We start from the raw sequence: 144,179 nt of genomic DNA on the forward strand, positions 1-144,179 counted from the left end.
AACAGAAAGTCTCTAAAAATATAATTCTAGCATAGAATAGAATAGAATGTATAAAGCATGTTCTTTTTAAACCCATAATCTTTATAAAATATCTACAAAGAAAACATCTGATTCTGAATCATTGAATGACGAATCAATAAAAAGTATGTATGTGTATTCAAGGATAATACTTGATTTTTTTAAGGTTATGTATGCCTTGAACCAATTATTTCTATCAAAGTATGATAAAATATGGTGAACATACAATCAGGGAAACTGAAACATTTTTACCACCTTTGTTGTTGAATTTTGTACCTAAGTTTGGGATCATTAAGTTTTCTAATAATTTACTAGTCCAAAACCTCCACTTTATGTAAATATTTTTATCACATGCTTATTTGTAACTTCCTATGAAGCTAATTGTATGTAGTATTATAGTTTTAAAAACAATGTATTTTATTTTTAAACTGAAAAAAAAATCTTAATGTGATAATTGGCAATTTTTCTAGCAATATCCGTATTTTCTAGATGATTATAAGAAAAAAAATGGGAATATTTCGATTAAATAGTGATCTAACAAAACAGACATACATTCTGTAGTACTTTCTTCTATTTCTTTCTCTTCACTCAGTCACTGTTTAATTCTTGAAACTTGACAGGTGCATTCATGCAAATGATTAATTATAATTTCCAAGATATTTTTCATATTTACACATTTACTGGATATTATCCCTCAGAAACATTGTTTCCCTTTCTAAAATAGAGCGAAATGCTTATTTTCACTCGTTTCTGATCAGCCGTCCCTTGAAGGAGTTATCGTTCGAGTTATCTCCCTTTGGTCGGTCGTCAATTTTGGACATGTTGAATTGACACACGGCCGGTTTACTTGGCGAGTTTTGAAAGCAATAGGCATTCCATGTTCAGGAGGTATCATCCTTTTTAAGGAAAACTCGTTACCATTCAATGTGTCATTTCAATTTGCATTTATTTACTGACAAGTGTCACTGCCGCGGCACTTTTTTTTCAACTGTGCCAATCAAAATATCTAGGAAATTCTAAATTTTCATTCTTAAAAGAATAACGTAGTGAAAGTTTGAAACCTTCCGTATCAAATGATATATTTGGTTAATATTGGAAGAAACTTTAAATGTATTTACGCTGACGTTTTTGTGGCGTCTTTTTTTTAATCGAAAATCACGTGACCTTGATTATAAAACCGAAGCCATGATGAAATTTGCTGTCCGGCTGGTGCAGTTTTATTTTTATACTAATCAATCAATGGTTATGGATTGAATTACCTTAATTGAACTGTAAGATAGGTTCACATTTTATTTAATCATATAGTTACAGTAGGAAACCAGTGTCTTCCTCCTATTTCCACTTTTTAAAAATCGCTATTCCTTCTATTCCCACCTGCAAATAACAATAGATGTTTTGACAAATAATTTGTTTTTATAACAATCAAGATTAATTAAAAATTCACCTAAGATTTACCTGTATTTTTTAAAAGAAAACATATCTCTTACACTGTTTAAGTATAATATTATTTAAGAAAAAAATTAATACAATGTTTATTTATAATATGTTTTTCTTCTTCATAGAAATACAGAAAAATAAACAATAAGTCAGATAAATAGAAGTATGATTAAAAAAAAACCATTGAATTTGTAAATTTGTAATATTGTCATCCGAACAAATAAATCGATGATAGATAGTATCATAACAAGCTTTCCCATCTTGCAAGAATTCTATGTACAACAAACGCAAGAAGAACATACCAGTTTTACCAAGAACTGTTAATGAAATCAACATAGATGGTATTTGAGCACGTACTACCATACAAGGAAGACAACAAAATTCATGAACTAGTACGCCGCTGATCTTCCACTTGTACCTACTGCTGAGGTCGAATATGTGTGGTTTAATGCCCTTACCGACATAGATCAGATTGATACTAACATCAACTACACGCCCATTACAGACTATGAAACAACATACTGGGTCGAACAGAACAGTCACCTTTGGGACCATTACACAACAAAGGGACCGATGACTACAAAACATCTAGAGAGATGGCACAGCAAGCTAAAGAAACATGTCCAGCACCCATATCCAAACATCTTTCAACTCATAAAACTACTGGAACATGAGGAAGCTTTTTATGCCCTGACCATAATCCAATATGCACCCGTAGGGAAGTGAGTGGCCAAAAACGAAAGTATGTCGAATTTAACAAAAGATTAGAAGAGCTTAAAGTTATACACGGCAACCAGGAAGTCACAACAGTACAGTTTGGTGATGCAGCCTCCCACCTTCTTCACGTTGAATGGATTAATTTTTTTTAATAGACTTATAGACAGTGAATTTCTAATGTGTGTGCTACGATGTATGATTTGTTTTAGTGCTGTTAGCATGTAGTGTTTGTTTCACATTATAGTTCTTGCTTGAATATAATGTTAATTTTTTGCTATAAAATAAATAGAATAATTTACTTAAATTTGTTTCCATTTCTTTCATATTTGTTTTAATTAAAAACACAGAATTCATACACATACAAAAAAAAACTATTATCTATCCCCCCAAAAAAAACACTTCTCAATTAAAAGCGGATTAAAAAATGTTTATACAGTATAATTCTTTGTTTGCACAAGTTTTCCCCCTATTCCCACATGAAATTTTAACTTTTCTTACCAGATTTATAAAAAGTGGGAATAGGAGGAATGAACCGGGAAATCTAGTGACAAATTATCACCTCCCCTGTAAATATTGAAAACTAGATCTTTTTTTAAAGTTTGTCCCGTTTTAGCAAAGACACTATTAATTACATTAAAATTACAAGAAAAAGTTCTGGAAATTAGTAACAATAAATATAAATTGAAATAAAAATATCCATTTATGGTTATCATTTACCTCCTTGAATAGCAAACGACGAGTACAGCAGGCTATAGAGGCTTGATGTAAAATTGGTTTAAAAAGTTGTTATGCGAAAACATTCCTGGAGTACCAACTTCAATTTATTCTAATACTGGTTGTACACCTCTTTGAAACATGCTTATTATCCATATATATATATATTTGTTAAAATATATTTTTCACTTTTTTGGTCTTTTGGAAAATGTTGTTTGATTTACATGCACACGTATAAAAATTGCGGTTTTTATCCAACGCAATCATAGGTTTGAACGTTGTTTTCAATTTAAACTTGTTTATATTTTTTCGTTTGGACTTGTAATATATTTTCTTTTGGTTTATATGATCCGTTCATCCTATTTCGACTCTTTAAAATTCAAGAATCTATCCTAAATTGAGGTAAATTATATGGCCTTCCAAATACTGTTCGATCCCTAACATCACTGAAGAGACATTAATTGTCGAAATCCGGATATGGTGTACAAATGTTTGCACCTCATGTTTGCGGTATACCATCCTCTCCGCAACTTTATTGTTTTCTGTTTGGTATTTTATTAATAATTAAGATCCATTTTACATCTCGTGATCAATTTATTTGGCAATCGTCAATGGCAGTCAGCAGGGTTTAAGAACATCAGTTGTTCGACCTGTTAGTCAAATGCGAGTTAATAAAATATATTTTTCACTTTTTTGGTCTTTTGGAAAATGTTGTTTGTGCTGTATTTAGACCCCTCTACCAAGAAATTTGTTTTACATGCACACGTATAAAAATTGCGAAAAAATTGCGGTTTTTATCCAACGCAATCATAGGTTTGAACGTTGTTTTCCATTTAGACTTGTTTATATTTTTTCGTTTTGGTTTGTATTATATTTTCCTGCGGGTTTCTATGATTCGTTCATCCTATTTCGACTCTTTAAAATTCAAAAGTCTATCCTAAATTGACGTAAATTATATGGCCTTACAAATACCGTTTCGATCCCTAACATCACTGAAGAGACATTAATTGTCGAAATCCGGATATGGTGTACAAATTTTTGCACCTTATGTTTGCGGTATACCATCTTCTCCGCAAGTTTATTGTTTTCTGTTTGGTATTTAATTAATAATTAAGATCCATGTTACATCTCGTGATCAATTTATTTGGCAATCGTCAATGGCAGTCAGCAGGGTTAAAGAACATCAGTTGTTCGACCTGTTAGTCAAATGCGATTTGTTAAAATATATTTTTCACTTTTTTGGTCTTTTGGAAAATGTTGTTTGTGCTGTATTTAGACCCCTCTACCAAGAAATTTGTTTTGTATGCACACGTATAAAATTTGCGGTTTTTATTCAACGCAATCATTGGTTTGAACGTTGTTTTCAATTTAGACTTGTTTATATATATGACTTTCTCTGATCTAGCTGAAAAAATCTCAAAGAAATAGATTGATATGCAGCAAAGATTAACACTTTTGAAATTAAGTTACTAAGCAAATTCAAACGGACCTTATTCTGATGTAAACATTGAATGTGAATAGATCGAGAAGACCGCAAATACATGTACAAAAATCGACACGACCTTTTCTTAAAATTGTAAAAACTATAGTTAAAAGAAACCTACTGCATAAAAATATTTATCTTTATTTTTTTAACCTGCACAAACAGGCTTTTAAAATGTTATATTCACGAAAAGACAATATTTCTATATTGAATGACAAGAGCAGACAAGTGTACTCGAAAACTTAGAGTATATTTTGGGAAATTGTAACATTGGGAACACTCGGAAAATTGGTGACCCGAAAGATCTTTGGATTTTGTATGTACATGTTTTTTCCAGGTATTTTATCAATATGCAGCAAAGATTAACAATTTTGATTTCAGTTTAACAAGCTTCTAATGCAATTATCTCGATAAATATTGAATATAAACCATCGTGTATTAGCATGCATATTTCGAATAAAACATTTTAGCAAACAATTTATTTAAAATGTACAATTGTATTTTAGAAATAACTTTTGATCAGTATCGTCATAGACATTGCTTCTTCATTGATTTTCTCGATTCTATCATAAGAAGAGTGAATTTTCTCGTTCACTAAATTTCCTACTGGTTAAAGGGGCTGTCAAATTTATGTTCACCCATTTGACTCAAATTCTAATATTTGATTTATAACATACTAAAACGTATATGCAAATTACAAAAAGTCAAAAATTAACAATTAACAATACATGGACTCGATAATATGTCTCATCATTTCGTGTGTATGCTTGTCTAAACACCATTTAAATAACCATCGATATGACCTCCGAAGATCACATAACCCGTTATAAGCATAAATATAAATATTGATAGATAGCGACCACGTGCAATTGGATTTTCTAGATCTGTTTGATTTCATATTGTAGGATACAAATTATGTTTAACATCGTTTTTACTTGTATAAAAAGGATTTTTGTGGATCGAATCAGTCAACCAAATGGTTCATCCTTGTTTCACTTTCAATGTTGACATTCTTTTCCTTTTAATAGCTGAATACATGCTTAACCCATCTCCAGAAGAGGGGTTACATTTAAGGTCACATGAATACGGGTTCAATGAGGTCGAATTAGTCACTTGCAAGTGCATAATTCATCAGCTATGTTTCTTGGCTTATGCCCTTTTAAAAACATTTTTTTTCTTTTCTTACATACACATACATATAGATTAAAATAACCGCAATAAAGGCGTCTGCATATTAACTGAATTTGAAAATACGGTTGTCAATATTATAGACACGATTTAAATCATCATTTGAAGTCTATTGTTCTTGGTTTCCTTAACTGAACAAATTCGTTCATACCGTGTTTAAAAGTGCTGTTTTTTTAGTATAACGTCTGTTTAGTTTCATATCTTGATCTTTTCTTCGATATTGACACAGATGAACGACTTCAAACTAGAATATGAGACTAACGTGATGATTTCAACTTTTCAATTGTCAATTTCTAATTTCTCAGCAGTAAAATACCATCTGAACCATTTCTTAGTTGATACGTAACGCTCGTGAATTTTCACACTATATTCACATCGTTAACAAGGGTGTTCTCCTTACAAAAAAACTGCTCAAACAGAGTTATGAGGAAGAGTTACTAAAATCGACACTACAGAAATATTACTGTCGCCATCAAGAATTAGTTTACCGATACGATGTGTGGGTGTCTCGACTCGCTTGCGACATGCTTTTGCGGTCTAAGACTTTTAGATACAAGTATGGTTGTTTGATCAGTAGTTTTGCTGATTGTCTCCTGTTCCCAGTTATATGTTGATTGGGTGTGGTTTTGCATGGCGGGTAATACATGCATAGTAGGGAGTTAAGGTCCGCCAACTGATGTTTCGATAACAGCAAAATCCGGGTAAGTTGTTAATTTTACAAAACATAAAATGCATTTGAATTTTATTTATCTAGGTCTTGCCATGCCTTAAAGCTTTCCTAGTTGTACACATTTGTCTGGGAACAATAAAAAAAGGACAAAATGACCAGTTTTTTAAAGTTTAGTACCCTGTTTTCTATTACGTATAGTGAGCTACAAAAGGCACCAGTCTAACATAATGTGTCACAATTTAAACGACAGAGATAAATTTATCACCATGTTATCGAAGACTTAACTGTCAACCAATAAAAGGTTAGTTTATGAATGTTTGAAACCGATGTAAAATACAGGATTTTCACAAAAGAACATGTTTTTTCTTATAGATAATGTAATATTATGTACCAGCTGCTCAAATATTGAAAATATACAAACAGGTCAATTTTCACTATTTAGATACAAAATTTGAAAAATAAGGAATACAAAATGTCGTTGTATTTCTAATATAACATGTATGAATGTCAATTTGTACGAAAAAATACACCAGACTTCACAAGAATTCAACTATCAGTCGTTTTTCTGAGATGTACGTTTTAAGAATATCGAGAAATATATAAGATGCTGTCAAAACATTGTAATACAGAAATGACAGAAGGCCTATGTCTTCTGCTTTAATTTCGGCTGATCTAGTGTATGCGTCCATTGCAGTGATAACATTTGCAAAACAAAAACTGTTAGCCCCTCTTGCTGCCAGAGGGACACATGCGTCCAAATAGACTGTGCCCGAGGAACACATATGTCCATATCCCTATTCATTTGTTCGTAATTTAATGTACCCCGAAAAACCCTTTGTGAATCGGCCTCTCGAGGTAAACAATCTCTTTTTTGCACACAAAAAGCTCTTTGATAATTCTGTTCTTCGCATTTAATAAATAACTCCATAGCTTTTATACCTTTATTCTATGGTCATCTGATCTTCATATCACCACAAATGGTTAAGCTCTGTCACTTGTTAAACATTGATAAATGTCCAATTCCCCGCAAAGATATTTTTTCTTTACATACTTAGTATAAGATTTGAGTACCTCAATTTAAGACGCATTAAGGATACTGGCCCAGATAAGGTATTGTAGTCTTCCTCCATAGCAAAAACAATCGGTCCAGATGTGTAATGAAATAAGCAATTCATTGTCTACTTTCGTTTAAATGAAGAAAATATGTAACTTTATTTTTTATTTCGACAGTTTTTTCAATTACGTATAAACAGAATATTTTTTAATTGGTTCCAAAAAATTGTTCACACCATATAAGGGTAAATGTCTCAACTAGAAAAATGGCATGACCAGTGTTTATTTCTTTGTTTTATTATACAATGTTAAAGAAAGAAAAAAGTACGGTGACACCCTTTATGATTTTCTAAAATCATTTTATAAGATTTATCTTCTCGTATTAAATTTCAAAATCTTGTCTTTTCATTTTTTATTTAAAAAAAAAAATCATCATATGTTATTTCATAATTATGTCATTAAAAATTCTTTCTGTTCATTTTAAGTGCTTTTCCCGTGTGCAATTTTTATAATCTGTAGCTTAAAAACAAGCCCTTGTTACCCATTTTATAATGTTTCGGCAAATAATCTTACGTTTTTACCACCATAATACCTATGGAAATTATTGGTTCAAACAGACCATGTAAAAACTCTTGATAGGACAGGTAAGACATTGCATATTATATCCACTAAAATATGTATGCCTTATATTTTGGAGTGAACTAAAGAAAGAACTATGTCATGCTGGTAAAAAACCATAAATGATACATCTTTATTTTGTCAAGTCTTCGTCCTGTTTTATCAGAATTTGAATAATAAATTACTTCAAAATATAGACAAATATCCGTTCCGATGATGAAATAAAAACATTTTTGCATTCGCAATAAGATATCGAAAAGAATTGCTCATATTTCATTTGAATGATATCGTACAACTTTGAATTTATATGAATAATTAAAAAAAAAAATGTGTACGGATCTATTTATTTATATTCGCATCACATTTTTTAGTGCTATGTTAGAGATTAGAGTTCGTTAGCAACTGTAGAAACTATGCATAAAATTAGAAAAAGAAAATTTATATAATAACCCTACAAAAAATTTATAACGCAGAACTCTTTTTTTTTTTATTAACCAATAAGCAAGTAAAGACTGGTTTAAGCAACTATTATCTATAACAAACCTAGGTTAGATTAAACTAAAGCTGACAACTATCATTCAGTAAACTAGTGTTCAGATTATAGAGTTAAATTATAAATTAAACAATAATTGGTCATGTTTTATTAGTATTTCAAGCCCGAGGCGAAGCCGAAGTTTTATGTTCATAAATGTTCATAAATGTTCATAAAATATGACCAAGTATTGTCTGACCAATTAAGAACATATTCATGCGTCCGATTGTCATTACAAAATTATACTTTCTCATTGTAATTATCAAAGTTATTTAATTTTAATATGAGTTCACTGTAAGTGTAAACAGTATTTAATGGTCATTTCAAGAGATGGAATGAAATAGCACCGAATAAGTATTGTGAGGACAAAAGAGATAAATTGTTCAAAAGTGGAGATTTTTCTGCTTCAGGTAAAATGTAATCCTTATATTTAAAAAAAAAACACACAATGCTATTTATGGTTCGCTGAATCTCGACCCATAAAATATAAAAAAGAAAATGTGGTATGATTGCCAATGAGACAACTCTTCACAAAAGACCAAATGACACAGAAATTAGCAACTATAGGTCTCCGTACGGCCTTCAACAATGAGCAAAGCCCATACCGCGTAGTCAGCTATATAAGGCCCCGAAATGACAAATGTAAAACAATTCAAACGAGAAAACTAACGGCCTAATTTATGTACAAAAAAAAATGAACGAAAAACAAATATGTAACACATCAACAAACGACAACCACTGAATTACAGGCTCATGACTTGGGACAGGCACATACAAAAGCATGTTTTGTAATTAGTAAGAAGACAAGTGTAATCAATCATTAAAATCTAAAATTTTGAAAAGTCAAATAATTCAGAGGTATCTCCCCTATAAATTTGCTAAAAATAGTGTTTTTCTTTTACTATGCCTATATTCAAACTTCATCATCTTGTTGATAGTTCTTACTCCAATGCCGTGCCACTCCACGTTTGAATTTTTTTTAGGTCTAATTTGTGCCTTTGATCATTTTTTGATTGCAAGTGGTTGTGGAGGCGGTGGAAAATTGAATGATCTAGTATTAATGTGTGTAAATGCATAACTAAATATTTTTTTTTACGAAATTGAATGTCATCAATTTTCTGTATGTTCTTCCTTCCGCAGCTTTTCCAGAAGAGGCTGAATATTAAGGCATGTCCTCGAAGTAGCGCCCCCCATATCAATTATAAAAATTTCGAAAATTTCAATTTAAGATTAATACCTATCTACTTCACTATTTTCTACATATTGCTATCATTTATCACCAAGATAAAAAAAAAAAACACTACCTTGTACGCCATACAAATAAAACATAAGAGTTTTCAATGTACCCTAAAGCCACCTATGTTGCACATAAGTGGATATACATCAGCTTTTTGAAAATTGCATATTTTAGTAATAATGATGAAACTAAATCAATAAATTTTAAAATTGCGAACGTTCGAACATCATTCCTTTTAATTGATGAATGTATATATTCTTTTCTTCAAAAATTCCGTTTGATTTTAATATCAACAGTCATTGTTTCTTAAAAAAAACATTGACTCAAAGGTCTTGAATGATATTAAGATGAAACATTAATTTACTTACACCTTTGCCACCTTTTAGGCAAACAACAGTTCTCAAGATTTTTTTCTTTAGGTCTTTTCCTAAAGAAATTGCCTAAGGGGATTGTACACTTCAGGGGTAAATTCAGATGACGAAAGGATGACTGTTCCTGTTGCAGTTTTCGTGTTCCTCATGGAAAGTAATAATCCAGTGATGAGTCGCAATCGGTGATGTTATAAACAAGAAAAAGAGAACAGGTGGAACACATTAGTGGTCATCTATACAGATAGATTATACTGTGGATTCATTTATTTTCGTTGATACCAATTTCGTGGATTGAGGAAAACTTGCACTTTCGTAGGTATTTAATTCCGTGGTTATGCTGAAGTCTGCATATATTCCTATAGCCATTTATAATCTGTTGACAATTTAAATTCATGGTTCCCCTGTACCCACGAAATATGCGAAAATTGGTATCTAACGCATAATAATAGATCAACAGTATAACGGTTTATTACTTTATAATTACTCCCGAAAAATAGTAAAATAAGTAACTTCAAGTTTGCTGTACATATCGCTTTGTTCAATATCTTCTATGTGAATAACAATGACATTAAAGGACACGAGTTAAACTGCACTAGATGCACATTTCTATAAATAAAGAATTTTTATTTACATGTACGCTTAAGGCTACAATATTTACAAAATAATTCAAACTTAATGCCAACGTTAAAGATATAATATAACCGAACAAGGGCAAAAGAATAGCATCCATCCTCCCCCAATGAAAACTTTCCTAAAGTTCAAAGGAATTTGTAAGTTTTATCACTACTAATTTTATTAAACACTATTTATAATGTTATGGGATTTTCGTAGTACTCAGCTACTTGGGAGGTGATACATCGTGGACTTGCGGTCACCAACCCATGTTTTATCCAGTTTTTGAATTATTATTTAAGTATTTTAATTTAAATTCATTAGTTACATTTGACAGAATGTCCTTCGTTTAGTTAAAATTGCACAAATTAACTCCTTCCTTTATTAATATCTGAATACATTAATGATGATCTTTCCTCTGGTCATCAGAAAAAACATACCCATCCTTTTAAGATTGATATTACACGCAGACAGTCACAAAACTGACGCTCCAGCAAAAGTAAAATGTTGGACCGATGTTCATTTATTTCTGAGATAATCAATTTCACAAGCACTTATCCCATGTAAATAATAGAATCTATTTTTTTTTTATCGTGTATTTGCCAAATATGACTGCATTTACACCACAAATGTCACTTTGAGTAAAGACAAACTTGTGCACCCGGAGAAGTTTTAAAAGCATGGTTGGACCTAATAAATAAAATTTAAATTGATTTGAAGTCTAAAAAAGTTAAAAACTGAACCGGATTTTGCTCTTTATTTTTAATTCCTGCAGAAGGTGCCAAAATAAACTAAGTTTGGAAAGAGGTTTGAGAAGCTCCCTTGATATAATAAATGATGTGAACTGTGTGGATTTACAAGAACAATAGAGGGAAAGAGTTATCTGCACAGCAATAGGTCATTGACACTGTGTGGACCGTATCAAATGAAACTCAGGCGTTTATTTATTTTGCTATCTTCTGTAGACTGGGGGATAAAATGCACATCAAAATGCAGGTAAGTTTTCTGAAAGATAAAATGTAGATAACTTTTGTATAACTAGGTCCAGCCATTCCTTGAAACTTTCCTAGTTGCATCGTTTTGTCTGTACTCAGAGTAGAATGTGTGGTGATAACACGACCATATTTGTTAATTCCATTTGATGAAATTTAAGTTTCATCGGATGGCTATGAAAAATAATGTTGTGTTTACACAATAAAATTTATCCCGAGTACAGACATACAAGTTTACCTGAAAAAGTTTGCATGCATGACAGAAGCTAGATAAACAAATTTTAAAAGCATTTCAATTTTCAGAAAAATTAAAAGTTACCTTGATTTACAGATACCTTTTTTTCGTTCACACAGGAGGCGAAAAAATAACAAACACATGAATTTCATTTAATACAATCCATACAGTTTAAACCACCTATTGTTGTGCTTATATAAGGTAAAATAACAAATATACCGAAATCCAAGGAAAATTCAAAACGGAAAGTCCCTTATCAAATTGCAAAATCAAAATCACAAACACTTCAAACGAATGAAAAACAACTTTCATATTCCTGAAACTGATATGTTGTCAATCTACTATCCATGTCAATTTAAAATAAAACACTAATCTTGTTACATAAAGGATCAGCTGAAAGAGTTTTCCATTCTTAGATTGTGTTGGTACCTTTCGCATAATCAGAATAGCCAAATTTATCTAAGGTCAACAAACTTTTGAAATTATTTAAAATTTAGGATTATATTGCCCTCTAGCAAAGCTCTGATTCCTTGCCTGATTTTGGCTATATAGTTTGTCGTTTTTGGTTATAAGCTCTTCCTTTCTTTAATAAATTTTGGATTTTCAAATGTTTTGGATTCGAGTATCAATGAAGAGACATTGATTGTCGAAATGCGCATCTAGTACAGTAACATTGGTACCGTTAATGTTATTTCTACACTGGGTCGATACCTCTGCTGGTGGACGGTGAGTCCACGAGGGTATCACCAGCTTAGTAGTCAGTACTTAGGTAGTGGCATAAAAATACAGATATTGTGTTTGATACCTCTGATTGTGGACGGTGAGTCCACGAGGGTATCACCAGCTTAGTAGTCAGTACTTAGGTAGTGGCATAAAAATACAGATATTGTGTTTGATACCTCTGATTGTGGACGGTGAGTCCACGAGGGTATCACCAGCTTAGTAGTCAGTACTTAGGTAGTGGCATAAAAATACAGATATTGTGTTTGATACCTCTGATTGTGTACGGTGACTCCACGAGGGTATCACCAGCTTAGTAGTCAGTACTTAGGTAGTGGCATAAAAATACAGATATTGTGTTTGATACCTCTGATTGTGGACGGTGAGTCCACGAGGGTATCACCAGCCTAGTAGTCAGTACTTAGGTAGTGGCATAAAAATACAGATATTGTGTTTGATACCTCTGATTGTGGACGGTGAGTCCACGAGGGTATCACCAGCTTAGTAGTCAGTACTTAGGTAGTGGCATAAAAATACAGATATTGTGTTATTCAAATTTGCTGTTACAAAATGTTTGAATTAATTAGAAATTAAAGAATATATCTCCCTCATGCAAAGCTCTAATTCCTTGCCCGGTTTTGACTAATATGTTGTCCTCGTTGGTTATAACCTCTTCATTTCTTTAATAAGTTTTGGATTTTCAAATATTTTTGCCTCGAGTATAACTGAAGAGACAGTTTTTGTCAAAATACGTATCTGGTGCAGTAAAATTGGTACCTTTAGTGTTATAATTACAACTGAGTCGATACCTCTGCTGGTGGACTGTTCGTCCTGGAGGGTTTCACCAGACCAGTAATCAGTACTTCGTTAGTGGCATGAAAATACGGATATTATTTTTTTTTTAAATTTGCTGTTACAAAAGAAATGAAATGATATAACACTAAGGAATATATCTCCCTCATGCAAAGCTCTAATTCCTTGCCCGGTTTTGGCTAAACCTTTTGTCCTTTTTGGTTATAAATTCTTGTGAAAAGTGAAACGGACAAACTGATTAGTTATGATTTTTTTTAGTTCCTTGACTGTCTATTGAAGAACTTATTCATATCTTATAGTGCGCTATAAGAAGCAACAGTATAATTAAATGTGTCAAAATACAAACGAGAGTGCCAAATTATAACTTAAAAATAAACCCTGTTTTCAAAAATTAAAATGTCCGTTAATTAAAATATTTAAGGTCATAATATGAATGTTTCATGGTGACCTTCAAAATACTAGGATTTTCACAAATAACACCTATTGCTTATAGATAATGTAATATTATGCAGCAGCTGCTAAAATTATGAAAATGTACAAACAGGTCAATTTGCTCTTTTTGTTCAGATCCGAATTTGAAAAATAAGGAAAACAAAATGTATGAATGTCAAATTGCATGAACAATACAACAGACTTTACAAGGATTCAAGTATAAGTGATTTTTCTTAAATGTACGTTTTAAAAATAGCGAGACGAAAATAAGATGCTGGCAAAAACAATATAACATTTACAAATCAAAAACTTTTAACCCTCTTGCTGCGGAGGGACACATGTGTCCATATCTTTATTTACCAAGCACATTTTTATTACTGTATATGTTTCCAATATAACACCAATTGAATGATTGATTGTTGGTTGCTTAATGCTCAGTGGCAAATATTTCATGCATGTTCAGGACGATATAACACCGATGATTCTAAACTGTCTTCTTTTTGTCAAAGGGTCTCAAATATAACATCATCAAGGTGACATCGAAATCCACTACTTACTGGGGGTCATCGTAGATGCTCCACAAGGGGAGGCAAATCCTTGTCAATCGAATCGAATGGACCATTGAAAGCACGTAGTTTTTCTTAATATCAACAGGTGGTTATCAAATTTTGCTTCGGAAGATGTCGCTAACCAAAGTGAACTTATTTATATTAAAGACAATTCATAGCTTTCTTTCCACACAATTTTAGTTTTGGATTCAAAAGTCCTTCCTATATATTTTAAGGAAAAATATTTAAAAATTGGCAAAATCTGTTAAAATTGTGTTTTTTAGGCTTTATTCGGGTTTTTATATTTAGAAATAAGACATTATAATTTAAACCTATACACACATTGGGCTGTGATACCGTGAATTGAAGTAAAGAATGAAAGACTTTTTTAATATGGCCCTGTTGTGAAATAAATTCAGGGAAATTAGTCCTACCTCTTTTGCTCTTTTAACTGTCTTTAATTTGATCATGAAGAAGTTTTTGTCTCAGTTTCGTAAAATTCCATGAAAGGTTTATGTAGAAATATTTTATAACCATAGACTAAAATTAAATGTTGCCGACGACAACAGTATGTAGGATCGTTATGTTTCGCTTCCGCGACTTTCGTTGCAGACTCAACAAAAATGACACGAACTTGCATACAGAGGGATTTCTATGACGTTCTTCAATAAAATAAGCATTGATCTTCACTTTTTTCAGCAATTATTTAAGAAATAAGCTAACAAGTATTCCAGTAATGAGCTTTATAATTTACATGAACAAAATCATTGTTTTTCCATGCCGAATACTGTTTACTTTTTATGCATAGTGGTTTTCATTAACGGTCCATGTAGGTATACCTCTTTAAAATTTCAATCACCAAGACTATAGGTACTTGAATGTAAGCCTGAAAATTGCATAAATTAACAATGAATATATTTAGTTTTTTATAAGTTTTAATGCCATATTTGATTTGATTTGATTTTTGGTGTTTTAACGCCACTTTTAAGCACCGCTTTTGGCCTATTTCGTGGCGGCCAGTTTTTATTGGTGGAGGAAGCCGGAGTGCTTGGAGAAAATCACCGACCGTCGATAGGAAAACTGACAATCCTAGTCAATTAAGATTGGAGTCGAGTGTACCCACACGAGCGGGGTACACTCACAACCTCAGTGTTGACTGGCTAGTGATTACAGTAGTAACTACATAGACCACTCGGCCACCGAGGCCCCTTAATGCCATATTAAAACACCATTTAACTGCTAGTAGTCTGTTGTTATTTATGTATTATTGTCATTTTGTTTATTTTCTTTGGTTTCATCTTCTGACATCAGACTCGCACTTCTCTTGAACTGAATTTTAATGTGCGTATTGTTATGCGTTTACTTTCCTACATTGGCTAGAGGTATAGGGGGAGGGTTGAGATCTCATAAACATGTTTAACCCCGCCGCATTTTTGCGCCTGTCCCAAGTCAGGAGCCTCTAGCCTTTGTTAGTCTTGTATTATTTAATTTTAGTTTCTTGTGTACAATTTGGAGTTTAGTATGGCGTTCATTATCACTGAACTAGTATATATATTTGTTTAGGGGCCAGCTGAAGGACGCCTCCGGGTGCGGGAATTTCTCGCTGCATTGAAGACCTGTTGGTGACCTTCTGCTGTTGTCTGTTCTATGGTCGGGTTGTTGTCTCTTTGACACATTCCCCATTTCCATTCTCAATTTTATTTAGAATTAAGAAAGAGAAATACATAGACTTTTTGATCAAAATCCAAGATAAACAGTCAAACAGTAAAAGACAATAGTTTATCATGACTGTATATATATATGATCAAAGGAGAGGCAAAAGACAAATACCAAAGAGTTATTCAAACTTACAAGTCGATGAAAAACTAAGAACGTCATGCAAAAACAAAAAAAACGAAAAAATACCAAAAGACAAACAAAAGTATAAAAACATACAATAGAGAAAACTAAAGACTGAGCAACACGAAACCGCGCAAAACAGTCTTAAAATGTTTAAAGATAGAGTTAGACAGGTCGTTTTTGTCTGTATTTTACCAGCTTCTTTCGTATGGGAAGAATGCAAATGGCAACATAATAAGTTATAAACATTGTGTCGACACCTTTCATCTTGCTAAAAGACAAAGAATAATATGTATAAATTTGCAAAGTTTTCTATGGAATTTACTGCAGCTGCAAAATTTTTTATGGGATCTAAATTTTGAAAAATGTGTGAACATTTAAGAACTGGAAAATCTAACCGACCTTTACTTGATGTATAACACATAAAACAAATAAGACAGACTCGTGCAGCTTTTGTTTTGTGAACTTAAAGGAAACTGTAAATTATTTTGCTCTCATTATAATATAGGTGCGTATCTTATAGAGTTTTCTATAATCGTGTCTTAGTAGGAAAAGGAAAGGGTAACGGTATTGAAAGTTTATCAAATAAAAAGAAATCAGCATAAAAAGTCGATAATAACCGTTTTGAAATTTCTCAGCTCACTAATTATTTCCATGTGAATTTAAAAGGTCATTGGTAAAAGATAACAACTATACCATACTTCATGCAAGTACCACTCCCTTTTTGAATATAATTGACTATATTTTCTAAATTCTAATGAAAGCTTGATTAAATTTTGGTTTGTTTATCTAATGAATGCGAGTATTATTTATTTTTTTTAACAAAAGAATGGATATGTAAAATATATACAATGCACATATGTATATCAGAAAGAAAGTTCTTCAAATGCAGCAAATTAGTATAAAATACTGATCCTCGACAAAAAATCAGGGTGTTATTTAAAATATAATAAATTATAGAAATAATCTAGAGGGTTTTTAATTAATATATACTTTTTGGATTTCTCTTTGCTATTTCTATTTCATCTGCTACGAAGGGTTACTTCCAAACACAAATGTTTAAGAGAGCTCATTTTCTGGGATTCCCGTTCTATAAATAAATAGCGATTGTTAAACGATTGGAAATTCAAACGATTCGTTTTCGTTTACCTAATGAAACGCACGTCAACGTTATTGCAATGCAGTAGTTACAGTTGCGCCAAATAAATCCTAAGGCTTTATATTATACCTAGTTTTACCATTTATTAACATTTAAAACCTTTTGAGAATAGAGGTCTACATTTTATACATTGCAATTCAAGATCGCTCCTTCCGAAAATATTGGAATTGCGGAATATTGCTATGCGAACTAAGGCAGCAGTTATGTCAGTTACAGAAACATGGCTTGACGAATCAATCACAAGTGCTGAAATCTTCATCGATGGCTGTTGTGTGGTAAGATCAGATAGATGCAGAAATGGAGGTGGTGTGTACAGGTTTGTTCGAAAAGACCTGGCATTTTTACCTATACTCAATCTTCATTCTGACGATGTTGATAATCTATACTACTAAAGGAAGAGACCGATTTCATTGAGCCGCAACTCCTCTAAAACCATACAAAGTCGGAAATATTTGTGATATGACGTATAAATGTAGTGTTTTGTATTTCCTAAATTTGTCTTTGAAACAATCTTTTTTCCACAGAAAATGCCAATTTTTGAGATAATATCCAAATTTGGAGACCGTTATCGATCCGTGTCTTATACGCTTTCGTGCATGCTCAGTCGACGTACTGCCCGCGAAATTCAAGTGAAAGTAAGAAGAAAGGATAGAAAATAGGACAGTTAGGCCTATAAGGATCCTGGATTGTATGGTAAGTGCATCATTTTGCTAAATTAAACGACAGACATCCATCCTTTTTACTCAGGTGCAGAACTGTCCAAAAATGAAATGGGCGTTGAACGTGTCGAAGTGATCCTCCCCCCTTTTTATGTGTAAACACAGGCACCCGACGTCCGGACATCTACCCCCTTTTTATGTGTAAACACAGGCACCCTTTACACTCTTTGTTTCAACACTTGCCAAACTGCACCGCGATTTCGCGGGCATCTTCTAGTAATTTCTTAAATTTGTTTGAAGTATTAAATAAAATAAATCATGGATTTGGACTGTTTGTTTTAGGTGATATAAACATTTGCTTAATAAATAAAATGTCTTTCTTATGTGGAAACTATACCAATATGTTAAATTTGGTTAATCTAAAACAGCTTATAAAAGAGCCAACTAGAACAACATATACTATTAGAACATTAATTGACCATATTGTAATTTGTGAAGAAAATGTTAGTCAGTCAAGAGTCTTAAATATTTATTTGAGTGGTCATTTCCTTATATACTGTGCAAGGAAAATTGAAAAAAAAAAGTTTATTTAGAAACTAAATGCAGCTAATTGGTCAAAATTATATATATGTAAATATATAAATTTGGCTTGGGGTATATTTAGAGATATGTTTATATCAGTTCTAGATGAGGTAGCATAAATAAGAGAAGTAAAGGTTAAAAAAACACACAGAACTCTGGATTACATCAGATATTTTGGAACTAATAAAAAATCGAGACCATTTATTATGCATGTATAAAAAAAACTGGTAGCAAACATTTTTTCTCAGAATTTTTCAAATATAGAAACACAACACAAAGAGTTGTCAAAGAAGCAAGATCTACATATTTTGAGAACAAGATTGAAGAAAATAAAAATAGTCCAAAAAGTCTTTGAAAGCAGTTCATCAAAAATTTGGGCAAAGCAGAAAGAAAAGAGCAATATAGTTTCTAATATAGAAAATGAAAATAACATTGATCCAAATGCAGTGGCAAATCATTTTAACATATTTTTGACTAATGTGGCTGCCTCTCTGGTTTCATAATTACCATCAGCTTCAATGGTTTTTGATGATAGTACACACATTTGTAAGATTTTTTATTGAAAAGTGTATTTAAGTAATACTTACTTCGAAATTAAAACCTATGAGTGAAGAATTTGTTTTTAAAGAGTTAGAACGTTTAAATCCATGTAAGAGTACCGGTTTCGATGGTATTCCTCCGCGGTTCATAAGAGATGGTGCATGTATTTAAAACAAAACCTGTAAAATATTTAGTTAATCTGTCTATCGTCAGTGGTATTGTCTCAGATGACATGAAAAAAGCTAGAGTATAAAAAGAACAGCAGACTAGAGGTTGGATATTATAGGCTTCTTATCATTTTCGTTATCGTATCTAAAATTCTCGAGAAATCGATTTATTCTCAGTTTGAAAATTATTTAGTTAAAAAAGATTTGTTATATAGCTTTCAGTCTAGCTTTAGGTCTACGGTGACATGTTTAATTCATTTACTTGATCATATTAAAAACATTGTCATCTATTGTGCTCTACACTGGTACATGTATGATAACGTTAGATCTATAAAAAGCTTTTGATACAGTTGACCATTCTATAGTTTATGTAACAAACTACAAACAATGAGTGTAAAGTGTAAAATCCATAGAATGGTTAAAATCTTATTTGACAGAGAGAAAGCAGAAAGTAAATGTAAATGGCTTTGAATCTAATTTTCAAACAGTTACATGTGGATTACCTCAAGGTAGTATTTTGGGTCCACTTTAATTTTTTGTATTATGTAAATGATATGTCTATTAGTATAAGTTCCGATTGTAAATTATTATTATATGCTGATGATAGCACAATTTTATTTTCACGTGAGAACCCGGGGGTAATATCTGAAAAACTTGGAAAGGGACCCCAGTCTTGCAGTCAACTGTTAATTGATAACAAATTATCCCTTCATCTGGGCAAAACTGAAAGTATTTTGTTTGGTTCTAAACGCAAACTTGAAAAGGTTGAAAATTTTCAAGTCAGCTGCAATAACCATATTATTCCAGCTCAAGATTGTGTAAAATACTTGGGCCTAAACATATACAGATATTTGTCTAGGGAAATTATTGTCAGTAATATTTTACAAAAAGTGAATGCAAGACTGAAGTTCCTTTATATACATGGTCGATGTCTATCAGAAAACTCTAGAAAAACTATATATAGCAATGCCATTTGGATTATGCATTTTCAGCGTGGTATTCTTGTTTGTGTAAAAAGTTTGAAAACTAGTTAAAAAATATTTCAAAACTTCAAAATAAATCTGGTAGATTTATTAAAGATATGGGAAATAGAACTTCTGTAAACTTTAATGTACTAAATAGCATTGGTTTTTTTAATGTAGAAAAATAGAGTCAAATAACTAAGACTCAACCATGTATATAAAATATTCCAAAACAAAACCCCTTACTACATGCAAGGAAATTTAACTAAGATGAAAGATTGATATAATTATTCAACAAGATCTAGTGAATATAATTTTTTAAACCACCTATAAAAGGGCAGCAGGCTTTAACATTTAATTATAATGCTATAAAGGATTGGAATGTGTTGCCAAATGAATTAAAGAGCAACAAATATTTTGAATCTTACTAATCTGGTGTTAAAGATTTTCTGTCAAAAAAGGAAAGCAACGATTTTAATAGCAAACTTTTATTTTATTGAATATTCAAAGTCATCGTAAATTATAATTTTAACATAATTAACATAAAACCTGCCAAAGTCATGATTTCTTATATAACTATATTCAATATGTTTAAAAATGTAACATAAAGGAACCCTATTGGAAATAATTATATATATAAGCCGTATGGCTTTCATGGGCAATCCTGATTAGGTATCATCAATTGTTTTATGATTTTAGTATGTAAACTTGTCTGCTATTGTTTTATACTACTTTTGTGATGTTTTATGATGTTATTTGATCAAATAAATCTATCTATCTATCTTTATCGCACCTCTGATAAATTATGACGTTATGATTTGTTTAACGCCGTCACGTGGTGACCCCTATGAATCCTTATCGCACCGCGGGTAAATTATCACGTTGTCATTGGTTTAACGCCGTCACGTGGTGACCCCTATGGATCCGTAGGGGGTTAGTAAATTTCATAGGGGGTTCATGACGTCACGTCTACTGTTAATGGTGACGTCATCTATTGATGTTGTTGTGTTGCATGGTTTATTTTTCTACAAAAAGCAGCAGAAAAAGTCCTACGTGCGATAAATTCGTTATACGGTTCACTACTGACCCCCTACGGACCATAGAGGGTGAATAAAAGTCATAGGAGATTCGGCCTTCGGCCTCACCCCCTATGGATTTTACTAACCCTCTATGGATCCGTAGGGGGTCAGTAGCGAACCATATAACTTATAGTATGTGGTCAGTAGATTTCATATGGGGTTCATGACGTCACGTTTACTATTAATGGTGACGCAATCTATTGATGTTATTGAATTTCGTTGTTTTTTTTTTCTACAAAACGGGACAGGAAAAGTCCCGTGTGCGATAAATTCGTTATACTGTTCACTACTGACCTTCTACGGACCATAGAGGGTAAGTAAAAGTCATAGGGGATTCGGCCTTCGGTCTCACCCTTATGAATTTTACTAATCCTCTATGGATCCGTAGTGAGTCAGTAGCAAACCATATAACTTATAATATCTCTGTCGTGATTTTTGCCAAAACGTAGATACCTTTTTCACTGAGACTCGTAATCTTTTGTGCGCTTTATTAAATGCGGTTGGTTATTCTTAATCTCCGGGTGTTAAACTAGTTAAGCTTGTGTGAGGTGCTAATTACACCCGGGTCATTAATAATATAAGATTGCTTTGTAATTTTTTTTTTTTTTTTTATTATTCCGATTGTTTATCTTCGGTATCCAGGGCTTATTACATCTCAGTAGACATGTTTGATTCCTTCATATAACACAACATCCGAGCAAACCTGGTTACGTCTTTTAGTAACCTTAAAAGGTTAATCTCACATAACAGTATTTACTAATCATTTCAAGTCACCTTAATTCTGTTCTTTCAACCTAATTATTTCCTCACAGAAATACACATAAAAGTTCTCTGTGAATTGTTAATCCTCAGAAAAAAAGTAAAAAAAACAAAAGCTAAATTTTATTGTTCATTTGTGTAGTTGAATCAGACGTGCAATACTTTAAAAGTGGCAACAATTTGATTGTCAAGAAGGAGGCAACATTCGAAATTCAATTCCATTTAGGTTCCATCTTTTTAGATCGTCTTCAAACTAGGCTACCGTCGATAAAAAAAAACACAGAAGGACTACGTTCCAGTTAGAATGTATCTAAAGAACGATTTCAACAAACAAAAACGACAACATGGAACGACAAGTGGCTAAAGGCGGTAAATACGGAAGTTTAAGATAATTTGAAATAGTATAAATTAAGGCATATTCCAGTTTTGTAAAATAAAATAAACGTTTAGTTATGAAGGTTTTCTGATTTATATGTAGAGTCAATTTTTAGCAAAGGTCAAAATCTAGAACGTCAAATTGAACTTTGACCTTGAGCCTAATTTCAAGGTCATAGGTCAGTGATCTCATATCGAAAGACCCCAATCCATTCACTTGTATGGTTGAGGAGTTTTACTGATTTCAAATATATAAAGGGAGAGAACTCCTACATGTATAAAGGGTCACCAAAACATTGCTCCATGTCGTAAACAATTATTTGGCAAAAGAATCTCATTATTAACTGTTACGGTTTCTTTGGAATAAAGATAACAAGCAAAATCAAAATTAAGAACAAGACCTTGACCTTTGACCTTGACCTCAATTTCCTCCAAATGGACCAAGGACTTAATATTAAAAGACTTTAGGTATCTATGACTTGTGGTGTATGAATTTTTAAATTTGAAAAGGGAAATAACTCCCATAAGATGTCATAGGATTACTTCGGTATAACATAACCAAAACATCCTTAAGACTATACGAACAATTTGGAAAAAAATGTGTCGACATCTTTTACGGTTTCAGAGAAATATAGATAGCAAGAAAAGGGGTTGTGGGGAGATAACTCCTATAAGAAAAAGTATTTGGTCACGCAGGGTGAATGGGGAAATCGTAATCACTGTACAATATCATGGGTCAAAAATCCTTTCGATATGTCAAGTAACAAAAAAAATCTCAGACGGCAGAAGATAAAAAAATAATCAGAACAAAATCAAAAGGTCTTTCCACTTTTCGTAATTACTGATGTTTTTCTTTATTTTGTTTAGACAAACAATAATATTATTAACAACGAATTATGTTTATTATTAATGGATATATCAATACAAAGATGTGTTTATATAAAATAACTATCTCTTGCTTTCTGTTCTCTAATAACCAACGTTATTCAGTAAAAAAATCCTGAAATTATAAAAAAAATGCAGTCGACGGAAATTTAAGTCAATAGTACGAAAGCCTATAAGGGTCACACAAAAAAATATCTATCTCGTAATTACGCGATAATTATCTCGTAATTACGCGATAGTTTTCTCGTAATTACGAGATATTTATACGAGATAAATAATTTTTTTTTGTGACCCTAATAGGCTTTCGTAGAGTAGAGTTAAACTTCGAGTTAATATTTAGAGTTGGACTTCGAGTTTGAATATAAAGGTCAGAGTTTAAATTTGTTTTTAAATAATAATGACAATGTTTGTGCAATGATATATTTTTTTTAACTTCTTCTTGTATTTGATGCTAGTTTGCCTGAATTGTACGTTTTTTTTTTATAAAATTTTATTATACCACTCATCGAGATTAATTTAGGATTAAACACATTTGTTTTTAGAAGTTATTTATTATGTGTGGTCCGATTAACTCAAAAACTTAATAAAAAGTCTGCTTGATGTCAAGTTCTTGATTCAGCGAACCAGTTTACATATCAGTAACCTCTTTAAAATATTTTTAGTCGTTACAATTCTCAACCCAAACATTTGGGTTTTTTTCTCTTAAACTTTGAACCCAAGGATTTCATTCACATATCTGGCGAATAAATATATATCACAGTTAAATCGACATAGTATTTTCATAGGTTGCGAAAGTAGGTTCGGCAACATGGTCAAATGAAGTGTAAACCAAGGAAAACAGTTCTAAAGGACCAATCACAGTCAAGTATTTGTAAATATGCAAATTATATAAGATTTAAAATGGTGTGGCTAATATCTCAAAATGCTATCAAATCTTGTTACATATTTATGTGTCCGTCCTATGCTAGGAACCTCATCAGTTGCTAATTAAGGATGTTCGTTCCTCTTGTTTTTGAATTTTTGCCAGATATTCGGAATCCTCTGGTTTTATCCATTTAGTGCCATTTTGCCCACTAACCCCTACTTTTCTTTCAATAATTTGATTACATATAGTTTAAAATGTCATCCTTGAAAATATTATAAAATCCTTGTTATTTTTTCATCGTTTTTGAAAGAAAAAAAGGTGTCAATGTTAAATGTATGAAAAATCTAGAGAGAACTATTTCCCGCCAAATTTTCAATTGCTTATATCTCGACAACAAGCACACGGACCATTCAATTTTATCTGCTTATTTACTTTCTTTATTTATATACTATTAATTTATAACAGTCTTTTTAAAAGCTTGTTATTTTGAAACAGAGTAGCGAACATCCTTAAAGGATTTGGTGTTGATGCAGATGTTTTATTGTTTTCTTTTTTTCTTTCAGATTTGTTTTAGATTCTGGAGGAGTTTTGAATTTTGTAAAAAGATCTATCTATTGATATAAACTGTATGTTGACCTCTTGTAGCGGTTCGGATGCTTATGTTGTTAGATTGCTGTCTCGGTGACGTATACCCCTAATTTCAATTCATTCGTTTTAAAATCAGCTATAGATTTTAATCCGATCTCTTTCTTATGTATTGACTCACATCTAAATGCAAATTCGAAGTCAAACTTAACACTTAACCCTAACTCGATCTCTTGTAAATTCGCCGTACCCACTTACTGACCATCAAGAATTCATTTACCTAAAGTTTTCGTATAGATGAGTTCAATCTTGTTTATATTCTATACAAAACCATCATTATTTTCTTTCTTTCAGGTAACATTAGCGATGGCGCTTTTTCAATAAATGAAAAATAGAATATTGAAATATTGAAATATTCCAAAATTAGACGTTCAGTTGGAGTGGATAAAACACAAACTTCACCATTATTTTGACTCTCTCGGGCATTTACATCTTTGTTGTGGCGGGACATCCTTCAAAGCCTGTTCAATATGTTTTCCACAACCTGGGAAAAAACTGCAATTCGATAAAAGCAAACAGAAAAAAAAACAACAAAAACAAAGTCGGAGAATATGCTATCACAAAATAATTACTAAAATATGAGGAATTACACATGTACAATAAACGCTATAAAAATAAAATTGACTAAAGCACATTTGGTTATAAGCTCTTCCTTTCTTTAATAAATTTTGGATTTTCAAATGTTTTGGATTCGAGTATCAATGAAGAGACATTGATTGTCGAAATGCGCATCTAGTACAGTAACATTGGTACCGTTAATGTTATTTCTACACTGGGTCGATACCTCTGATTGTGGACGGTGACTCCACGAGGGTATCAGGAGCTTAGTAGTCAGTACTTAGGTAGTGGCATAAAAATACAGATATTGTGTTTGATACCTCTGATTGTGGACGGTGAGTCCACGAGGGTATCACCAGCTTAGTAGTCAGTACTTGGTGTAACACCACTAATTCGGCCCGGCCAAAAAGCACATACCAGAAAGTAGTACATATTTAACACAAAATAGTTCCTACGCATGAGTGTAACTTTCAAAATATGTAGAATATTTAGGTATTGTTGGTATCAAATGAAAGCTGAATGACTTGTGATCATTGTAGAACAGTCTTTGACTTATAATTTTGAATATTAAAAAAACTGCACTAAATTTTATAAAGAGGGTACTTTTTGCCTGTATGTCAGATCTGAAGTACCTGTTTTGGTACATCCGAAGTTCCGGGAACCAGTTCTTTCTTATATGCCATTAAAGGTATGTTGATTTTTCCAGTACAAGACACCATAAAGTGTTGCTTTGACATGCAATGATTGCCACTTTATTTGAACTTGAAACAAAAGAGCTGTGTCTGCTTGAAATTGAGGAATTTAACATAGAAAGCAATGGGGCCATGAATTAGTGGTGTACTTCCTATTACAGAGAATCATCAGAAATTCAATTTTTAGAAGTTGTACCTATTCCAATGAAAATAAGTCATATTTGATGTAAGTAAACATGTTTAATCATCTTTTTTGGATGAACAATTCTGTTTATGGGAAATTTCAGCTCTTAAATTGACATAATCAGGTATTTTAGCCTTTTATGGTCACACAACATGCATGCAGTTAAGACTTGACTCCAAATTCTTATTTTTGCATTATTTGGGATTGCAATCAATCAAACATGTATATAATGACTTGTTTATGGTAAAAAAAAATAGCTCTTGGTCAAATAATCCTATGATTTTTCAAGTTTTATTGGTTTTCTTATGATAGCCTTTTACAATCTAGGCAATTGGTATATACTCATATAAGAATTCCAAAATCTCACTGTACATGCAATTTTGAACCAGTTTAGCAAGTTATCCAGCTGCAAAATATATAAATTGCTCTTTATAATCTGTGTTGTACCACAGAAGTATGGTTTATACCAAAAATGTCCCTTTTCCAATTTGAAGAAAAAAGGGGGGACAATTTTCTCAATTATGTCTTAGGTTTGGTCTAATATATTTTTATTAAATGAACAAACTCTGGTGAAATATGAATATTGGTAAGCACATTGTTTCCTAACAGAAATTATTTAATACAACAATGATATTGAGAATAAAATAAGTATATTGGCCATTTATAATATTCATATGCAGTTTTCTTTGAATAACCTATATGTTACTACCAGTCCAATTTGAGCTTAAAATTAGTAAAATAGTATTTGGACTTAAGATTTATGTGTTTTTTATTGCTTGAAATAGATCATAGAATGAAATAAAGTGATGCTGAAGTCAGTATAGAAAGTTTAGTTCTGTTATAGGTGTAACACCACTAATTCGGCCCGGCCAGAAAGCACATACCAGAAAGTAGTACATATTTAACACAAAATAGTTCCTACGCATGAGTGTAACTTTCAAAATATGTAGAATATTTAGGTATTGTTGGTATCAAATGAAAGCTGAATGACTTGTGATCATTGTAGAACAGTCTTTGACTTATAATTTTGAATATTAAAAAAACTGCACTAAATTTTATAAAGAGGGTACTTTTTGCCTGTATGTCAGATCTGAAGTACCTGTTTTGGTACATCCGAAGTTCCGGGAACCAGTTCTTTCTTATATGCCATTAAAGGTATGTTGATTTTTCCAGTACAAGACACCATAAAGTGTTGCTTTGACATGCAATGATTGCCACTTTATTTGAACTTGAAACAAAAGAGCTGTGTCTGCTTGAAATTGAGGAATTTAACATAGAAAGCAATGGGGCCATGAATTAGTGGTGTACTTCCACTTAGGTAGTGGCATAAAAATACAGATATTGTGTTTGATACCTCTGATTGTGGACGGTGAGTCCACGAGGGTATCACCAGCTTAGTAGTCAGTACTTAGGTAGTGGCATAAACATACAGATATTGTGTTTGATACCTCTGATTGTGGACGGTGAGTCCACGAGGGTATCACCAGCTTAGTAGTCAGTACTTAGGTAGTGGCATAAAAATACAGATATTGTGTTTGATACCTCTGATTGTGTACGGTGACTCCACGAGGGTATCACCAGCTTAGTAGTCAGTACTTAGGTAGTGGCATAAAAATACAGATATTGTGTTTGATACCTCTGATTGTGGACGGTGAGTCCACGAGGGTATCACCAGCTTAGTAGTCAGTACTTAGGTAGTGGCATAAAAATACAGATATTGTGTTTGATACCTCTGATTGTGGACGGTGACTCTACGAGGGTATCACCAGCTTAGTAGTCAGTACTTAGGTAGTGGCATAAAAATACAGATATTGTGTTATTCAAATTTGCTATTACAAAATTTTTGAAATAATTAGAAATTAAAGAATATATCTCCCTCATGCAAAGCTCTAATTCCTTGCCCGGTTTTGACTAATATGTTGTCCTCGTTGGTTATGACCTCTTCATTTCTTTAATAAGTTTTGGATTTTCAAATATTTTTGCTGAACTGAAGAGACAGTGTTTGTCAAAATACGTATCTGGTGCAGTAAAATTGGTACCTTTAGTGTTATAATTACAACTGGTTCGATACCTCTGCTGGTGGACTGTTCGTCCTGGAGGGTTTCACCAGACCAGTAATCAGTACTTCGTTAGTGGCATGAAAATACGGATATTATTTTTTTTTAAATTTGCTGTTACAAAATAAATGAAATGATATAACACTAAGGAATATATCTCCCTCATGCAAAGCTCTAATTCCTTGCCCGGTTTTGGCTAAACCTTTTGTCCTTTTTGGTTATAAATTCTTGTGAAAAGTGAAACGGACAAACTGATTAGTTATGATTTTTTTTAGTTCTTTGACTGTCTATTGAAGAACTTATTCATATCGTATAGTTCGCTATAAGAAGCAACAGTATAATAAAATGTGTCAAAATACAAACGAGAGTGCCAAATTATAACTTAAAAATAAACCCTGTTTTCAAAGATTAAAATGTCCGTTAATTAAAATATTTAAGGTCAGAATATGAATGTTTGATGGTGACCTTCAAAATACTAGGATTTTCAGAAATAACACCTATTGCTTATAGATAATGTAATATTATGCAGCAGCTGCTAAAATTATGAAAATGTACAAACAGGTCAATTTGCTCTTTTTGTTCAGATCCGAATTTGAAAAATTAGGAAAACAAAATGTATGAATGTCAATTTGCATGAACAATACAACAGACTTTACAAGGATTCAAGTATCAGTCGTTTTTCTTAAATGTACGTTTTAAAAATAGCGAGACGAAAATAAGATGCTGGCAAAAACAATATAACATTTACAAATCAAAACTTTTAACCCTCTTGCTGCGGAGGGACACATGTGTCCATATCTTTATTTACCAAGCACATTTTTATTACTGTATATGTTTCCAATATAACATCAATTGAATGATTGATTGTTGGTTGCTTAATGCTCAGTGGCAAATATTTCATGCATGTTCAGGACGATATAACACCGATGATTCTAAACTGTCTTCTTTTTGTCAAAGGGTCTCCAATATAACATCATCAAGGTGACATCGAAATCCACTACTAACTGGGGGTCATCGTAGATGCTCCACAAGGGGTGGCAAATCCTTGTCAATCGAATCGAATGGACCATTGAAAGCACGTAGTTTTTCTTAATATCAAAAGTGTTGTACACTAAAAAAATAATCTATTATTATAATATGCTTCATTAGAAAAATAAAGATACGTTATTTAATAGCCAGTCAAGGAACTAGTGAAAAGGACAAAATGATTAGTTGTGGAATTTTAGTTCACTGGCTTACTACGGCGGTATTTATTCGTGCCGTAGAAGTGAGCTATGCATGGCCCCAGTATAGCAAAATGTGATACATGTAAAATTCAAACGATAGAGGCAAATTACAACTTATAAATAAACTATGTTGTCGACATCTAAAATATCAATCACTAAAAGGTTAGTATATGAATGTTTGATGTCGACTTTCAAAATAGGAAGATTTTCACAAATAACATCTTTTCTAATAGATAATGTAATATTATACACCAGCTGATAAAAGTATGAAAATATACAAACAGGTCAACTTTGCTTATTTTATATATAAAAATATGGAATAAAAAATGTAGTTGACTTTTTGCAATATGTATGAATGTTAAAATCTATGAAAAATACAATAAGACCTAATGTGTATCTAACTATCAGTTATTTGTCAGAATTGTACGTTTAAAAAATAGCTATTAATATATAAAAAAATTAAAAAACAACACGTTATAAATGTCATGCGTCCGAAGCGCTTTTCTTGATTTATCTTCATCAGGAACGCTCAAAGCCGAATATTTGAAAGACAAGGATGTATAAGAACTGAAACATTTGAAGAGCTATATGACCAAAAAGGACCTTTAAAAAGTTGCAAAATTCATCTAAGGTCAACTTTGCCTGATGGAGTTGTAACCTTAGTTTCTTTATAATTTCAAAATTTATAAACGGACAATTATAGAAAGGTTTGTTATAAATCATAACAGTACCGAAGTACTGACTACTGAGCTGATGGTATGCTCGGGGACTGATAGTCCACCAGTGGAGGTATCGTCCCAGTGCTGAAAAAAATGAAAAACACGTTATCAATTTCATGCGTCCGAAGCGCTTTTATGGATTTACCTTCATCAGGACGCTCAAAGCCGAATATTTGAAAGCCAATGATGTATAAGAACTACTGAAACATGGCAGATTGTTGCCATGGTTACACCAAAAAGAGATTATGTTTCACCATTTTAACTATTGGAAATCAAATCTATGGAAGATGCTGTTTCCATACATATGCACATACATAACACAAACATTAAGCCTTATTTGTTAGAAAGCAAGGGAAAGAGGGTGGTTAAAAATTATGAGTGTCAATTTTAAGTTTTTTTTTCCTTACTGTGTATTGCTACCTATGGCTGACTCACTCACATAGTTATAAATGTCCAATTTAAGATAAGCTTCCTATGGCCCTGTGATAACAGTTTGGGTAGCAAATGTAGTACTTAGATAACAAATTTATTTCGTATGAAAAAAAATGAAAACATCATTTTATATATTTAATGCGTCCGAAGTTTTTATGGGGATTTACTTTCATCAAGAACGCTCAATGCCAAATATTTGAAAGCCAATCATGTAAAAGAACCGAAACAGTTGAAGAGCTATATGACCTAAAAGGACATGAGAAAAACTTCTTTTACTCATTTTTATGACGGGATGTAAAATTAACAAATTATTATAAAGAATTTCAACTACACATTTTTACATACTGGGGAATAAAAAAATCAAAGATACCAGGCTGCCGTTTCATAAAACAATGATCGTTTGCTAACGTTTGATCGTTAACCAAACGTATCGCAATAATTCTGTTTCATAAAACATTCGTTCTCTGCGATTATCTCACATTGCGTGTGATTTTCAAACGCTATGTGTGTGTCGTCTGACCTGTGGCAAACCTATCGCAACTCTAAGGACGGTTATCGCCTTGCACATATTGGGAAAAGTTAGACAATAAGTATTTAAGGAAGAGTAAGTTTGTCGAACCAGAACGAATATTACTAACAACTTGGATGATCTAAAGCTTATATCTATTCCTTTGCATCAGGTTGTAACTACCTTTGAGGCATCATTGCTAAGAAGAGGTTTATGTCTGATATAGGGGACACGCAATAAGTAGATAATACAATAACAAAAACCGTATGTCCTTATGTAATATCTACCATAACATAGTAAGTATCTTACCTGTGTTGAATAAGATGTTATCTTTTTGGGGGAATAAAGAACAAAACTTTGAAGCAGCTGGGTAGGCCCACGTACTCAAATCGTGGGATATTTTATCACAATCATCAGACACATTTGTACATCTCGGTGAAAATACTTATTTCAAATTATCAGTATGAACATGTACATAAAATAATATATTGTTTTCATCATTATTTGTTGTTGACTCTTGTCGACACAACATTTATGTGTCTTCTTTCACGTCCGCACTTTAGTAGGGAGTGTTTATCCAGGATTTGGAACTTTTCTCCGGTTTTATAGTAAGTATAGGATCTTATGATCTAGACAAACATTGACCCGTTTAACAATGACAAAACAAAATATTAATACCATGTAAATTAAAGATACCAGGCTGTCGTTTTATAAAACAATGATTGTTTGCTAACGTTTGATCGTTAACCAAACTTATCGCAATAATTCTGTTTCATAAAACAATCGTTATCTGCGATTATCTCACATTGCGTGTGATTTTCAAACGCTATGTGTGTGTAGTCTGACCTGTAGCAAACTTATCGCAACTCTTAGGACGGTTATCGCCTTGCACATATTAGGAAAAGTTAGACAATGAGTATTTGGGGAAAAGAATGTTTTTCGAACCAGAACGAATATTACTAACAACTTGGATAATCTAAAGCTTATATCTATTCCTTTGCGTCAGGTTGTAACTACCATTGAGGCATCATTGCTAAGGAGAGGTTTATGTCTGATATAGGGGACACGCAATAAGTAGATAATACAATAACAAAAACCGTATGTCCTTATGTAATATCTACCATAACATATTAAGTATCTAACCTGTGTTGAACAAGATGTTATCTTTTATGGGGGAATAAAGAACAAAACTTGAAGCAGCTGGGTAGGCCTACGCACTCAAATCGTGGGATATTTTATCACAATCATCAGACACATTTGTACATCTCGGTGAAAATAATTATTTCAAATTATCAGTATGAACATGTACTTTAAACAATATATTGTTTTCATAATTATTTGTTGTTGACTGTTGTCGACACTACATTTATGTGTCTTCTTTCACGTCCGCACTTTAGTAGGGAGTGCTTGTTTGTTTTATCCAGGATTCGGAACTTTCCCCCGGTTTAATAGTAATAATTACCAGTTTTTAAGATCTGTAATTGGAGTTATACTTTGAATAAATGCATTTTCCTTATTATTCTTATTAAAATATGTTTGTCTGCTTGTTGTATGAATACAGTGTACTCACACCGTACAACCGACCCGTTCCATTTCTTAAAAAACACGGATACGATCACGCACTGCTGTATAAATAAAGGCAACAGTAGTATACTACTGTTCAATAATCAAAAAACGATTCAACTGAAACAAACCCGGGTCACAAACCAAACCGAGGGAAACACATCAACTATAAGAGGAAAACAACGGAACAACATAAACACTGAACTACTACAAAAACAAACGCCAATATAAATAGAAACGGACTATTTGATAACAACTGCCATATTCCTGCCTTGGTACAGGACATTTTTAGAAAAAATCGTATACTTAGGGAGGATGTCAGGAAGTCAGTATGTAAAACACTTTATTTTCGACTAATTAAAAATCATTTAATTGATCATAGTACTGTTTTACATTTTTAGAATAAACGGACTGAAGTAGCGATTCAATGTTATATTTTCTTGTTTACATTGTCAAATATTCGTAAAGGCTTCTGTGGCACCACGTGTCTCGCCGACGATTGCTTCTGTCATAGTAAAAGTGTAATGTTGACTGCCAAAAACACGGTCCATTTATCAGTAAAATACGAAAAAAAAAATAAAAATAAAGCTTTTTTTGTTTGGATGCTTTTTCTTGATAATGATGACGCTCCTGTCTAAGTTTCGTAACATTCGGGGATGGTCTAACAAAGTTTTTTTTTATTTCCAAAAATGTTTCATCCGACTGTATGTAGGTGATAAATGCAAAACAAAAATGTATCATTAAAAACCTGAAAATTAAAAAAATATATATTTTCAAATTTTGACGAAAAAAATATTTCAAAAGAAGGTAGGGCCAATTACATCTGTATTTGTTTGACTCACAGGGTCAAAATATAAAAGTATCTAATCCAACTGAACACTGTATATGCAATTATTTACATTTTTTGAAAAAAAAATGGAAAGGTCAATTTATTATATACTTAAAATAGTTTACCAATTTAACATTTGTATATTTCCATCAAATCCAAATGCTATGTTGCGCTACATGACGCTGTTTAAATCACTTTGATATAAAATTTGAATTCAACAGGTGGTTATCAAATTTTGCTTCGGAAGATGTCGCTAACCAAAGTTAACTTATTTATATTAAAGACAATTCATAGCTTTCTTTCGACACAATTTTAGTTTTGGATTCAAAAGTCCTTCCTATATATTTTAAGGAATAATATTTAAAATTTGCCAAAATCTGTTAAAATTGTGTTTTTAGGCTTTATTCGGGCTTTTATATTTAGAAATAAGACATTATAATTTAAAACTATACACACATTGGGCTGTGATACCGTGAATTGAAGTAAAGAATGAAAGACTTTTTTTAATATGGCCCTGTTGTGAAATAAATTCAGGGAAATTAGTCCTACCTCTTTTGCTCTTTTAACTGTCTTTAATTTGATCATGAAGAAGTTTTTGTCTCAGTTTTGTAAAATTCCATGAAAGATTTATGTAGAAATATTTTATAACCATAGACTAAAACTAAATGTTAACGACGACAACAGTATGTAGGATCGTTATGTTTCGCTTCCGCGACATTCGTTGCAGACTCAACAAAAATGACACGAACTTGCATACAGATGGATTTCTATGACGTTCTTCAATAAAATAAGCATTGATCTTCACTTTTTTCAGCAATTAGTTAAGAAATAAGCTAACAAGTATTCCAGTAATGAGCTTTATAATTAAGATGAACAAAATCATTGTTTTTCCATGCCGAATACTGTTTACTTTTGATGCATAGTGGTTTTCATTGACGGTCCATGTAGGTATACCTTTTTAAAATTTCAATTTTTAACGCCACTTTTAAACACCGGTTTTGGGCTATTTCTTGGCGGCCAGTTTTTATTGGTGGAGGAAGCCGGAGTGCCCGGAGAAAACCACCGACCTTCGATAGGAAAACTGACAATCCTAGTCAATTAAGATTGGAGTCGAGTGCACCCACACGAGCGGGGTTCGAACTCACAACCTCAGTGTTGACTGGCTAGTGATTACAGTAGTAACTACTTAGACCATTCGGGCACCGAGGCCCCTTAATGCCATATTAAAACACCATTTAGAATTAAGAAAGAGAAATACATAGACTTTTTGATCAAAATCCAAGATAAACAGTCAAACAGTGAAAGACAATAGTTTATCATGACTGTATATATATGATCAAAGGAGAGGCAAAAGACAAATACGAAAGAGTTATTCAAACTTACAAGTCGATGAAAAACTAAGAACGTCATGCAAAAACAAAAAAACGAAAAAATACCAAAAGACACACAAAAGTATAAAAACACACAATAGAGAAAACTTAAGACTGAACAACACGAAACCGCGCAAAACGGTCTTAAAATGTTTAAAGATAGAGTTAGATAGATCGTTTTTGACTGTATTTTACCAGCTTCTTTTGTATGGGAAGAATGCAAATGGCAACATAATAAGTTATAAACATTGTGTCGACACCTTTCATCTTGCTAAAAGACAAAGAATAATATGTATAAATTTGCAAAGTTTTCTATAGAATTTACTGCAGCTGCAAAATTTGTTATGGGATCTAAATTTTGAAAAATATGTGAACATTTAAGAACTGGAAAATCTAACCGACCTTTACTTGATATATAACACATAAAACAAATAAGACAGAGTCGTGCAGCTTTTGTTTTGTGATCTTAAAGGAAACTGTAAATTATTTTGCTCTCATTATATTATAGGTGCGTATCTTATAGAGTTTTCTATAATCGTGTCTTAGTAGGAAAAGGAAAGGGTAACGGTATTGAAAGTTTATCAAATAAAAAGAAATCAGCATAAAAATTCGATAATAACCGTTTTGAAATTTCTCAGCTCACTAATTATTTCCATGTGAATTTTAAAGGTCATTGGTAAAAGATAACAACTATACCACACTTTATGCGAGTACCACTCCCCTTTTGAATATAATTGACTATATTTTCTAAATTCTAATGAAAGCTTGATTAAATTTTGGTTTGTTTATCTAATGAATGCGAGTATTAATTATTTTTTTTAACAAAAGAATGGATATGTAAAATATATACAATGTACATATGTATATCAGAAAGAAAGTTCTTCAAATGCAGCAAATTAGTATAAAATACTGATCCTCGAAAAAAAAATCAGGGTGTTATTTAAAGTATAATAAATTATAGAAATAATCTAGAGGGTTTTTAATTAATATATACTTTTTGGATTTCTCTTTGCTATTTCTATTTCATCTGCTACGAAGGGTTACTTCCAAACACAAATGTTTAAGAGAGCTCATTTTCTGGGATTCCCGTTCTATAAATAAATAGCGATTGTTAAACGATCGGAAATTCAAACGATTCGTTTTCGTTTACATAATGAAACGCACGTCAACGTTATTGCAATGCAGTAGTTACAGTTGCGCCAAATAAATCCTAAGGCTTTATATTATACCTAGATTTACAATTTATTAACATTTAAAACCTTTTGAGAATAGAGGTCTACATTTTATACATTGCTATTCAAGATCGCTCCTTCCGAAAATATCGGAATTGCGGAATATTGCTATGCGAACTAAGGCAGCAGTTATGTCAGTTACAGAAACATGGCTTGACGAATCAATCACAAGTGCTGAAATCTTCATCGATGGCTGTTGTGTGGTAAGATCAGATATATACAGAAATGGAGGTGGTGTGTGCAGGTTTGTTCGAAAAGACCTGGCATTTTTACCTATACCCAATCTTCATTCTGACGATGTTGATAATCTAAACTACTAAAGGAAGAGACCGATTTCATTGAGCCGCAACTCCTCTGAAACCATACAAAGTCGGAAATATTTGTGATATGACGTATAAATGTAGTGTTTTGTATTTCCTAAATTTGTCTTTGAAACAATCTTTTTTCCACAGAAAATGCCAATTTTTGAGAAAATATCCAAATTCGGAGACCGTTATCGATCCGTGTCTTATACGCTTTCGTGCATGCTCAGTCGACGTACTGCCCGCGAAATTCAGGTGAAAGTAAGAAGAAAGGATAGAAAATAGGACAGTTAGGCCTATAAGGATCCTGGATTGTATGGTAAGTGCATCATTTTGCTAAATTAAACGACAGACATCCATCCTTTTTACTCAGGTGCAGAACTGTTCAAAAATGAAATGGGCGTTGAACGTGTCGAAGTGATCCTCCCCCCTTTTTATGTGTAAACACAGGCACCCGATGTCCGGACATCTACCCCCTTTTTATGTGTAAACACAGGCACCCTTTACACTCTTTGTTTCAACACTTGCCAAACTGCACCGCGATTTCGCGGGCATCTACTAGTAATTTCTTAAATTTGTTTGAAGTATTAAATAAAATAAATCATGGATTTGGACTGTTTGTTTTAGTTGATATAAACATTTGCTTAATAAATAAAATGACTTTCTTATGTGGAAACTATACCAATATGTTAAATTTGGTTAATCTAAAACAGCTTATAAAAGAGCCAACTAGAACAACATATACTATTAGAACATTAATTGACCATATTGTAATTTGTGAAGAAAATGTTAGTCAGTCAAGAGTCTTAAATATTTATTTGAGTGGTCATTTCCTTATATACTGTACAAGGAAAATTGATAAAAAAAAAAGTTTATTGAGAAACTAAATGCAGCTAATTGGTCAAAATTATATATATGTAAATGTATAAATTTGGCTTGGGGTATATTTAGAGATATGTTTATATCAGTTCTAGATGAGGTAGCATAAATAAGAGAAGTAAAGGTTAAAAAAACACACAGAACCCTGGATTACATCAGATATTTTGGAACTAATAAAAAATCGAGACCATTTATTATGCATGTATAAAAAAAAAACTGGTAGCAAACATTTTTTCTCAGAATTGTGCAAATAAAGAAACAAAACACAAAGAGTTGTCAAAGAAGCAAGATCTACATATTTTGAGAACAAGATTGAACAAAAATAAAAATAGTCCAAAAAGTCTTTGAAAGCAGTTCATCAAAAATTTGGGCTATAGTTCAAAGCAGAAAGAAAAGAGCAATATAGTTTCTAATATAGAAAATGAAAATAACATTGATCCAAATGCAGTGGCGAATCATTTTAACATATTTTTGACTAATGTGGCTGCCTCTCTGGTTTCATAATTACCATCAGCTCCAATGGTTTTTGATGATAGTACACACATTTGTAAGATTTTTTATTGAAAAGTGTATTTAAGTAATACTTACTTCGAAATTAAAACCTATGAGTGAAGAATTTGTTTTTAAAGAGTTAGAACGTTTAAATCCATGTAAGAGTACCGGTTTAGATGGTATTCCTCCGCGGTTCATAAGAGATGGTGCATGTATTTAATACAAAACCTGTAAAATATTTAGTTAATCTGTCTATCGTCAGTGGTATTGTCTCAGATGACATGAAAAAAGCTAGATTATAAAAAGAACAGCAGACTAGAGGTTGGATATTATAGGCTTCTTAGCATTTTCGTTATCGTATTGTAATAACTGGAACAAATAACATTTAATAATTTTTACAACCTGGAATTTACCATGCCAAAAGAAGAAAGAAATCAACTACAGATGGATATAAACTTTATTTGGTGATAACCTGCAACAGAAAATATCATTGACTTTATGAACATTCATTTGAACTGCACATATTGTAACATTTGTATCTTTTAACTTTTTCCATTTTGTTTGGCAAGTGCCCCCTTCCACTTGTTTACCAAACTCGTTTTACTTGATAACATATTTTTTAAAGATCGTAAGGTGTCTGGCATAAATATTCATATACCTGAAATTATATTTCAACCCATTATAAGTCCTGAAAGTGTCTAAGTAAGGAAATATTTAAGATTTTACTATCGGTCAAAACCATGTTTCTCGTTTCTCTGTGAAGAGCCATTTTACTGATCATGTGACCGCAGTAGGAAATATTTTTGTCGTTGTATCGTTATACCATAAATATCAAAAGTAGTTTTTAAGAGTAAGAAATAAGGCATTGTATTAATAATTTTATTAAAGTTTCAATGTTTATACTTGTAAAAGAATAGTTTATAGGAATTATATTGTTGACCAGTTTACCGCTGGAATTTAATATAAGTACTCCCGGCGTCTGCTAGTACTACGCACTGCTAGAACTTGGAAACAAGTCTAGTTACAAATATTTAAGCTTCTAACTATAAAGTTTAATAAAGGAAAAGTTAAAACTAAGTCCCATCCCTTTGATAATTAATGGACAGGCATTTTAATGTCCATTTTGTATATTATTTCTTAATGTGCAGGTTTTCCTGTAAAGCCCCTATTTTGTCGGACATTTTTCTGTCAGTCCTGACAGGGTTCTCATTGGCCCTCAGGGATCCCTGGCTAGATCCCTTATTTTCGATTGGCTTTCAGGGATCTCAAAAGAGTATAAATAGGGCTCTGCTCAGTGAAATGGCGGATAACTTGTTAGCTCAAGCCTAACTAGTAAGCTTAACCATCTTCTTGAAAGTTAGCATTACCAGACCAATTTCAAACAGAAAAGCCAAGCAGGTTAATATACTTTAATTCATTATGATAAGATGAAGTATTTTTAAGGGAAAGTAATGTAGCGGCAGTTATCCCCCACCACACTGAGTGACCTAAATGTCCCGAAAATGATTACTAACTAAGGCGTCTGCACTTGTGTATATATATATAGATGTAAATAAATATAATATACGTTAGAACTTTATTTTACAACCCAACTATGGAGTATAATGAGTGTATTGCCTGGCATCCATTCGTCTTCGGAGGTAGGAAATCCAAGATGCAGATGCAGTATATTCCGGACGAGAGCATAATGGGCCCTAAAAATTTGTCAACAGACCCTTCCACAATTACTCGGCCTGTGGCGGCGGTTTGTTACACTGGTGTCAGAAGTGGGATGTCAATTTTTCCAGACATCCCGTGATCGTACCCATAGCCAATTCGGGATTATTTTAGCTTCGACGTGTGGTGGAATATGTAAATAATAAATTTGTAAATAACGTTTCCAGTTAATTTTTATCGTACTTTGCGTTGTTCCGTTACCGTTGTATTTATAAATTAAAGTTAAGGCGGACGTTTCAACGACCGTATTTTAACCCTGTATGTAATCAGTTTTATAAAACAAACACAAAATAATGTTTGTTATCTTTTTGATAAAGCAGCAGCAGAAATGTCAGACTTTGAATGTGATGATAATGAGACGCCCCAATTATTAAAACCTCGAGAGGAATCTCCCGACCGAGAAATCATGTTCAGACGGAACCTAGGGCCGAGTGGCAGCGGTACCACCGGGGACGACGACGAAGCAGGTCAAGGTGACGTACCGATAAGAGACGAATACCGAGGCGTTGGCAAGAATTTTTACCGTAAAGAATACCCACTTGTACCAAACCAGAGAGATTTCCCAGACAGAAACCCAAATATCCGTGGCAACAATCCAGATTTTGACAACCAGATACCGGTAGGATTTCCAAGAGGAAATATAAGTGGAACTACCATTAAACCAGAGCCCTACAATGGAAAGGACAGTTGGGAAGAATATATTTCACACTTTGAAAACTGTGCAGACCTTGGAAGATGGAAAGAATCTGAAAAAGTTCTTTTGCTTGCTGCTAGCCTACGGGGACCAGCTAGGACATTCTATATAAGCCTTACCAGTACTGAGAAAAAATCCTATTGTTTATTAGTCAGAACCCTTGAGCAAAGATTTGGAAATGCCAGACATCAGAATAGATGGCTTTCAAGATTTGAAACTAGAACCAGACAACCTCAAGAGCCCATTGCAAATTTTGGAGATGACTTACGCCAAATGGCCCAAAAAGCATACAGTAACCTATATACAAGGGCCCAAAAAGTCCTTGCCCTTAACCAATTGTTTAAAAATATTTCCCTGGAGATGAAATATCGTTGTATAGATAAAGATTGTCGTTCAGTTACTGAAGCAGTAGACCTAATAGAGAGATATGAGGCTCTCTTGGGGATCCTAATGATAGAAAAAGGGGAAATATAAGACAAGTTTCAGACACTAAGACTTACCTAAACACCCAAGATACTGACATACCAGTCCAAAGCAAAGAAAATGAATCAATCCTACAGCAACTTATTAACAGAATAGATAGACTAGAACATGGTTCAAACAGTAGCCAGACCCCTCAAAGAGGCCCAAGAACTTGTTTTACCTGCAACTCTCCTGACCACTTTTATAGGAATTGCCCCTTGTACAAGAGACAAGCTGGACCAAATCAAGCCTCCCCACCAAACTCAAACTGGGCGAAAAACAGTCCTAGTTATCAAGGACAAAGAAGTGGAAATAACCAACAGAACCAGGGAAACGGTTACCCGTCAGCTCACCAGACCGGGGCCAGACGGAGATAGAAGGGTCTGACATGGATAGAGAGAGTAATGCTGAATTTAATGACAGAGTAATACAAGTAGGAAAACATTTAGACCAATGGGACAATGGATTGTATACAAATGGTACAATTTCTGGATATAAGCTAGATTTTCTGATAGATACTGGTTCTACAGTATCTCTTATATCAAACCAAGTTCATAAAGATATTTCCCAGTCCAGTCAAGATGTAAATCAGGAATACCTATCAAATGGTATCAAAACCAATAGTTTTAATTTCCCCAATATTGAAAAACCAAAGGATGCCTACAGTCTTCAAAACGTAAATGGGACCAATTTAACTACATATGGAATGGTAAATCTGGAGTTTTCCTTAAGAGATGACATCTTCAATTTATTGTATGTGATATCACACCTGATGCCATTTTAGGACAAGACTTCCTACTTAAACATGTGAAAAAGATTGACTACAGATCTCATATACTCCAAACAGAAAATTCAGATATTAAATGTTGGGTAGGGGGAGAATTTAGAATGACCTGTCGTGTCTTAGCCAGAGATACTGTTGTTGTACCATCAAAATCTAGTATAACCTTACCTGTTAATGTACCTAACAAGGAGCATGTTACTAGCATAGCTATAATAGAACCCTGTAATCTTTTATACGAAGAGAAAAATATCTCTGTAGTTAGTGGTATAATAAATTCTAACGATGATTACCCGTTCGTCCAAGTGGTTAATTACAGTGATTCAGATGTTAAGCTTTATCCTAACACCATGCTTGGTACTTGTGAATCTGTAGTAGCCTTACCTGATTTTAGACAAGACAGATGTGCAGGCGTTAACATAATTCCAAGCAGGCAATTAGAAAATGATGAAAATGGGGTACCAGAGCACCTCCAAGACCTTTTGACAAGAAGTGGCACACATTTGACACCCATAGAAAAGACGACTCTTGCAGAACTCCTGAATAAATTCTAAGATGTATTCTCAAGGTCCCCAGAAGACATTGGAAGAACTGATAAAATTAAACACAGCATTGATACTGGAGATGCTCGTCCTGTTAGAGTACCACCCAGGAGACTACCAATTGGTAAGAGAGAAATAGAAAGGACAGAAGTTTCAAAAATGTTAGAACGTGGTATTATTGAGCCCTCAAACAGACCCTGGAGTGCACCTCTTGTCTTAATAACAAAGCCGGATCTAACTACAAGAGTATGTGTGGACTTCAGATCCCTAAATCACTTATCCAGAGTCGATTCTTACCCGGTAGGACGAGTAGATGACTGTTTGGAGGCTTTATCCAACTCTAAACTGTATAATTTAATGGACTTAAATTCAGGATTTTGGCAAGTGGAGCTTTTGGAATCCGACAGAGAGAAAACAGCTTTTTCCACCAGTCAGGGCCTGTACCAATTCACGGTAATGCCATTTGGGTTGTGTAACAGCCCAAGTACCTTTCAGCGTTTAATGGAAGATGTCCTCAGGGGTCTCCAATGGAAGGAATGTTTAGTTTATATGGACGACATCATAGTACCTGGATCAACATTTGAAGAATGTGTCAAGCGACTTGACCATGTTTTTGAACGCCTTTTAGAGGCCAATCTAAAACTCAAGCTCTCAAAATGTAGTTTTTTCCAAAAGAAAGCAAAATTCCTAGGTCACATTGTATCAGAAGAAGGTATAAGCACTGATCCAGGAAAGGTAGAATCTGTTAAAAACTGGCCAGTTCCCAAAACTGTCAAGCAAGTTCGCAGTTTCCTAGGCCTAGCATCATATTACAGACGATTTGTGGAAGGATTTGCCAAAATAGCCCGCCCATTAAACAAATTACGTGAGAAAGGGGTAAAATTGACCTGGACGGACGAGTGTAATGGCTCGTTTCAGACCCTGAAAGTGGCACTTACAACGTCACCCATTCTTGCTTATCCTGTACCAGGCCAAACTTTTATTTTAGATACTGATGCCAGTCAACAAGCTGTTGGTGCTGTACTTTCACAAGAACATGAAGGAAAGGAGCATGTGATAGCTTACATGAGTAAAGCTTTATCAAGGCCTGAACAATCTTACTGTGTAACTAGAAAAGAACTCCTTGCAGTCATTTCAGCTTTAAAACATTTCCATTCATATCTATACGGTCAAAATGTACTTTTAAGAACAGACAATGCCGCAGTTAGTTGGATGAAAAAATTAAAGAAACCTACAGGACAGACTGCAAGATGGCTCCAGGAGCTAGGTACCTATGATCTGAATGTTATTCACCGCCCTGGCCTGAAACATACCAATGCAGATGCCCTATCCAGAGTGCCTTGTACATCCTGTCTAAACCAACAGACCCAGAATGATGTGCAAAATATTGAAGAAGACAGCAAAGAGACAGCAATCCCACAATGCACCCAACTTAATCAAATCAGAGCTGTAACAAGATCCAGACAGGTTAATTCAAGTGCAGGATTAATGAAAATTAAAGACCTGATGATAGATGGTTGGGACCAAACCACACTGAGAAAATCACAATTAGATGACCATGAGATATCTGAAATTTTAATGAGAATAGAAGACAAAAAGCGCCCAGAGTGGAACGAAATCTCCAATCAATCCGCAGTTATTAAAACCTTATGGAGACAATGGGATCGACTGGAAATACATCAAGGTCTTCTTTACAGGAAATGGATCGAAAATGAGACAGAAGAATTTCTGCAACTAATCGTACCAACATCAAAAAGACAGGAAGTTATCAGATATGTTCATGATATCCCAACAGGAGGTCACTTAGGCATAGATAAAACCTTAGATATAATTCAGAAAACTTTTTATTGGCCCTTTAATGAAACACACCATTGTCGAATACATAAAACGATGTGACAACTGTGCAGCCCAAAAGCAACTACAAGCAAGAAAGGCCCCTATGGGAAAATTCCTCACTGGTGAACCCATGGAGCGAGTTGCCATGGATATACTTGGTCCTCTCCCAATGTCTAAAAACAACAATAGATTTGTACTAGTTCTATCAGATCTATTCACTAAGTGGACAGAAGCATATCCTCTCCCAGACCAAGAAGCAAAAACAGTGGCCCAGGCCCTAACCAATGAATTTATAAGTAGATTTGGAACACCTCTCCAACTATACTCAGACCAAGGTCGGAATTTTGAGTCAAAACTTTTAAAAGAAGTATGCACCCTGTTACAAATAGCGACCAGTATGAGGCCACAAGCAAATGGGTCTGTGGAAAGATTTAATCGCACATTAGTATCCATGGTTAAAATGTATTGCCAAGAACATCAAGACTGTTGGGATGAGTTTATACCCCAGTTGCTGATGGCGTACCGGTCATCAAAACATGCAAGCACAGGTGTAACACCAAATAAAATGATGTTAGGAAGGGAGATAACTCTTCCAGTCCAAGCCTTTATCCCAGAACCAGAAATAGAAAATGAAAACAAAGTTAAAACCCATGAATATGTAGAATTACTCCAAAGTTCCCTTATCAAAGCCCATGACCTTGCAAGAAAACACCTTAAAGGAAGTCAGGAATATCAGAAAAAATATTATGACCAAAGTGCCAAGAAAAGAGAATTAATTGTAGGACAACCTGTATGGCTACACGACCCAACCAGGAAACCTGGCGTTTGTTCAAAGTTATTGCCTAAATGGAAAGGACCCTTCATAGTTTTGAAAAAAATTGATGATCTGATATATATGGTGAAAAAGTCACCACGGCAACCAGCAAAAGTTTACCACATAGACCGGCTAATACCGTACAAGGGCAGAAACCCACCAACCTGGTACAAGGATAAAGTAGAAAAAAATTATGAGAAATGAAACTTGTAGTAATTGGCAGAAGATTTGACACATATGTATATACTGTTTATTGTTAATGTTGTATTATGAAGAGAGACAGGAAGAGTTACTGGTGACGATGCGCACTTGCCAGTAAATGTTTTTATTATAGATACTGTGACGTTTACTCATTGGATACATGTGGATAATCTTTTATTTTTAGAGTGGAATTATGGGATTGGCCATCCTAGGAATTCCGCTAAATATCTTATGTTATATTTAATAATCCTGAAGGGATGAGAGAGATGAAGAAGAGAAGTCCTGTCCAGTCAGCAGAGAGACTGCTGATGATGCATATAATCAGTTTACCAATGCCATATATAAAGATAGCCCTATTGTAATCCTTGTACCAGTGTTGAAATGTGACAAAAGAAATAAAGTTATATCACTTGTTTACCTGAATTAGTTTTGTGTGTATAAAAGGCCTGTCCTGTCCAAGCCTCCTTTTTAGCCAGGTACTCAGTGTGGATATACTGCCAGTATCCTTTACCTTAGCAATACCTTTGTGTACAAATATTTAGATGTATAATATATACCTGTATCATTTACCAGTTCCCAATGAGAAGTAGCTGAAGTGCTATATTATACATATTAAACAGAAAAAAAACAAAAAAAAACAAACAAAACGAAAACCCTGATGTTAAACCATCCTATTACCAGGATTCCAGTTGTTCCAGCCATTTATTTTCCATGATTTATATTTGTAATGAATATAAGAAAAACATTGGTGTACAGTTAAGGGGAGATAATTGAAAAAAAAAAAAAAAAAAAAATTTTAATTGCTACCACATAGAAACCACTAAGTATACCAGCCACAGAAGTTGCTAAGAGAGACCAGTACCAAAATATCAAACCATGATTGCATACCTAAAGAAAAATAACCATACCTAGCCATAAGAGAGACTGTATAAGAAGATATTTATGTATATATCTATAACCAATTGAAAACTTTAACTTCATAAGTTGACACAAGAACCAAGAAATAGATATCTTACTGTTCCATGCTAAAATAAAATACCATGTTAACACCCTAACTTACCATCCAGTTCAAATCTATATCTTTCAGAATGAGACCGCTGAACCTAGACGAATGTTGGATTTGTCAGCAACAATTTCCTGACCTGAAGACCTTAAAAAGACATTTAGCCAGTAAGGGAACACATGGAGGCCGCCTATCTGTTGTTTGTCTGTGGTGCTTCTCATATGAGAAGAGGTTCTCAAGGATCAGTGACCTGAAGTGCCACATGGATGAGAAACACCCAGATATAGGACCAAAGTTAGAGACAAACTTCATGTCAGAGGCAAATGGATACTGGTTCAGTGTATTCCCAGAGGACTACAGGAGATTGGTCACCAAAAGGAAGTTCTACTGCAGTCCAGGCACGGAGCAATGTCACCAGTTGGTTGGGGAAATGCAAATCCATTCGTAGATTGAGACAGAGCTGGGTAGAGGATTGGGCAAGCCATCCAAGAGATTTGGATATGGTGGGAACACCTAGACAGGGAATCAGGGAACCATCTGTGGAGTCAGCAGTAAGTGAGTGGGAGCAAGATGAGCCCACCATAAGCTTGGAAGATGACGCATCCATGGAAGAGTATGACCCACTGTTGCCATCAGTCCTCACACTCCACAGCATTCAGATGAACGCAGATGGACCCCTGATTGCCCTCTTCATGGTAAGATCCACAGAGATGATAAGGTACCGGATAGAGATCGACCCAGTAATAAGAATGGTGGAGAAGTATTACGCTGCATTAAAGAGGAAAGCCAATACCATCAGGCCAACCGACATCTCCACCATGTCCCAAAGCGGATCACCAGTTTATGGAGAGAATTTTTAAATCAAGCAACAGATGTGTGCTGACACACTAAACCTATCTCCTGCCTTGATAACGAGGATCGAAAGACGACCAGACATCTTCTCCTCCACACCAAAATCATCAGTCACCAAAACCAAACCCACCATGGCTCCAAACAACTCTCCACTTCCTATAGTACCAACCAACCAGTCTCTATCTTTAACATCCTCATCATCAGAGCCAACATCATCTGCATCCAAGCCTCCATCATCTGCATCTAAGCCAACCTCTTCTACCACCAAACCATCAGCTTTGATAACCAAACCATCATCTTTGATAACCAAACCATCAGCTTCAATAACCAAACCATCATCTTTGACAACCAAACCATCAGCTTCAACAACCAAACCATCAGCTTTGATAACCAAACCATCATCTTTGACAACCAAACCATCATCTTTGACAACCAAGCCCACATCATCCGCATCCGAGCCATCATATTCATCATCCAGGTCAGAATCTTCAACCAACAAGCCTTCAACAACTAATGTTCATCACAAAGATACACCAAGACTTCCAGTGGTCCCGCCACCTTCAACAGATTTGACAGCCGCAGAGGAAACCCCTACCCAGAAGAAGGCCAGGGAGATCCTAACCCTGGGTTCCATGCCAGCCATACCACCTGCCAGAAGGGATTGGAAATCAACATCCATTAAAATACCAACTGGGACAACATACTTGGAGTGGCCACCCAGGGATTGGGAAACCCTAACACCAGACCGTAAGCTGTTGGCCTGGGAATTTGCAGCTTCCCAGTTGGAGTATCGGATATCGTTGGAATAACGGATTTGTTAGATAAATACAATTTCATGTCCCTTCTTGGCACAAAAGAACAGAAAATAAAAGGCAAAGAAAATCTAGTAAGGAAATGTAGGTATTACAATTATGAAATCCTCAGAACAATCGTCAATAAAGACAAACCTGAATTCCAAGGCATAGTAGACCAGATGTACACCACAAGGGACTTAAGGAACACGTCAACTGACAAAATTATTGATATTTGCAACCGTAGCAAAATTCCGTTACGCCTATTGTAAAAATAACATACTACCTTTACAATAGCAGATAGACATTAAATTATCATGTCACTGGAGAAAACCTTAAATCACAGTGGAAGTCATATATATTTTTTTGTTTCTAAATAATGTGTCAAACACTAACTGTATATCTAAAATTCAGGAGAATTTCCGTTTCTAAGGAGGGGATAGTGTAATAACTGGAACAAATAACATTTAATAATTTTTACAACCTGGAATTTACCATGCCAAAAGAAGAAAGAAATCAACTACAGATGGATATAAACTTTATTTGGTGATAACCTGCAACAGAAAATATTATTGACTTTATGAACATTAATTTGAACTGCACATATTGTAACATTTGTATCTTTTAACTTTTTCCATTTTGTTTGGCAAGTGCCCCCTTCCACTTGTTTACCAAACTCGTTTTACTTGATAACATATTTTTTAAAGATCGTAAGGTGTCTGGCATAAATATTCATATACCTGAAATTATATTTCAACCCATTATAAGTCCTGAAAGTGTCTAAGTAAGGAAATATTTAAGTTTTTACTATCGGTCAAAACCATGTTTCTCGTTTCTCTGTGAAGAGCCATTTTACTGATCATGTGACCGCAGTAGGAAATATTTTTGTCGTTGTATCGTTATACCATAAATATCAAAAGTAGTCTTTAAGAGTAAGAAATAAGGCATTGTATTAATAATTTTATTAAAGCTTCAATGTTTATACCTGTAAAAGAATAGTTTATAGGAATTATATTGTTGACCAGTTTACCGCTGGAATTTAATATAAGTACTCCCGGCGTCTGCTAGTACTACGCACTGCTAGAACTTGGAAACAAGTCTAGTTACAAATATTTAAGCTTCTAACTATAAAGTTTAATAAAGGAAAAGTTAAAACTAAGTCCCATCCCTTTGATAATTAATGGACAGGCATTTTAATGTCCATTTTGTATATTATTTCTTAATGTGCAGGTTTTCCTGTAAAGCCCCTATTTTGTCGGAAATTTTCCTGTCAGTCCTGACAGGGTTCTCATTGGCCCTCAGGGATCCCTGGCTAGATCCCTTATTTTCGATTGGCTTTCAGGGATCTCAAAAGAGTATAAATAGGGCTCTGCTCAGTGAAATGGCGGATAACTTGTTAGCTCAAGCCTAACTAGTAAGCTTAACCATCTTCTTGAAAGTTATCATTACCAGACCAATTCCAAACAGAAAAGCCAAGCAGGTTAATATACTTTAATTCATTATGATAAGATGAAGTATTTTTAAGGGAAAGTAATGTAGCGGCAGTTATCCCCCACCACACTGAGTGACCTAAATGTCCCGAAAATGATTACTAACTAAGGCGTCTGCATTTGTGTATATATATATAGATGTAAATAAATAAAATATACGTTAGAACTTTATTTTACAACCCAACTATGGAGTATAATGAGTGTATTGCCTGGCATCCATTCGTCTTCGGAGGTAGGAAATCCAAGATGCAGATGCAGTATATTCCGGACGAGAGCATTATGGGCCCTAAAAATTTGTCAACAGACCCTTCCACAATTACTCGGCCTGTGGCGGCGGTTTGTTACAGTATCTAAAATTCTCGAGAAATCGATTTATTCTCAGTTTGAATATTATTTAGTTAAAAAAGATTTGTTATATAGCTTTCAGTCTAGCTTTAGGTCTACGGTGACATGTTTAATTCATTTACTTGATCATATTAAAAACATTGTCATCTATTGTGCTCTACACTGGTACATGTATGATAACGTTAGATCTATAAAAAGCTTTTGATACAGTTGACCATTCTATAGTTTATGTAACAAACTACAAACAATGAGTGTAAAGTGTAAAATCCATAGAATGGTTAAAATCTTATTTGACAGAGAGAAAGCAGAAAGTAAATGTAAATGGCTTTGAATCTAATTTTCAAACAGTTACATGAGGAGTACCTCAAGGTAGTATTTTGGGTCCACTTTAATTTTTTGTATTATGTAAATGATATGTCTATTAGTATAAGTTCCGATTGTAAATTATTATTATATGCTGATGATAGCACAATTTTATTTTCACGTGAGAACCCGGGGGTAATATCTGAAAAACTTGGAAAGGGACCCCAGTCTTGCAGTCAACTGTTAATTGATAACAAATTATCCCTTCATCTGGGCAAAACTGAAAGTATTTTGTTTGGTTCAAAACGCTAACTTGAAAAGGTTGAAAGTGTTCAAGTCAGCTGCAATAACCATAGTATTCCAGCTCAAGATTGTGTAAAATACTTGGGCCTAAACATAGACAGATATTTGTCTAGGGAAATTATTGTCAGTAATATTTTACAAAAACTGAATGCAAGACTGAAGTTTCTTGATATACATGGTCGATGTCTATCAGAAAACTCTAGAAAAACTATATATAGCAATGCCATTTGGATTATGCATTTTCAGCGTGGTATTCTTGTTTGTGTAAAAAGTTTGAAAACTAGTTAAAAAAAAATATTTCAAAACTTCAAAATAAATCTGTTACATTTATTAAAGATATGGGAAATAGAACTTCTGTAAACTTTAATGTACTAAATAGCATTGGTTTTTTTAATGTAGAAAAATAGAGTCAAATACCTAAGACTCAACCATGTATATAAAATATTCCAAAACAAAACCCCTTACTACATGCAAGGAAATTTAACTAAGATGAAAGATTGATATAATTATTCAACAAGATCTAGTGAATATAATTTTTAATACCACCTATAAAAGGGCAGCAGGCTTTAACATTTAATTATAATGCTATAAAGGATTGGAATGTGTTGCCAAATGAATTAAAGAGCAACAAATATATTGAATCTTACTAATCTGGTGTTAAAGATTTTCTGTCAAAAAAGGAAAGCAACGATTTTAATAGCAAACTTTTATTTTATTGAATAGTCAAAGTCATCGTAAATTATAATTTTAACATAATTAACATAAAACCTGCCAAAGTCATGATTTCTTATATAACTATATTCAATATGTTTAAAAATGTAACATAAAGGAACCCTATTGGAAATAATTATATATATAAGCCGTATGGCTTTCATGGGCAATCCTGATTAGGTATCATCAATTGTTTTATGATTTTAGTATGTAAACTTGTCTGCTATTGTTTTATACTACTTTTGTGATGTTTTATGATGTTATTTGATCAAATAAATCTATCTATCTATCTTTATCGCACCTCTGATAAATTATGACGTTATGATTTGTTTAACGCCGTCACGTGGTGACCCCTATGAATCCTTATCGCACCGCGGGTAAATTATCACGTTGTCATTGGTTTAACGCCGTCACGTGGTGACCCCCTATGGATCCGTAGGGGGTTAGTTAATTTCATAGGGGGTTCATGACGTAACGTCTACTGTTAATGGTGACGTCATCTATTGATGTTGTTGTGTTGCATGGTTATTTTTCTACAAAAAGCAGCTGAAAAAGTCCTGCGTGCGATAAATTCGTTATACGGTTCACTACTGACCCCCTACGGACCATAGAGGGTGAATAAAATTCATAGGAGATTCGGCCTTCGGCCTCACCCCCTATGGATTTTACTAACCCTCTATGGATCCGTAGGGGGTCAGTAGCGAACCATATAACTTATAGTATGTGGTCAGTAGATTTCAAATGGGGTTCATGACGTCATGTTTACTATTAATGGTGACGCAATCTATTGATGTTATTGAATTTCGTTGTTTTTTTTTCTACAAAACGGGACAGGAAAAGTCCCGTGTGCGATAAATTCGTTATACTGTTCACTACTGACCCTCTACGGACCATAGAGGGTTAGTAAAATTCATAGGGGATTCGGCCTTCGGTCTCACCCTTATGAATTTTACTAATCCTCTATGGATCCGTAGTGAGTCAGTAGCAAACCATATAACTTATAATATCTCTGTCGTGATTTTTGCCAAAACGTAGATACCTTTTTCACTGAGACTCGTAATCTTTTGTGCGCTTTATTAAATGCGGTTGGTTATTCTTAATCTCCGGGTGTTAAACTAGTTAAGCTTGTGTGAGGTGCTAATTACACCCGGGTAATTAATAATATAAGATTGCTTTGTAATTTTTTTTTTTTTTTATTATTCCGATTGTTTATCTTCGGTATCCAGGGCTTATTACATCTCAGTAGCAATGTTTGATTCCGTCATATAACACAACATCCGAGCAAACCTGGTTACGTCTTTTAGTAACCTTAAATGGTTAATCTCACATAACTGTATTTACTAATCATTTCAAGTCACCTTAATTCTGTTCTTTCAACCTAATTATTTCCTCACAGAAATACACATAAAAGTTCTCTGTGAATTGTTAATCCTCAGAAAAAAAGTCAAAAAAACAAAAGCTAAATTCTATTGTTCATTTGTGTAGTTGAATCAGACGTGCAATACTTAAAAGTGGCAACAATTTGGTTGTCAAGAAGGAGGCAACATTCGAAATTCAATTCCATTTAGGTTCCATCTTTTTAGATCGTCTTCAAACTAGGCTACCGTCGATAAAAAAAAACACAGAAGGACTATGTTCCAGTTAGAATGTATCTAAAGAACAATCTCAACAAACAAAAACGAAAACATGGAACGACAAGTGGCTAAAGGCGGTAAATACGGAAGTTTAAGATAATTTGAAATAGTATAAATTAAGGCATATTCCAGTTTTGTAAAATAAAATAAACGTTTAGTTATGAAGGTTTTCTGATTTATATGTAGAGTCAATTTTTAGCAAAGGTCAAAATCTAGAACGTCAAATTGAACTTTGACCTTGAGCCTAATTTGAAGGTCATAGGTCAGTGATCTCATATCGAAAGACCCCAATCCATTCACTTGTATGGTTGAGGCGTTTTACTGATTTCAAATATATAAAGGGAGAGAACTCCTACATGTATAAAAGGTCACAAAAACATTGCTCCATGTCGTAAACAATTATTTGGCAAAAGAATCTCATTATTAACTGTTACGGTTTCTTTGGAATAAAGATAACAAGCAAAATCAAAATTAAGAACAAGACCTTGACCTTTGACCTTGACCTCAATTTCCTCCAAATGGACCAAGGACTTAATATCAAAAGACTTTAGGTATCTATGACTTGTGGTGTATGAATTTATTCAACATATCACCTTTTTAAATTTGAAAAGGGAAATAACTCCCATAAGATGTCATAGGAATACTTCGGTATAACATAACCAAAACATCCTTAAGACTATACGAACAATTTGGAAAAAAATGTGTCGACATCTTTTACGGTTTCAGAGAAATATAGATAGCAAGAAAAGGGGTTGTGGGGAGATAACTCCTATAAGAAAAAGTGTTTGGTCACGCAAGGTGAATGGGGAAATCGTAATCACTGTACAATATCATGGGTCAAAAATCCTTTCGATATGTCAAGTAACAAAAAAAATCTCAGACGGCAGAAGATAAAAAAATAATCAGAACAAAATCAAAAGGTCTTTCCACTTTTCGTAATTACTGATGTTTTTCTTCATTTTGTTTAGACAAACAATAATATTATTAACAACGAATTATGTTTATTATTAATGAATATATCAATACAAAGATGTGTTTATATAAAATAACTATCTCTTGCTTTCTGTTCTCTAATTACCAACGTTATTCAGTAAAAAAATCCTGAAATTATAAAAAAAAAATGCAGTCGACGGAAATTTAAGTCAATAGTACGAAAGCCTATAAGGGTCACACAAAAAAATATTTATCTCGTAATTACGCGATAGTTTTCTCGTAATTACGAGATATTTATACGAGATAAATAAATTTTTTTGTGACCCTAATAGGCTTTCGTACAGTAGAGTTAAACTTCGAGTTAATATTTAGAGTTGGACTTCGAGTTTGAATATAAAGGTCAGAGTTCAAATTTGTTTTAAAATAATAATGACAATGTTTGTGCAATGATATTTTTTTTTTAACTTCTTCTTGTATTTGATGCTAGTTTGCCTGAATTGTACGTTTTTTTTCATAAAATTTTATTATACCACTCATCGAGATTAATTTAGGATTAAACACATTTGTTTTTAGAAGTTATTTATTATGTGTGGTCCGATTATCTCAAAAACTTAATAAAAAGTCTGCTTGATGTCAAGTTCTTGATTCAACGAACCAGTTTACATATCAGTAACCTCTTTAAAATATGTTTAGTCGTTACAATTCTCAACCCAAACATTGGGTTTTTTTCTCTTAAACTTTGAACCCAAGAATTTCATTCACATATCTGGCGAATAAATATATATCACAATTAAATCGACATAGTATTTTCATAGGTTGCGAAAGTAGGTTCGGCAACATGGTCAAACGAAGTGTAAACCAAGAAAAACAATTCTAAAAGACCAATCACAGTCAAGTATTTGTAAATATGCAAATTATATAAGATTTAAAATGGTGTGGCTAATATCTCAAAATGCTATCAAATCTTGTTACATATGTGTCCGTCCTATGCTAGGAACCTCATCAGTTGCTAATTAAGGATGTTCGTTCCTCTTGTTTTTGAATTTTTGCCAGATATTCGGAATCCTCTGGTTTTATCCATTTAATGCCATTTTGCCCACTAACCCCTACTTTTCTTTCAATAATTTGATTACATATAGTTTAAAATGTCATCCTTGAAAATATTATAAAATCCTTGTTATTTTTTCATCGTTTTTGAAAGAAAAAAAGGTGTCAATGTTAAATGTATGAAAAATCTAGAGAGAACTATTTCCCGCCAAATTTTCAATTGCTTATATCTCGACAACAAGCACACGGACCATTCAATTTTATCTGCTTATTTACTTTCTTTATTTATAAACTATTAATTTATAACAGTCTTTTAAAAAGCTTGTTATTTTGAAACAGAGTAGCGAACATCCTTAAAGCATTTGGTGTTGATGCAGATGTTTTATTGTTTTCTTTTTTTCTTTCAGATTTGTTTTTAGATTCTGGAGGAGTTTTGAATTTTGTAAAAAGATCTATCTATTGATATAAACTGTATGTTGACCTCTTGTAGCGGTTCGGATGCTTATGTTGTTAGATTGCTGTCTCGGTGACGTATACCCCTAATTTCAATTCATTCGTTTTAAAATCAGCTATAGATTTTAATCCGATCTCTTTCTTATGTATTGACTCACATCTAAATGCAAATTCGAAGTCAAACTTAACACTTAACCCTAACTTGATCTCTTGTAAATTCGCCGTACCCACTTACTGACCATCAAGAATGCATTTACCTAAAGTTTCCGTATAGATGAGTTCAATCTTGTTTATATTCTATACAAAACAATCATTATTTTCTTTCTTTCAGGTAACATTAGCGATGGCGCTTTTTCAATAAATGAAAAATAGAATATTGAAATATTCCAAAATTAGACGTTCAGTTGGAGTGGATAAAACACAAACTTCACCATTATTTTGACTCTCTCGGGCATTTACATCTTTGTTCTGGCGGAACATCATTCAAAGCCTGTTCAATATGTTTTGCACAACCTGGGAAAAAACTGCAATTCGATAAAAGGAAACAGAAAAAAAAACAACAAAAACAAAGACGGAGAATATGCTATCACAAAATAATTACTTAAATATGAGGAATTACACATGTACAATAAACGCTATAAAAATAAAATTGACTAAAGCACATTTGGTTATAAGCTCTTCCTTTTTTTAATAAATTTTGGATTTTCAAATGTTTTGGATTCGAGTATCAATGAAGAGACATTGATTGTCGAAATGCGCATCTAGTACAGTAACATTGGTACCGTTAATGTTATTTCTACACTGGGTCGATACCTCTGATTGTTGACGGTGACTCCACGAGGGTATCAGGAGCTTAGTAGTCAGTACTTAGGTAGTGGCATAAAAATACAGATATTGTGTTTGATACCTCTGATTGTGGACGGTGAGTCCACGAGGGTATCACCAGCTTAGTAGTCAGTACTTAGGTAGTGGCATAAAAATACAGATATTGTGTTTGATACCTCTGATTGTGTACGGTGACTCCACGAGGGTATCACCAGCTTAGTAGTCAGTACTTAGGTAGTGGCATAAAAATACAGATATTGTGTTTGATACCTCTGATTGTGGACGGTCAGTCCACGAGGGTATCACCAGCTTAGTAGTCAGTACTTAGGTAGTGGCATAAAAATACAGATATTGTGTTTGATACCTCTGATTGTGTACGGTGACTCCACGAGGGTATCACCAGCTTAGTAGTCAGTACTTAGGTAGTGGCATAAAAATACAGATATTGTGTTTGATACCTCTGATTGTGGACGGTGAGTCCACGAGGGTATCACCAGCTTAGTAGTCAGTACTTAGGTAGTGGCATAAAAATACAGATATTGTGTTTGATACCTCTGATTGTGTACGGTGACTCCACGAGGGTATCACCAGCTTAGTAGTCAGTACTTAGGTAGTGGCATAAAAATACATATATTGTGTTTGATACCTCTGATTGTGGACGGTCAGTCCACGAGGGTATCACCAGCTTAGTAGTCAGTACTTAGGTAGTGGCATAAAAATACAGATATTGTGTTTGATACCTCTGATTATGGACGGTGACTCCACGAGGGTATCACCAGCTTAGTAGTCAGTACTTAGGTAGTGGCATAAAAATACAGATATTGTGTTATTCAAATTTGCTATTACAAAATGTTTGAATTAATTAGAAATTAAAGAATATATCTCCCTCATGCAAAGCTCTAATTCCTTGCCCGGTTTTGACTAATATGTTGTCCTCGTTGGTTATAACCTCTTCATTTCTTTAATAAGTTTTGGATTTTCAAATATCTTTGCCTCGAGTATAACTTAAGAGAGAGTTTTTTTTAAAATACGTATCTGGTGCAGTAAAATTGATACCTTTAGTGTTATAATTACAACTGGGTCGATACCTCTGCTGGTGGACTGTTCGTCCTGGAGGGTTTCACCAGACCAGTAATCAGTACTTCGTTAGTGGCATGCAAATACGGATATTATTTTTTTTTAAATTTGCTGTTACAAAAAAAATGAAATGATATAACACTAAGGAATATATCTCCCTCATGCAAAGCTCTAATTCCTTGCCCGGTTTTGGCTAAACCTTTTGTCCTTTTTGGTTATAAATTCTTGTGAAAAGTGAAACGGACAAACTGATTAGTTAAGATTTTTTTTAGTTCCTTGACTGTCTATTGAAGAACTTATTCATATCGTATAGTGCGCTATAAGAAGCAACAGTATAATAAAATGTGTCAAAATACAAACGAGAGTGCCAAATTATAACTTAAAAATAAACCCTGTTTTCAAACATATAAATGTCCGTTAATTAAAATATTTAAGGTCAGAATATGAATGTTTGATGGTGACCTTCAAAATACTAGGATTTTCACAAATAACATCTATTGCTTATAGATAATGTAATATTATGCAGCAGCTGCTAAAGTTATGAAAATGTACAAACAGGTCAATTTGCTCTTTTTGCTCAGATCCGAATTTGAAAAATAAGGAAAACAAAATGTATGAATGTCAAATTGCATGAACAATACAACAGACTTTACAAGGATTCAAGTATCAGTCGTTTTTCTTAAATGTACGTTTTAAAAAAAGCGAGACCAAAATAAGATGCTGGCAAAAACAATATAACATTTACATTTCAAAAATTTTTAATCCTCTTGCTGCGGAGGGACACATGTGTCCATATCTTTATTTACCAAGCACATTTTTATTACTGTATATGTTTCCAATATAACACCAATTGAATGATTGATTGTTGGTTGCTTAATGCTCAGTGGCAAATATTTCATGCATGTTCAGGACGATATAACACCGATGATTCTAAACTGTCTTCTTTTTGTCAAAGGGTCTCCAATATAACATCATCAAGGTGACATCGAACTCCACTACTTACTGGGGGTCATCGTAGATGCTCCACAAGGGGAAGCAAATCCTTGTCAATCGAATCGAATGGACCATTGAAAGCACGTAGTTTTTCTTAATATCAAAAGTGTTGTACACTAAAAAAATAATCTTTTATTATAATATGCTTTATTAGAAAAATAAAGATACGCTATTTAATAGCCAGTCAAGGAACAAGTGAAAAGGACAAAATGATTAGTTGTGGAATTTTAGTTCACTGGCTTATGAATTTCGAACAGCGGTATACTACTGTTGCCTTTATTTACTACGGCGATATTATTCGTGCCGTAGAAGTGAGCTATGCATGGCCCCAGTGTAGCAAAATGTGATACATGTACAATTCAAACGATAGACTCTGAGGTAAATTACAACTTATAAATAAACTATGTTATCGACACCTAAAATATCAATCAATAAAAGGTTACTATATGAATGTTTGAATGTTCGACTTTCAAATTAGCAAGATTTTCACAAATAACACATCTTTTCTAATAGATAATGTAATATTATACACCAGCTGATAAAAGTATGAAAATATACAAACAGGTCAACTTTGCTTATTTTATATATAAAAATATGGAATAAAAAATGTAGTTGACTTTTTGCAATATGTACATGATGTATGAATGTTAAATTTTATGAAAAATACAAAAAGACCTAATGTGTATCTAACTATCAGTTATTTGTCTGAATTGTACGTTTAAAAAATAGCGATTAATATATAAAAAAAAATTTTTAAAAAACAACACGTTATAAATGTCATGCGTCCGAAGCGCTTATCTTGATTTATCTTCATCAAGAACGCTCAAGGCCGAACATTTGAAAGCCAATAATGTATAAGAACTGAAACATTTAAAGAGCTATATGACCAAAAAGGACCTTTAAAAAGTTGCAAAATTCATCTAAGGTCAACTTTGTCTGATAGAGTTGAAACCTTTAACAAATTTTATTTCGTATGAAAAAAAATGAAAACATCATTTTATATTTTTAATGCGTCCGAAGTTTTTATGGATTTACTTTCATCAAGAACGCTCAAAGCAAATATTTGAAAGCCAATCAAACAGTTGAAGAGCTATATGACCTAAAAGGACATGAAAAAAAAACTTCTTTTACTCATTTTTATGACGGGATGTAAAATTAACAAATTATTATAAAGAATTTCAACTACATTTTTTTACATACTGGGGAATAAAAACAATCAAAGATACCAGGCTGCCGTTTCATAAAACATTGATCGTTTGCTAACGTTTGATGGTTAACAAAACGTATCGCAATAATTCTGTTTCATAAAACAATCGTTCTCTGCGATAATCTCGCATTGCGTGTGATTTTCAAACGATATGTGTGTGTAGTCTGACCTGTAGCAAACCTATCGCAACTCTAAGGACGGTTATCGCCTTGCACATATTGGGAAAAGTTAGACAATGAGTATTTAGGGAAAAGAAAGTTTTTTGAACCAGAACGAATATTACTAACAACTTGGATGATCTAAAGCTTATATCTATTCCTTTGCATCAGGTTGTAACTACCTTTGAGGCATCATTGCTAAGGAGAGGTTTATGTCTGATATAGGGGACACGCAATAAGTAGATAATACAATAACAAAAACCGTATGTCCTTATGTAATATCTACCATAACATATTAAGTATCTAACCTGTGTTGAACAAGATGTTATCTATTGGGGGGAATAAAGAACAAAACTTGAAGCAGCTGGGTAGGCCTACGCACTCAAATCGTGGGATATTTTATCACAATCATCAGACACATTTGTACATCTCGGTGAAAATAATTATTTCAAATTACCAGTATGAACATGTACTTTAAACAATATATTGTTTTCATCATTATTTGTTGTTGACTTTTGTCGACACTACATTTATGTGTCTCCTTTCACGTCCGCACTTTAGTAGGGAGTGCTTGTTTGTTTTATCCAGGATTCGGAACTTTACTCCGGTTTAATAGTAATTATTACCAGTCTGTAAGATCTGTAATTGGAGTTATACTTTGAATACATGCATTTTCCTTATTATTCTTATTAAAATATGTTTGTATGCTTGTTGTATGAATACAGTGTACTCACACCGTTCAACCGACCCGTTCCATTTCTTTAAAAAACACGGATACGATCACGCACTGCTGTATAAATAAAGGCAACAGTAGTATACTACTGTTCAATAATCAAAAAACGATTTAACTGAAACAAATCCGGGTCACAAACCAAAACCGAGGGAAACACATCAACTATAAGAAGAAAACAACGGAACAACATAATCACTGAACTACTACAAAAACAAACGCCAATATAAATCGAAACGGACTATTTGATAACAACTGCCATATTCCTGACTTGGTACAGGACATTTTAAGAAAAAATCGTATACTTGGGGAGGATATCAGGAAGTCAGTATGTAAAACATTTTATTTTCGACTAATTAAAATTGATCATAGTACTGTTTTACATTTTTAGAATAAACGGACTGAAGTAGCGATTCAATGTTATATTTTCTTGTTTACATTGTCAAATATTCGTAAAGGCTTCTGTGGCACCACGTGTCTCGCCTTCTCGAATTTTGCTTCGGAAGATGTCGCTAACCAAAGTGAACTTATTTATATTAAAGACAATTCATAGCTTTCTTTCCACACAATTTTTGTTTTGGATTCAAAAGTCCTTCCTATATATTTTAAGGAAAAATATTTAAAATTTGGCATAATCTGTTAAAATTGTGTTTTTAAGGGCTTTTATATTTAGAAATAAGACATTATAATTTAAAACTATACTCACATTGGGCTGTGATACCGTGAATTGAAGTAAAGAATGAAAGACTTTTTTAATATGGCCCTGTTGTGAAATAAACTCAGGGAAATTAGTCCTACCTCTTTTGCTCTTTTAACTGTCTTTAATTTGATCATAAAGAAGTTTTTGTCTCAGTTTCGTAAAATTCCATGAAAGGTTTATGTAGAAATATTTTATAACCATAGACTAAAACTAAATGTTGCCGACGACAACAGTATGTAGGATCGTTATGTTTCGCTTCCGCGACTTTCGTTGCAGACTCAACAAAAATGACACGAACTTGCATACAGAGGGATTTCTATGACGTTCTTCAATAAAATAAGCATTGATCTTCACTTTTTTCAGCAATTAGTTAAAAAATAAGCTAACAAGTATTCCAGTAATGAGCTTTATAATTTACATGAACAAAATCATTGTTTTTCCATGCCGAATACTGTTTACTTTTTATGCATAGTGGTTTTCATTGACGGTCCATGTAGGTATACCTCTTTAAAATTTCAATCACCAAGACTATAGGTACTTGAATGTAAGCCTGAAAATTGCATAAACTAACAATGAATATATTGTTTTAGTTTTTTATAAGTTTTAATGCCATATTTGATTTGATTTGATTTTTGGTGTTTTAACGCCACTTTTAAGCACCGTTTTTGGGCTATTTCGTGGCGGCCAGTTTTTATTGGTGGAGGAAGCCGGAGTGCCCGGAGAAAACCACCGACCGTCGATAGGAAAACTGACAATCCTAGTCAATTAAGATTGGAGTCGAGTGTACCCACACGAGCGGGGTACACTCACAACCTCAGTGTTGACTGGCTAGTGATTACAGTAGTAACTACTTAGACCACTCGGCCACCGAGGCCCCTTAATGCCATATTAAAACACCATTTAGTATTAAGAATGAGAAATACATAGACTTTTTGATCAAAATCCAAGATAAACAGTCAAACAGTGAAAGACAATAGTTTATCATGACTGTATATATATGATCAAAGGAGAGGCAAAAGACAAATACCAAAGAGTTATTCAAACTTACAAGTCGATGAAAAACTAAGAACGTCATGCAAAACAATAGAGAAAACTAAAGACTGAGCAACACGAAACCGCGCAAAACGGTCTTAAAATGTTTAAAGATAGAGTTAGACAGATCGTTTTTGACTGTATTTTACCAGCTTCTTTCGTATGGGAAGAATGCAAATGGCAACATAATAAGTTATAAACATTGTGTCGACACCTTTCATCTTGCTAAAAGACAAAGAATAATATGTATAAATTTGAAAAGTTTTCTATGGAATTCACTACTGCAAAATTCTTTATGGGATCTAAATTTTGAAAATTGTGTGAACATTTAAGAACTGGAAAATCTAACCGACCTTTACTTGATATATAACACATAAAACAAATAAGACAGACTCGTGCAGTTTTTGTTTTGTGAACTTAAAGGAAACTGTAAATTATTTTGCTCTCATTATATTATAGGTGCGTATCTTATAGAGTTTTCTATTACCATGTCTTAGTAGGAAAAAGAAAGGGTAACGGTATTGAAAGTTTATCAAATAAAAAGAAATCAGCATAAAAAGTCGATAATAACCGTTTTGAAATTTCTCAGCTCACTAATTATTTCCATGTGAATTTTAAAGGTCATTGGTAAAAGATAACAACTATACCACACTTCATGCGAGTACCACTCCCCTTTTGAATATAATTGACTATATTTTCTAAATTCTAATGAAAGCTTGATTAAATGTTGGTTTGTTTATCTATCTAATGTATGCGAGTTTTACTTAGTTTTTATAACAAAATAATGGATATGTAAAATATATACATATGTATATCAGAAAGAAAGTTCTTCAAATGCAGCAAATTAGTTTAAAATACTGATCCTCGACAAAAAATCAGGGTGTTATTTAAAGTATAATGAATTATATATATAATCTAGAGGGTTTTTAATTGATGTATACTTTTTGGATTTCTCTTTGCTATTTCTATTTCATCTGCTACGAAACGGTTACTTCCAAACACAAATTGTTAAGAGATCTCATTTTCCGGAATTCCCGTTCTATAAATAAATAGCGATTGTTAAACGATTGGAAATTCAAACGATTCGTTTTCGTTTACTTAATGAAACGCACGTCAACGTTATTGCAATGCAGTAGTTACAGTTGCACGCTTTGATAATTCTACGTTCATCGTTAATAACGATTGTTTTATGAAACGGGAAACGGGAGTCAGGCTTATAATTTTGTGCGCCAGACGTGCGTTTCGTCTACCTAAGAATCATCAGTGACGCTCGAATCAAAACAGTTGGAAGGCCAACTCAAATACGAAGTTTAAGAACATGAAAAATCTAAAATTCAAAAAGAGTTGGGCCAAATAAATCCTAAGGTTTTATATTATACCTAGATTTACCATTTATTAACATTTAAAACCTTTTGAGAATAAAGGTCTACATTTTATACATTGCAATTCAAGATCGCTCCTTCCGAAAATATCCGAATTGCGGAATATTGCTATGCGAACTAAGGCAGCAGTTATGTCAGTTACAGAAACATGGCTTGACGAATCAATCACAAGTGCTGAAATCTTCATCGATGGCTGTTGTGTGGTAAGATCAGATAGATGCAGAAATGGAGGTGGTGTGTGCATGTTTGTTCGAAAAGACCTGGCATTTTCACCTATACCCAATCTTCATTCTGACGATGTTGATAATCTATACTTCTAAAGGAAGAGACCGATTTCATTGAGCCGCAACTCCTCTGAAACCATACAAAGTCGGAAATATTTGTGATATGACGTAAAAAGGTAGTGTTTTGTATTTCCTAAATTTGTCTTTGAAACAATCTTTTTTCCACAGAAAATGCCAATTTTTGAGAAAATATCCAAATTCGGAGACCGTTATCGATCCGTGTCTTATACGCTTTCGTGCATGCTCAGTCGACGTACTGCCCGCGAAATTCAAGTGAAAGTAAGAAGAAAGGATAGAAAATAGGACAGTTAGGCCTATAATGATCCTGGATTGTATGGTAAGTGCATCATTTTGCTAAATTAAACGACAGACATCCATCCTTTTTACTCAGGTGCAGAACTGTCCAAAAATGAAATGGGCGTTGAACGTGTCGAAGTGATCCTCCCCCCTTTTTATGTGTCAACACAGGCACCCGACGTCCGGACCCCTACCCCCTTTTTATGTGTAAACACAGGCACCCTTGACACTCTTTGTTTCAACACTTGCCAAACTGCACCGTGATTTCGCGGGCATCTTCTAGTAATTTCTTAAATTTGTTTGAAGTATTAAATAAAATAAATCATGGATTTGGACTGTTTGTTTTAGGTGATATAAACATTTGCTTAATAAATAAAATGTCTTTCTTATGTGGAAACTATACCAATATGTTAAATTTGGTTAATCTAAAACAGCTTATAAAAGAGCCAACTAGAACAACATATACTATTAGAACATTAATTGACCATATTGTAATTTGTGAAGAAAATGTTAGTCAGTCAAGAGTCTTAAATATTTATTTGAGTGGTCATTTCCTTATATACTGTACAAGGAAAATTGGTAAAAAAAAAGTTTATTGAGAAACTAAATACAGCTAATTGGTCAAAATTATATATATGTAGATATATAAATTTGGCTTGGGGTATATTTAGAGATATGTTTATATCAGTTCTAGATGAGGTAGCACCAATAAGAGAATTAAGGGTAAAAAAAACAAGGTAGCACCAATGAGAGAATTAAGGGTTAAAAAAACAAGGTAGCACCAAAAGAGAATTAAAGGTTAAAAAAACAAGGTAGCACCAATAAGAGAATTAAGGGTTAAAAAACACACACAGAACCCTGGATTACATCAGATAGTTTGGAAAAATCGAGACCATTTATTTAACATGTATAAAAAATCTGGAAGCAAACATTTTTTCTCAGAAATATGCAAATATAGAAACAAAACAAAGAGTTGTTAAAGAAGCAAGATCTACATATTTTGAGAACAAGATTAAAGAAAATAAAAATAGTCCAAAAAGTCTTTGAATTTCAAAGCAGTTCATTAAATATTTGGGCTATAGTTCAAAGCAGAAAGAAAAGAGCATCTAACCTGTGTTGAACAAGATGTTATCTATTGGGGGGAATAAAGAACAAAACTTGAAGCAGCTGGGTAGGCCTACGCACTCAAATCGTGGGATATTTTATCACAATCATCAGACACATTTGTACATCTCGGTGAAAATAATTATTTCAAATTACCAGTATGAACATGTACTTTAAACAATATATTGTTTTCATCATTATTTGTTGTTGACTTTTGTCGACACTACACTTATGTGTCTCCTTTCACGTCCGCACTTTAGTAGGGAGTGCTTGTTTGTTTTATCCAGGATTCGGAACTTTCCTCCGGTTTAATAGTAATTATTACCAGTCTGTAAGATCTGTAATTGGAGTTATACTTTGAATACATGCATTTTCCTTATTATTCTTATTAAAATATGTTTGTATGCTTGTTGTATGAATACAGTGTACTCACACCGTTCAACCGACCCGTTCCATTTCTTAAAAAAACACGGATACGATCACGCACTGCTGTATAAATAAAGGCAACAGTAGTATACTACTGTTCAATAATCAAAAAACGATTTAACTGAAACAAATCCGGGTCACAAACCAAAACCGAGGGAAACACATCAACTATAAGAGGAAAACAACGGAACAACATAATCACTGAACTACTACAAAAACAAACGCCAATATAAATAGAAACGGACTATTTGATAACAACTGCCATATTCCTGACTTGGTACAGGACATTTTAAGAAAAAATCGTATACTTGGGGAGGATATCAGGAAGTCAGTATGTAAAACATTTTATTTTCGACTAATTAAAATTGATCATAGTACTGTTTTACATTTTTAGAATAAACGGACTGAAGTAGCGATTCAATGTTATATTTTCTTGTTTACATTGTCAAATATTCGTAAAGGCTTCTGTGGCACCACGTGTCTCGCCGACGATTGCTTCTGTCATAGTAAAAGTGTAATGTTGACTGCCAAAAACACGGTCCATTTATCAGTAAAATACGAAAATAAATTAAAATAAAGCTTTTTTGTTTAGATGCTATTTCTTGATAATGATGACGCTCCTGTCTAAGTTTCGTAACATTCGGGGATGGTCTAACAAAGTCTTTTTATTTCCAAAAATGTTTCATCCGACTGTATGTAAGTGATAAATGCAAAACAAAAATGTATCATTAAAAACCTGAAAATTAAAAAAATATATATTTTCAAATTTTGACGAAAAAAATATTTCAAAAGAAGGTAGGGCCAATTACATCTGTATTTGTTTGACTCACAGGGTCAAAATATAAAAGTATCTAATCCAACTGAACACTGTATATGCAATTATTTACATTTTTTGAAAAAAAAAAGAGGTCAATTTATTATATACTTAAAATATTTTACCAATTTAACATTTGTATATTTCCATCAAATCCAAATGCTATGTTGCGCTACATGACGCTGTTTAAATCACTTTGATATTAAATTTGAATTCAACAGGTGGTTATCAAATTTTGCTTCGGAAGATGTCGCTAACCAAAGTGAACTTATTTATATTAAAGACAATTCATAGCTTTCTTTCCACACAATTTTTGTTTTGGATTCAAAAGTCCTTCCTATATATTTTAAGGAAAAATATTTAAAATTTGGCAAAATCTGTTAAAATTGTGTTTTTAAGGCTTTATTCGGGCTTTTATATTTAGAAATAAGACATTATAATTTAAAACTATACTCACATTGGGCTGTGATACCGTGAATTGAAGTAAAGAATGAAAGACTTTTTTAATATGGCCCTGTTGTGAAATAAATTCAGGGAAATTAGTCCTACCTCTTTTGCTCTTTTAACTGTCTTTAATTTGATCATGAAGAAGTTTTTGTCTCAGTTTTGTAAAATTCCATGAAAGGTTTATGTAGAAATATTTTATAACCATAGACTAAAACTAAATGTTGCCGACGACAACAGTATGTAGGCTCGTTATGTTTCGCTTCCGCGACTTTCGTTGCAGACTCAACAAAAATGACACGAACTTGCATACAGAGGGATTTCTATGACGTTCTTCAATAAAATAAGCATTGATCTTCACTTTTTTCAGTAATTAGTTAAAAAATGAGCTAACAAGTATTCCAGTAATGAGCTTTATAATTTACATGAACAAAATCATTGTTTTTCCATGCCGAATACTGTTTACTTTTTATGCATAGTGGTTTTCATTGACGGTCCATGTAGGTATACCTCTTTAAAATTTCAATCACCAAGACTATAGGTACTTGAATGTAAGCCTGAAAATTGCATAAACTAACAATGAATATATTGTTTTAGTTTTTTATAAGTTTTAATGCCATATTTGATTTGATTTGATTTTTGGTGTTTTAACGCCACTTTTAAACATCGCTTTTGGGCTATTTCTTGGCGGCCAGTTTTTATTGGTGGAGGAAGCCGGAGTGCCCGGAGAATACCACCGACCTTCGATAGGAAAACTGACAATCCTAGTCTTAAGATTAAGATTGGAGTCGAGTGCACCCACACGAGCGGGGTTCGAACTCACAACCTCAGTGTTGACTGGCTAGTGACTACAGTAGTAACTACTTAGACCACTCGGCCACCGAGGCCCCTTAATGCCATATTAACACACCATTTAGAATTAAGAAAGAGAAATACATAGACTTTTTGATCAAAATCCAAGATAAACAGTCAAACAGTGAAAAACAATAGTTTTATCATGACTGTATATATATGATCAAAGGAGAGGCAAAAGACAAATTCCAAAGAGTTATTCAAACTTACAAGTCGATGAAAAACTAAGAACGTCATGCAAAACAAAAAAAACGAAAAAATACCAAAAGACAAACAAAAGTATAAAAACACACAATAGAGAAAACTTAAGACTGAGCAACACGAAACCGCGCAAAACGGTCTTAAAATGTTTAAAGATAGAGTTAGACAGGTCGTTTTTGTCTGTATTTTACCAGCTTCTTTCGTATGGGAAGAATGCAAATGGCAACATGATAAGTTATAAACATTGTGTCGACACCTTTCTTCTTGCTAAAAGACAAAGAATAATATGTATAAATTTGCAAAGTTTTCTATGGAATTTACTGCAGCTGCAAAAATTTTTATGGGATCTAAATTTTGAAAAATGTGTGAACATTTAAGAACTGGAAAATCTAACCGACCTTTACTTGATATATAACACATAAAACAAATAAGACAGACTCGTGCAGCTTTTGTTTTGTGAACTTAAAGGAAACTGTAAATTATTTTGATCTCATTATATTATAGGTGCGTATCTTATAGAGTTTTCTATAATCGTGTCTTAGTAGGAAAAGGAAAGGGTAACGGTATTGAAAGTTTATCAAATAAAAAGAAATCAGCATAAAAAGTCGATAATAACCGTTTTGAAATTTCTCAGCTCACTAATTATTTCCATGTGAATTTAAAAGGTCATTGGTAAAAGATAACAACTATACCATACTTCATGCAAGTACCACTCCCTTTTTGAATATAATTGACTATATTTTCTAAATTCTAATGAAAGCTTGATTAAATTTTGGTTTGTTTATCTAATGAATGCGAGTATTAATTATTTTTTTTAACAAAAGAATGGATATGTAAAATATATACAATGTACATATGTATATCAGAAAGAAAGTTCTTCAAATGCAGCAAATTATATTTTGGAACTAATAAAAAATCGAGACCATTTATTACGCATGTATAAAAAAAACTGGTAGCAAACATTTTTTCTCAGAATTTTGCAAATATGGAAACACAACACAAAGAGTTGTCAAAGAAGCAAGATCTACACATTTTGAGAACAAGATTGAAGAAAATAAAAATAGTCCAAAAAGTCTTTGAAAGCAGTTCATCAAAAATTTGGGCTATAGTTCAAAGCAGAAAGAAAAGAGCAATATAGTTTCTAATATAGAAAATGAAAATAACATTGATTCAAATGCAGTGGTAAATCATTTTAACATATTTTTTACTAATGTGGCTGCCTCTCTGGATTCATAATTACCATCAGCTCCAATGGTTTTTGATGATAGTACACACATTTGTAAGATTTTTTATTGAAAAGTGTATTTAAGTAATACTTACTTCGAAATTAAAACCTATGAGTGAAGAATTTGTTTTTAAAGAGTTAGAACGTTTAAATCCATGTAAGAGTACCGGTTTAGATGGTATTCCTCCGCAGTTCATAAGAGATGGTGTATTTAAAACAAAACCTGTAAAATATTTAGTTAATCTGTCTATCGTCAGTGGTATTGTCTCAGATGACATGAAAAAAGCTAGATTATAAAAAGAACAGCAGACTAGAGGTTGGATATTATAGGCTTCTTAGCATTTTCGTTATCGTATCTAAAATTCTCGAGAAATCGATTTATTCTCAGTTTGAAAATTATTTAGTTAAAAAAGATTTGTTATATAGCTTTCAGTCTAGCTTTAGGTCTACGGTGACATGTTTAATTCATTTACTTGATCATATTAAAAACATTGTCATCTATTGTGCTCTACACTGGTGCATGTATGATAACGTTAGATCTATAAAAAGCTTTTGATACAGTTGACCATTCTATAGTTTATGTAACAAACTACAAACAATGAGTGTAAAGTGTAAAATCCATAGAATGGTTAAAATCTTATTTGACAGAGAGAAAGCAGAAAGTAAATGTAAATGGCTTTGAATCTAATTTTCAAACAGTTACATGTGGAGTACCTCAAGGTAGTATTTTGGGTCCACTTTAATTTTTTGTATTATGTAAATGATATGTCTATAAGTATAAGTTCCGATTGTAAATTATTATTATATGCTGATGATAGCACAATTTTATTTTCACGTGAGAACCCGGGGGTAATATCTGAAAAACTTGGAAAGGGACCCCAGTCTTGCAGTCAACTGTTAATTGATAACAAATTATCCCTTCATCTGGGCAAAACTGAAAGTATTTTGTTTGGTTCAAAACGCAAACTTGAAAAGGTTGAAAATTTTCAAGTCAGCTGCAATAAACATATTATTCCAGCTCAAGATTGTGTAAAATACTTGGGCCTAAACATAGACAGATATTTGTCTAGGGGAATTATTGTCAGTAATATTTTACAAAAAGTGAATGCAAGACTGAAGTTCCTTTATATACATGGTCGATGTCTATCAGAAAACTCTAGAAAAACTATATATAGCAATGCCATTTGGATTATGCATTTTCAGCGTGGTATTCTTGTTTGTGTAAAAAGTTTGAAAACTAGTTAAAAAATATTTCAAAACTTCAAAATAAATCTGTTAGATTTATTAAAGATATGGGAAATAGAACTTCTGTAAACTTTAATGTACTAAATAGCATTGGTTGTATGAATGTAGAAAAATAGAGTCAAATAACTAAGACTCAACCATGTATATAAAATATTCCAAAACAAAACCCCTTACTACATGCAAGGAAATTTAACTAAGATGAAAGATTGTTCAATTCTTGAACTGAATTTTAATGTGCGTATTGTTATGCGTTTACTTTTCTACATTGGCTAGAGGTATAGGGGGAGGGTTGAGATCTCATAAACATGTTTAACCCCGCCGCATTTTTGCGCCTGTCCCAAGTCAGGAGCCTCTAGCCTTTGTCAGTCTTGTATTATTTAATTTTAGTTTCTTGTGTACAATTTGGAGTTTAGTATGGCGTTCATTATCACTGAACTAGTATATATATTTGTTTAGGGGCCAGCTGAAGGACGCCTCCGGGTGCGGGAATTTCTCGCTGCATTGAAGACCTGTTGGTGACCTTCTGCTGTTGTCTGTTCTATGGTTTGGTTGTTGTCTCTTTGACACATTCCCCATTTCCATTCTCAATTTTATTATAATTATTCAACAAGATCTAGTGAATATAATTTTTTATACCACCTATAAAAGGGCACCAGGCTTTAACATTTTATTATAATGCTATAAAGGATTGGAATGTGTTGCCAAATGAATTAAAGAGCAACAAATATTTTGAATCTTACTAATCTGGTGTTAAAGATTTTCTGTCAAAAAAGGAAAGCAACGATTTTAATAGCAAATTTTTATTTTATTGAATAGTCAAAGTCATCGTAAATTATAATTTTAACATAATTAACATAAAACCTGCCAAAGTCATGATTTCTTATATAACTATATTCAATATGTTTAAAAATGTAACATAAAGGAACCCTATTGGAAATAAGTATATATATAAGCCGTATGGCTTTCATGGGCAATCCTGATTAGGTATCATCAATTGTTTTATGATTTTAGTATTTTAACTTGTCTGCTATTGTTTTATACTACTTTTGTGATGTTTTATGATGTTATTTGATCAAATAAATCTATCTATCTATCTTTATCGCACCTCTGATAAATTATGACGTTATGATTGGTTTAACGCCGTCACGTGGTGACCCCTATGAATCCGTATGTGGTCAGTAGATTTCATATGGGGTTCATGACGTCACGTTTACTATTAATGGTGACGCAATCTATTGATGTTATTGAATTTCGTTGTTTTTTTTCTTCTACAAAACGGGACATGAAAAGTCCCGTGTACGATAAATTCGTTATACTGTTCACTACTGACCCTCTACGGACCATAGAGGGTTAGTAAAATTCATAGGGGATTCGGCCTTCGGTCTCACCCTGATGAATTTTACTAATCCTCTATGGATCCGTAGTGAGTCAGTAGCAAACCATATAACTTATAATATCTCTGTCGTGATTTTTGCCAAAACGTAGATACCTTTTTCACTGAGACTCGTAATCTTTTGTGCGCTTTATTAAATGCGGTTGGTTATTCTTAATCCCCGGGTGTTAAACTAGTTAAGCTTGTGTGAGGTGCTAATTACACCCGGGTAATAAATAATATAAGATTGCTTTGTAATTTTTTTTTTTTTTTTTTTTATTATTCCGATTGTTTATCTTCGGTATCCAGGGCTTATTACATCTCAGTAGAAATGTTTGATTCCGTCATATAACACAACATCCGAGCAAACCTGGTTACGTCTTTTGGTAACCTTAAATGGTTAATCTCACATAACAGTATTTACTAATCATTTCAAGTCACCTTAATTCTGTTCTTTCAACCTAATTATTTCCTCACAGAAATACACATAAAAGTTCTCTGTGAATTGTTAATCCTCAGAAAAAAAGTCAAAAAAACAAAAGCTAAATTTTATTGTTCATTTGTGTAGTTGAATCAGACGTGCAATACTTTAAAAGTGGCAACAATTTGATTGTCAAGAAGGAGGCAACATTCGAAATTCAATTCCATTTAGGTTCCATCTTTTTAGATCGTCTTCAAACTAGGCTACCGTCGATAAAAAAAACACAGAAGGACTACCTTCCAGTTAGAATGTATCTAAAGAACAATCTCAACAAACAAAAACGAAAACATGGAACGACAAGTGGCTAAAGGCGGTTAAAACGGAAGTTTAAGATAATTTGAAAAAAGTATAAATTAAGGCATATTCCAGTTGTGTAAAATAAAATAAACGTTTAGTTATGAAGGTTTTTGATTTATATGTAGAGTCAATTTTAGCAAAGGTCAAAATCTAGAACGTCAAATTGACCTTTGACCTTGAGCCTAATTTCAAGGTCATAGGTCAGTGATCTCATATCGATATTCCCCAAACCATTCACTTGTATGATTGAGGAGTTTTACTGATTTTAAATATATAAAGGGAGAAAACTCCTATAAAGGGTCACCAAAACATTGCTCCATGTCGTAAACAATTATTTGGCAAAAGCATCTCATCATTAACTGTTACGGTTTCTTCGGAATAAAGATAACAAGCAAAATCAAAATTAAGAACATGACCTTGACCTTTTACCTTGACTTCAATTTCCTCCAAATGGACCAAGGACTTCATATCAAAACACTTTAGGTATCTATGACTTGTGGTGTATGAATTTATTCAACATATCACCTTTGTCAATTTGAAAAGGGAAATAACTCCAATAAGATGTCATAGGATTACTTCGGTGTAACATAACCAAAACATCCTTAAGACTATACGAACAATTTGGAAAAAAATGTGTCGACATCTTTTACGGTTTCAGAGAAATAAAGATAACAAGAAAAGGGATTGTGGGGAGATAACTCCTATAAGAAAAAGTGTTTGGTCACGCAGGGTGAATGGGGAAATCGTAATCATTGTACAATATCATGGGTCAAAAATCCGTTCGATATGTCAAGTAGCAAAAAAATCTCAGACGGCAGAAGATAAAAAAATAATCAGAACAAAATCAAAAGGTCTTTCCACTTCTCGTAATTACTGATGTTTTTTTTTCATTTTGTTTAGATAAACAATAATATTATTAACAACGAAGTATGTTTATTATTAATGGATATATGAATAAAAAGACGTGTTTATATAAAATAACTATCTCTTGCTTTCTGTTCTCTAATAACCAATGTCATTCATTAAAAAAATCCTGAAATTATAAAAAAAAAAATGCAGTCGACGGAAATTTAAGTCAATAGAGTTAAACTTCGAGTTAAACTTTCGAGTTGGACTTCGAGTTTGAATATAAAGGTCAGAGTTCAAATTTGTTTTCAAATAATAATGACAATGTTTGTGCAATGATATATTTTTTTGAACTTCTTCTTCTTGTATTTAACGCTAGTTTGCCTGAATTGTACGTTTTTTTATAAACTTTTATTATACTACTCATCGAGATTAATTTAGGATTAAACACATTTGTTTTTTGAAGTTATTTATTATGTGTGGTCCGATTAACTCAAAAACTTAATGAAAGTCTGCTTGATGTCAAGTTCTTGATTCAGCGAACCAGTTTACATATCAGTAACCTCTTTAAAATATGTTTAGTCGTTACAATTCTCAACCCAAACATTTGGTTTTTTTTTCTCTTAAACTTTGAACCCAGGATTTCATTCACATACCTGGCGAATAAATATATATCACAGTTAAATCGACATAATGTTTTCATAGGTTGCGAAAGTAGTTTCGGCAACATGGTCGAACGAAGTGTAAACCAAGGAAAACAATTCGAAAGGACCAATCACATTCAAGTATTTGTAAATATGCAAATAATATAAGATTTAAAATGGTGTGGCTGATATCTCAAAATGCTATCAAATCTTGTTACGTATGTATGTGTCCGTCCGATGCTAGGAACATCATCAGTTGCTAATTAAAGCATTTGGTGTTGATGCAGATTTTTTATTGTTTTCTTTTTTTCTTTCAGATTTGTTTTAAGATTCTGAAGCAGTTTTGAATTTTGTAAAAAGATCTATCTATTGATATAAACTGTATGTTGACCTCTTGTTGCTGTTCGGATGTTTATGTTGTTAGATTGCTGTCTCGGTGACGTATACCTTTAATTTAAATTCAATCAGCTATAGATTTTAATCCGATCTCTTTCTTATGTATTGACTTAGATCTAAATGCAAATTCGAAGTCAAACTTAACACTTAACCCTAACCCGATCTCTTGTAAATTATTCGCCGTACCCAATTGCTGACCATCAAGAATGCATTTACCTAAAGTTTTCGTATAGATGAGTTCAATCTTGTTTATATTCTATACAAAACCCTCATTATTTTCTTTCTTTCAGGTAACATTAGCGATGGGGCTTTTTCAATAAATGAAAAATAGAATATTGAAATATTCCAAAATTAGACGTTTAGTTGGAGCAGATAAAACACAAACCTCACCATTATTTTGACTCTCTCGGGCATTTACATCTTTGTTCTGGCGGCACATCCTTCAAAGCCTGTTCAATATGTTTTCCACAACCTGGGAAAAAAATGCAATTTGATAAAAGCAAACAGAAAAAAAAAACAACAAAAACAAAGTCGGAAAATATGCTATTGGCTTTGAACTAGCTGTCAGTAACTGCGAGTACTTTCAGATCTGTACTTAGTTTCTTTTTGTTGTTGTGATGTACAAGTACCCGGCCAAGTCCACTCTGTGTTTTTGTTAGATGTATTTCTATTTGTATCCATCTGATGAGTTAATCCTTTTTCAACTGATTTTTATAGTTCGTTCTTATGTTGTACCGTAACACCACTGTCCAAGGTTAGGGGGAGGGTTGGGATCCCGCTAACATGTTTATTCCCGCCACATTCTGTATGTATGTGCCTATCCCAAGTCAGGAGCCTGTAATTCAGTGGTTGTCGTTTGTTGGTGTGTTACATATTTGTTTTTCGTTCATTTCGGGGCCTTTTATAGCTGACTATGCGATATGGGCTTTGCTCATTGTTGAAGGCCGTACGGGACCTATAGTTGTTAATTTTTGTGTCATTTGGTCTCTTGTGAAGAGTTGTCTCATTGGCAATCATACCACATCTTCTTTTTTTATATCACAAAATAATTACTTAAATATGAGGAATTACACTTGTACAATAAATGCTATAAAAATAAAGTTGGCTAAAGCACATTTAGTATAAAGCGTGAGCGCTTCATACAAAAACTTGTGCGCATGATCAACACTTTTACACCCCAAAAAATTACAAAAAGGAGCATTTAATTTTCATAATTACATTTGTATATATGCTACAACCATGAATAAAATGAATAATTCGAGCGTTTAGGTTTTTCATGCATTGTTGTGACGTAGTCATTGGAAGCACATGCAGTCATGAATATTGAATAATATTTTGAGAAATAAAAAAAAAAACAAATTTGGAATGCCTTGCGATTGTTGTCAGCCAATCAAAAAGGTCTTTCAACTGATTTTATAGTTTGTTATAGTGTTGTGTTGTTATCGCTGTCCTAGGTTCGGGAAGGGGTTCCGCCTCCACAAACTTATTTAACCCCGCCTCTTTCTGTATGTTCCTGTCCCAAGTCAGGAGCCTTTAATTTAGTAGTTGCCTTTTGTTGCTGTAAATCATATTTGTTTTTTCTTTTGAATTGATTTGTACATAAATCAGGACCTTGGTTTTCTCGTTTGAAACGTTATACAGTTGTCATTTCGGGCCGTTTATAGCTTGTTATGCCGTATGGGTTTTTGCTCATTGTTGAAGGCCGTACGGTGATCTATAGTTTCTAACCTTTTACGCCATTTGATCTCTGGTTTATGGTTGTCCTACAGGCCATCATGCCACATCTTATTTTTACCCCCTATCAAAGTTATCGTAATTATGAGATATCATCAAAAAAACAGTTGAAAGTCAAATGTGTTCAATTATAAGAGTTGATATATTGAAGATACCTTTTTAAAAAACTCAAATGAATAACTTAAGGTTTGTTTAGAATGCATTACAATAAGAATATCTGTTGCAGTAATGTACTACATGAAGAGTTATCTGCGTCGAAGGGAATTTGACTGTCGCATGTACATGTATTCGGTAAAACTCTATAAAAATCTCGAAATGGAAAAAGAACTCGTCAAGGTTTCTATTTATATACAATATTCTGCTGCTTTCTTTGTCGACAACAGTGGCTGATGTTAGTCTTATAATTTGAGAACTGATTAAAATCATTATAATTTAGAAATACACTAAAAGGATAATAGGAATATCAAAAATTATTGGACATTACAGCAGACCACTCGAACCAGCGCAACACTTAAATTTTGCCGTTATTTTGAGAGCTGTATGTTGATGTTTAATTTTGAAAATAACGGATTCTTGTCACTTTAGAAAACCTCGGAACAAAATTCGTGCTCACTATAGTATATTCATATGTAAATAAGAGAAATATCCAAAACTGATGAAGAATTACACACGGCATTGTTTCAATTTTTTTTTAAAACAGACTACAAATGTAGAGTCTTCAATCAATATTCGTTGTTTTATACATTTAATTTACATTGTATTTACCTGACCATGTAGGCTTGTTGCATTTTTCGCAGGTTACTTTGGAACACATTTTTCCCTTCACTCTCAGCAATAACTATTGACGTTGTCAATGGTTTTAATTGTTGATTGCTTGTTGATAACGTCCGGTTGTCAAGGATGCGCTGCACAGCTTCACTCCAGACAAAAGTAGCCGTCATGGCATGCAGGCTTGAATATGTGCCAATTTGAAAGTTTGGTTTTTTTTTTGTAATTTTGAAAAAAAATTCTCGATTTTTAGCAATATTGTTTTATTGAATTATTTCGACAACTTTTTTATTTTTTGGAAATTTTTGAAAAAAAAATGTTATCCCCGGGTGAACTGGGTAGGATGTTATCTACACCAGGTAATTAACCAATCAGATTGCAAGATTCTTTATCATAAGAAATAACATGGTTGATATATTAGTTGTGATTGGCTTTGAATTAGCTTTCAGTAACTGCGAGTACTCTTATTTCGGTGTATTGCGTTTATTGTTTTTATGTTATTCGTTTTGTATCTCGTACCGATCTTTTGGATTAAGCCAATTGCAACTGATTTTTACCGTTTGTTCTTATGTTGTGCTGTTACACCACTGTACCAGGTTAAGGGAGGATTGAGCACTCACAAACATGTTTAATCCCGCCATATTCTTTTTGTGCCTGTCCCAAGTCAGGAGCGTGTAGTTCAGTGGTATTCGTTGATTCATGTCTGTCATATTTGTCTTTCGTAAATTGTTTTGTTATAAATTAGGCCGTTTTTATGTAGGGGCCTTTTATAGCCGACTATAAAGAATGGGTTTTTTCATTGTTGAAGGCCGTACGGTTGCCTATGGTTGCTTACATCTACTTCATTTGAACGCAGGTGGATAGTTATCTCATTGGCAATCATACCACATGTCTTTTTTTTTAAATTGAACATGTATTTGTGCACGCGTGTAATCCTTATCAATAGTATCTTTAAAATATATTGAAAGTTGTAATTTGTATTAACTTAATAAAATATTAATAATTCAGGTACATGTATCTTTAGTGTATTTAGTTTATCCCCCCCCCCCCCCCCGTTTTCCCTTCCCCCCAAAAAAAATAACAAAAATAAAAACTACAGCAACCAACTAAATACATTTTAGTGTAAACTATATTTAATTATGAATTAAATACATCTTATAAAATATAACTTCACATTGTAGCAAATAGGATTCAGAAACAAGCAACAAGTGCTTATATTAATCTTATGACTTAAAACACAAATTTGTGTGTGGAGATTATTTTAGGATGAAAATTTCAATTAATTTGTTGGTAATCTATTATATAAAAAAAAGAAGATTTAGTATGATTGCCAATGAAACAACTCCCCACGAGACCAAATGACACAGAAGTTAACAACTATAGATCTGCATACGGCCTTCAAAAATGAGCAAAACCTATACCGTATAGTCAGCTATAATGAAAGGCCCCGAAATGACAAATGTAAAACAATTAAAACGAGAAAACTAACGGCCTGATTTAACCTACATACAGTTTTGGCTGAAAGTGTCTGTGACGAAGAACTTATATTTACAGATTTTCGAGAATACAAAAATATATATGTTGTTCTCATTATAAATCTGAAAGTAAAACTTTTAAAACAAAACTTCGACATAAATTGTCTTGTGAGTTGAAAGCAGTATCATTTCACGTGAAATCAATTACCCGGTGTATCACACGATATAGCTGAAATACTATGGAACGCCATGACTGTCTTCTGATGTTGATTGTTAAATATGTTCGGTGCTTTATGCATTACGTTCAGTAGTATTTATATTTTGTTCAGAAGTTTTCATATTATGTTCAGTAGTTTTGACATTTTGTTCAGTAGTTTTGACATTATGTTCGGTGCTTTGGTTATTATGTTCAGTAGTTTCATTATTATATGCAGTGGTATTTAAATTATGTTTGGTACTTCTGACGTTATATTCAGTGCATTTTTCATTATGTTCAGTACCATCGACATTATGTTCAGTAGATTCAATATTATTTGCAGTACATTATGTATTACCTTCAGTGGTCCCGGTTTCTTTATATTCGGTGGATTATTCATTATGTTCAGTAAAAGCATCAGTATTATACTCGGGTCAATGAACTATATGTTCAGTAGTTGTATCATTATGATGATGCAGTGAAAGTTGGGAAATCAATAACGGAAATTTTCAGAAAAAACGAACGCGGATATTTTCGACGGACGTTTTCTTCATGGACACTTTAACGGGATCAGGAATGAAAATGGAAGAAATGGAAGCAGTATTAAATTGGTTTGGTTTACGTTGACACGTTGGCAATTTTCACAAGGAAAAAGAAATACTCCTGACTTAATGTGTAAGATGTCATGATTGATTGATTGATTGTTGTTTTCTGAACGTACAGTGGCAAATATTCACGCATACTTATGACGGAGAGAAGAATATTTAACAAGAAATAAGAAGTTGCATGCGTTGTCGATGATACACCATGACCATAGAGAGAAAGACAAACAGCAAAAAATAAAATATAAAAACATATTCTGTAGCTTTTGTATTCCTAGTAGGTAACCCTTTTTGTTGGTTGGTTGTAGCATATTAATCTCATGCACCGACTTTTAAGAGACCACGAAAAATCTCCTTGTAGATACTCCTATAGTATTCTGCATCCTACCCCGCTAATAGGCGCTTAAATATCAGATATTTATTTGAAATAACCCAAGATAAATGAGGTAGTGGATGAGGTTTACAGAATAGAGAAAGTTGATTCATAAATATGACCATATCAATGAAAATTCATGGTAACACGGATTAGCCTCGAACCTGTATCTGGATATTGTCAATCTATTCCTCTTCATTCTGGCTATCTTTGGTGGATCTAGAGACTAAATCCAGAAATATGTTTTTAAACGCTCTGTTCAAGTACAGATAGTAAGTTATTGGTTTGGGTAGTTTCTAGTCTCTTATTAAACAAAATGGGTCATGTTTTGTGCATTACTTTAAAATAATAACCATAACTGTACAGAAATGGTGAAAATTTGCACACAATTAAAGTTTTGCACTTTGTATTTTGATATCCATTACCTGTCTAATAGACAGTCTATGGTAATCATATTTACACTTAGACCTAGTTAGTTTTTGTGTATACAGCTTGAATTTGGAAGATTAAAAATCTTAATAAATGATTTTAAAATGACAATCATACTGATACTCAATGTTCATTGTTTGTAGCACTTTGTACAATATTTCATTCTATACCCTTGCATACCAGCATAAATTTCAATGTAGCTCTTTGAATGTATGAAATTTATGACTAGTTGTTTTCTGTTTTTTTTTTTTTTGCTATTGCAGAGCTTTTTGCTGTCATTTTTGTCTGAACTCTATCACGAACTGTTTTATCATTGTTGTAATAATTTCTGACACAATGCAGGAGAAGAATGTAAGATTATCTTTGTCTGCAATAGTGGACGAAATAGTACGTCAAGATTTGTTAACTCGTGCAAGATCTTGATTTTCGATGAAAATATCGAATGTACATAATTTGTATGGTAACATCAAATAACCAGTTCTGATTACTAACAGTTCAACATTTCATTCCATATCAATAATAAATTCGGTATGCAGAAAAAAGTTTAGTTATTCTGTTAATCATTTAATTCTGTAATCATTTTTTTTTTTACCTTTTTCCAAAGTTTTAAACATTTTTTTTAAAGCACTCCTTTATTCTCTATTCTTTATTTTTTGCCCACCTTCTCTTTTTTGGGGGTAGGGGCATTATTCTCTATTCTGTAAACCTCATCCACAACCTCATATATCTTAGGTTATTTCAAATAAATATCTGATATTTAAAGAAGGAGATTGTTGGTGGTCTCTTAAAAGTCGGTAAGTCGGTGCATGAGATTAGTATGCTACAACCAACCATCATAAAGGGTTACCTTCTAGGAATACAAAAACCATAGAATATGTTTTTATATTAATTTTTTTGGCTGTTTGTCTTTTTGTCGTCTCTCTATGGTCATAGTGTATCAACGACAACACATGCAACTTCTTATCTTTTGTTTAAAAATTCTTCTCTCCGTCATAAATATGCGTGAAATATTTGCCACTATACGTTCAGAAAACAACAATCAATCAATCATGACATCTTACAAATTAAGTCAGGAGTATTTTTTTCCTTGTGAAAATTGCCAACGTAGGAACGTAAACCAAACCAATTTAATACTGCTTCCATTTCTTCCATTTTCATTCTATCCCGTAAAAGTGTCCATGAAGAAAACGTCCGTCAAAAATGTCCGCGTTCGTTTTTTTCCGACAATTTCCGTTATTGATTTCCCAATTTTTAATGAATCATCATAATGATACAACTACTGAACATATAGTTCATTGAACCGAGTATAATACTGATGCTTTTACTGAACATAATGAATAATCCCCGAATATAAAGAAACCGGGACCACTGAAGGTAATACATAATGTACTGCAAATAATATTGAATCTACTGAACATAATGTCGAATACTGAACATAATGAAAAATGCACTGAATATAACGTTAGAAGTACCAAACATAATTTAAATACCACTGCATATAATAATGAAACTACTGAACATAATAACCAAAGTACCGAACATAATGTCAAAACTACTGAACATAATGTCAAAACTACTGAACATAATATGAAAACTACTGAACAAAATATAAATATTACTAAACATAATGCATTAAGCACCGAACATATTAAACAATCAACATCAGAAGACAGTCATGGCGTTCCATAAAATACACATTAAGATCAGAAGATGTCGATTTCAAAGTAGATAGCTCGTAAAATATTCACTATTGTACATATAATTATGGGATAATAATTTATTGTTAAACATTTGTTCAATCATCCATATTGCAAGATATGTGGTCAAGTGCTTTCAAATGAATCAAATTTGAGACTTTTTTTAAAGAATAATCCTCTGCATGAAGAAAATGAACAATGCGAAAAATTGTGTTTATAGATTCATTAGGTAGGCGAAGCTAATAATTCTATAATCTTAGGTTGCTTTCTTAATTACGACATGCGTTGTTTTCATACGGATTAGGTTGTTTGTTGTTTTATACGAAATGAAAGCATAACGAAACCCAATGATTCGTCTTTCAGCCAAAAATATACTTAATTGAATAGTAATTGTCATGATTGTTGAATTCAAAAAATGAGATGTAAAGAAAAACCAGAAAGATGTAAAGTAAAAAAAAAATAATTTCAAGAAAAACTTTCGTTGTTTTATTTTGATAATTTCTAATAACATGTAATTCTTGGAGATAAAATCTATTTTTCACTACATTTGTAATTTTATAAAATACATAATCGATATTTTTCCTTTAGTCCGTTATCTAAACCCATAGTTATACGAAGTCGTCTACTTAGATAAGAAGAAATTAATCTTCATGTATCGAAAGAAACTTATAAATAAGAATCGTACCTGTTGACCAAATTTTAAGATTGCAAAAATATAGTGCTGACCGATAAGCATAATAGATAAGAGGAATAAATGGAAAGTGATTGTGACTGCAATGTCTACATATTTATTTGCAGCTTTTTGTTTATGCACAGCAATTATTTTATTGGGTAAGATTGTAGATGTACATGTATAATACAAATAAACACAATCAATAGATAATATATACAGTTAGGAGTTAAAAAATCTGATTTTGAAGGTCTAGTATACTTAATAGACAAATTAGTTAAACTATTAAAGTTGGACGTTGTCTGCTCAAAAGTAAAATATCCTGTAGAGTTACAGTTTTACTGTGAAAAGTCGGTTTTCTAGAATTTCATGTTTTGTATCTGTCAACGTCATCCTTCAAAGAAACATAAAATAATATACAATTACTGTCTTTTGATGAGGTAAATGTGTGGTTTTATTGACTTTTGAAAAACTGATATTCACTGAGGCCAATGGCCGAAGTGAATGTCACTAGGTTTTTCAAAAGTCAATTAAACCACGTATTTACCGAAACAAAAGACAGTAATTGTTTTATTCCATGTTCCGAGAGAGAAAAATATGTTTAAAATAACAGTTATTTACCAAAACCAACTAAACGTCAAACATTGTATCGTTATTATACACGTAAAAGCACGCGACGTTTTGCGCGGTGAATATACTTTTTCCGCAGGTGAATATGCTTATTTATTCAAAATCCCATTCATATAGAAAAACCTACTAAAGTTCTATCAATATGGAATAACAATTATTATTTTGATATATTATATATTATGATAAAGGTAATAACTGATTCTGGAGAAAAATGATGCAACTGTACAGTATAATTGAAATGTTTATTTGAAATTGATTCGCATTTATTTAATTGAGAGAAACTATTTTAGGAAATGTGAATGCTGAATGTCCATATGGATGGCATCATTATGGACTATCATGTTATTTCTTTAGCACTGACAATTATAATTGGCTAAATGCTCAAGTAAGTGTTCCTATTTTATTTGCAGTCATTTACATTTTACTTCTATCTATATTCCGTATATCAGATTAGAAATGAGTAAGAAATTTAAAAGTTTTCAACTCCCTCAGGCAAAGTTGACCTAAGTTGGACATGGCTTTCATTTTTAGTCTTTTTTTGGGTTATATACTTATAGCTCTTCAGCTGTTTCGGTTCTTATACATGTTATACATCCTTGGCTTTCAAATATTCGATTTTGAGCCTTCTTGATGAAGTTAATCCAGAAAAGCGCGTCGGACGCATGAAATTTATTAATTGTTGTTTTCGATTTTTTTTAAACAAGGAAGTAAATAACGACACGTACATAATTAAGAAACCGAGTGACGTCAAGTGTGCTCGCTACCACAGGAAGCTAGCTCCTTTAGCAACAACACATTACTGCTGGTTGAATACGGCAACTCAACAAAAAAAATCAGAAAGAACACTCGTAACGGATTTCCTAGAGTCTCTCAATAAATTAAACTAATTGACAGTATCATTCTAAAGAGACAAGCAAGCACGAAACATCTGAAAGATTTACACACATAATTACTTATATTAGCTACTTATGGACAGTTACACTCATCAATACCGATCATGTTGTGTATAGACTTGTAGTGTAACATTTTTTCATTAAAATTTGAGACGAGGGACTTAAAATGTAGGGTGTTTAACAGCAGAGTAAGATCACATGTAAAAGCATTATCTCCATATTATACTTATACAGCATATTTCTGTTTTCACTAATAGAAAAACAAAGGATATGGGGTAGCCATCAATGACACAAAATCAGTACATGCACAGCAAAAATAAAACCGCAAAAAGCAAAGACACAGCACTTTTATTGCTGTTCTTCATCTCAAAGTCACTATGCGACCTTCAAAACAGAGAAAAAAAAACCTCTCACCTTAATGCAAGTTTAAGACGGCTCATAGCACCGGCTTGAGCGGAATTCTTTGCAAAAATTTCGGATAGACTTTATAAGATGTAACACCACCAAATCGGGCCCGGTCGAAAAAAAGAAAATACTGGAAGTAGTACGTATTTAAAACAAAATAGTTCCTACGCATAGATGTAAATATCAAACTATGTAGAATATATTTTGGTAATTTAGGTATCAAATGAAAGTTGAAGGACAGGTGATCTTTGTAGAAAACATTTTGACTGATAATTTTAATTCTCTAGATATTTTTCTTTGCATATGTCTTACTGACAACCAAAGTTTCGAAAGAGTGTTTTTTGTTTTTTTTTTGTTTGTTAAAATGAATGCCAATTTAAAATAAATACTATTATTTTTAATACTTAAATCAAATGAAAGTCTACTCCCATAATACTGGTTGAAATTTTCATAATTCAAAACATTATAAAACCCTTAAAAAAATTCAGGAAATCAATTGTATTCAATTGGTAAAAAATACAGAAAACCTTTCGTATTATCAAACTAAAAAAAAAAGAAACCAATGAAGTTAATGAAACAATTCAAATTCTCAAACCCTAGATCGTTAAATCTGCCGAGGTGTGCCGAATGGAAACAATTCGTAGAAAATGTAACGACGCTCGATGAATTGTTTACCCAAAGAAGAAGCAGCATGCATGGCTTTATTTTATGTACTGTTAGAAGATTCTAAATCTTTAATGATCGTTATATTAATTTGCAATATACATGTTTATCAAAAATGTTTTGTTCACAGAACAGCTGTCGTGGACATGATGCGCGACTTGCTGAAGTTGATAATAAAGAGCAGTCGGATTACCTAATGTTGATGGCCAGAACATTAGGAAAAGGTAAATATTCCAATAGAATATTGACCCTTATTGGTTAGTTAATATGTCATGCATAATCAGATCAGGACGAGAACGAGTTAACAAAAAATCGAAAAGAAGGTTGTTTGGTTGATCAAGACGAACAGCGGGAATTTTGACTGGCACTGGAAAATTAGGACACGTTGGATAGTGACAGTTTGGCCTTGCAACAGGCCAATTACGAACCCCTAAAAAGTTCGTTAGAAGGAATCTCTTGCAGAAAACGTGGCTCTATACAAGATACATTGAATTAAACGTCACCCTTCTGACAGGATGTGTCTGCGTATTTATACAGAATGCAAAGCCAAACGGATAAGTTTTACTGGCAGATTGGAGTCCATTGATGAGCATTTATATTTGTGTATGTCTAAACTCCAGTCAAGGCTTGGCATTGTGATTATGGTAAAGTAGAATAAGAAAGAACAAAAAATATTTAACCACTTTCATACTGATGGTTTATGTTTTTTTAATGTGTAATTTTGTTAAAATAGCGTTTCCAGTACAATCCGTCAGTACTAGATATATTAAAACAAATTTATCATATTAATAACTATACGGTATAGTTGACATTCTCTTAGACAACCAATGGAAACTGAACGTGAATATTATTTTTTATCTTTCAAATAAACATTTCGAATTCGTTGGAAATAAATCAATATTTGATCAAGAAGTACACGTGTAGTAAAGAAAACAAATTGTAAGAACCTAGTATAGTATGCTTGATTACGAAGCCGCCATACCAGTAATTTTTGCCAACAAAATTTTTCTGAAATGAATATTTATGAGTATTATACAATCCTGATTTGGTTGCATGTAAATCTATCTCGTGTATCTAGAGTGTAGATATACACATATATGTTTAATAGTGATTTAATTTTGCATTCTTCATGTTTAAGTACTCTTTTGTCTTTTCATTTTAGTGATTTATTTGGTTATTCTACATTTCAGATCTTTAGAGAAAATCAGCGTATAAGAAAACATTTATTTCATTAAAAATTTGAACCTAAAATGCTGGTTTCTTACTTCTTGCATTATGGGAATTGTAATTGTAATGAAAAAAATAACATTATTTATAATTCAGATTAAATATATTCAAATTTGTCTAAAAGGTTTTTATTTACTATTAACGGTAAACGCACATTTTGTCATAACTGTGACTTTTATAGCTTACCATACGAAATGGGTTTAACTAAAATAAATACATGTAATTGTCGAAGGTCGTGAGGTGAACTGTAATTGTTCATATCTTTATACTTAAATATTTAATGTTTGATTGTCTTATTGGCAATAATACCATATTTAATAGAAAAGAAAGGATATGGGGTATCCATCTATGACTCAAAATCAGTAAATGCACAGCAAACACAAAAATCAAAGGAACAGCGCTTTTATTGCTGTTCTTCATCTCAAAGTCACAATGAGGAGTGAGGCCTTCATCACGGAGCAAAAACTCTCACCTCATTTGCAAGTTTAAGACGGCCCCTAGCACCAGTTTGAGAGGAAATCTTTGCAAAATGACGATCACGCCACAACTGTGAATTGAAGAACAAAGCCATGGAGTAATACCAATAGAATTAATCTGGCAAAGAAATCAAACATTTACTGTTATTATTTAGCCCGACAATCACCCCTACGTGTGCAAAGACAATACAAACATTTAGATCGCCACGGGGCACATCGAGATATATGTTAGATAACTTGGAAGGAAATAACGTATGTAACGGGCAAAAAATTCGGTTAGACTTTGTAAGATGTAACACCACCAATTCGGGCAATACCGTAAATTAACTACCTATTCAAAACAAAATAGTTCCCAAGCATAGGTGTAGATATCAAACTATGTAGAATATATATCGGCAATTTAGGTATCAAATGAAACACTAATTAAAAACTGGTGATCCTTGTAGAACACCTTTTGGCTGATAACTTTGAATAACGAAACATTTATGAATAAAATCTAGAAAGGAGGTATGTTGCCTGTTTCTCAGATATGAATTGCCTGTTTTGAATATCCAAAGTTTTATTTTCGACTTACATGTATGAGTTTGGATATCCCTTTGGTATATTTCGCCTCTCTTTTTCGTTAACCAATACGCTCTGATATGTAAATAATGGTATATTCACTACATATTTTTATGTTTTTTACATTTACAAATTCTATTGAAGTATTCCATTTTAAAATACATCTATATTGCAGATCATAATTACTGGTTAGGTGGAAGAGACGATGTCGTTGAAGGTACATGGATGTGGTCATCCACAGATGAATTTTTCACATATACAGATTGGTACCCAGAACAACCGAATAACTACTTAGGAAATCAGGATTGTTTACACATGCACGCTGCTTTTAATATGAAATGGCAGGATGAATCTTGTACCACTCCAGACAGATACATATGTGAAAAAATGTAAGTTAATAATCAGGTTGTTTTGAAGTATAGAATGAGAACCTATGACGTAATGTTAGGTAAATTTTGTCGATTTCTAAAAAAATCATTTAATCTATATAAAAGAATTACATTTAGATATTTAGATTTTTCATCTCATGAAATCACAAGTTGGTTGCCCGATACGATTACTGTATGTTGCTCTCTAGATGTCGTTTGTTATTATTGTCGTTAGGTTGCTGTCTCATTGACTTATATCGAACTTTTTTTTTCGTACTTTTAATACTACATTTTAGTTTAATAATTGGCATACATAGACTATTCTATATATTAAAATAAGATAGGAAATGGCTAGAACCCTCGACTTTGGCTATACTTTTTGTCCTATTTGGTTCTATCAGGTCTTCAATTTGTATACGACCGTTTACGGAACGTATTATGGTATACCGTTGTCCGTCCGTCTGTCTGTCCGTCCGTCGTCAACATGTCGGACAATTATCTCAAAAACGATTTGCATGAAACTTTGGTGAATTAATATCTATTGAAGTGAGCTCCCTTTCGATTTTTATAAATTTTAGATTTTACATTTCCGAGTTATGGGGTGTTATTCAATAAAAAACGGTGATTTTCCAGTTTTCGGACAATGATTCAAAAATGCTTTGAGCAGTTTCCATGAAATTTTGGTGAAATGTTTATATCTAATAACGTGAGCTCCCTTTCGATTTTTATAAATTTTAAATTTTACGTTTCTTAGTTATGGGGCTTTATTCATTAAAAAGGGGGATTTTCCAGTTTTCGGACAATAAGTCAAAAGTGCTTTGAGCAGTTTTCATGAAACTTTGGTGACTGGTTTATATTTATCAAAATAACCTCCCTTTAGTTTTTTTTATAAATTTCTGATATGACATTGAGTAGTTATGGAACTTTATTCTTTGAATAATATACGGGCGTATCATGCGTTCAAGGCGCAGCTCTTTATTGAATAAGTTTTGGATTTCAAATATTTTTGCCTCGAGCTTCACTGAAGAGATATTAATTGTCGAAATACGCATCTGGTGCAGTAAAATTGGTACCGTTAATGTTATTGCTTACATCACTAGGTCAACCGTAAAACAGACCAGTCTGGAGAACTTCAAAAAGTGCAAGATTTCCAGAAATACCAATAAATATTTCCATAATATAATTCGCATATTTTATATTTACCTATTAATATTATAACACTTTCTTTTGTTTTAATTTTTTAGATATCCTGAAAGTACAACTAGTTCTCCAATAATAGGATAATGACATCTAATTACAATTCAAATGAGTCAATAAAATAGAGAACTAACTAACTGGTTGCACACTATACATAAACAATTTCAGTACTTTGGAGAGTGTAGTATGATGCTTGAAAAGTTTATATACTTTACTGGCATGATCTATAAAAAAAACATTTCTTAAATAGTCCGTTTTTAAATTTTTAAATTATAAAGAAATTAAGTTTCAACTCCTTCGAGCAAAGTTGATTTAAGATGGATTTGGCTGTTCATTAATGTCTTTTTTGGTCATATAGCTCTATTGGTCCTTGTTCATCTTTGGCTTTCAAATATTCGTCTTTGAGCGTTCCTAATGGAGGTGAATCCAGAAAAGCCCTTCGGATGCATGAAATTTATAACGTGTTGTTTTCATTTTTAAAGTTCTATAGAGGTCATTTTGTGTTCATGCTCACATGTTCTTGATTTGTATTTGTCGTCGCAAACTTTAGCCATCAAGCAGCTATGTAACTAATGAAGATTTCCAGAAATAGTTTGCTTTGCATTTGATTGCAATCAATAGTGTCACCACGTTTTGGTCGAATGCGTCAATGAAATAGAAAATCAATTATAGGTTACACACTACACGCTGTACTGATTCGGTTAAAACGTTTTTGTTGAGTCTGAGTAAAATATCAAAACACTATTTACTTTGAAGCAAAATATGAAAAACATTACCTAATTATTCATACGCAAAATTGTGTTGACCTCTTAAATGACCGAAATGACCTTTCAAGAATACTCCATGAAATAATGATAGGAACAAATATGAGAAAGGAATTCAAATTTGAAATTCAAATTTACGGGGGGGAAATTAAAATTAAATTGTGGAATTGAATGATATTAGATTATATTGAGAAAGAGGGGATAAAACTCTTTAGTATTTGTATCTACGATGGAAGGTTGCGATTAGTCATTATGTCTTCTATTTATGTACAGAATCGATTTACAATTTGAAGATTGTGAAGTATCTTTAACTATAATTTGTTCACTTTCTAAATCCATGCACGATTAAGAAGCATTATTTTCTACGGCAATCGCTTATTTTTTTTTAGTTTTATATGTTACTTTGCTTTTAAAGATTTTATGTGTAATAAGGCTTTATCATTTTATTTCCAAAGATCTTTGAAAGTAATATTAACAATGTTCACCTACATAGTGATAAACCATGTCAATGTACATGTATTTAGTGTGTCGTCCATTTTCATTGAACTAGTGCACATTTTTGTTTAGGGGCCAGCTGAAGCCCGCTTTTGGGTGCAGGATTATCTCGCTGCGTTGAAGACCCATTGGTGGACTTCGACTGTTTTCTGCTCTTTGGTCGGATTGTTATTTCATTGACACATTCCCCATTTCCATTCTCAATTTTATTGTGAACAATCTTGACTTCACAATTGACACATCGCTATAAGCAATCATCTCCTAAATAAATATAACACTTGACACATTTTGTGTATCCAGCGCTTTTTTGAATAGAATGCTAAAACCTAAACAGCAATTTATACATACGTAGAAACGTTTGGAGCTATTTGACCAAAAAGGACCTTCAACATGTACAATAGTAGTTGTTTTAAGGGGCGGATCCAACCATTTTTAAAAGGGAGGGGGGGGGGTCCCAACCCAGGATAAAGGGGGTGGGGTTCCAACTATATGTCCCCGTTCAAATGCATTCATCGTCAAAAAAAGGGGGTTCTAACTCCCGGACCCCCCACCCCCCCCCCCCCCCCCCCCCCCCCCCACCCCTTGGATCCGCCAGTGGTTTTGTGTAAAGTCGACTGGGTTGTATGGTTAAACAATATTATCCTGATTCCCGGTACTACGTTCCAGGTATTAGCTAATAGCCACACTGTTATATTTGTATATGTGTAACATACTGAATATTGCGATCGGGAACCAGTCTAATACAATATCATCACAATCGAACGGAAGTCCTGTATCAATATCATCGCGCGTGCGTTCGACCTCAGAAAAAGAGATAAATTAATAACTACGAGGAGTTTGTTGTGGTATGAATATACCAAAGGGTCAATACAAACAATGAATAGGAGATACGATATAGCGACTCTTTTCACAAAAAATCTTATGATTAAAATTGATCGTATGTGTATGACTTACGAGTAATTTTACTCTTTAGATTTTTTGTGAAAAGACTCGCAGACATTGTCAAAAATAAAAAGAAAGACGTTACAATCCTCTTTTCTTGGCTTTCTAAGACTGCGCTTGATATGAGACACCCTGTTGACGGATATTGTAACCTACCTAGGAGACATTTCTCTGTGAAAAACACACTTCTTTGAATTGGTAACACAGTTGGTAAATGGAAAATAGACTCTAGCATCACAGTTTGTGTGCATTAAAGAAATAATAAAAAATAAAGACGGAAATCGACATTATTGTAATTTCTGGGCGTATGTCGGATATTGATATGACAATTTAACCGTCAAAGATAAAGAGGCCTTTAGACACCCCCTTTAAAGCATTATTCGTCTCAAGCTAAAAAAAATATGAATTGTATAGCACAATGTTATTTATAATATTTTGAAATTTCACTATGGCTTAATTTTGAAAACAAACGCCAAAAAAATTAAACTGGCGTGCGTATTGTAAACAAATATCAAATATGATGATAAATCTAATGCAGTTATGTCTTGGCCTATTCATTGAGGTCGGGAACGTACATTGTTGACTGCTGTATCCCAATGTTTGACATTTTTACGTATTATGTCTGTTTGTTGTGCTCACACATTGTTGTCGATATAATGGAATTCTATGCGACTGTCATACAAGTGATAGGTTTAGCTAGCTATAAAACCAGGTTTAATCCACCATTTTCCACATAAAAAATGACTGTATCAAGTCAGGAATATGACATGTTGTTTTCCATTCGTTTGATGTGTTTGACCTTTTGATTTTGCCATTTGACAAAGGACTTTCCGTTTTGAATTTTCCTTGGAATTTAATATTTTTGTTATTTTACCTATTACACGTAGCTGCTACAAATGGAACATATTAGAAAAACATATCTAAACAAAGTTTCTACGATTATTCACCTCTCATTTGTCTAGACTAAGTTATATGTGGAATCTGTTACAAACCAATTCTAGAAACTGTGAATCGCCCCTTTATCTAAGAATAAAGTTCAAAATCAACATGTTAAAGTCCCTAGCTGTTTATTACAATACATGGTTTCAAAAAGGTCAAATGTTCTTAGTATGGTTAAGAATCCTGAATTCCAGTTAGTCCACTGACTCTCAAACATGTTAATGAATTGTCTTATTGACGTAATTTTAAAACCCCGCCTCCGCTTTAATTTGATCAAATAAGTGCAGCCCTAAACAGACAGACAGAAACACAGGTTACAGTAATATTTATATAACCGGTGATTGCTTGAACTTACTGAATGCATAGTCAAACTTTAAGGACTCAATATGCTAAAGGCACGATCTCTTAGACTGTACTATCAGCAGCTGTACTTCCATGTCAAATAGCAACGTCATATGTAGTGTAGTAGATCACAATCATGTCCAATAACTAAGCTAGATATGTGTGCATGATTGTACAGAAAACCAAATAAATTGAAACCTTTTAGTTGTGTTTAAAACTAGCAACATGCGAAGCGTGTAACTTCAAACTTTCTTTTAAGATGCATATGTGTAGATGCTTCATGTATAGTACAATTAAGGACATTAAGGTTGAAGAAAAATATTTAAAGGACTTTTATCGTTCTTTGCTTTCCAAATAATATTATCATTAAAGGCTTGCTTCGAAATTCATCTTGGATTTCAAAGTTTTGGTTCATGAAGGTAAAACCAGAAAAACTCTTTGGACACACGAAAGGATGCAGTCACATTAATGAAGTTTTTGAAAACTACTTCAAATTTAATCATATTGATATATATAATCGAGGAATATAAATGAACTAGACAACATTTACAATCATGGTTATGAAGGTGTACATGTAATTACGTCATACCGTATTTATTAAGTATATATGTTCCGCACCATATGAGTATTTGGACCATTTGCGTATATACTCGTATGGTCTGACCATACGCGTATGGTCCAGGTAATTAATACGATGAACGTTGACATATTTAATCATATGGTAATTATTGTTACATGATTAATGAAGTAAAGGGAATTCTTGGAAAATAAGGATATGGGCAAGCACGTATAAACTACTATTATTATTTATAAGATCGTAAATGAATAAGAGCAAGAACACATCATGTAAGTGAAAATAAGTAAAAATCAGAAGAAAAAAAAAACTAAAAAAACTAATCTTAATACCGGGAAAAAAAAGGTCCATCCGCCTAAGGTCTGTTGTTTCACTTACAGACGAAAGAGTCGACAGGACAAAGGCGCTTTATTTGACTTTATCATATGTTTAGTACAAAATACAGCAATTTTGTATATCTAATAAAGGTTCTTTTTTCCAGTCTGTATCACCTACCCTGTATCGCATACCCCGTATCGCATAGATAAACCCGTATCGCATAGCTAAATCCGTATCGCATACCTGGCGTGGTGTCATAAATCAAATGACGTCAATGTTTGACCTATGACGTCCAGTTGCTGTATTTCCTGGCATAGGAAAAAAGTGAGTTCCCACTCAAGAAATGTCATATCATTTCAACTAAAATCGATATTTTTCAAAAAAAATATTACCCAGTAACTTTATAAGCGATTTTTATAAAATAGATACAATAAGTTTTTTAGTGGGAACTCACTTTTGTCCAATGACTGTGTATATAGGAATCCCCTGTTTGTCTGTTAATAATCTTTGAGTAGATGATACTTGGTTACATTGTTGTCCATATTTATGTATACAAATGAGTTCAGACTGTAGTATAATGATTAAACTTAACAACAAATATTGGGAAGGTGGGTTGTATTCTACAGGAGGGAACAGTTGACACTATTGTTAGTGAATGTTTTTAAATAAATGGTCTAAAAGTATATTATTTGCCAGTTTCATAGCTCTATATTGAGCATGTAATAAGGTTGTAGGGGACATTACGATGTGGATATTAAGCAAATAAGGAAGTCTATAAAAAAAACTAAGTCAGCCGGAAAAATACAGGAAAATCCTTATGTTCTTTTGTTTGTTTTATTTCCGGACGATTTCAAAAAAAAAAACGTATATCACATTAATCTGATTCTATTTAAATATATGATAAACAGAATTATACATGACAAAATCCGTATCGCATGCTGTATCACCACTCGACCAATATCAGCCCTCGGGACTGATATTGGTTTCTCGTGGTGATACAGCATGCGATACGGATTTTGCCATATGTTATTCTATATCTAGCGAATGCAACAGATACACACGGATTTGGCAATATGTCAAAGGCAAAAGATTTCGGTAAGTAAATTGTGCCCATTTGGTTCGGAGAATGAGCTGTGTGTTCCTGCGAAGGAAGTTAAAATTTATCCGGTTTAAATACTCATATGGTCCGGCCAGTTAATAACCATACGAGTATATACTCATATGGTCCGGCCATACGCGTATGGTCGGACCATATGAGTATACGCATATGATCATGACCATACGCGTATGGTCTAAATACTCATATGGTCCGGAACATATATAAAAATAAGAAGATGTGGTATAATTGCCAATGAGACAACACTCCACCGGAGACCAAACGACATAGAAGTTAAAAACTTTAAATCACCTAATGACCTTCAATAATGAGCAAAACCCATGATCATAGTCGGCTATAAATGTCCCCGAAATGACAAATGTAAAACAAACGAGAAAACTAACGGCCTGATTTATATACAAAACAATGAACGAAAAGCAAATATGATATACAGCAACAAACGACATATTTCATATTTCAGTATATGCATATTTCACGAAAGTGTAAAAATACAACAGCTTTCTATGACAATTTCTGATGGTCTGGATTGGGTTTGCAGAATAGAAAATAACGACAAAAAAACATTATGAAGAGTTAAATGAGCGAGAAATATGAAGAATAGAAAATAACAGGGTACAAAAGTATAAATTCAATTCAATTCACATCTTTATTGCCATTACACCATACATTTATAGCATGTGACACAACATAACAAAATAAAAACAAACAATATCAACAAGATATAAAGAATAACTGTGTAAAATAAAAGAATTCGGTAATAATAAAATACTGATTACAGTAATAAACGATGTACAGAATAAAGAAATCGCTAAATTATACGACAATTTAATAGTACAATCATTTTCTGATCATGAGAATTTTACAGAATAAGCGATATGTTTGAAGATAAAGAAAACTGCCCTAAACATTAAGAACCAATGCAGACCCTCACGTCTTTGGTGAATTTCCATTGGACACAGCAACATAACTACATTTTTAGAGAAGTTTTCATATATATATATATATATAATATCTAGTAACTTTTTTTTCAATATATCTACCCACAAATTTAATAAAAATTAAGAATTTATTCAACTATTTTACTTTCGTCGTTGAATGTTGCTATAGTAACTTTTCAAATGAGATTTTTTTTTTTATTTCCTGAAAACTAAGGTCATGTAATTAAATAACATGGGTAAATTTAAAGTTTGGAGGATGTATAAAAAGAGTCATTATTTAGTCCCTCAAATTGCAAAAGTAGTAAAATTACTCACTGACAGCATGTCAAAAGTACATATTAATTCTATTGCTAAGTTTAGGAAAAGACTGATATAATAATGACACTCTTGGACAGAAAGGTTACTCTATGATATTGACGTCATACACATGCCAAAATTACCTTACTTTTTCTAAAATTGTAATTTTACACGTCCTAGTTTTTGGTATAAATATAATTATATGAGTCAGTTTAGCACAAAATGTAAGAGGTTTGTAGCCCTAAAAAAATTAATTTGAAAAATAGAGTTCAAACCGATTGAAGAAATGATGATTAAAAATTACATGTCTATTAAATATCTAAGGTCTGTTATTTGGAACATTTATAATAAAGTTTGATTTTCGAATTTAGGGGGAGAGGGCTAAAAAAAATGGCCGTATCATACCTTTTTCATTGCATTAAAGTAAGGAAAAAATACACTTGTTTAACTTAGTCTAGTTTATAATTCAATTGCTATAATTTTGCTCTAACTAGTAACTATTCTAAAAACCATTCGGCTTAAAATGGTTCTTTTTGTAAATTATTTACCATCGTTTCTTGAAATCGTTTTTAGCCATTCGAAAATGTTATCTTGTTCAGTTCTGCTGTCTACTTCTTTAAATCGCGACATTATCAATCAGTTTATCTATTTAATATCACTTTATAGAATTATACATTGCACTTATATGTACTATCACTCACAATTTAAAGATAAGAAATTGTGAACTGCAATACGAGACATGTTAACGACTTCATTGTTTTTGTCTTCCGTAATACTATTTCTGACGTATTCGGGTGAGATTTCTTATTTAAATTTGTATCTTGTGAAAATTATAAGCAAATTTTTCAGTTTTATTTCAAAGAATGATAAAATAAGTTATCAAAGTCTGAATAAAGAGATAAAATTAGAAATGCAATGACAGCGACAACAAACAAATAACCAACTGTAGGCCTATTTTTGGACTTTGTACTCTTGACGTTTTCCTCAAGTATTATGTGGTCAAACCTTTGTAAATCTACATCTACAACCATACGAAAAGCGCTTATATACGATTTCTTGAAAAATTCAGTCGAAAAGCTGTTTTTAACACATTCTATATCTAACATAAACACATGCCTAAAATTGACAAGATTAAGTGTTGCCTTTAGTTTTAATATATGTATATCAAACACAACACATTTACTTGTACACAATTTGTTTCCTCTCTTCTTACTTTCAGATATAGTCAAAACCGAATGCCCGTTAGGCTGGCATCATTATGGAACCTCTTGTTTTTTCTTTAGTACTGAAGACTTTAATTGGTTAGATGCTGAGGTAGATATTTTTGTTAATTTAAAGGGTACAGAACACCTTAGTGAGTAACTCTTTAAAAATAAGCTGAACGTTTTAATCGCATACTATTAGTAAAGAGAAATCAAGCTTCTCAATGATCAAAATAAGTGTTTGTCAAACTGCTATAAATTAAATGAAAAAAATCCTGTAAATTGTGTGGTTCAAATTTCTTGAAATTTTTATAGTTTGTCAACAGGTCAAAGAAAATATTTGGTCAAAATTTTATAAAAATTAAACGAGCTAAATCTAATTTATTCAAAGTGGTAACCCCCCCCCCCCCTTTTTAATCAACTAGATCATGAGTTTTTCGTTACTGTTGTCTTTGTTTTAACGCCCTTCTTTTCGTAGGAGTAAGGAATCGATGGTTGATGTGGTATATTTACTGTACAATATTTTTGTTGATTATTGTAATCATTTTTAAGTCTTATAGAATATTGAAAGAAAACAAGTGAAAATCATACTGTACAAAATTAAATATGAAGCAAACATTCATGTCCTTTCGACGATAGTTGGTACGGGGACACAGTTATCGTCCTTTGATTTTCGTTGTCTTGCAAATATAGTCCCTAAAGTGGACAGTGTATAACTTGCAATTTTTTTTCAATCACATCTAAATTTATTTCTTTATATTTTATGCATAATTAGTAAGCAGGGGAATGAAATTACATGCATTTTTAGGGAAAGAAGTGATTTTGTCCAGTTGTCAAAAATTAGTACATTGTATGTATAAAGCTGTCAAAATGAATTGTAGACCCCCTTAACATTTTGTTTTAATATTTTGAGTTACAGCTGATAGACTTTTATATAATTTTGATATAATTTGTCCCAAATGTAGTACAATACACCGCATAAATCTTTATTGGATAGAGCAGGTGCGATTTTTTTTATTAATTTGCATTTATTGTCCAAAAGAAATGCACTACGAAATAACTGTTGTCTTGTTTGCAATCATATCACATCTAAATTTTTTTATACATTGTATTAATCTCTAATCAAAGATTTATTTATTAAAACTTAATATGTACATGAGTAGGTTTTAAGATTAACTGACTCTAATTAATTCCAAATGAAATGTGTTGATTTCTTTTACTTTACAGAGCAGTTGTCGTGCACATAATTCTCGTCTGGCTGAAGTCCAAAGCAAAGCACAGTCAGACTATCTGATAAATATGTCAATAGCTGTCGGACCAGGTATGTCATTTTCGTAACCATTCAAATATAATATATATATAAATTGGTGGCCTTGTGCTGCTTTCTGCTCTTTGGTCGGGTTGTTGTTTCTTTGACACATTCCCCGTTTCCATTCTAAATTTTATATATAAACAAAAGCACATGTGTCATGACTTCAAAAAATATTTGAAATTTTTTAACATAGTTTCTTTTCCCAAATCTAATTTATATTTACATGCACATTGAATGAAAATGTTCAAGAAAATATTTAATCCAAATCAAGTTTGACATGGTTTATTTTCTATAAATTTTCTAAAATAATATATTTTCTCTGCATATTTCATTTTTATATGTTATTCTAGGACAAAGTTATTGGTTGGGTGCACGAGATGATATAATTGAAGGGACTTGGATCTGGGCATCGACAGATGAGGTCGTAACATATACAAACTGGTTCCCAGGAGAACCGAATGGGGTTCGAGCAGAGAACTGCTTACACATGTATTCTGCAGAAGGCCTGCAATGGAATGATTACCCTTGTACACAGAAGAACAGATTTATTTGTGAAAAAGAGTCAGTATATTTATTCGTTCACTGATATCCATATTTCATTCATGTTTGTTAAATTTTTTCCTATATCAATATAACTATGATAAACTAATTCGACCACGTCACAATTTTAGTTATTGTAAGGGAAATGTTTTTTGAATAATTATATATGATACAAAAAAGATTAAGATTCTGCAAATGAATTGATCAGCTAAAACATATTACGTTGTTTAGTGGTATATCATAGGTTCAATCCACTGGCAGGATACATTATACAATTATTTTAATGTCTTTGTTTGCTTTTGAAATCTAGAAATATAAGATAATATTATAGTGTCACATGTAACGTGTAATATGTCTGATGTATTCCACATAATTATGTTATTGGTTGCAAAAATTACACCACAAGCTGACAAACCTGATCTTATTATACAATATAGAAACTGTAAAAAATGAATTACAGGGCTTTACTTTTAATTTATATCTTTACTTCATATATGTTGGGATCCAAGGGAGACTTGGGAATATAAATATGGTCACTTAGGTCATCTTCCGACCGACAGTAAAACCCTTGCCAAAGTGTATAAGTACGCACGCCAGCATTGTCAGAATGAGATAGTTAAATCCGATGTCTCGTTTAAAGAGAGTGTCACTCTCTTTGCAGGTTAAGAACCCTTGCAACAACTCTTATAGTGGTCCGTAGGTGGTCTCTTGATAAGCAAAATGATGTCCCTATCCAATATACCCTCATTTTCAAGATTCAGTCCAAAGTTTCGAGAACCTCATCCCAGACAATCTTTATTACAGGACCTACATAATAAATTTCATTTTTAATTACTTGACATGCACATGCACGAAACATTTTCTACTGGACGTTAAGCAACCAACAATCAGTCAATCATATATTTTGGTGAACTATGATACTTTTCTTTTGTAGGTATCCTGGAGATAATTCTGAAATAGTAGGATAATCAAATGCCAATGTACACACAAGTTGTTTTGCAATTAAATTTTACTGCACAAATAGTTTATCAAACTTGTATTCTAATTCCGAAGAAATGCCACATTTATCAACTCAACCAACGAGTTGCAATCAACATCAAACTCACAATTTTCTTAATAACATTCTGTGTGCATAATTATTGTAACTTCACACCCATTTATATAGTGTTCAAAAGTGTAGCATTGTGTAAACAAAGTTTAATGTTCGAATCTGTAATTCGAAATTTAGGCGTGTTATATTTCCTATTAAATCTTATTGGATAAATATTTTATCAAACCATTGTTTCTATATATACTGTTCGATCATGTCATAGATTTCGGTACCTTTGAATAAGATGTTTTTATTTTGTTTTTGACTAAGCGGTACGAAAATCTTTATGATTTAAAGAGGTCTGTACAAAATGAATTCCTCAAATAATCAATCTCAGCAGACACAACTAGGTACTAAGACTGATGCCCGAAACATGCATATTTATATAAAAAACGAATAAAATCGATGTGTGCTCTTAAGGACGTTCGCTCCTCTTGTTTTTGAGTTTTTGTCAGATATTCGGAATCCTCTAGTTTTATCCATGTCATGCCAATAAATATTTTGCCCGTTAACCCCTACTTTTCTTTTTATAATTTTGTTAAATATAGTTAAAAAAGCTATATTTGAAAATCTTATAAAATCCTTGTTATTTTTTAATAGTTTTAGAAAGAAAAAAGCTGCCAATGTTAAATGTATGAAAAATCTAGAGAGAATCACTTCCCGCCAAATTTTCAATGGCTTATATCTCGAAAACAAGCACACGGACCCTTCAATATTTTCAGCTTTTTTAGTTCCTTTATTCATATACTTTCAATTTATAACAGTCTTTTAGAGAGCTTGTTTTTTTGAAGCAGAGTAGCGAACATCCTTAACGCAAAGACTCCTCCAGCAGAGTTGTGAGGAAGGTAGACTGAAATCGACTCTTCGTAAGTTTTACGGTCAACATTACAAATTAGTTGATCAATAAGATGGGTCTGTGTCAAACAAGATCGAGACATGTTTTGGCGGTCATAGATTTGAACGAAACCAAAATAGTCGTCGGTTATGTAGATTTTTCGCTTGCGTCCTATTCTCTATAGTAAAAAAATAATGTATGCATACCTGTCGACGAACCAGGTCTTGTTTGGTTTGGAGTCCAGGAGAACAATTCTCTCAGGTTTTAATCTTCTTTAATTGATTTGTATTTTCAAAATGGATTCACGAGTTTGGAACCACGATAAACTTTTCTGTTACCTCTTAGTAAATCGTACAGTATGACAAGTTTTAGCTTTTTCAAAAAGCTACCCGTCTCTTTGCTATATTTGAAAATGGTAAGTGTTTACTACATGGATGCATAAAAATAACACACACATTGTTATTGAACATTTGCACACAAATCAAATGTTTGTTGGGGGGTGAAAGCCTTTTTGCACCTTAAAATTTAATTTGAATTGATAAAAACCTGATACATGTATAGAGAAGGGAGGTAATGTGTAATATGTAAATTTTCTGACGGAGTTCTGACAAAAAATAAAAAAATAAAATAAAGAATGTTACGCGCATAATATCCCATAGATCCTTTTTTACTCTCTTTCTTTATGATTAAACTAAGATTGAGATGAATGGTGTTAAATGTCTGTTGAAGAATAGATATATACATGTCCATGGGAATATGTTATTATGACGCCAAAAGAAACCCTTTTTTTGTACACTAATGGGTATATTGAAATTTTATTTATAAAAGGAAAATAAGTAAATCAATTTTTTTATTGTTTTTTTTTCCAATACTTTGTCTTCTATTGAACATATTACTTACACAAGTTTAAAATTAAATACATACTGCTGTCATATTTAACACAATATAATACAAAAAACCTTTAAATTCGGGACAGTAAAGTTTTGTTGAAATATAGAAAGTACAAAAAATAAAGAGTTTAAAACCGATACCCTGTGGGATTGAAAGGCATTTAGAAGGTTTCAAATTGTCTCAACCAATCAGCGTCAGTGATTATATCTTCCAATCTTGTAGCAGACAGCATTCAATTCAAAGACACTGCATCGCATAATTCTTAATACTGAAACGGTCACAACGTTGTTTTATTTAATTTCCAACTGATGTTGTTTAAATGTCCCTTTATGGATATATTTTACAAGATCACCAAAAAGTAACTTATTCCTAAAGTTTCTATTGGTTAAGTTTTGTGTCAATATGCATGGCCGACTTACAAAGTTTGATTGTTACGTAAAGACGCGTATTGATTTTGTAAAATGAAAATTAGGATACCAATTTGGTCATGTTTGCAAATGTTATGTGACTTTTGGTTCAACTTCCAACTTTCTATCCTATGTAGATAAATCAGTCCGTTGGTTTCCACTTTTGAATTGTATTGATATCGGTTATGCTCATTGTTGTAGGTCGTATGGTTATAGACTGTAGTTGCTAAAATAATCTTCCTTTTCATTTCTGTTTAAAAACTGTCTCATTTGTAATCATATCACATCTCTCTTTTCTATATTTTTTTAACAAAACGACTGGGTGTCACGAAATTCGTTTTTAACCATAATTCTGCCCTTATAAGCAAATATTATACTTCCGCCAAAAAATACGACACAAGCTATATGGTTTTGACATCGTGTACAGTTAAAAAATTCTAAGATTAAAGGTTGGGAAGATAATCACGGACATTACAAACAGACGTTCATACGTGCATACAGTACATACGCCTATCAGAACACAGTACAGCCTCTTCCTCATGGAGAAGGGGATATCAATGTACTTGAGGTACAGTTGATGTGTACGTCGAGTAGACAAAGCCTGTCGAATGTTTTGATTGTAATACATATTAATGTTCCTTAGGTTTTGGTTTATGTAAACGTAGTTGGTCTGTACTTGAGATTCGGTTGATTTTTAAGTCTAGTAGCAAAAACCTGGCAAAATTGTTGTTGGTAATAGACATTCCTGTTCATTAAGTTTCGAGTGTATGAAAATTGAATTGGTGTGTACTTGAGGTACAAATGATGTGTACTGCATGTAGACAAAGACTGTCCAAAGTGTTGATGGTAATATACATTAATATTTATTATATTTGGGTGTATGTAGATTGAATTGGTCTGTACTTGAGGTTCAGTTGATGTGTATCTCAAGTACACAAATCCTTTCGAATGTTTCAATAGCTAACACACATTAGTATTCATCAGGGTTAGTTGTATGTAGATTCAATCGGTCTGTACTTGAGGTGCAGTTAATGTGTACCTCAAGTAGACAAAGCCTTTTAAAAGTTTTAATGGTAACACACATTAGTATTCATCGGGGTTGGTTGTATGTAGATTCAATCGGTCTGTACTTGAGGTACAGTTGATGTGTACGTCGAACAGAAAGTGCAAGAATATCATTGTAAGGTGACCAGGGTGAACCCTAGTCAATCTCTGTGAAAGGTAATCAGAGGTAACCAAAGTCAATATATGTGTTAGGTGACCATTGGACATTTCAAAGTTTTGCGATTTTCATCTGAGATCTTTCGCGATTAAATCAATACTGAAAATAGTGCCATATCTAAATGTTTCTGTGTAAAGTTTCAGACTATCAGAAACTAATTAAAATTTTGATCAGGCTTTTGTATCACTTTGAAATTAACCAAGGTCCAGATAAGTACTTAGGATATATAGGAATAATGTTTGTGAACCGGTTTGAAGTATTTTACTTGCTGATTTTTCTGATTTTGCTGATTTTGCCTGGTATGTATGTTCAAAATATAAATATGTTTAACATAATGGGTTTATTTTCTCGATAGATCGATAAATAGAACAAATTTCGTAAGATTTGTGATTTTGATAAAAACTTGAATTCTAAGGTAGATGTACAAATTTTGAACAAAGTTTTAGTCACAAAAATGTAGACCATCTAGTCATTGTATGCATATGCATATTATTCTCTCAGAATAATTAAAATATATATATATTATTGAGATTTAAGCAATTACCATTTTTTATTGGAGATGACAATAAGCCATACTCATAAAATACTCAACCTCAAAAAGTGTATTTCCATACATGAATATAGATCTTGGACCAATTAATAAATATTTAAGTTTAATCTTGTAGCAACATTCTTTTAAACAAGAGACAAGGAAAGTGTTCTCTTAACATACTACAACAAAACAATACGTTAAATAAGTTCATGCGTCTGAAGCGCTTTTTGATTTACCTTCATCAGGAACGATCAAAGCTGAATATTTGAAAGCCGAGAATGTATAAGAACCGAAACAGTTGAAGAGCTATATGACAAAAAAAAATACCCCAAAAAATAGCCAAATCCATCTAAGGTCAACTTTGCCTGAGGGAATTGAAACCTTAGTTTCTTTATAATTTCAAAATTTATAAACAGACAATTTTAGAAAGGTTTGTTATAAATCATGTCAGTTCCAAAGTACTGACAATTACAATCAATATACCACTTAGATAGATCATGCGTAATTATGTAGGTTTATCTTTAATCCTGAATAGTGACCATTACAGGTTAATGTTTGTCAAAGATCAAAAACAGTTTATAAAGTTTCAAAATTTATTTCATGTATATTTATTTTAAATGTAACTTCAAACCTAAAAAATCTAATTGGTTTTTCATTGCTCTTATTCTTATGTTTGAAAGTTTTCCGTAACGGTTTTAGAAATTGGTTATAAAATGTATACTTTCAGATAAGGGAAACACTGAATGTGCAACAGGATGGCATCATTTTGGATCATCTTGCTATTTCTTCAGCCATGAACGTTTTCATTGGTTACAAGCTGAGGTAAAAAGTACCACTAGAGCTAAGAATAATGTAAAAGTGATTCATGGGTGGAAAGCCTACACATATACATTTCTGATATTTTGTTTAGAATGCAAAGTTATAATCAAAACTACCCATGCTTTCTACTTTTATCCACGGTTATGGTCGATATAAATAGTACAGATCTGTATTTAATGCAATATGAAAAAAAATCTGGAAAAGGAAACTCCAAATTATGCAGTGCATTCCATTGCAAATGTACAGTAAACTTTCTTTCGTGATCAGGCAGTATATAAAGGTTAACTATCTGTTTCATGGTGTACACTTTTAAAAAAAATAGATATCATAATTTTAAAACAAATTGCAGCTTCATTTCAATTTTTACTTGACACCATTTATGTACGTTTCGGCAATAATGTTTATCAACAGGTAGTAGGTATTTCTATGAGCACCAATTGCGCCTCTTTAATAGCAGATCTGTTATGAATCCAAGTTTATGGTATAACTAAGTACGATCCTTATAAATTCCATTTAATTGATAAATTTAAAAAAAATATTATGTACCTTTATTTTGGCATTGCACAAGGTCATACTTTTCTCAGACTTATTCTGACGGATGTCCATTAAGTTCGTTAGGTGTATACAGATAAATACTTTAGTCTTGGGGAACGTTGTTTATTTTTAGGTTTGTATTGTCTATTAACTAGCAGTCGTTAACTGTGAGTACTCTTAGATCTGAACTTTGTGTCTTTTTTCATTATGTATTTCATTTTCATTTTAACATACAAAACCTATGGGGTCATCATAAATCATCTTATATTTAGTTCAGTTGTCGTGCCCACAACGCCCGCCTTGCTGAAATTCTATCCAAAGAACAGTCGACATATTTAATAAACATGTGTAAAACTGAGGGACCGGGTATGTATGAAAATTCGAAAATATGCAGCTAGTTGACAGAATCAATACAAAATGCAAAATTTTAATAATCAACACTTCTTTTCGTTTCTTTCAAACGTAAAATACACTACATATAAAATATTTGAGAATGGTGCAATATTTTGATACGACTTTCAGTTATCAAAAAACAACAAACATATTGTTTCTTTCAAAATGAAAGATAATTCCATAAAATGTTCTTTATTCAAAAGGCAATTACTGTCTTCATTAGTTTAAAATGAATAACCAATTGCTTATTGTATCAATATTTTGTTTACTAATGTCAATCATCCCAAAGTTCTAGAAGTGAACGACCAAGAATATCCAATAGAACTCATATGCAACCGATACTTTAAAATTAGGTGAGGGATAACTTAGTTAACCGGAATCTTAACCACCTTATCAAATGCACGATGTACTTGCCTATCATTGATCAAAACTGCAAAAGTAATAAATATGTATCATTCACAACTTCAAGCCAACATCTTGTAGTTGGAAACTCAAGTACTATTCATCAGACAACTGATTTATAATATGGGCATATCTGTTGGCAAAAAGTTTTATTAAACACAAATTATAATCAATTGGCATATGTTAAGGATTCTTTTATTTTAATACAATTGTGTTTTCGCCCCTGGAAATCATCTCAGCCATGTATAAATTTGACCGGTCCTTGCCTAAAAAGTTTATTACCATTCATGAAGATAAAAAAAAAATCATCCAAAGACGTTTCTAAAGGAAAAGGATGTCCTGACTTCAAATAATGATAGCAGAGGCTGTGGTATTGTTTCAATTGTAAACGAGTTAAAGCGTCACTATTGTTATTTTTAAGACCCTCGATATTTTTTTAAATATATGGGCAGTAATTTGCACATGCGTACCACGTAAACTGTTCGTTATTTCATTACATTTTGATCTCTCCTTTTTACAATTGCTACAGTAGGTTTATTGACATAACGGAAGAGAATTGTCTTGCATTTCCATTTTTTACCCAATAAAACGATCAGGTACTACTATCGGATAAAGCTTTAGGTATACCATTGATAACGCTTTATCATTTAAAAAATGTCATTATTTTTGGCCACGTTAAGCAAAACCATTTTCCTTGATAATAATCTCCGCACCCAAGTGTGGAAGATACGTTGTTGTATAGTTGGATATCTAAGTTAAAAGTCCAATTGAAGTTGTAAACATGTGTATTCCGTTCCAGCTATGTAGAAATCGGAGTTAATTTCTAAGTCAAGTCGACATTCCATATGCAAATCAACATAGAAATGAAATTCTTTGACCTTAGTATATAATTTCATAAGAAAAGAAAAAGATTTACCTTGTCCCATAACTGATGTAAAGTTCAAATGGTATAATGACATTAACGGTACCACTTTCACTGAACTAGAACTTAATTTAGACAACTGTGTCTTCAGTGATGCTAGAAGACATAAAAATAGAATGTCCAAAAACTAGCACACACGTTTAGCTGATAAAGAAAAACAGGGGGAAAAGAAAGTCAAACCCATAGTTGAAGCTATTCTTTGTTCGTTCATTTTGACCTTTGAAACATGGAATTGATAAATTGGCAAATTTGTTCTACTTTGTTCACAAGTAATCTAGCCTCTAATTTATCTGTGTCTAACATATTACCAATATATTTGATGCACCTTAGTGGACCCATTGTTTTATGTGCCGTAAGTGGAATATTTAACCGGTTCAATAGTACGGTCATTTTTCCTTCAGTATCAACTTTTTGTGTATCAATATTAAGAAAGTCGTTCAGTAAATGCAGAATATATTTTACTTTGTAATACTGTTTTGCTATCAAAGAGATAATACTAAGTTAACGTCTTCATCGGTGTGCGGTGAGGACAAATCCAAAATCAGCCGCTTCTTGTTATAATATTTACCCCAGCAACTCCCAACAGGCTCACTCGATACTCATCAAAAGCTAAATGACCAACTGGACCGTATATGAAATTGTTACATTGTTCTTTATTAATACGATCTGAAACTGTATCTTTCTGTGACTTAGCACTTAAATTGTTTCTTCATTCCGTGGTTTTAATACTGGTATATTGAACCCTAGTATTTAAGCCACAATTTAACCCATTACATAAATATCAAAGATGTGTTTGATGGGATGCCTAATTAGTTCATATTCTATCTGCTTGACATTGATTTGGATATGAGCGTTGCCATAAAATTTCGTAGGTAACATTTAACCAGATGTCTTTTGTGATTCTTTTGTCGACTGATGAAACGCTATCAGTTTGATTGGACGAAACTGATGCAGATGGTCGTTTTTCACAGAGACTTTGGCGCAAAAATGTAAGAATGAACAAGTGCATTTTGTACACCAACTATGCTTTTAAAATTATCCCATATTTCCTTACCGTCGTGATACAATTTTTGTCCGCCATACTTGTCGCTACGACCATCGCTCTGTAAACTATTATCTCTTCGAGGACATTTTTGTTTCTCAGCTGTAACGAAAAAAATCACATGTGGCATATTTTATAACTGTTGATCTGAACACCTGCGGTTACAAGGGTGAACAAATCACAATCGCGGTTACTCCAATCTACTCTCACTTGATATTCTCTATGTAGAGTTGGCGCTTTTCTAGAAAACATTTTTTGAAAATCTGAACATTCACATCCTTTTCGTCAATTATCTGTCGCAAAGGGAAGAAGAAACAATATCAATGTTTTAAACAGGATATGATCTGGGATCCATGTTTATCTCTTCGGGTAAATAATGATCCTGTATTCCGGAATGGAGGTTCTAATTTAAAAGTGTTAATCCATCTTTGACCGTGTCTAGTTGTTTCTCTTCTTGATTTTCAAAAGTAGCTGAGTAATGGTACTTTGTAATCCCATTTGTGACATTGTGACGAACGCGTTACAAATGTTGTACGTCTGATTAACCTCTGGTTCGGGTTTACAATTGGGCTATGCTCCGTAAAGGAATGTTAAAGAATCTTAATATTATACATTGTAACTTCATTTAAGTTTTGAGACATTACCTAATATGTTCTCATCTTTCAGGAGTATTCCAGTTTGTTTGCAAATTACCTATTATTTCTCATCTTTCAGGACTATTCGACTTTTTGGCAAATCATATTTACTTTATATGCAAAAAGTATTACACATTGAATCTGAAACATGAATTTCTGAAACCGAATAATCAAACATACTAGTGAAAGTTACTTGTTTTCAATGTATACACTTTGCCTCGTAAGTTTCTATGTGTTATTGTTCTTAACTTTACTAATGTAGGTCTAAGCTATTGGTTAGGAGGTAGAGATGATGTTGTAGAAGGAAGGTGGATGTTGGCTCAAACAGACCAGCTGTTCAATTTTACTGACTGGTATCATAATATACCAGATAACATCGGCAGAAACGAGTCTTACATATGTATGCCCCTTTTAAACTGAAATGGAACGACGTTATATGTACCGGTCTATACAGATTCATCTGTGAAAAAGAGTCAGTATATATTTTTCTCATCTTATTGTGTCTAATGCAAGGCCTTGTTTTTATTATATAAAAAAATAATTTTCACATCTGCAGATATATATATTCATAAAATATATAGTAAACAAATGTCTATGTTTTATTTTTGTTTAGTACGCTTGTTGCTTGTTTACTTATTTTACTATTTATCTTATGAATATATATATATATATTTGGGCTTGTATTATATTTGACTTCGGGTTTATGTGATCCGTTCATCCTATTTTGACTCCTCAAAATTCAAGAGTCTATCCTAAATTGAGGTAAATTGTATGGCTTTCCAAAGACCGTTTCGATTCCTAACATCACTGAAGAGACATTAATTGTCGAAATCCGGATATGGTGTACAAAAACCTTTGCACCTTTTGTTTGCGGTATACCATCTTTTTCGCAAGTTTATTGTTTTCTGTTTAGTATTAAATTTATAATTAAGATCCATTTATTACATCGGTGATCCGTTTATTTGGCAATCGCCAATGGCAGTCAGCAGGGTTTAAGAACATTTGTTGTTCGACCTGTTAGTCAAATGCGTTTTGTTAAAATATACTTTTTCACTTTTTTGGTCTTTTGGAAAATGTTGTTTGTGCTGTATTTAGACCACTCTAACAAGAAATGTTTTTTGCATGCACACGTATAAAAATTGCGGTTTTTATCCAACGCAATCATAGGTTTGAACGTTGTTTTCAATTTAGACTTGTTTATATTTTTTCGTTTGGGCTTGTATTATATTTGCCTTCGGGTTTATGTGATCCGTTCATCCTATTTTGACTCCTCAAAATTCAAGAGTCTATCCTAAATTGAGGTAAATTGTATGGCTTTCCAAATACCGTTTCGATTAGTAACATCACTGAAGAGACATTAATTGTCGAAATCCGGATATGGTGTACAAAAACCTTTGCACCTTTTGTTTGCGGTATACCATCTTTTCAGCAAGTTTATTGTTTTCTGTTTAGTATTAAATTTATAATTAAGATCCATTTATTACATCGGTGATCCGTTTATTTGGCAATCGCCAATGGCAGTCAGCAGGGTTTAAGAACATTTGTTGTTCGACCTGTTAGTCAAATGCGTTTTGTTAAAATATACTTTTTCACTTTTTTGGTCTTTTGGAAAATGTTGTTTGTGCTGTATTTAGACCACTCTAACAAGAAATTTTTTTTGCATGCACACGTATAAAAATTGCGGTTTTTATCCAACGCAATCATAGGTTTGAACGTTGTTTTCAATTTAGACTTGTTTATATTTTTTCGTTTGGGCTTGTATTATATTTGCCTTCGGGTTTATGTGATCCGTTCATCCTATTTTGACTCCTCAAAATTCAAGAGTCTATCCTAAATTGAGGTAAATTGTATGGCTTTCCAAATACCGTTTCGATTCCTAACATCACTGAAGAGACATTAATTGTCGAAATCCGGATATGGTGTACAAAAATCTTTGCACCTTTTGTTTGCGGTATACCATCTTTTCCGCAAGTTTATTGTTTTCTGTTTAGTATTAAATTTATAATTAAGATCCATTTATTACATCGGTGATCCGTTTATTTGGCAATCGCAAATGGCAGTCAGCAGGGTTTAAGAACATTTGTTGTTCGACCTGTTAGTCAAATGCGTTTTGTTAAAATATACTTTTTCACTTTTTTGGTCTCTTGGAAAATGTTGTTTGTGCTGTATTTAGACCACTCTAACAAGAAATTTTTTTTTGCATGCACACGTATAAAATTTGCGGTTTTTATCCAACGCAATCATAGGTTTGAACGTTGTTTTCAATTTAGACTTGTATATATATATATATTCATTAAATTAGGCCGTTAGTTTTGTTGCGTTTTGTTAAAATATACTTTTTCACTTTTTTGGTCTTTTGGAAAATGTTGTTTGTGCTGTATTTATACCCCTCTAACAAGAAATTTGTTTTGCATGCACACGTATAAAAATTGCGGTTTTTATCCAACGCAATCATAGGTTTGAACGTTGTTTTTAATTTAGACTTTTTTAGATTTTTTCGTTTGGGCGTGTATTATATTTGCCTTCGGGTTTATATGATCTGTTCATCCTATTTTGACTCCTCAAAATTCAAGAGTCTATCCTTAATTGAGGTAAAGTGTATAGCTTTCCAAATACCGTTTCGATTCCTAACATCACTGAAGAGACATTAATAGTCGAAATCCGGATATGGTGTACAAAAACCTTTGCACCTTTTGTTTGCGGTATACCATCTTTTCCGCAAGATTATTGTTCTCTGTTTAATACTAAATTTATAATTAAGATCCATTTATTACATCGGTGATCATTTTATTTGGCAACAACATTTAATTGTGAATAAGATTCAGTACACAGTTCACTAATAGCTATGTTTTATTCTTGTTTAGTACGCTTGTTGCTTCATTTTTCCTATATTTTTATAAACTATGATTAAATAATTCGACCTCGTCACGATTTGAGTTCTTGTAAGTTGGAAATGTTCAAAAGTTAAAAATGATGCGCACGTGTTTTAGATTTTAAGAAGTCTGTAAATAAATTGATTGATCAGCTAGATCAGGTATCGTTGTTCAGTTGTATAACATAGGTTCAATCAAGGATATATTATGTAATTCTGCTCATGTTGTCTTTGATTGCCTTAAGAAATGTAAGACATAATGTAAATATGTAATATGTAATATGTCTGAGTTTTCTACTTATGTTATTGGCTGTGAAACTTACATCATAGACTGACAAACCTGAGCTTATATGCAATATGGCAAGTACAAAAAAAATATAACTGATCTTTAAAAAGATAGAACAGGTAAAAACACGGCTTTGAATTTACTTTAAATTTATATCTTTATTTCATATATTTTGGTGAAATATTGAACTTTTCTTTTGTAGGTATTCTGGAGATGGTTCTGAAATAATAGGATAAGCAAATATCAATGTGCAAACAAGTCGTTTTGCTATTAGATTTTATTGGACCAATAGTTAAACAAACTTGTATTCTAAATCCGAAGACATGCTGCATATATCTCGGCCATCGAGGGGCGATCTGCATAAAATTCACAATTTTCTTCTATTCTGTTTTTAAAATAAATTTAATGTTCGAGTCAGTGCATTTGATATTTAGGTGTGTTTTATTTTCCATTAAATCTTATTGGAAAACTATGTTATCAAACCTTTTTTTTTCTTTATCATGTATACGATTTACGTCATAAATTCTGATATCTTTGAATAAGATGTGTTAATTTTGTTTTGATTGAATGGTACGAAAAGTTTTAAGATGATGGGTCTGTGTCTCACAAAAGACACTGATCTGTGACAGAGAGGTGAAAGATACAAGAGGGACATTCAAATTCATAAGTTGACAACGCCATGGGTTAAAAAAGAAAAAGACCAACAGAAAACAGACAAACAATAGTTCACAAAAAAACTACATAAAAAACCAAAGATTGAGCAACACGAACCCATCCAAAAACTTAGGGTGATCTCAGGTGCTCCGGAAGGGCAAGCAGATCCCGCTCCAAATGTGGCACCCATCGTGCTTTTAATATTTCAAATACGTTCTATACCCTCTGGTGAAAATAATGTATGCATAGCTGTCGACGCAAGCGGTCTTTGGTGGTTTGAAGTTCTTGAGATTCCATCAGGTTTTAAACTTTTTTAATTGGTTTGTATACTGTAAACCAACTTATTTTCGCGGATACTTTATTTCGCGTTTAGTCGTTTCTATTCAACTTCGCGGCCATGTTCTAATTTCATTGATGTATTAATTTTTAATATAAGAAAATATCGAAGTTTAACATATTTGCGACGATCTATATTCGCGTTATTTTTCTTCTCGCGAAATTCGTGAAAATAAATTACTCGCGAAAATTAGTTGGTTAACAGTATTTAAAATGGATTCACAAGTTTGGAACATAGGTAAGCTATACTGTTGCCTCTTTTAAATCGTGAAGTATGACAACAATTTTTATAATTATTTTTTGTTTTCCATCCCTTAGTAAAATATTTCACCGGATCCACAAATAATAATTACTTATTCTTTTGCCTTAATTTAGTTTTATTGTAAATATGCATTGTCTTCTAGGCTTTAACTGTTCACTAATGACCCGTATTGTTGTGTATAATCGAAAAAAAATGATACTATGGGTCAAGTTTGCAAATGTGAGAGTTTGGTTCAATTTTCAAATTTCTGAATTATATCCTAAGTAGATAAACCATGCAGGCCGTTGATTTCCTCTTTTGAATTGTATCTGTATCGGTAAGGCTAATTTTTTAAGGCCATAGGGTAACGTGCAGTTGTTAAAATCATCGTCCTCTTATTTCTGTTAGATAAATGTTCCATTGGTAATCATACCAATCAAATATCTTCTTATTTCCATAAAGTTGGAACAGATTGACTAGTTGTCACGAAATTCGTTTTTGACCATTAGTCTCTCCTTCCTGATAAGCAAAAATAACAATTTTCCCTAAAAGTACGGCACAATCTACATGGTGTTAACATTGTGAAATTTTCTTAATTCTAAGATTTTTGTTTGGGGAGATTATCACGTACACTACAAACAAACGTCCATGCGAACGTACGTACTACGACCAGGAACACAATATTATACACCGCTTAGCACGGGGAAAGCAATGTTGATCATTGGACATTTTGAAGATTTGCGATTTTTATTTGAGAAATTCCGCGATTAAATCACTGTTATAAAATAGTGCCATATTCAAATGTGTGTATACAAGCATTTAAATATGACACTAGTTCATGCACTGGATGTTCAGGCTATCGTTTACTGGTTGACCAAATGGTCAATACCAGTTAAAGATTAAAATTTTGATAAGGCGTTTGAATTACTTTGAAATCAACGGTAGTACAGATAAGAATTTATGATATTATGGGAACCACGTTTCTAAACTCGTTTTCAATATTGAATCTACTGCTTTTGCTGACTTTTCCTGGTATGTATGTTCATAATATTAATGTATTGTTTATAATTCTTTTTTTTTAATTCGATTAATCTTTCTGTCTTTCTCTCTATAAATATAACCCTTTGGTGTGAGAATGGTGGTAAAACTACTGAGTCTGATACAAATCTGAAATCTAAGATGGATGTTTTTTTTTAACAAAGTTTAAAATCACAAAATATAGACCGTATGACCAATTCATGTAATATATATCTTTCAAAATTATTGAATATGAATATAGATATCTGCAACTAAGGAGAAGATACATAGGGTGTAATAAAAAAAGTTAAAGAAACTGTACTGAAAACTGCTAAAGATTAGTCAATGCGAACTCCATTTAAAACATGGTGAAGGGAAGGGGGCTGTAGGTGTCTTGAAAATTGCAATTCAGGGGATGAAACTTGAAACAGTTTAATGTTAGACAATAGTTGAGAACTACCAATGCAATTTGGGAAAAAGGTGAGAAATACCTTAACTTTTTGGTATATAATTGTCGTTTATCAATGATTGCTTTGTATAGCGAAAGTTGGAAAAATAAGAGAAAGATTTGGTGAGGGAATGAAAATGAAAAATAAATGTTCAAAGCCATACAACTCAATCTTAAAGTATATATCTATAAACAAATAAAGATCAGGAACCAATAAATATACGTTTTAGTTTGATTTTATAACACAAGTAGACAAATATGATCAGACACAAGTTTAAACAACCTATGAAGTTTTTTACTTAATCTTTTATATTCAACAAATAAACAAATTAAATGGAGAATTCGCAATTGTGTAGGTATATCTTTAGATATAAATACATGTAGTAACAAACAAAATCAAATGCGTAATTCAAGGACAAGCTTAATTCTTAAAACCTAAGATTTATTTTTTTTTACATTTATTTAAATTATAATGTCTAAACTAATCCACATAACTGGTTATTTATTACCAACCATTCCTTATATTTTTTTGTATTTATGTTTACCGTAGAGTTATCAGATATTGATTTGACATATACTTTCAGATAAAGGAAGCACTGAATGCCCAATAGGATGGCATCACTTTGGTTCATCTTGCTATTTTTTCAGCCATGAACTTTTTAATTGGTTGAATGCTGAGGTATTTTAAAATAATTTATAAAATACTTGTCCATATCCAAAAATTGATCAAGTATATCTTACAGGTGACATATATTACTAATTTGAATAAACTGTTGACACAGAGATATGTCTCGCCTTTGTGTAATTTGAAAGTATAATGAAAATGTTAAAATTAAAATGGAAATAATATGTAAACATGCAAAACATTCAAAATCAATGAACCATGACTGAATGTTCAGCGCCTAATGACCTCCACGGAAATGAGAAATGCAATGCTTATTCAACTGTTATTAAGTGGTTAAACTTTACCTTTAAACTGACATAAACACAAACTTTAAAATGTAAACTACGTAAAAGTTCCAAAGTCAATGAACCATGATGAAATGGCGGGGCTATATAATCTATATAATACAAATTTCAATGAAACGTGCAAATGCTTATTAAACTGGAGACAAAACATCAATGACTTACAGTGGTTCAGCTTACACTGACCTAATCACACATGTTAACATGTATACTATGCAAACATCTCAAAATTCAATAGACTATGACTGAGGGGGCGGGGCAAAATGAAATAATCCTTATTGAATTGAGACGTGCCCGTTCGTGTACAACTGAATACCAACTATCAGAAACCTTTCAGTATTGGTTTCCTTAAACTGACTTGATCACAAACTTTAACATGTAAACTAAACAATATACAATCGGGGACTAGAATTCCACTAGCAGTGGTATTGAAAGAAGTTTAGTATCATATGCAAAAAGGTATACGTCAGAGTCGAAAAGCTCTGGTAAGTCGTCTAAAAATATTACAAAAAGTAAGGGCCCAACTTAGATCCTTGATTTTTAACTAATGTAACTAGATTTTCAATTTTCAAGGGGTTCTAACCATTAGTCTAGGACATTTAACAATTGAAGGGACGTTTATCTAACTGATATAAATCCATAATAGCGATCAGTAAAGAACTTGTTAATTTTCCTATGTTTGACAATGCGCTCAAGATCTAATGTTTCTATAACTTTGCACACAACTGACGCACGGCTCACAAGCTTATATTTACAATGTACTAGGAATACATTGTTTGCCCTTCTAAAAACAAAATAGCGCTATTGTGTGCAACTACTTGGATCAATACTGGTTCTTTTTGTGGGAGAAGACTTTATAAGTTTGATTAACTTGTGTCTCATCCTTTTTGCATATTTAAGCAAATAAAATGTGTTTAAACAAATAAACTGGTTCTTAATGATTTATTGCTCTTTTCTACATTCTGGCCATGGAGAGTTATGAAATTTCACACCACTCAGTATCTTAAATACTTCTTGATTCTTTATATTCATTTGTGGCATTTAACTCTTAGTATCTTTTATCCGTAAAGTAGAAACCTTACCTTCGGGTTTCTTTGTAAATACAATGTTAAAAAATATTGATAAAATGTTAACCTTTTCTTTGTCATCATCAGCCTTCTTAGATGTTTCATCACTTTATTCGGTTAGCAGTTCTCCAATTTCTGTTCTTGTTTTAGACATAAGAATTAATGTATTTCCAGATCTCCTTGTGATTTTTCCTCTTTGTAGCATTTGTTGAAAGATTTGTTGTCAAGTTCCCTTTTCAGTTTATAATCTTTACGTGATTCAGTGCCGTTTTTTGTGGGATTCGTGTTGCTCAGTCATTAGTTGTCTATGTTTTGTTATGTGTACTGTTGTTTGTCTTTGGTCGGTTTTTGTTTTTTGCCGTTTTTGAAACCAAAAAAGTATTATTTATTTCATAACTAGCACTCAAAAATGAAATTAATGTTATCTCTTTGGTCGAATATTTATTGCTTTGAACGTTTCGTACAATTCCAAATATGGTAACGTAAGTTTCTGAAAAAAATACCCATACTGTATTATATTCTAGATCTGAAACGGCAAATTGCTGGCGGCTATACAGTGACTTGTAGATTTCGAGATATTGTATTTTTCTTTGGTCTCTTTTATATATTCTCATTGGCAATCATCCAACATAATTTTTTCATCAATGATTATTATCTATCATTATTTTCAATAATTTCATTAATATCATTATTTGATACCATTTTTTATTTATTAAAATATTCACAACAATCAGATAAATCATAAATCCTTTTATATTTAGTTCAGTTGTCGTGCCCACAACGCCCGCCTTGCTGAAGTTCAATCCAAAGAACAGTCGACCTTTTTAGTTAACATGTGTAGAACTGAAGGACCAGGTTTGTATGAAAATTCGAAAAGTGCAACTTTTCAACACTTCTTTTCATGTCTTTGAAGCGAAAACTAAATGAATATTTATACTATTAAATATTTGAGACTAATACAATATTTTGATATATGTTTCAGTTATAAAACAAATTGTTTATATCAAATGTAAGATAATTGTATAAAAAATTCTTTATTCAAAAGGCAATCATTATGGAAATGACATCTCTAAATAAATTGATAAAATATAAGTGATCAATTGCTTGTTGTATTTATATTCAATTAAAGAGAAATATACCTGTGTATTATCATTTCTTAGTTTTCAATTTCGAAGTATTATCCTTCTTATCAAAGCGGCAGTCCTTGATGTCTTCATCAGATACAAACCAACATTTCATTAGATTTTATTTTGTTAGTAAATTGTTCTGCACATGCCATAGATAGATATCTTCACCATAAGCCGAAACCAAAACCAAGGGTAGTTGAGTGGGTGGAAATTCTCCTCTGTAAATTAGTCCATTCATTCATAGTGTTCTAAATCTGAAAATACTATATGGATGATTACTTGACACATCAGCTCACATGACTTTTTTAAATAATGAAGATTAATCCAACCTCTTTCTAATACACATGATACACATGTACGAGTTATATACAATTTAAAATGTCGATATGACGTTTTCAAAATATCTTACACATTTATCATTGAGCATGCTTAGCCGCATAGAGTTAACTTTTCATTCGGCTTAAATAATGTTCTATTACGCTCTTCTTGCTCGAAACGCTGACGTTGTTGCGTTAGGGTATCGCAGATTTTCCAATGTTGCCTGTTCAACCTTTCAAGGGATATGGTGTAACAATTAAGTGTTCAGATAGATATGTGAATATGTTAACAAGCAGTTTTATGGAATATCCGTTTCACAGATGATGACGGATATGTTCCTAATGTCGTAACTATAATCACGTTCCCTTTTCCCGAATGTGACCTACCGAATTAGACTTATTATCGGGTTTGTACTTACATGAGCAACACGACGGGTGCCACATGTGGAGTAGGATCTGCTTACCCTGAGATCACCTCCAGTTTTTGGTGGAGTTCGTTGTTGCTCAGTCTTTAGCTTTTCTATGTTGTGTTTTGTGTACTATTTTTTTTCTGTTGGTCTTTTTCTTTTTTAGCCATGGCGTTGTCTGTTTATTTTCTTCTTTTGAGTTTGAATTCCCTCTGGTATCTTTCGCGTCTTTTTTTTATCTACTCTCGACCTATGACGTCCATCACTTTGTAAGTCAAAAGTTTTTTTTCACAATTGACTCCATATTTTAGATATTTTCTTTTCTTTTAGGTATCTTAAATAACTATATAGGCGATATGTGATGATAAAAAAAAATTTATCAAAATATTTTCGATACTTCAAGGTTGATCTAAAAAATGAAAAATGCAACGGCACAGACTAACGTTTTGTTTTTATATTGTATATATATATATATATATATATCCGTTCATCTGGTCTAGTCAGATCATCCTACTCAACTACTACCTGATCAAATTACTTATACGTATGAAAGAAAAATATTAGCATTAGCGCTTTTCTGGACATACCTTCACAAGGAACGCTCATACTAAAAGTGAAAGCCAAGGATTATAAGGACCTAAACTTGAGAGGATAAAACAGGTACAGGGCTATATCACAAAAAGGGACAAACAAGAAATACCCAATTCTAAAAAGGGAATGATGTTTTGTCATAAATGTACAGCAAACACATTTAATGTGTACGGAAATACCAAACTTTAGTGCATAAAAAGTATTAACGAAAATACCGAAATCAAAGGTTAATTCAAAAGGGGAAACGGAAGTCTATATGACATGACAAATTTAAATACTCGACTATATTAACCAACGGAACGAATAGAAAACAACTGCCATATTTCTGACTATAAAGCTATCCACCAATTTGACCAATTATTCATCAAGTTTTTAAATTGAGTATGCATTGCCCTCTGCTGAAAAAAAATGAATAATAAAAGAAGATTGACAGGCATTTAAAGAAACAGTTACATTTACAGGCGCGTAGCTACATTTACGTCAAAACGCCCGGGCGTGCACATAAATTTTGAAAAATTAAAAATAAACACCAATAAATTAATTTTAGTTGAAATCAACAAAGTTTAATTTTGGATCCTTCAAACCTTAATATGAAATAATTTGAAAACAAGGCCCAAAATAAAAATCTAAATGCACAATAAGATTCAGCTAATCATACAGCCGCAATAATTCAGTGTTTGATGAAATCAAACAAAGTTTAATTTTGGACCCTTTTGACCTCAATGTAGACCAATTTAAAAATGGGCCCAATATCCAAAAATATTGTTTTATACAAGGTTAGAACTCCCAAAAATTAAAGACTTAATTAATTGCGCAATACTGTGCAATTGAAGATTTTATGCTATTGCGCAATACTGTGCAATTGAAGATTTCTTGCTATTGCGCAATACTGTACAGTTGAAAATTTCTTGCTATTGCGCAATACTTTGCTATTGTGCAATACTGTGCAATTGCAGATTTCTTGCTATTGCGCAATACTGCGCATTAGAAGATTTCAAAAATTTGAAAAAATTGCACAGTAATTTTTTCAATTTTTTTGAGGGGGTTCATTTTTTTTCTTCAAAATTTTTGAAACTTCAAATTTTTGAAATCTTCAAATGCACAGTAATGCGCAATAGCAAGAAATCTTCAATTGTACAGTATTGCGCAATAGCAAAAAAAATCTTTAATTGCATAGTATTGCGCAATAGCAAGAAATCTTCAATTGCACAGTATTGCGCAATAGCACAGTATTGCACAATAGCACAGTATTGCGCAATAGCAAGAAATCTTCAATTGCACAGTATTGTGCAATAGCACAGGATTGTGCAATATCATTGTATTACGCAATAGCAAGAAATCTTCAACTGTTATTGGGCAATAGCAAGAAATCTTCAATTGAACAGTATTGCGCAATAGCAAAAAATTATTTTTCAATTGCACAGTATTGCGCAACAACACAGTATTGCGCAATAGCAAGAAATCTTCAATTGCACAGTATTGGGCAATAGCAAAGTATTGCACAATAGCAGGAAATATTCAATTACACAGTATTGCGCAAAAGCAAGAAATCTTCAATTGAAAACAAATACAAATGTTTTAACCGATTTCGATGGGATTAATTAAGTCTTTAATTTTTGGGGGTTCTAACCTTGTATAATATTTTATGATATTGGCCCCATTTTTAAATTGGTCTACATTGAAGTCAAAAGGGTCCAAAATTAAACTTTGTTTGATTTCATCAAAAACTGAATTATTGCGTCTGTATGAATTGCTGAATCTTATTGTGCACATCTTATTGTGATTTCAACTACTGCAATAAAATAAAATTATTGTTGTTTTTTTATATGCTGAATCTAACCATGTTGTTAGATTTTGGATATCAGACCATTCTAGGTAAATTAAATGTCCCATTTCAAATTTTTAAGATCTTTGACCACATTTATTTTGTGTCCGAAACCTATATTATATCAAAAATTTGATCACAATCCAAATTCAGACAATATCAAGCTTGAATATTGTTTCCTAACTTGCCCCAATTTTTTAGGGTTCGACCTCTGCGGTCGTATCAGGCTGCGCTCAGCGAAGCATTTTATTAATGATAGAAATGTTATCTCTTTCTTGATAACGCATGAGCTTCAAAGGGGGGGGGGGGGGGGGGGAGGTTCGTACCTTACTAGGATGTCCTCTGCCCTGGACCCGCTGGGGCCCCCAGACCCCTCGCCGAGGTTCGGGCGTACACGTAAAAATGGCCTAGCTGCGCCACTGATTTATTGATTGCATGCGCATAGAAAATATAAAAAACCAGGCTTTATTTTATAGAAGGCATCATCGTTTATATTGCATTTATTCAGGTTATGATATATGTATGAATGAAATCGCATTAAGGGTACCAAATGTTATGCACCAGATGTGCATTTTGAAAATATTTGTATCTTCAAGGAGGCTCGAGGCAATGTTTAAAAATCCAAAACCAAAAAAAAAAAAAAACGCTGGAAGAACTGATTATACATAAAAGCATCGAAAGTATAACCAAAACCGGAACAAGGAATGAGAGCCTTGCAGTTTAAAATGAAAATAAAATATCTTAAATCTGTCTTCCTAGCTATAGGTCACAACAATGACGCTATGACTTACAGGACAGATTGATGCAAGCCATATCTCCACAGGAAACATTACCGTGTAGTCGTTAGTGTCACTTGCTTGTTGACACTATATATCTAGCTGAACACCCCATTGGTATACCATATTCTTCAAAACGGAAACGTTATCAGGATACGATTAACACAATCAACTTGTCAAAGAAACGACTTAAAAAAGAAGAGTTAATTTGATGAACGAAAATTCATAATATCATAAGCGATATTGCACCGATTGTATAACTAAGTGCAACACGGTTTCTTTTTTCTTGTATATCCAAACAACAACAAAAACACTAAGCACAGATCTGAGAGTACTCGCAGTTACTAACAGCTAGTTCAAAGCCACTAACAACTAATTAAAAAAATCATGCATCTAAGACTAAATTATCAATCCGTACACATCCAACATCCAATGGATTTAGCGTAAAGACGTAATAAACAGTCGGAGAAAAACATGACGTGCAATGCCAAGATACAGGTATCGACAGATTGTAGATCCATGAATGTGTATATGTATATAACAATAATATTTAGTTTGCTTTTAATTTACTGATAACAAAATCATATATAAGTCCATATTACTTAATAGGTGTATTCAATAAAGTTGAAATAATAATCTCCATTTACTTATTCAATGTGTTCAATTTGCTTCTTCATAAGTCTCTATATATCATTATCACTGGAAGTTTATCGTTCATATACAAATGTAGGTCTAAGTTATTGGTTAGGAGGTAGAGATGATGTTGTAGAAGGAAGGTGGATGTGGGCTCAAACAGACCAGCTGTTCAATTTCACTGACTGGTATCCTACTGTACCAGACAACATCGGAAGAAACGAGAACTGCTTACATATGTATGCTCCATGGAAATTGAAATGGAACGACGTCACATGTAACGGACTATACAGATTCATTTGTGAAAAAGAGTTAGTATATATTTTTCTCAATATGTAATGTCTAATGCATGAACTTTGCGATAAAATTTTGGCGAAAATGAAAATGATCAAATAATTTAGTTTTTCATTTATCATTATAATGACATTTTTTAAAGATACAGCAGCATTTATCATGTAAAAGCAATGACGAGCTCTAGTAATCTGTTTTGATACGAAGTTCCTGATATTATTCGTGTTCTGACAAAATATGTGTTATTCATGTATTTCCATTTAAAAGGATGTTATTGTTTCGCAAGAAAAGTTAATAGTTAAAAGATTAATTAACGAAACTGTTGCCGTTAGAATATTATTAAGAACAAATACCATGATTGCTTAAAACATAAAATTTTATAAAATAGAGTGTAATACACATTTTCGTACCTACTAATTTTCATGCTGAATAATTATATTTCAATAATATAGAATATGTTCAAGTTTCAACTTGACCTTTTATATTTTTCATACAAGTACTAGTAGTATTTTGCTTTTATAATTCTTTTGTAGGCATGACAGCGAAACGAGTGCAATTGTTGGTTAAAGAATAATAAAGACTTTAAAGCTATTTTTGTTTTATACAATTCTTATTGAATTTTTATTGATGGACTACACATTCGACAGTATTATTGATCAAAACATTTCAATGCATAAAAACTGAACCCTTATATAATACGTCAATCTGTGTCTGTAGTGTAGTTTGCGGGGTAATATTACAACAGTTTTAGTTTTTGGTCCATTGTTTGATAAATGCTCTCTAAGGTGTTGATTATTTTAATAATACCATGGAATTAGTTTTAAAAAAAAGGAGATGTGGTATGATTACCAATGAGACAACTCTCCGCCAGAGTTCAAATAAAGTGGGTCTAAGCAATCATAGGCAACCGTACGGCCTTCAACAATGAGAAACACCCATATCGTATCTATAAAGGCCTGACATGAAAAATAGGTTTATTTGTTATTTAATTTTTTCTGTTGAATAACTGTTTTTTGTCGGTATACTAGATAAAGCTCAAGCCATGAATAAAAATGTATACTTGCTGCAATAGCTGGCGCCTCCAAACCTTTTCCAGCTGGTTATGATAGATAAATCCTGAATACAATCAAAGCTGTGTTAAACTTCTTGATAACCAAAATATCCCACATTCACCTTGATACTTGTATCAGTCAAAAGTTTATAAAGTAAGTCATTATATTAAAGCTCTAATAAACTTTGAAAGAGTAATATTGAAACATCAACCATAAGGAAGTATTTGTGCTGTATCAAATGAAAAATATATAAAGAACTGCACGTCACAAGGTATATGCAATAGTTTGCCGGTTCGTTTCAACTGCTAGGAGCAAAATTACTAGCATAATAACTATAGCAACAAAACCAAAAACCAAATTAGTAAAATGAAAAGCATGCTGTAATTTCATACTTTTTTTTAAATTAATATGCCAACAAAACAATGTCATTTCTATCCTTAGAATAATCTTTGATTTGTAAATATATAACTAGATTGTAGGTTTTAAACTCAAAGATGCTTATCTATTGTACAAAAAATCACGGTATTTTGTGTATTTTCTCTTAAGGGTATAAAAAGTCACAAGATGCTTTTTCCAATTAGCATGCCACTGTGTGTAAACTAAATAGCACGGGGTATGTTTGGTTGTCATAGTGGTAGATTTAAGTAAAAAGCCCGCCTCTTAAGGGTAAAAAAAAAGTCCCAAGATGCTGTAATTTCTTTCATTTAGCATGCCACTGTGTGTAAACTATATAGCAAGGGGTACGTTTGGTTATCATAGTGGCAGGATAAAGTAACAAGCCCGCCTCCAGGTGCGGGATTATCTCGCTGCGTTGAAGACCCATTTGTGGCATTGGACTGTTTTCTGCTCTTTGGTCGGGTTGTTGTTTCTTTGACACATTCCCCGTTTCCGTTCTCTATTCTACTTTTCATTTATAAAAGCATATGCAGGGACGTGCTTAAAATTTCTCAACAGTTATTCGAACTCAGCTTCTGCGAATAACTCTTTCTTGACGTCGTGTAGTTTTTAACAGTAATGAAAATAAAGCTATGTTCTTCTACTGTGGTGTCATGGTGATAAATATTTGCATCTGGAAATACATAAAGGGCTTAGAAATTCTTTTAAAAAAATTCCTTAGAGCGTATAAATAAATCTTAGGTGATAAATCGAAATTTAAATAAATGAAATTGTTAAAATGTGATTTGACATATCAACCTACATAACAAAATTGCGAATTACGAAATTGGTTTTACATGTGTTAAGAAATATCATCTGACATCTTTTATTGATATACCGATTTTTAAATGCAAATAAACTGTGAAATTCTATAAACATTTAATTTGCTTTGCTAATCTATGCTTATCCGTAAAAGGTAGTATGCCCTACCTAGCTGTTGGGATATGGTCAAAAGAGAAACTGTAGAGGTGAATTTTGTTTCTATTGTTGATGGACAGTCTGTCGTGATTCATTTATGTAGGTGATTTTTTTCATCTGTACACAATTACAGAGCTTTTTATAGTACGTAAACAATTGATTTTAAAAGAGTCTACTTTTTAATCTACTACTTGTTTGGAAAATACCCTAAAATCCTTACAGATATCACAAGCGAAAAATGAAAACAACGGTTCACTGTAACCTTTTTGTTAGAATTAGTAGTCAAAAGTACGCGTTAGTTCTTACTAGTTTTGGAACATGCATGCACTTTGGACTTAAAGGTTAAATTCTATTCTTAATATTCAACGTGCAAAGATAAAATTTGATATTAACTGGTGCCATAATCTAACACAAAGATACGATTTAAGAACGTTTATTGGAATCATGTTACCGAAATCACTACCAGTCTTTATTTGCCTGTCGTTATTTGCGATTTTACTCGGTATGTTTATTTCTTTTATTTATGTTATTTACAACATTCATGAATCACATAAAGCAAGACACTATTTTTTTCTTTCTTTTTGCAAATATAGGGGGCTCGGTGGCCAAGTGGTCTAAGTAGGCGAACTACTGTATCTCGAGGCTGTCAACACTAAGGTTGTGGGTTCGAATCCCGCACATGGCAGGTGCGCTCGACTCCAATCTTAATTTACTTTTGGGTTCATTTTGCTATATTTTGGTTTGCTGTTGACAAGTATTTGTTTAATCTTTTAATACGACATATAGAAAGAATATCCCAAAATGTTTTAAATGGTTATATAAGAATAAGGTGATGTTGCATGATTGCCATGGAGACAGCTATCCGTCAACATTCAAATGACAGATTTGTTAGCAAAATAACGTGACAATACGACAACAACAAATATTTAATTTGCAAATCCCGTCATCCACAATGAGCTGAATAAAAACAATCGTTAATATTAAACATAACGTCTTCAACACTGAGCAAAATCCATACCATACAGAAAGCTATAAAAGATGCCTTGGGACAAAAACATTGTGAACAATTCAAAAGCGAGAACCAGCGGTCTATTAATGATAAGTGTAGATAATAACATTAAAATATTTTAACACAACGTAAAAAAATCCCAAACATTTATGGTTGTGACAACATTGGGAACCGTATACATTTCAAACGGAGTGAGATCTGACCCGTCGACAGGAAATACATCTACTGCTTTATACGCATTCTCCGTAAACAACAAACATCAATCACCCTAGAAACAAAAAATGTCCAAGCCAGGAACATGATCTAGTCGGACAGCTTTATTGTAGAAATGACGAAAACTCTACTACACTGGTGATACAAAAGAACGGAAATCTAGAATTTGCCTTCACGCGAGACGCTTGAGCATGGCGCCCTTTATTAAATGCGGAGTATTACATCGCATAAAGCAAGACAGACATTTCAGTGCATCCTTACACATTGTACATGCATATCTTTATTCTCAATAAATCCATCGTTTTGACAAGGTATAATAGAGAAATACATATGTATAATATTTGCAGTATATGCATTAATTAATCAGTAAATTAATACTTTTTATGAATTGAATGTGGATTCATTATATTTTGATACCAATTTTTGTGGATTGAGGAAAAAGGTTTTTTCTTGGATATTTGATTTCCGGGTTCTGCCAAATTTTGCCCATAGAAAATTTCTCCTTCGTTGAATTTTAAATTTTCTGTTTACCTTTTACACACGAAAATTTGAAAACCACGAGTATTAATGAGTCCAAAGTTTGTTCTTCAGTATTAAAATGAGGAAATGTGGAATGATTGCCAACGAGACAATTATCCACCAGATTCCAATTGACGTGGATGTAAGCAACTTGAATATGACTTTTTCGTTGATTCTATCCTAATTTTAAGTTATATCAAAATTTCAGATAATACAAATGCCGAGTGCCCTTAGGATGGCATCATTTCGGGTCATCATGTTATCTGTTCGGTCATGATCACTTCAACTGGTTACAAGCAGAGGTATAGTTTTCAGAACTTTAAACCAAAACTAGAAAAAACTTGAAGACTACTTGAAAAGTTTATGGTGATACACAGCTTGGGTTCGTATTTCTCAAACTGTTTTTATGCACTGGTTGATAGTTTTGATTATTTTGTCAGTTCTTCTTCCATAGAAGTTTGAATGTCTAATTAGTAGCTTCTGTCTCGGTGTTATATAGGTGCTCCTAGAACGGAGGAAATAACTCAGAGAAGAAAAAGCCAACCTAGAACACTGATGATTAAAACATTTCTCAGTGGTGCTAGTTTGTAGTATTTCTTTTTTTTTTTCGAAATGTGCGAGTCAAGTTCTGTCTCTGTGTGATACGGGTGCTCCAAGAACGGAGGAAATAACTAATAGAAGACAATTTAGAACTCTCTGATGAATTAAAACATTTCTTCAGTGGTGCGAGTTTGAAGTATTTTTTTTCTTCGAGTGGTGCGAGTTCTGTCTCTGTGTGACACGTGTGCTCAGAGAAAGGAGAAATTTACTCAGAGAAGAAGAAAACAATCTAAATGATTTAACGCATTTCTTCGAGTTTTTTATATTTCTTTTTTTTTCTTTGAATGTTTGATAAAGTGATGAGTGTTTGAGTTGGGCGAGTTGGCCGTGGGCCGAGTTGTCGTAAATTCAAGACAAATTGAAAAAAAAAACCATTTCCGCCTGCTTACAAAAGGTAGACGGTAAGGAACCAGCTACGGAACTTTATTTGGGCTTTAATTTATCAAGCAACGCTAATTAAAGCAATTACTATATGAAATTATAAAGTACATTACATACACTAACTATTTATTATTATATAATACTTCAGACGATCGTCGGCTCGGAGACAAACCGGCTAAAAAATGTTGGTCTCCAAATTTAATAGTATATTAATAGTATATAGATAGATTCTTCGAGTTTGTTATATTTCTTTTTTCTTTTTCTGAGTGGTGCAAGTTGTAATAACTACTGAGAGTTTTTGAGTTGGGCGAGTTGGCCGTGGGCCGAGTTGTCATAAATTCAAGGCAAATTGAATACAAAACCATTTCAGCTTGCTTACAAAACGTAGACGGTAAGAAACCAGCTACGGAACTTTATTTGGGGTTTAATTAATTAAGCTACGCTAATTAAAGCAATTACTATATGAAATTATAAAGTACATTACATACACTAACTATTTATTATTATATATTACTTCAGACAATAATCGGCTCGTAGACAAACCGCCAAAAAAAAATTTGGGTCTCAAAATTTAATAGAATATATTTAATAGTATAGATGTTATTATGAGAGCAATTATTACTATAAAAATCAATATTCTTAATTACCTTTTTCGAAAATTTCAATAACCAATTAAGAAAATAAAGAATCAAAATATGGAATTTAAGTATAGGAAATTCCAAGTATATGTATTTACATTGTGCTTTGTCTTGAAAAATTTAGTTAATCATACGTCACTCCATATTTTCTCGTATTTTAATTTCATTTTAATTGTGAATTTCAAAAATATAACTAAGTAAGTAAATAAGTAAGTGATTAAATCGTGTGTCCAATTGTATTCTACAAAAGGCTTATCTACGCAAAAATATAATTTTGGAAATATCTCCCGATGTGGTTGTGACATAGATTCTTAAATTGGATAGATAGGTCCCAAAGCCTGAAACTATTTAATATGCAAACCAATTGAACATGGGAAGAGTTAAACTTAAAGACATGACAATACATTGAAACTAGTGTAATCATTTAAATCCTTAGGTTCAGACATAATTATTGCAGTTTTTCGGGAGAGTCCAGACGTAATGTCAGAGTATATATATATATGATGCCCTGCGTCTTATGTCATTGCACATTTTTTCGTCCGTTCTGATTGACATCATACATGGCATGACAAACAGATGAGCTAATCTAAAATCGAATGTATAGTCAAAATTATTGCAACCAATATTTAGGACAAAAACATACGGGTCTCATTATTTTTTATTTTATATTACATAATGCATATTTCTATAATATTGATAATAATCTGTAATTGGTAAAAGAGAGGCGGAAGGTACTAAAGGGATATAACCTAACATTATTATAAGGTAACTAAGTCACGTCATCAGTCACTTGAAAAAAAATGGTATATCCTCTAAACCAAACGAAGATGCCATTCATGTTTCATTATCTCTAAAGTTTCAAAATTAGAATTCAGTTTCCTTTCTGTTGACCATGGGTTGATATTGTTTGGACGTAAAATTGGCGAGAAAGATGCTAGGACGATGAATGAATATCTTTTGATTAAACTTTTGAATAACAGCTCTATTGAGAATGAACATATGTATCATAATTTTTATTTAGTTCAGTTGTCGTGCACACAACGCTCGCCTTGCTGAAGTTCAATCGAAAGCACAGTCTGACTTCTTGGTCAATATGTGCAGAACAGAAGGACCAGGTAAGAACATTATGATTGCTTTCCATCCCTTTTTAAAATTTGATCTAAGTATTTTAAAACTGACACTGTAGTTAAACAATACAATAAGATATTTTTTTATATTTGCAAAGAAAAGGTTTGCTGTTTAAAATATATTTGTTCAATCAACATCGGTATTTATGAACTTATTCAATATGAAAAAGAACTGAGATTTATTTCATATTGTAAATTTCAGTATAAAGCTGAATTAGGTTTTCAGTGAGTACAAATGTTAAAATACATTAAAAATTTGGAAAATAGCGTACATTTCATTCATCCATGTTTGGTACTTTCAATATATAAGAAATTAACATATTATGATATATAATGATGCAAAATTGTAACATTGTGATAGTCCTACTGTGCATTTTACATAACTAGTTTTTAAAGGTTTTAATGCAAGCAGATTTAAAGAATCGACAGTAATTGCCAAATGCCCTAAAAGTATGTTTATTCATTACAAATACGTCTCTGTTATATCTGTTTAAGTTATTCTTACTTACTTTTTTTTTTATTAAGGTCAAAGTAATGGGTTAGGAGATAGAGATGATGTTGTAGAAGGAAGTTGGATGTGGGCTCAAACAGACCGTTTAATCAATTTTACAAGCTGGTATCCTAATTTACCAGACCATATGGTCTGAAATGGAACGATGCTCCTTGTACAAACCCTTATAGATTCATTTGTGAAAAAGAGTAAGTATCATTTCATTTTACCTTAGTATGACTATTAACCAAATAAAATGTATATGTATCTCTATACGGCTTTCTAGGGTTAAAAATTTCCTAAATACGTATGTCAGTGTGTCTATTATAGTTTAAGATGAATTTCAATACTGCACCGTATTTCAGAATATTAACTTACACACAAATCAAATTACGAAAAATATTCAACGAGCGTAGTAGTTTAGTGTCAACCAGGTAGAATATGTAAGGAACTATATCTTCTACTACGCGTTCTCATTTTGTTCTGATGCAACGTCATTGACAACTTCTTGACACCAGCTATTTTTGTATGCCGTCAGGGGAGCGAAATTACATGATTTCATTCACATCTGAAATTATTGCTTTTGAATTGAAAAATCAAGTTATTCCAATGCAACCACTGTATACAAGTAAGTCAAAAACTCAAGAGAGGCGGAAGATATCAAAGGAACAAGCTGACAACACCAAGGCAAAACGCGACCAAACGCCGAAAACATAAACAACAGTCTACAAAACGCAACACGGAAAATTGAAGACTGAGCTACACGAACCTCACTCAAAACCGGCTCCGAATTTGATACGCGTCATGTTGTTCGTGTAAGTAAGAAATTCAACAATTATAATAGGCTTGTTTATTGCATACGAATTGTACAAACCTGTTTATGTTTTTAGATTTACCGACAGTGAAGGCAGTGAAATTATTGGTAAAATGATTAAAAGCTCAATACATGTTCTTTTATCCATACTACAATGTAACATGAATTAAAGATAGCACACGGTGGGAATCTTGTAAATGAAAATAGACCATGTCATATCTGAATGCTTTTAGTATTTTGAAAATGGCATAAATGGCAAATCAATGATTGTTTCTGTAAATAAATGTCACAACTTTTTATAGATACGGGACAATTAAGAACTTGTTATATTGTATAAACACGTGTCTACTGATGAAGACTTAATGCTGCCCTCTAGATGTCTTTTGACTTTTTGTCGTTTTGTTGCTTTAGCATTTTCTTTTAAACGTCAACATAGTCCGGTTTTCAACAATAGACAAATAAATCTATTTAAAAAAGGAGATTATTTTTTTAGAATCCACTTAAGTTTTATTGTGTTTAAATTGTGATACTCACCACAATTTTTTTTAATCAAAAGATGATTGTCGTAGAATTTGTTGGCTATGCCGGAAGTTATCAATACACCCTCAACACACAATTTTGCATATTTATTCCCCCAGGTATAGCAGCAAACACGTAATCATTTCTTATTGGTTTTTGCAACGGGTTTATGTGCGGAGTATTTTGTGTCTTATTTTCTGGGCTAAAAAAATCAAAAATATATTTATGATTGTTGATGTAGTATGTTGTAGTTTGCGGTATTCATAACGATTCCTGCTTTCCTTTTTTATGATTTACCAAAGCATAAGATTTCAGACAAATATTTCATACTAATTAAGCCCATTCTGTAACTTTTGTGCCAAATACTGACTTATCTAAATAAAAGTTTAAAACAAACAAGTAGACGAAATTTGCTCTTTATTTCATAGACTGGTTGTGACGATATAAAGTATTTTGTAAGAATTTGATTATTTATTCAAAAATAATATGACTTAGTCTTCATATTCAACGAAAGGATATCGGCATTTACCTAATGCACCATTTCCACGTAAATAGACGATGTTCATGGTACGATTTAACCTCTATAGAATAGTTGTACTATATATGACAGTTAGTAAAAACTAGATAGTGCAATAAAGAATTTGTTAATGTTACAAAAAGAAAATAAACGATTAAACATAAATGCTGTTATTGGTTTTTACACATCACATTTATTACGTTAGAAAAATAATGTGTTCACACTATACTAGCTAGCTATAAAACCAGGTTTAATCCACCATTTTCTACACAAGGAAATGTCTGTACCAAGTCAGGAATATGACAGTTGTTTTCCATTCGTTTGATATGTTTGAGCTTTTGATTTTGCCATTTGATAAGGGACTTTCCGATCTCAATTTTCCTTGGAGTTCGGTATTTTTGTTATTTTACTTACATTACATTTTTTTTTTCGTGTTGGTTTCAAACATTGCAAAGATATGTTGAATACCAAAATTTATTGATACTTGATTTTTAATCTAAAATTTATCGACAGATTTTAACACCCTTAGGAAAGGACAAGTACAACACAGACACCAAGAAATGAGCTTTATAATTATTAAAAATCATTTTAAGATCTTACGTTACAAACAGATGTGAATAATTCTGCTAATCAAGATTGCTTCATTGGTTCATTGTTATTTGCTTATAAACTCAAGTGGGAAATATGTTATGCATATTCATGCAGCGTGATAGCAAATTAAAAATGAACCGAGAAGGTAGGTTCTTCAAAGTGGGTCGACCAGGACGAAAAGCAGAATTTTCGACTGGCACTGGAAAAGGATGGTATGCTAAATATGTGCATACTTGTTGCCTTGCAAAATGACATCTACGAACCTCTCAAAGAGTTGTTGAGAGGGTTCTTGAATGTACAGAGAGTGCGACACTCCTCTTACACAATGCATCTAATTAAACGTCCCAATTCCAAACGGACGTACATGTAGCAATGTATTCATACATCACACACAGCCAAACGGACTTCCATCTTTAGCACGGGTTTTACTGCCGGATCGGAGAAATCAAGGGATAACAAAATCTCCATATATTTCCTTTATAAGATACTTCTGCATGAATTTTGCATCACATATTCATATGAACTGAAGTCTATGGATTTTTCTTATCAGTTTTATCACCAAAAGAATTAGCCTTTGTCTCGAATCAACAGGAAAGAATATGAAAAGATTTGGAACAGAGTTATTTGACAACACTATTTTCATGAGAAAGAAACAACATGGTATCGCCTTTGTGATTTTAACAGAGTCATCTTCAAAGATTTCAAGAAAAATACAGTGCCATACTACCTAAACCTAAAAAAAACAAGCTGATTCAAGTTTTCTTTAATTCAACTGATAAAAATTGTCTTGTATGGTATATTTAATTCTGGTTCTGTATTTACTTTTTTTTTAAATGAATGATGCGATTCTGACTCTTGTTCGTACGTACAAGGCCAGATTTGTCAAAAAGATAAATGTTAACAATAGATAAACTCGGTGTAATTATTATGACTTATTGAGTGGACAAAATTCAGTCACTGGAACAAGTTATGAATACCTAGGCTAAGGTCTTCAGTCAGAGATCGTTTCATATACAACGGTTATTAATTTTTGTGGCGACAAAAATATATTGCCGTTTAAATTATATGCTGATTCGAACACAGTAAGTTTTATATCCCTTATCCAAATATATGCAGATTGGATCAAATTCCTCTTGCAGAATGATAATACACCTTTCTGTTATCAAGTAAAAATCAAAAGTCATCTGAGATAAAGATTTGAAGCGCAAATGGCCAACAACTTTTCATATTTATTTTCACTGTCTTGTTGTTTGGCATTTGCAATTTTGTCAGGAAGGTTTTGTCTTAAGAATATATAAATCAATTCGTCAATAGTTTACAATCGTTCATTATGTTACAGTAAAATTAGAAAAGTTACCATAATACAAGATAGGACCTCGTGTCGTTTAACTAGTTGTTTCTTTAGATGTTTTGTAAAAGGCAATGTAAATACTTTAGACTTTCAATCCATGGATCCTTCATAATTCAGCAAATAAAATAATCATTAAGTAATTGTTAATACTACTAAATCTGTATTTATCTTCTATCAACATTCGCACTTTCTTTCTTGCCTCTTGACTTCAAATCCGTAGAATTATAGCTTACAAATTTTGAGAAAGATATAATAGAAAGACCAACACAATTTGTACTGATCGCAAACTTAGATATATTGATGGTATTAATGCTTACTTTCCAATAAGGCGAATTCTGGAAGTCCTTTAAGATGGAATCATTTTTGAATGTCTTGTTTTTTCTTTAGTCATGAAACGTTTGATTGGTTTGTTTCTCAGGTATGGCGCATAACGGGTATATTACATTTGCTCCAATTTTTTAAAAATTCAGTATTTCATTTTCGCCACATGTTTGTATTTCATATTCGCCAAAAATAGATATTGCTTTTGCGGCAATTTACAGGTAAAATATAATGGATATTTTTTATATAAGTTGTATCTTGAATACAAGGCTCGTATAACAAATGTTGTAGAGTCTCCCTACAACAATGGCTTAGTTCTGTAAGTGAGTTCATACTCATACAAAACTGAGAGTCACTTAAAGGTATAAAATTGTATAGTGGTCACATGTTCGAGGTGACAATTAAAATGGACATATTAAATAGAGAAGGAATTACATATGTAATTTGTAATCTAGTGTACAACTGAAAAACGGAGACAAATCGTATAGATGTATTCAAAAAAGTTGCTAAGCCAGAATCAAAACAGATGTAAACAGCAAAACCATTATAAAACATTGAATGATACAGTCATCCACGGTTTAGACCTTCAAAAAGTGCAATCTCAGCATTTAAAAAAATAATCAGTGCTTAAAATGTTTTCATTTTGGTTTATTGATGAACGTGATTGATGTTGAATGAGTTATATTATGCTATCAAATGTTGTAACATTGTAAAAAAAAGCGTCTTTTCAATATATATCTATTATTAGTCTATTTGCCAGTATTATTGGCCAAAATGAAATGTATTATGTTGGCGCAAATGAAATATGGTTTGTGGCGCAAATGAAAGAAATTTTTTGGTGCAAATGAAATGCCAATTGGCGCAAAAGCAAAGCACCGCTCATACATTTTGTAACACTTTAAACACAACACCTACATATACTGTATGATGATTCATGCTAATGTGGATCAACGGGTGGCTCAAATTGACGAAGGTATGATAAGGCACTTTTTGGTTTGCCTTGACTTTAGTAATAAAAAATATCAGAAATATATCATATAAAATTCTTCGGGTGTTCATAAGACATTAATCTGTCGGACAAAAGTATTAATATTTTCGAATTTTGTCTTCCATAGTATAGCGCTTCAAACTTCTTGCAAAGCTGATAAAATAGCCTAAGCTTACTAAAATATCTTGTCGTAAATATTTATAAATGAGACAAGGCCCTGCTAAAAAGATAGTCTACTACAAAATGTATCATACAAAGATGTTTAAGTGAGACACTATGCTTTTAGGGTTAGGTTTTAGCTCGTATTTGATATGTCGATTTCCACATGTGTATAAAGTCATTGTAATATCACAAGTATTATGTCTACACGAAAGTGTCAATGATACAACGTATTTATAACATATTTTTAAAAGACAAATTTACTATTTTTGCTATTTCAGTTGCGAAATAGTGACAGTAACTATACCTCTAACATTGTTTGGCTAAATTTTAGACCAACTATTTCTAAGTGGTGTAAGCCCTATATCACAGTAGATTATCCGAAGAAAAATGGCTGTCATAGGGTTAACACACCTACAATGTAAAGAGTATATTAATAATGTATTTAATATAATTTTCTAAAATTTCAATTTGTAAAAAAATGATTAATGTTTGATGATAACCTTTCAAGTGGTATGAATTTAGGTTTGCTGTTTGAGGAGGTAGAAATACTCTGCAGTTAACAGTGTTATTTTTTTTTAGTTATGCCCTTTTTTGAATTATGCCCTTGTTTTGTAATTACACAGAATAGTTGTCGTGCACTTAATTCTCGCCTAGCTGAAATTCATACAAAAGCACAGGCTGACTTATTGGTGAATATGACGAAAACAAATGGACCAGATTTGACCGTCTTTTATAATGATTGTCATTATACACGAATGCATGATAATAAGTTACCATGCATTTTAGTAAAGGATTTAATGTACATGTAATGTACTTGATATATAAAAATAAGAAGATGTGGTATGATTGCCAATGAGACAACTCTCCACAAGAGACCAAATATCACAGAAATTAACAACTATAGGTCACCGTACGGTCTTCAGCAATGAGCAAAGCCCATACCGCATAGTCAGCTATAAAAGGTCCCGAAATGACAATTGTAAAACAATTCAAACGAGAAAACAGCTTTATATATGTTCCAAAAAATGAACGAAAAACAATTATGTTACAAAGCAACAAACGACAACCACTGAATAACAGGCTCCTGACTTGGGACAGGCACATACAGAACGTGGCGGGGTTAAACTCGTTTAGAGGCACCAACCCTCCCCTAACCTGGGACAGTGGTATAACAGTACAACATAAGAACAAACTATAAAAATCAGTTGAAAAAGGCTTAACTCATCAGATGGATATAAATAAAAATACATCTTACAAAAAAACAGAGTGGACGTGGACGGGTACTTATTTATCCACAAAACATAAAGACACTAAGTACAGATCTAAGAGTACTCGCAGTTACTGACAACTAATGAAAAAAATCATTCTTCTAAGACTAAAATATCAATCAATACACATCCAACATTCAATGGTTTTAGTGTAAACACGTCATAAACAGTCAGAGAAAAACATGACCTTGTGCAATGCCAAGATACAGGTATCGATGGATTGTAAGAGCCATGAATGTGCATAACAAATTAAAACATAACTAAATTTGTATTCTTTTCGTATGTTTTTTGGGATGTATATATACACATCCACGTTTATTTTCTATTTAGAAAATGTTTTATCTATACATAACATCATACATATTTATTATAAGGTTAAATCCTAACTATCCTTCTGCATGTCGTTACTTTTGTTTTGGCATTGCACAAGCCATGTCTTCTTTGACTGTCCATGGCGTTATAACACTAAATCACTGTCTGGGATGTGTTTTAATTGATTTTAGTCTCTGATGCATGATTTTTTATTATTAATTGTTTTTGGCTTTTAACTAGCTTTCAGTAACTGCGAGTACTCTCAAATCGTACTTTCGTGTTAATTTGACCTGTTGACACAATTTGTAATGCATTTCTGTTATTCAATGTTTACTTATTTTGTATTATATCTCGTTACTATTTTTAATATGTACCACCTTTGAAAAATAGTAAGACGAGATATAACACAAAATAAGTATTACATTGTACTACTAATCAAAGATCTAATTACAGTGTTGAATTGGTAACCTTTTAGAATAAGTTTATTTAAAGGATCGATAAGTTTACCCGGATCTTTTCCAAATTTTCGGGCTCGGTAAAAACATCTCCGTAAGGATGTGCTATCCCGTTTGAAATAAGTTTTCTACAGGTACAACCAAACTTCACAACCAAATCTTTATATCTATGGAGAATTTAGTAAAGGTTTAAAGTAATTTGTGGTAACGAACTCCCTGAATTAATAATTTACCAGTAATGTAAAGATTACGTTCATTGAAATCCAGAACGTTACAACAGACACGGGCATAGCGAACGAGTTGTGATATATAAACACCGTAAGGTGGTGCCAAAGGAACATCACAGTCCAAAAAAGGAAAATTAACAATAGGGAACGAAAAATCGTCCCTTTTGTCGAAATTTTAGTGTAAAGTGTCCCGTGTAAAACTGAAATATCTAAATCTAGCTTAAGGAAAGGACAGCTTTTACCGTTTATATTTGATTTATTTGAAAGTAAGTTCCTTTGGTAAATTTAAGCAGTATATTTAGAGTATTCAACGAAAAAATATCATCAAGGTAACGGTAAGTGTTGTTGAATTAATCAATTAAATGCAATTTAGACGGGTCTTTACTGAGTTGTTTGGTCATAAAGTGTGATTCATAACAGTACAAGAAAAAGTCTGCTTTCAAAGGGGCACAATTAGTGCAACAATCTTTCGATAAACTTTATTGCCGAAACGTGCATAAATATTATCATGGAGAAAATTAACAGCTTCAATCATCTCATAACACTTCCAGTAAGTATATCTAGTATGTTTACCTTTCTTATTATACTGGAGTCCAATCCGGACAAGGAACCAGAGCTTTGCCTGAGGATGATGCATTCCTAAACATTTTAAATGATTTCTTAAGTTATGTATGTAGAGTAATGTACAGAAGCAGGAATATAGTGTTATTAAATGTGTGTTTTCATATCAATCCGATTTGCCACTGGACGTTAAGCAACCAACAATCAATCAATCAATCATATCAATCCTGTATTATGTTCGAGTACAGTCATATTGGGTTGAGTTTATCTGTATTGGCTCGAGGCTCAGCTGATCGAGACCCAATACGACTCTACGAGGACATAATAAACCTATTTTATGACACCTTTATTAACCAGTGACATAAAAATAACCATCAAGAGCTGATCAAGGACAAATACGACTGTAGGAAGACTCATACAGTATTATTATGAACTAACTGATTTTTTTTTTCATTTACATGAAAGGAATGTCGAATAACCGTACAAATTAACTATGTGCGATGAATTACACTTTTAATCACCGGTAAATAACCAACCGAGTGACGAAGATACATTATTTGAAATCCATCTGGTGTCGAGGGCAATGACAGCTTTCACAAATGGTTCTTTTCAGGGCCATCAATATTTTACAGAAAAAGTCTAACTTAAAGTTTCTTTATTGTACATGTGCGACATTTTAAGATACAAAACAATTCTCTGACGTAAGTGTTTTGACAATTTGTTACTAGTACTACCGTAGGACGTGTGCAAGAGCTTCTTTGACATATATTATTCGCAAATGGCTCTTCTACTGTTAGTTCGGTATAATTAAACAAATGCTGCCCCTTCGAAGCGGTGAACATTCATGATTGTTAATCATACAGATTTCTTTCACTTTAGACACTCTCAGATCAATAATTATTTATGGTTCACAATTCTGGATATTCACCATTTCTACGGTCATAACTGCAAATAATCAAAGAAAAAAAGATATTGAAACATATCAAAAATTATAGCAACTGTATCACCAAACTTGATTAAATCTCGTAATACACAAATCCTTTTTGAACTAGAAACCGGAAGTTAAAAGTTCTGTATTAACTTTTTTTTCTGTATTAGTCTATACCTGTATTATTGACCATTTCTCAGACACATGAAATTGTATAAAATAGATAATTGATAGTTTATTTTAAGTCATTTGATAATAATTGGAATTATTAGAATTTAATTGTTATATTAGAGTTAATTCTAGATTCAGGAAAGTATTCTATTTAATATTTCGAAAAAGTCTTTTCATTTATTTTTTATAAAATGCGAATTTCAAAGTTTTGCTCATATGTATTATCGCACAACACATAATACAGGACATTTATTGTATTTATCATATTTTATAATTTTGACGTCAGGAAAATTTGATATTGCAAACAGTTTGTTTTATCACGAGTAAGTAAAATTCGTTATCAAAAATATACTTCGTCTAGTGGGGATTCTGGTGACTAATTATTCCCTTCCAAATTGAACTCTTTAATGTTTGGCACACTCTCTTCTAGAGAGTATAATGAGGAGGAGAAATGTGTCCGTTAATTTATGACACAATATTCCTACTTGCACATAAATAATTATAAATTATAATTATGCAAATTACAAAAATTGCCACCAGAGTTCAAATAAATAATTATATGATCTTCAACAATGAGCAAAACCGTAAAGTAAGCTATAAAAGGTCGCGGACTAATTAAATGTGAAAAATCAAAAGAAAAAACCAACAAAAACTGATTTTAAATTGAAAATGCTAAGAGCATCCACAAACAACCTTCATCTAGGGTCAAATCATAGGTTAATTGCAAATGGACCCAAAATGCGGTTGAATCATTTTCTTGCAAAAACAATAATTTATCAGCGAAGTTTTAAAGCTTATTTTGACAAAATTGGACAAAACTCACTGCTAAATGCGAATTATCGCTTTACGTATCTGCTTTTGTAAACGATTGAAACAAATTTGTTTTTCATATTATACTGTCTAAATCGTAGCAAACTCCCCGCCCCTTTAATGAAATTTAATCGAGTGTTTAAGGACAATTTCATTCGTGCATAAATAAACAATTCTGTTATTTAACAAACTAAAATATGAAAGGACACATTTAATCAAAACTATTTGATCTAAACTTTGTCCAATCTCGTTGCTCCAAATAATAGAAGAGTTGTTGTTTGGATTTGTAAACTTTATCCAAAGTCCTTTAGCTGAATATAGAAATAAGGAGACGTGGTATGATTGTCAATGAGACCACTATCCACCAAAGTTCAAATGAAGTGGACGTTAGCAATTATAGGCAACTGTACAGCCTTCAACAACGAGAAAAACTCATACCATAAAGTCAGCGAGAAAAATATGGAACAATTCAATTGAGAAAACTAACGGCATAATTTATAACAAAACAATTTACGGATAACAAATATGACAGACATGAACCAACGGCAACCACTGAACTACAGGCTCCTGACTTGGGAATTAGCTGAAGCACACTTCTATAATATAGGATATGATACCTTTCTGGAGCATCTGGCAAAACCACCAGTGTTTTTGAGAGGTTCGTGTTGCTCATTCTTTTAGTTGTTTTTTGAAACTTGTTTGCTGAATGTTGTTTGTCGTTTCGGCTTTTTTAGCTCACCTGGCCCGAAGGGCCAAGTTAGCTTTTCTCATCACTTTGCGTCCGTCGTCCGTCGTCCATCGTCGTCGTCGTCGTCGTCGTCGTCCGTCGTCGTGAACTTTTTACAAAAATCTTCTCCTCTGAAACCACTGGGCCAAATTTAACCAAACTTGGCCACAATCATCATTAGGGTATCTAGTTTAAAAAATGTGTCCGATGACCCCGCCAACCAACCAAGATGGCCGCCATGGCTAAAAATAGTTCATAGGGGTAAAATGTAGATTTTGGCTTATATCTCTGAAACCAAAGCATTTAGAGTAAATCTGCCCTGAAATTTTCAGACAAATCTGACAACCTGTTGTTGGGTTGCTGCCCCTGAATTGGTAATTTTAAGGAAATTTTGCAGTTTTTGGTTATTATCTTGAATATTATTATAGATAGAGATAAACTGTAAACAGCAATAATGTTCAGCAAAGTAAGATCTACAAATAAGTTGGGATGACCAAAATTGTCAGTCGACCCCTTTACGAGTTATTGCCCTTAATAGCCAATTTTTAACAATTTTTCGTAAATTTTTGTAATCTTTTACAAAAATCTTCTTCTCTGAATCTTCTGAGACAAATTTAACCATACTTGGCCATAATCATTATTAGGGTATCTAGTTTAAAAAATTTATCCGATGACCCCGCCTTCTAACCAGCATGGCCGACTTGGATAAAAATAGAACATAGGGGTAAAATGCAGTTTTTGGTTTATATCTCTGAAACTAAAGCATTTAGAGCAAATCTGACAGGTGGCAAAAATGTTCATCAGATTTCAGAAGTCAGGGATTTCTTCAACACTAATTACTTAAAACATTTACTAAATTCTTCCATAGATAAAAGGATTTAGTATGGAAGTTCGAATGTTTCCGTATTAAAATTATTAAAATTATTTCAAATGGGATAACGCATCCTATTTTTTTCTGAGATGTTAGTAACCGAGCACGGAAATGTAGACACGATCGAGCCTATAAATAAACTTATTCTGAAAGGTTACTAATTCAACACTGTAATAAGATATTTGAATTTTGTTTTTGTTGGTATAAATATTGATTTTGCTCTCAGTAATTACCAAACTAAATAATATTGTTATAGACGTTGGTTTTCCCGTTTGAATGGTTTTTTTACACTAGTAATGTTTGGGGCCCTTTATAGCTTGCTGTTCGGTGTGAGCCAAGGCTCCGTGTTGAAGACCGTACTTTGACCTATAATGGTTTACTTTTATAAATTTTGACTTGGATCGAGAATTGTCTCATTGGCATTCATACCACATCTTCTTATATCTATATACATATGCACATTGATGGCTCTACAATCTGTCGATACCTGTATCTTGGCATTGCACATGGTCATGTTTTCTTTTTACTGTTAATGACGTCTTTACACTAAATGCGTTGGATGTTGGATGTGTACTGTTATTCTTAGATACATGATTTTTTTTATTAGTTGTTATTAGATTGAACTAGCTGTCAATAACTGCCAGTAATCGCAAATCTGTACTAAGTGCCTTTTTTGTTGTGGGAATGTATAAATATCCTGCCACGTCCGGTCTGTGGATTGTAAGTTTTTTTTCTGCTTTGTATCGATCTGTTGAGTTTAGCCTGTTCAACTGATTTGTATGGTTTTTTCTTATGTTGTACTGTTACACCACTGTCCAAGGTTTGGGAGGGTTTGGCGCGCCAGGAAACTAGTTTAACATCGTCACATTATGTATGTGCCTGTCCCAAGTCAGGAGCCTGTAATTCTGTAGTCGTAGTTTGTTGCTGTATATGATATTCGTTTTTCAATTATTGTTTTATACATAAACCAGGCCGTTATTCTTCTAGTTTCAATGGTTTTAGGTTTGTTAATTCGTCGCCTGTTATAGCTGACTATGTGGTATGGGTTATGTTGAAGGCCGTACGATGACATATAATTGTATACTTCAATGTCATTTAGTCTCTGGTGGAGAGTTGTCTTATTGGCAATCATACTACAACTTCTTATTTTTTATCAATGGTTTTGTCACATTTATTACGTTAAAAAAATAAGGTGTACACAATGAACTTATATCATATTTTTTCGTGTTGTTTGCAATCATTGTAAAGATCTGTTGAATACCAAAAGTTATTGATTCATGTTACTTAATCTAAAATGTATCGACATTTCTAAACACACTCGTGAAATGACAAGTACATAACAGACACCAATAAATAAGCTATATTATTGGGTTTTTTTGTTTCTTTCTATTTCATGTTACAGACAGATGGGAATGATTATGATTATAAAGATAAATGCTAGATTGGTGGTTGTTTGCTGAAGGTCGAATGCCAAATATTTCATGCATATTCAATATAGAACAATTTAAAAATAAATTGAAAAGGTAGGTCATTTACAATCGGTCGACCAGTGTAAAAGGAGGATTTTTAACTGGTAACTGGAAATTAAAGTATGCTTAATGTATGCAGAAATGTTGTCGTGCAACATGCAAACTACGGATCCCTCAAAGAGTTGTTTCAGGGGTTTTGTAACGTGCAGAGAGTGTAACACTCTCCCTACATGCGGCATTTGATTTAGGGTCCCTATTCAGTACAGAAATAGCAGTGTTTTTATACATCCCACACCCACACTGCCACACGGACGCTCATCTTCCGCATTGCTTTTACAGCCAGATTGGAGAAATCAAGGAATAACCAAATATCCGTATCATTTTTATGAGTTCGTTCCTACATGAACTTTGTCTCACATAGTCATATGAATCTATGGATTTCTTCTTATCAGTTTTATCACAAATACATATAGCCTTGTCTCGAATCAACAGGAAACAATGAGAAATTATTTGGAACAAGGGTATTTGACACCATGCACTATTTTCATGAAAGAGACCACATAGTATTGCCTTTGGTGATTTTAAAAGTTATAGCAGTGTCATCTTCAAAGAATTCAAGAAAAATACAATACCATACTAACTGAACCTAAAAAAAAAACTGACTGGTAAATATCGTCTAATGACCTATACGTACGGTGACCTATAATTGCTAAATGTCGCGTCATTTGGTCTCTGTAGGAGAGTTGTCTCATCGGCAATCATACCAAATTTTATTTTTATCATGTATGATATATTTAATTCGGTTTCTGTATTTACTTTTATTTCTAAGTGAATAATGCGACTATTGTTAGTACCTTACAAGGCCAGATGTTTCAAATAGATAAATTTTAACAAATAGATAAACTCGGTGCACTTAGTATGATTTCACGAGTGGAAAAAAATCAGTCACTGGAATAAATTATGAATATCAATTATATGCTGATTCGTACGTATTAAGTCTGATATCCCTTGTGTGTCCAGATATATACAGATTGGGTCAACTTCCTCCTCCAGAATAATAATACACTTTTCTGTTATCTTTCTAAAGATCAAAATCAGATGAGATAAAGATTTGGATCGAACATGGCCAACAACTATTCATATTTATTGTCACTGTTTTGTTGTTTGGCATTTGCAATTTTGCCAGGTATGTTTGTCTTAAGAATATATCAATCAATTCGTTAATAGTTTGTAATCGTTCATTATGTTACAGTAAAATTTTGAAATGTTATTATCATAAAATATAAGACCTTTGTGTGAAAGCAATTTAAAAAATATAAATTTTCAATCCAGGGATCAAAAAAAAAGTTTACAAATAAAATGAACATTTAGTGCTTTTAATATTGAATTTGCTTTTTACTTCGCTCGCAGTTTTGCTAACTTCTTTTTGTTTGTCGCTTCATTTCTAAACTTATAGATTTGTAACTTACAAATTTCGAGAAAGATCTAATAGAAAGAACTACGCAATGTGTTCCTAAAATTTGAAATATTAATGTTAATGTTTCCTTTCAGATAAGGCGAATTCTGAATGTCCTTTAGGATGGTTTCATTATGGAATGTCTTGTTTTTTCTTTAGTCATGAAAAGTTTGATTGGTTTGTTTCTCAGGTATGGCTCATAACGGGTGAATTACATTTGCGGCAATTTTTAAAACAGTATTTTATTTGCGTCACATGGTTGTATTTCATTTGCGCTAAAAAAAAAATAGAATCATGTGCAAAACAGTGTAGGCGAGACCATTGATTGGCGCGCTAAAATATCCCATTGACTGGGTCAGACTAGGTGAACGTTCGTCTGTAACGCCCACAACTCACGACGTATTTATTATAAACATGTAAACTGTGGGGTTGCCAAAGGGTTTCAGTATATATACGAACTACAGTGCACAGTATATTATATACATATTTTATTTGCGATCATAAAATGTACGAAGTCGTCCATTACTATGTAAATTGGGTCGATTAAAAAAAAAGCTGAAAATGTTTCTGTTGCCAAGGGTTTTTCACAAGTATAGTAGTTAGCAGAAAAGTTCACCAAACTATACATTTTACCTATTCAAAAACGTAAATGCAAATTCCACAAG

General features: G+C 32.7%; 3 protein-coding genes and 2 long non-coding RNA genes across 6 annotated transcripts; 3 read left to right on the forward strand and 2 right to left on the reverse strand.

The window, feature by feature from the left end:
- Positions 1 to 23,391: 23,391 nt before the first annotated feature.
- LOC127729990 (uncharacterized) lies at positions 23,392 to 76,490 on the reverse strand. Of its 2 annotated transcripts, none has more exons than XR_007994922.1 (3): positions 76,392 to 76,490; positions 74,283 to 74,364; positions 23,392 to 23,511 (listed from the first exon to the last, which is right to left on the reverse strand). It is a non-coding gene; the product is annotated as an uncharacterized LOC127729990 (long non-coding RNA). The 2 variants fall into 2 exon arrangements; XR_007994923.1 differs by lacking the exon at positions 23,392 to 23,511 and adding an exon at positions 72,956 to 73,039.
- On the reverse strand, positions 38,389 to 49,377 carry LOC127729989 (uncharacterized). Its single transcript, XR_007994921.1, has 2 exons — positions 48,450 to 49,377; positions 38,389 to 38,674 (listed from the first exon to the last, which is right to left on the reverse strand). It is a non-coding gene; the product is annotated as an uncharacterized LOC127729989 (long non-coding RNA).
- Positions 76,491 to 84,542: 8,052 nt separating the features above from the next.
- On the forward strand, positions 84,543 to 88,343 carry LOC127728982 (perlucin-like). Its single transcript, XM_052236559.1, has 3 exons — positions 84,543 to 84,651; positions 86,885 to 87,080; positions 88,304 to 88,343. The coding sequence occupies exons 1-3, from the start codon at positions 84,543 to 84,545 to the stop codon at positions 88,341 to 88,343; spliced, it is 345 nt and encodes a 114-aa protein (XP_052092519.1).
- A 9,073-nt stretch (positions 88,344 to 97,416) lies between these two features.
- Positions 97,417 to 99,049, forward strand: LOC127728790 (perlucin-like). The gene is made up of 3 exons (XM_052236403.1): positions 97,417 to 97,505; positions 97,847 to 98,057; positions 98,971 to 99,049. Exons 1-3 carry the CDS (start codon positions 97,484 to 97,486, stop codon positions 99,002 to 99,004), a joined length of 267 nt encoding a protein of 88 aa, XP_052092363.1. The 5' UTR covers positions 97,417 to 97,483; the 3' UTR covers positions 99,005 to 99,049.
- A 13,859-nt stretch (positions 99,050 to 112,908) lies between these two features.
- LOC127728791 (perlucin-like) lies at positions 112,909 to 122,198 on the forward strand. Its single transcript, XM_052236404.1, has 5 exons — positions 112,909 to 113,181; positions 114,199 to 114,293; positions 116,409 to 116,502; positions 121,421 to 121,634; positions 122,148 to 122,198. The coding sequence occupies exons 1-5, from the start codon at positions 113,118 to 113,120 to the stop codon at positions 122,179 to 122,181; spliced, it is 501 nt and encodes a 166-aa protein (XP_052092364.1). The 5' UTR covers positions 112,909 to 113,117; the 3' UTR covers positions 122,182 to 122,198.
- Positions 122,199 to 144,179: the final 21,981 nt, after the last annotated feature.

Source organism: Mytilus californianus, unplaced genomic scaffold (assembly GCF_021869535.1).
Source record: "Mytilus californianus isolate M0D057914Y unplaced genomic scaffold, xbMytCali1.0.p SCAF_2, whole genome shotgun sequence".
In the NCBI taxonomy this organism is placed as follows: Eukaryota; Metazoa; Mollusca; class Bivalvia; order Mytilida; family Mytilidae; genus Mytilus; species Mytilus californianus.

What these genes read in the sequence shown, in the direction of transcription:
- LOC127728982 (XM_052236559.1), top strand. Translation starts at nt 84,543, where the DNA reads ATGTTTTGTTCACAGAACAGCTGTCGTGGACATGATGCGCGACTTGCT. An exon ending in GGCCAGAACATTAGGAAAAG is followed by an intron (nt 84,652 to 86,884) that starts GTAAATATTCCA and finishes ATTACTGGTTAG; the next exon opens with GTGGAAGAGACGATGTCGTT. An exon ending in AGATACATATGTGAAAAAAT is followed by an intron (nt 87,081 to 88,303) that starts GTAAGTTAATAA and finishes TTAATTTTTTAG; the next exon opens with ATATCCTGAAAGTACAACTA.
- LOC127728790 (XM_052236403.1), top strand. Translation starts at nt 97,484, where the DNA reads ATGTCAATAGCTGTCGGACCAG. An exon ending in GTCAATAGCTGTCGGACCAG is followed by an intron (nt 97,506 to 97,846) that starts GTATGTCATTTT and finishes ATGTTATTCTAG; the next exon opens with GACAAAGTTATTGGTTGGGT. An exon ending in AGATTTATTTGTGAAAAAGA is followed by an intron (nt 98,058 to 98,970) that starts GTCAGTATATTT and finishes TTTCTTTTGTAG; the next exon opens with GTATCCTGGAGATAATTCTG.
- LOC127728791 (XM_052236404.1), top strand. Translation starts at nt 113,118, where the DNA reads ATGGGAACCACGTTTCTAAACTCGTTTTCAATATTGAATCTACTGCTT. An exon ending in TTAATTGGTTGAATGCTGAG is followed by an intron (nt 114,294 to 116,408) that starts GTATTTTAAAAT and finishes TTTTATATTTAG; the next exon opens with TTCAGTTGTCGTGCCCACAA. An exon ending in GTGTAGAACTGAAGGACCAG is followed by an intron (nt 116,503 to 121,420) that starts GTTTGTATGAAA and finishes ATACAAATGTAG; the next exon opens with GTCTAAGTTATTGGTTAGGA.